General features: G+C 34.9%; 2 protein-coding genes across 5 annotated transcripts; one reads left to right on the top strand and one right to left on the bottom strand.

The window, feature by feature from the left end:
- Positions 1–89,876: 89,876 nt before the first annotated feature.
- LOC146481639 (mucin-6-like) lies at positions 89,877–119,924 on the bottom strand. The gene is made up of 20 exons (XM_085107686.1): positions 119,674–119,924; positions 117,771–117,844; positions 115,484–115,687; positions 114,965–115,156; positions 113,790–113,846; positions 112,641–112,939; positions 110,977–111,451; positions 109,737–109,968; positions 108,698–108,744; positions 107,309–108,160; positions 106,924–107,014; positions 105,715–105,809; positions 103,302–103,557; positions 101,140–101,584; positions 99,866–100,097; positions 98,758–98,961; positions 97,903–98,152; positions 93,057–93,089; positions 91,824–91,928; positions 89,877–89,952 (listed from the first exon to the last, which is right to left on the bottom strand). The coding sequence occupies exons 1-20, from the start codon at positions 119,769–119,771 to the stop codon at positions 89,877–89,879; spliced, it is 4,317 nt and encodes a 1,438-aa protein (XP_084963812.1). The 5' UTR covers positions 119,772–119,924.
- Positions 108,033–143,903, top strand: LOC146481638 (uncharacterized). 4 transcript variants are annotated; one of them, XM_085107681.1, is made up of 12 exons: positions 108,033–108,169; positions 131,418–131,503; positions 134,004–134,230; positions 134,684–134,772; positions 135,333–135,405; positions 136,583–136,638; positions 137,157–137,274; positions 137,652–137,713; positions 139,223–139,402; positions 140,437–140,633; positions 142,756–142,881; positions 143,764–143,903. In XM_085107681.1, exons 8-12 carry the CDS (start codon positions 137,689–137,691, stop codon positions 143,842–143,844), a joined length of 609 nt encoding a protein of 202 aa, XP_084963807.1. In that variant the 5' UTR covers positions 108,033–108,169; positions 131,418–131,503; positions 134,004–134,230; positions 134,684–134,772; positions 135,333–135,405; positions 136,583–136,638; positions 137,157–137,274; positions 137,652–137,688; the 3' UTR covers positions 143,845–143,903. The 4 variants fall into 4 exon arrangements, with proteins under 4 accessions (XP_084963807.1, XP_084963810.1, XP_084963809.1 ...); XM_085107684.1 differs by having other exon boundaries at positions 139,212–139,402; XM_085107683.1 differs by lacking the exon at positions 108,033–108,169 and adding an exon at positions 122,878–122,896.
- The last annotated feature ends 276 nt before the right edge of the window (positions 143,904–144,179 follow it).

Here is a 144,179-nt window from a genome sequence, read left to right as displayed (position 1 = left end):
AAGAATCATAAAAAAATACAAATACTAATTAAAATAGCCATCATTATTTTCACAACTTATTCCCTTGAACAGTTGAATAAGTATAATTCCTAGCTGAGAGTAACTTTATATAGTGTGCATATTTTATATACATACATCGATAGACACCTTTAGCATTATACTCGTATGCAACTAAAAATTCAGCTGAGTGACAATACCAAAATGACGTGAGCCAAACTATCAAATCTCGGTTTCTTTTATGTTGCTTTGTTTTTCAATGACATGGATATATGAATATTTTTCTACAATACCTGGAGGCGGAAGATGATGTCGACGCGGAAGATGATGTCGACGCGGAAGATGATGTCGACACACTTGTTGTAGTTGGCGTGGAGTGGCTGAAATTCAAAGGATTTGTTATTATCTTGAAGAGCGTTTTTGTTTTTTTGCGGCATTGATAAGAAAGGATGTCTCTCATGATAGACACGTATATTTCTTATGCTACGATAATTTATCCAACATAAGAAGAAAGCATAAGTAGACGAAACAAAAAAGTCTGTATTTTTCTTCACCTTGAGGCTGTGGACACACTTGACGAAGACGATACTGACGATGACAAAAATTCTTATTCTTTAAAATAAAGGGAAATCCTAATAGCAGACATGTAACAGCTTTTATAAGGTACTATCATATTGTTTAAGTCTGAGCCAATTTGCATGGCATGCACTCTTGATGACAAGTGACCGTAAACTTTTATTTGATAACTTTATTAATTACCTTGAGGAAGTTGAGACACTTGATGACGTCGATACCGAAGACGATGTTGACACCGAACTTGATGTGGAGGCACTGAAATGGGAACAAGTCGCGATTAAAATGCAAGTACTTTTAATCGGTGAAGTTAAGATTTGTTTGGCAGAAAAAAATAACATATTGTCTATAGACAATTTTATCTTTTTATCGCTTAAATTTGATGTTCCAGAAGTGATCTATGATATAATAGTCGGTTTATTTTATGTCAGTGACTTTTAAAGTCGTGGTGGAAAAATGTCAAATTAATTCACTCGATTGCAACTATGTTGCATCGCGAATAGGAATTTATCGTGAAATTGTGTCCTTGGATACAATAATGCTCAAATGTTACAAATTTGGGCTTAGAGTTGTCATAGCGAAATTCTTCACACGAATGATTCAATTCAAATGAAGAAAATTTCAAATATCAGAAAATCAATATTGCTCTTTTTCGATTCTATCCATGTTTTTAAAGGCATCTACCATTTCTGTAAAATGACTTTAAAATGTGTTTTTGGGGGAGCGTATTGACTTGTAAGGGCCAATTGTAAACAAATATGTGAGGCCTCTTTTTTTGTCAAAAGATGGTCTTAGGATTTTATTTACATTGAACATGAAATGAAACTTATTATACAGAAATAAATTTTTATTACCTCGATGAAGTTGACACACTTGATGATGTCGATACTGACGACGATGTTGACACCGAACTTGATGTGGACACGCAAAAATATAACAATACAATATTATTTTATTTCTGTTAAGAATCATAAAAAAATACAAATACTAATTAAAATAGCCATCATTATTTTCACAACTTATTCCCTTGAACAGTTGAATAAGTATAATTCCTAGCTGAGAGTAACTTTATATAGTGTGCATATTTTATATACATACATCGATAGACACCTTTAGCATTATACTCGTATGCAACTAAAAATTCAGCTGAGTGACAATACCAAAATGACGTGAGCCAAACTATCAAATCTCGGTTTCTTTTATGTTGCTTTGTTTTTCAATGACATGGATATATGAATATTTTTCTACAATACCTGGAGGCGGAAGATGATGTCGACGCGGAAGATGATGTCGACGCAGAAGATGATGTCGACACACTTGTTGTAGTTGGCGTGGAGTGGCTGAAATTCAAAGGATTTGTTATTATCTTGAAGAGCGTTTTTTTTTTTTTGCGGCATTGATAAGAAAGGATGTCTCTCATGATAGACACGTATATTTCTTATGCTACGATAATTTATCCAACATAAGAAGAAAGCATAAGTAGACGAAACAAAAAAGTCTGTATTTTTCTTCACCTGGAGGCTGTGGACACACTTGACGAAGACGATACTGACGATGACAAAAATTCTTATTCTTTAAAATAAAGGGAAATCCTAATAGCAGACATGTAACAGCTTTTATAAGGTACTATCATATTGTTTAAGTCTGAGCCAATTTGCATGGCATGCACTCTTGCTGATAAGTGACCGTAAACTTTTATTTGATAACTTTATTAATTACCTTGAGGAAGTTGAGACACTTGATGACGTCGATACCGAAGACGATGTTGACACCGAACTTGATGTGGAGGCACTGAAATGGGAACAAGTCGCGATTAAAATGCAAGTACTTTTAATCGGTGAAGTTATGATTTGTTTGGCAGAAAAAAATAACATATTGTCTATAGACAATTTTATCTTTTTATCGCTTAAATTTGATGTTCCAGAAGTGATCTATGATATAATAGTCGGTTTGTTTTTATGTCAGTGACTTTTAAAGTCGTGGTGGAAAAATGTCAAATTAATTCACTCGATTGCAACTATGTTGCATCGCGAATAGGAATTTATCGTGAAATTGTGTCCTTGGATACAATAATGCTCAAATGTTACAAATTTGGGCTTAGAGTTGTCATAGCGAAATTCTTCACACGAATGATTCAATTCAAATGAAGAAAATTTCAAATATCAGAAAATCAATATTGCTCTTTTTCGATTCTATCCATGTTTTTAAAGGCATCTACCATTTCTGTAAAATGACTTTAAAATGTGTTTTTGGGGGAGCGTATTGACTTGTAAGGGCCAATTGTAAACAAATATGTGAGGCCTCTTTTTTTGTCAAAAGATGGTCTTAGGATTTTATTTACATTGAACATGAAATGAAACTTATTATACAGAAATAAATTTTTATTACCTCGATGAAGTTGACACACTTGATGATGTCGATACTGACGACGATGTTGACACCGAACTTGATGTGGACACGCAAAAATATAACAATACAATATTATTTTATTTCTGTTAAGAATCATAAAAAAATACAAATACTAATTAAAATAGCCATCATTATTTTCACAACTTATTCCCTTGAACAGTTGAATAAGTATAATTCCTAGCTGAGAGTAACTTTATATAGTGTGCATATTTTATATACATACATCGATAGACACCTTTAGCATTATACTCGTATGCAACTAAAAATTCAGCTGAGTGACAATACCAAAATGACGTGAGCCAAACTATCAAATCTCGGTTTCTTTTATGTTGCTTTGTTTTTCAATGACATGGATATATGAATATTTTTCTACAATACCTGGAGGCGGAAGATGATGTCGACGCGGAAGATGATGTCGACGCGGAAGATGATGTCGACACACTTGTTGTAGTTGGCGTGGAGTGGCTGAAATTCAAAGGATTTGTTATTATCTTGAAGAGCGTTTTTGTTTTTTTGCGGCATTGATAAGAAAGGATGTCTCTCATGATAGACACGTATATTTCTTATGCTACGATAATTTATCCAACATAAGAAGAAAGCATAAGTAGACGAAACAAAAAAGTCTGTATTTTTCTTCACCTTGAGGCTGTGGACACACTTGACGAAGACGATACTGACGATGACAAAAATTCTTATTCTTTAAAATAAAGGGAAATCCTAATAGCAGACATGTAACAGCTTTTATAAGGTACTATCATATTGTTTAAGTCTGAGCCAATTTGCATGGCATGCACTCTTGATGACAAGTGACCGTAAACTTTTATTTGATAACTTTATTAATTACCTTGAGGAAGTTGAGACACTTGATGACGTCGATACCGAAGACGATGTTGACACCGAACTTGATGTGGAGGCACTGAAATGGGAACAAGTCGCGATTAAAATGCAAGTACTTTTAATCGGTGAAGTTAAGATTTGTTTGGCAGAAAAAAATAACATATTGTCTATAGACAATTTTATCTTTTTATCGCTTAAATTTGATGTTCCAGAAGTGATCTATGATATAATAGTCGGTTTATTTTATGTCAGTGACTTTTAAAGTCGTGGTGGAAAAATGTCAAATTAATTCACTCGATTGCAACTATGTTGCATCGCGAATAGGAATTTATCGTGAAATTGTGTCCTTGGATACAATAATGCTCAAATGTTACAAATTTGGGCTTAGAGTTGTCATAGCGAAATTCTTCACACGAATGATTCAATTCAAATGAAGAAAATTTCAAATATCAGAAAATCAATATTGCTCTTTTTCGATTCTATCCATGTTTTTAAAGGCATCTACCATTTCTGTAAAATGACTTTAAAATGTGTTTTTGGGGGAGCGTATTGACTTGTAAGGGCCAATTGTAAACAAATATGTGAGGCCTCTTTTTTTGTCAAAAGATGGTCTTAGGATTTTATTTACATTGAACATGAAATGAAACTTATTATACAGAAATAAATTTTTATTACCTCGATGAAGTTGACACACTTGATGATGTCGATACTGACGACGATGTTGACACCGAACTTGATGTGGACACGCAAAAATATAACAATACAATATTATTTTATTTCTGTTAAGAATCATAAAAAAATACAAATACTAATTAAAATAGCCATCATTATTTTCACAACTTATTCCCTTGAACAGTTGAATAAGTATAATTCCTAGCTGAGAGTAACTTTATATAGTGTGCATATTTTATATACATACATCGATAGACACCTTTAGCATTATACTCGTATGCAACTAAAAATTCAGCTGAGTGACAATACCAAAATGACGTGAGCCAAACTATCAAATCTCGGTTTCTTTTATGTTGCTTTGTTTTTCAATGACATGGATATATGAATATTTTTCTACAATACCTGGAGGCGGAAGATGATGTCGACGCGGAAGATGATGTCGACGCAGAAGATGATGTCGACACACTTGTTGTAGTTGGCGTGGAGTGGCTGAAATTCAAAGGATTTGTTATTATCTTGAAGAGCGTTTTTTTTTTTTTGCGGCATTGATAAGAAAGGATGTCTCTCATGATAGACACGTATATTTCTTATGCTACGATAATTTATCCAACATAAGAAGAAAGCATAAGTAGACGAAACAAAAAAGTCTGTATTTTTCTTCACCTGGAGGCTGTGGACACACTTGACGAAGACGATACTGACGATGACAAAAATTCTTATTCTTTAAAATAAAGGGAAATCCTAATAGCAGACATGTAACAGCTTTTATAAGGTACTATCATATTGTTTAAGTCTGAGCCAATTTGCATGGCATGCACTCTTGCTGATAAGTGACCGTAAACTTTTATTTGATAACTTTATTAATTACCTTGAGGAAGTTGAGACACTTGATGACGTCGATACCGAAGACGATGTTGACACCGAACTTGATGTGGAGGCACTGAAATGGGAACAAGTCGCGATTAAAATGCAAGTACTTTTAATCGGTGAAGTTATGATTTGTTTGGCAGAAAAAAATAACATATTGTCTATAGACAATTTTATCTTTTTATCGCTTAAATTTGATGTTCCAGAAGTGATCTATGATATAATAGTCGGTTTATTTTATGTCAGTGACTTTTAAAGTCGTGGTGGAAAAATGTCAAATTAATTCACTCGATTGCAACTATGTTGCATCGCGAATAGGAATTTATCGTGAAATTGTGTCCTTGGATACAATAATGCTCAAATGTTACAAATTTGGGCTTAGAGTTGTCATAGCGAAATTCTTCACACGAATGATTCAATTCAAATGAAGAAAATTTCAAATATCAGAAAATCAATATTGCTCTTTTTCGATTCTATCCATGTTTTTAAAGGCATCTACCATTTCTGTAAAATGACTTTAAAATGTGTTTTTGGGGGAGCGTATTGACTTGTAAGGGCCAATTGTAAACAAATATGTGAGGCCTCTTTTTTTGTCAAAAGATGGTCTTAGGATTTTATTTACATTGAACATGAAATGAAACTTATTATACAGAAATAAATTTTTATTACCTCGATGAAGTTGACACACTTGATGATGTCGATACTGACGACGATGTTGACACCGAACTTGATGTGGACACGCAAAAATATAACAATACAATATTATTTTATTTCTGTTAAGAATCATAAAAAAATACAAATACTAATTAAAATAGCCATCATTATTTTCACAACTTATTCCCTTGAACAGTTGAATAAGTATAATTCCTAGCTGAGAGTAACTTTATATAGTGTGCATATTTTATATACATACATCGATAGACACCTTTAGCATTATACTCGTATGCAACTAAAAATTCAGCTGAGTGACAATACCAAAATGACGTGAGCCAAACTATCAAATCTCGGTTTCTTTTATGTTGCTTTGTTTTTCAATGACATGGATATATGAATATTTTTCTACAATACCTGGAGGCGGAAGATGATGTCGACGCGGAAGATGATGTCGACGCAGAAGATGATGTCGACACACTTGTTGTAGTTGGCGTGGAGTGGCTGAAATTCAAAGGATTTGTTATTATCTTGAAGAGCGTTTTTTTTTTTTTGCGGCATTGATAAGAAAGGATGTCTCTCATGATAGACACGTATATTTCTTATGCTACGATAATTTATCCAACATAAGAAGAAAGCATAAGTAGACGAAACAAAAAAGTCTGTATTTTTCTTCACCTGGAGGCTGTGGACACACTTGACGAAGACGATACTGACGATGACAAAAATTCTTATTCTTTAAAATAAAGGGAAATCCTAATAGCAGACATGTAACAGCTTTTATAAGGTACTATCATATTGTTTAAGTCTGAGCCAATTTGCATGGCATGCACTCTTGCTGATAAGTGACCGTAAACTTTTATTTGATAACTTTATTAATTACCTTGAGGAAGTTGAGACACTTGATGACGTCGATACCGAAGACGATGTTGACACCGAACTTGATGTGGAGGCACTGAAATGGGAACAAGTCGCGATTAAAATGCAAGTACTTTTAATCGGTGAAGTTAAGATTTGTTTGGCAGAAAAAAATAACATATTGTCTATAGACAATTTTATCTTTTTATCGCTTAAATTTGATGTTCCAGAAGTGATCTATGATATAATAGTCGGTTTGTTTTTATGTCAGTGACTTTTAAAGTCGTGGTGGAAAAATGTCAAATTAATTCACTCGATTGCAACTATGTTGCATCGCGAATAGGAATTTATCGTGAAATTGTGTCCTTGGATACAATAATGCTCAAATGTTACAAATTTGGGCTTAGAGTTGTCATAGCGAAATTCTTCACACGAATGATTCAATTCAAATGAAGAAAATTTCAAATATCAGAAAATCAATATTGCTCTTTTTCGATTCTATCCATGTTTTTAAAGGCATCTACCATTTCTGTAAAATGACTTTAAAATGTGTTTTTGGGGGAGCGTATTGACTTGTAAGGGCCAATTGTAAACAAATATGTGAGGCCTCTTTTTTTGTCAAAAGATGGTCTTAGGATTTTATTTACATTGAACATGAAATGAAACTTATTATACAGAAATAAATTTTTATTACCTCGATGAAGTTGACACACTTGATGATGTCGATACTGACGACGATGTTGACACCGAACTTGATGTGGACACGCAAAAATATAACAATACAATATTATTTTATTTCTGTTAAGAATCATAAAAAAATACAAATACTAATTAAAATAGCCATCATTATTTTCACAACTTATTCCCTTGAACAGTTGAATAAGTATAATTCCTAGCTGAGAGTAACTTTATATAGTGTGCATATTTTATATACATACATCGATAGACACCTTTAGCATTATACTCGTATGCAACTAAAAATTCAGCTGAGTGACAATACCAAAATGACGTGAGCCAAACTATCAAATCTCGGTTTCTTTTATGTTGCTTTGTTTTTCAATGACATGGATATATGAATATTTTTCTACAATACCTGGAGGCGGAAGATGATGTCGACGCGGAAGATGATGTCGACGCAGAAGATGATGTCGACACACTTGTTGTAGTTGGCGTGGAGTGGCTGAAATTCAAAGGATTTGTTATTATCTTGAAGAGCGTTTTTTTTTTTTTGCGGCATTGATAAGAAAGGATGTCTCTCATGATAGACACGTATATTTCTTATGCTACGATAATTTATCCAACATAAGAAGAAAGCATAAGTAGACGAAACAAAAAAGTCTGTATTTTTCTTCACCTGGAGGCTGTGGACACACTTGACGAAGACGATACTGACGATGACAAAAATTCTTATTCTTTAAAATAAAGGGAAATCCTAATAGCAGACATGTAACAGCTTTTATAAGGTACTATCATATTGTTTAAGTCTGAGCCAATTTGCATGGCATGCACTCTTGCTGATAAGTGACCGTAAACTTTTATTTGATAACTTTATTAATTACCTTGAGGAAGTTGAGACACTTGATGACGTCGATACCGAAGACGATGTTGACACCGAACTTGATGTGGAGGCACTGAAATGGGAACAAGTCGTGATTAAAATGCAAGTACTTTTAATCGGTGAAGTTATGATTTGTTTGGCAGAAAAAAATAACATATTGTCTATAGATAATTTTATCTTTTTATCGCTTAAATTTGATGTTCCAGAAGTGATCTATGATATAATAGTCGGTTTGTTTTTATGTCAGTGACTTTTAAAGTCGTGGTGGAAAAATGTCAAATTAATTCACTCGATTGCAACTATGTTGCATCGCGAATACGAATTTATCGTGAAATTGTGTCCTTGGATATCAATAATGCTCAAATGTTACAAATTTTGGGCTTAGAGTTGTCATAGCGAAATTCTTCACACGAATGATTCAATTCAAATGAAGAAAATTTCAAATATCAGAAAATCAATATTGCTCTTTTTCGATTCTATCCATGTTTTGAAAGGCATCTATCATTTCTGTAAAATGACTTTAAAATGTGTTTTTGGGGGAGCGTATTGACTTGTAAGGGCCAATTGTAAACAAATATGTGAGGCCTCTTTTTTGGTCAAAAGATGGTCTTAGGATTTTATTTACATTGAACATGAAATGAAACTTATTATACAGAAATAAATTTTTATTACCTCGATGAAGTTGACACACTTGATGATGTCGATACTGACGACGATGTTGACACCGAACTTGATGTGGACACGCAAAAATATAACAATACAATATTATTTTATTTCTGTTAAGAATCATAAAAAAATACAAATACTAATTAAAATAGCCATCATTATTTTCACAACTTATTCCCTTGAACAGTTGAATAAGTATAATTCCTAGCTGAGAGTAACTTTATATAGTGTGCATATTTTATATACATACATCGATAGACACCTTTAGCATTATACTCGTATGCAACTAAAAATCAGCTGAGTGACAATACCAAAATGACGTGAGCCAAACTATCAAATCTCGGTTTCTTTTATGTTGCTTTGTTTTTCAATGACATGGATATATGAATATTTTTCTACAATACCTGGAGGCGGAAGATGATGTCGACGCAGAAGATGATGTCGACACGCTTGTTGTAGTCGGCGTGGAGTGGCTGAAATTCAAAGGATTTGTTATTATCTTGAAGAGCGTTTTTTTTTTTTGCGGCATTGATAAGAAAGGATGTCTCTCATGATAGACACGTATATTTCTTATGCTACGATAATTTATCCAACATAAGAAGAAAGCATAAGTAGACGAAACAAAAAAGTCTGTATTTTTCTTCACCTGGAGGCTGTGGACACACTTGACGAAGACGATACTGACGATGACAAAAATTCTTATTCTTTAAAATAAAGGGAAATCCTAATAGCAGACATGTAACAGCTTTTATAAGGTACTATCATATTGTTTAAGTCTGAGCCAATTTGCATGGCATGCACTCTTGCTGATAAGTGACCGTAAACTTTTATTTGATAACTTTATTAATTACCTTGAGGAAGTTGAGACACTTGATGACGTCGATACCGAAGACGATGTTGACACCGAACTTGATGTGGAGGCACTGAAATGGGAACAAGTCGTGATTAAAATGCAAGTACTTTTAATCGGTGAAGTTATGATTTGTTTGGCAGAAAAAAATAACATATTGTCTATAGAAATTTTATCTGTTTATCGCTTAAATTTGATGTTCCAGAAGTGATCTATGATATAATAGTCGGTTTGTTTTTATGTCAGTGACTTTTTAAGTCGTGGTTGAAAAATGTCAAATTAATTCACTCGATTGCAACTATGTTGCATCGCGAATAGGAATTTATCGTGAAATTGTGTCCTTAGATACAATAATGCTCAAATGTTACAAATTTGGGCTTAGAGTTGTCATAGCGAAATTCTTCACACGAATGATTCAATTCAAATGAAGAAAATTTCAAATATCAGAAAATCAATATTGCTCTTTTTCGATTCTATCCATGTTTTTAAAGGCATCTACCATTTCTGTAAAATGACTTTAAAATGTGTTTTTGGGGGAGCGTATTGACTTGTAAGGGCCAATTGTAAACAAATATGTGAGGCCTCTTTTTTTGTCAAAAGATGGTCTTAGGATTTTATTTACATTGAACATGAAATGAAACTTATTATACAGAAATAAATTTTTATTACCTCGATGAAGTTGACACACTTGATGATGTCGATACTGACGACGATGTTGACACCGAACTTGATGTGGACACGCAAAAATATAACAATACAATATTATTTTATTTCTGTTAAGAATCATAAAAAAATACAAATACTAATTAAAATAGCCATCATTATTTTCACAACTTATTCCCTTGAACAGTTGAATAAGTATAATTCCTAGCTGAGAGTAACTTTATATAGTGTGCATATTTTATATACATACATCGATAGACACCTTTAGCATTATACTCGTATGCAACTAAAAATTCAGCTGAGTGACAATACCAAAATGACGTGAGCCAAACTATCAAATCTCGGTTTCTTTTATGTTGCTTTGTTTTTCAATGACATGGATATATGAATATTTTTCTACAATACCTGGAGGCGGAAGATGATGTCGACGCGGAAGATGATGTCGACGCAGAAGATGATGTCGACACACTTGTTGTAGTTGGCGTGGAGTGGCTGAAATTCAAAGGATTTGTTATTATCTTGAAGAGCGTTTTCTTTTTTTTTGCGGCATTGATAAGAAAGGATGTCTCTCATGATAGACACGTATATTTCTTATGCTACGATAATTAATCCAACATAAGAAGAAAGCATAAGTAGACGAAACAAAAAAGTCTGTATTTTTCTTCACCTGGAGGCTGTGGACACACTTGACGAAGACGATACTGACGATGACAAAAATTCTTATTCTTTAAAATAAAGGAAAATCCTAATAGCAGACATGTAACAGCTTTCTAAGGTACTATCATATTGTTTAAGTCTGAGCCAATTTGCATGGCATGCACTCTTGCTGATAAGTGACCGTAAACTTTTATTTGATAACTTTATTAATTACCTTGAGGAAGTTGAGACACTTGATGACGTCGATACCGAAGACGATGTTGACACCGAACTTGATGTGGAGGCACTGAAATGGAAACAAGTCGTGAATAAAATGCAAGTACTTTTAATCGGTGAAGTTATGATTTGTTTGGCAGAAAAAAATAACATATTGTCTATAGACAATTTTATCTTTTTATTGCTTAAATTTGATGTCACAGAAGTGGTCTGTAATATGATAGGCCGTTTGTTTTTATGTCAATGACCTTTGGAAAAAATTAAATTAATACACTTGATTACAACTATGTTGCAACAGGAATAGAAATCAACCGTGAAATTGTATATTTGGATATCAACAGTGCTCAAATGTTACAAAATTGGATTTGGGGTTGTATTAGCGTAATTCTTAAAATCCATGATTCCATTGTAGCGTTCTTAATTGCAACCGTGCTCCCGAAACTTCTTTCTACTGTGAGAATGTGCCAACTTCATGATATACCGTTTCCTCCGCTCTGTACTCCTTTTTCCTGTGTTACAGAAATTAATTTTCGTGGCTATAAAAAAATTATGAATAGCCGCGTTTGCGATGGTTTGGCCATAATATGAGTGAATAAGGATTATAAAAACCATAAATTTAGGTTGCATACGTCATTAATTCGTTGTCGTTGTTATAACAACATTAACTTTGCAATTAGGTACATTGATCGTGGACGAAAGCACATCTGGAATATAGCAAAACAAATAATTTCAATGTTTATTATCTAAGGAAACATAAACTGTTTGATAGCCGGAGAAATATATGATATACAAGTTATTAAGAACTTAACATTTCGTCATCACACTCTTCCTTTAAAGGAAACATTTAAAACAAAAGAACATTGCATTTACTCTTGTGCTGTAGGTCGTGCATTTCGAGTAACTCACAGAACAATGGTCGTATATCATATTTCTTTGGTCGTTTTGTTGAGTTGGCAAATAAATTTAAACAAACAAAGAAGTTCGAAAAAACAGGTAGATTATTCATTACCTGGACGACGTTGACACACTCGACGACGATAATACTGACGATGACCAGAAAATCAAGTCAGGAAAATTCCTACTCTTTAAAAATACCGAACTAGAGTCCTAATATCAGACATACGTAACAGCTTTCTTAGGCACTATTATATTGTTTAAACTGAGTCAGCCAATTTGCAAGTCGTGCACTCTTGCTGACTAATGACCGTAAACGTTTATTTGACAATGTCAGTAATTACCTCGAGGAAGTGGAGACACTTGATGACGTCGATGCTGAGGACGATGTTGACACCGAACTTGATGTGGAGGCACTGAAGTGAAAACAAGTTGTTGTGATGAAATTACACGTACTGTGAATTGATACAGCTACGATTTGTTTACCAGAAAGGAGTAACATACCCTTTGGTACTTACGTCGCTAAGTTATCGAAAAATCTAGATATTTTTGTTGTCAAAATTATGCGGTTAAATGTGCATTCACCCTACACATTTTAAGTAGTACCATTTTCAGCTTTAGGAGAATTTGTATGTAGGTAAGTAGGATGGAAAGGACGCTATCGACGTTTGATGTCACAGCAGGTTCCTTAATGAGGTGAAACATGCAACATTCAACGATATTTTGATAAAACAAAATAATCCTTTTCCTACTTTAACTATTGTTTACTTAAAAATCGAGACATTCCTTGAAGTTGTTTTTATTGCTTTCTGATATAATGATAGCGAACTGTCAGAACTATTGTTGAGTACCTTGTCGACTCGACGTCCATGCCGACGAAGATGTTGAAACTGAACTCGATGTAGAGTAGCCGAAATTTAAAGGATTTTGTTACTATTTTGAAGAACGCTTTTTAGTTTTGAAGTATTTATTTTAGGATGTCCTTTATCATATGTGTGTCGATTTACATACTACGATTAACTATCGAACATAAGATAAATACAGCACTTTTTGGTCGAAAAGTCTTTATTTTACTATGTCGCCGAATATGTCAATGAATTTTCAATTTCAAAGAGTCCATTTATAACTTAAGAGGTAGTTGAGGTATTCTTGGTCTGCCCATGTTTAATCTAAGCTGGATGAAGCTTTCTTTTACATATAAAGTTGCTAACGTCTGGAACTCACTAAAGCTTAAATAAAGAGAGGAAAATCTTTCCAAGTTCACTACGACCATTAGGAAGGAAACTTTAAAAATTATGTATTTAAGTACTCAACCATATTAGTAACATTACTTCTTATAACAGTCACTTTTTATTTTTGTGTTTTATAGTAGTTTTTACCGATAAACCTTATCTTTGTAATTCGTTTTATATAATTGTAGTTTTTGTCATGTTAGCACGTACGTATTCTAAACAAGCGTTTAGCTCATTAGACGAAAAGTGGATAAAAAATGATTGATTAAAAACGTAAGACACACAAGAAAGAGCCTTTTCGAGATCGGTTGTGATTTGTTTCTGTAGTTATAAACATTGAACACGAAAGAAAACTCGTTATACAGAAACAAATTTTTATTACCTCGATGAAGTTGACACACTTGATGATGTCGATGCTAACGACGAGGTTGACACCGAACTTGATGTGGACACGCTAAAATTTAACAATACAATATTATTCTATTTCTGTTAAGAATCATATAAAAAAGTAAGTATAATTCACTGCTAAGTGTAACCTTATGTAGTGTGCACTCTTGCTGACTAATGACCGTAAACGTTTATTTGATAATGTCAGTAATTACCTCGACGAAATTGAGACACTTGATGAGGTCGATATTGAAGACGATGTTGACAACGAACTTGATGTGGAGACACTGAAGTGGAAACAAGTTGTTGTGATGAACATACACCTACTGTGAATTGATACAGCTTTGATTTGTTTACCAGAAAAAAGTAAGATACTGTTTGGTACTTACGTCGCAAAGTTATCGAAAAATCTGGATATTTTTTTTGTCAAAATTATGTGGTTAAATGTGCATTCACCCTACACATTTTACATAGTACCATTTGCAGCTTAAGGAGAATTTGTGTGTAAGAAAGTAGGATGGAAAGGACGCTATCGACGTTTCATGTCACAAAATAATCCTTTTCCTACTTTAACTATTGTTTACTTAAAAATCGAGACATCCTTTGAAGTTGTTTTTATTGCTTTCTGATATAATGATAGCGAAATGTCCGAACTATTGTTGAGTACCTTGTTGACACACTAGTCAATGTTAGTGTTGAAACACTTGATGATGTCGATGCCAACGAAGATGTTGAAACTGAACTCGATGTAGAGTAGCCGAAATTTAAATTATTTTTTACTATTTTGAAGAACGCTTTTTAGTTTTGAAGTAATAATTTTAGGATATCCTTTATCATGTGTGTGTCGATTTAGTATACTACGATTAATTATCGAACATAAGATAAATACAGCACTATTTTGGTCGAAAAGTCTTTATTTTACTATGTCGCTAAATATGTCAATGAATTTTCAATTTCAAAGGGTCGATTTATAACTTAAGTGGTAGTTGAGGTATTCTTGGTCTGCCCATGTTTAGTCTAAGCCGGATGAAGCTTTCTTTTACATATAAAGTTGCTAACGTCTGGAACTCACTCAAGCTTAAATAAAGAGAGGAAAATCGTTCCAAGTTCACTACGACTATTAGGAAGGAAACTTTAAAAATTATGTATTTAAGTACTCAACCATATTAGTAACATTACTTCTTATAACAGTCACTTTTTATTTTTGTGTTTTATAGTAGATTTTACCGATAAACCTTATCTTTGTAATTCGTTTTATATAATTGTAGTTTTTGTAATGTTAGCACGTACGTATTCTAAACACGCGTTTAGCTCATTAGACGAAAAGTGGATAAAAAATGATTGATTAAAAACGTAAGACACACAAGAAAGAGCCTTTTCGAGATCGCTTGTGATTTGTGCCTGTAGCTATAAACATTGAACACGAAAGAAAACTCATGATACAGAAACAAACTTTTATTACCTAGATGAAGTTGACACACTTGATGATGTCGATACTGACGACGATGTTGACACCGAACTTGATGTGGACAAGCTGAAATTTAACAATACAATATTACTCTATTTCTGTTGAGAATCATGTAAAAAAGTAAGTGTAATTCATTGCTGAGAGTAACCTTATGTGGTGTGCACTCTTGCTGACTAATGACCGTAAACTTTTATTTGACAATGTCAGTAATTACCTCGAGGAAGTTGAGACACTTGATGACGTCGATACTGAAGACGATGTTGACACCGAACTTGATGTGGAGACACTAAAGTGGAAACAAGTTAATGTGATGAAAATACACGTATTGTGAATTGATACAGCTATCGTTTGTTTACCAGAAAAAAGTAACATACCTTTTTGTACTTAGGTCGCTAAGTTATCGAAAAATCTGGATATTTTTGTTGTCAAAATGATGTGGTTAAATGTGCATTCACCCTACACATTTTAAGTAGTACCATGTTCAGCTTTAGGAGAATTTGTGTGTAAGTAAGTAGGATGGAAAGGACGCTGTCGACGTTTCGTGTCACAGCAGGTTCTATAATGAGGTGAAACATGCGACATTCAACGATATTTTGATTAAACAAAATAATCCTTTTCCTCTTTTAACTATTGGTTACTTAAAAATCGAGACATACTTTGAAGTTGTTTTTATTCCTTTCTGATATAATGATAGCGAACTGTCAGAACTATTGTTGAGTATCTTGTTGACACACTAGTGAAAGCTGGTATTGAAACAGTTGATGACATGGATGCCGACGATGTTGAAACTGAACTCGATGTAGAGAAGTGGAAACAAGTTGTTGTGATGAAAATATACGTACTTTAAATTGATACAGCTATGAACTAAGTTATCAGAAAATCTGGATATTTTCGATGTCAAAATTATGTGGTTAAATGTGCATTCACCCTACACATTTTAGTAGTACCATGTTCAGGTTTAGGAGAATTTGTGTGTAAGAAGGTAGGATGGAAAGGACGCTATCGACGTTTGATGTCACAGCAGGTTCCTTAATGAGGTGAAACATGCAACATTCAACGATATTTTGATAAAAGAAAATAATCTTTTTCCCACTTTAACTATTGTTTACTTAAAAATCGAGATATACTTTGAAGTTGTTTTTATTGCTTTTTGATATAATGGTAGCGAACTGTCTTGTAACTTGTTGACACACTAGTCAAAGTTGGTGTTTAAATACTTGATGACGTCGATGCCGACAAAGATGTTGAAACTGAACTCGATGTAGAGTAGCCGAAATTTAAACGATTTTGTTACTATTTTGAAGAACGCTTTTTAGTGATAATAATAGAAATGACAGGCCTGCACGGCTCACTGCGTTATGTGGTTTAAATTTTTATGAACGCTGCCTTTATATTTTTGCCCTAACGAGCATGTCCTTAAGAGATTGTCCTCTCTTGTAGGATATAATTGGCGGATTTTTGAATATGTTTCTCAGCGAAGGCTGATTTCGTATGAACTTCCAGTTTTGCATAAATATATTTTTAAGGTTACGCACCGATGGGTGGTACGTTGTAACAAAAGGCAAGACTTTTTTACGAGTTTTTTTCTTTTGCTGTAGAGCCGACTGTCTTCCGGCGAAGTTGACTTCTGATAACGTTGTCTGTATCATCTTGTGGGGGTATCCGCGCGCTATGAGGCGCGATTTAAATTTGGAGATACTTTTTTCGAACGTTGTTTCAGAAGAATGTCTGAGTGCTTCGCCTTTAATAAAACCTCTTTTAACACCCAAGGGATGGCTCGAGGTAAAATGTGTATACTGAAAGGTTTCAGTAGGCTTGTAATGTGTACGGATGTCAAGGATCGATTCATTTCTGAAACGTTCTCCTTTAAAACATTATTGTGTCGAGAAAGCTAGTCTCGTTCTCTGAAATTTCGGCCGTAAATTTAATAGTAGGATGGAATTTTTCAGTTTTTTTTTTATTTTTCAGTTTTACCACATTTTTAATTCAAGGACTGTTAAACAGAGTTCAGACCAAGAGAAAATGTCGCAAATACGAGCTTCAGTATTTCAACGTTTCGTTTACGAACAGCTTACCGTCAAAAACGTTTAGAGGGTATGTTGTTTTCTGGTACTGGTTTATCGACCAGCAGGTTTATCTCTCCTTCTGTCACAAAAGCAAACCGTTCTCCCCTCTTGACATTCATTTTAATTGCAAACTTGACGCTCCTTGAAGTTTTTGAAATTGGGGAATATCACTTGGGGAATATCCTCGGATATTCCCCAGTTTTAGCTGGGGTATATTCGATCACGTGAGGCGTTTAGACCAATCGCGCGCGAGCGAAAATATTTGATGGATTATAAGATATGATATGATACCCACCTGAATATGATTGATGAGGCTAATGAGTATGATGAAGTAGATGCTCTTCTGGTCGAGAGCATTGTTTCATTCTGGTGTTTCTGGGATATCGATGTGGATATACTTCAATGAAAAAAGACATTACCAGAAAATGTACTCAGTTGAGTTATCATATAAGAAAAGTAAGTATAATTCATTACTGAGAGTAACCTGTTGTAGTGTGCATATTTTGTATACATACATTGATAGACACCTTTAACATTATAGTCGTATGCAACTAAAAGTTCAGCTGAGTGGCAATACCAAAATGACGAGAGCCAAATTATCAAGTCTTAGTTTTTTCCATGTAACTTTGTTTTTCAATGAGATGGAGATATATGAATGTTTTTTCTACAATACCTGAAAGAAGATGATGTCGACAAACTTGTTGTAGTTGGCGTTGAAATACTTGATGACATGGATGCGGACGATGATGTTGATACTGAACTGGATGTGGAGGAGCTTAAATTCAAAGGATTTGTTATTATCTCGTAGAGCGGTTTTGTTTTCTTTTTCCAGCATTTATAAAAGAAAAAGATAACTCTCATGATAGACACGTATATTTCTTATGCTACGATAATTTATCTAACATAAAAAGAAAGCATTATAGATGCAAGAAACAGCCTTTATTTTTCTTTACCTGGAGGATGTGGACACACTCGACGAGGATGATGCTGTCGATAACGTTGACGCAGAACTTGATGTGGATGCAGTACAAAGAAAAACGTTATTACAGAAAATGTAGTCTGGGAAACTCTTACTCTTTAAAAGTAAAGAAATTCCAAATATCAGACGTAAGTAACAGCTTTCCTAGGCACTATTATATTCCTTAAAGGGGAAGTATCATGGGGTTTTTGATATCTTTTGTTAAAAATGATGAAATAACACCTTCAATCACCTGCCAAATAATTCTAGACTGACGAAAGGAATGAAATCAACTCAATTCTTGAAAGAAACAACTCGTGATCTGTTCTAGCGCATTTTGGAAAAAAAAAATGCGAGAACTTGAAAAACATTACCCTAATATTTTTCAAGTTTCAATCTAACAGCTTTCTGCTGACAGTCAAACTTTTTTGGGTTTTGAAATGACAGCAAATTTTCGTGCTACTTCCCCTTTAAACTGAGTGAGCCAATTTGCAAGGCATGCACTCTCTCTGACTAATGACCGTAAACGTTTATCTGATAATGTCAGTAATTACCTCGAGGAAGTTGAGACACTTGATGACGTCGATACTGAAGACGATGTTGACACCGAACTTGATGTGGAGACACTGAAATACAAGCAAGTCGCGATTAAAATGCAAGTAAAATGCCGCAAAAATTTGTTCCCGTAAAACACAACCTATCGGCAATCCGCAAAATAAAACACTCCCGCAAAAATTTCATGCCACTCGGTATCTAACAGCTTTCTTAGGTACTATCATATTGTTTACGATGATCGCCAGCCAATTGCTGCGGTGTTGTCTCTTGCTGAGAAGTGGCCGTAAACGTTTACTTGCCAGATAATTTTAGTAATTACCGCGAGGGAGTTGAGACAGTTGATATTCAATACTTAAGGCAATGTTGACACCGAACTTGATGTGGAAGCACTGGGAAAAAATGAATTTGTGGCTAAGTGAATGTGTCACTATGAATGCATATGATGCCTGAATGATAGTGTGTCATTTAGCGCCGTCTACAATATCCTGTGATGCATTAACCTTGGCTTTAACGCTGTGAATTCTTGAGTATTTCTTTTTTTGCTCCAAGTCATATTTAGTTTATGTGAATGAATGATTGAAAACGTAAGACAAACAAGAAAGAGCCTTTTCGAGATCGCTTGTGATTTGATCCATTAGCTATTAAAATTAAACACGAAATAAAACTCATTATACAGAAACAAATTTTTATTACCTCGAGGAAGTTGACACACTTGATGATGTCGATACTGACGACGATGTTGACACCGAACTTGATGTGGACACGCTGAAATTTAACAATACAATATTATTCTATTTCTGTTAAGAATCATATAAAAAAGTAAGTATAATTCATTGTTGAGAGTAACCTTATGTAGTGTGCACTCTTGCTGACTAATGACCGTAAACTTTTATTTAGCAATGTCAGTAATTACCTCGAAGAAGTTGAGACACTTGATGACGTCGATGCTGAAGACGATGTTGACACCGAACTTGATGTGGAGACACTGAAGTGGAAACAAGTTGTTGTGATGAAAATACACGTACTCTGAATTGATGCAGCTATTATTTAATTACCAGAAAGAAGTAACATACCGTTTAATACTTACGTCGTTAAATTATTGAAAATTCTCGATATTTTTAGTGTCAAAATTATGTCGTTAAATGTGCATTTACCCTAAATATTTCAAAGAGTCGATTTGTAACTTAAGGGGTAGGGGAGTTAATCTTGGTCTGCCCATGTTTAGTCTAAACTGGATAAACCTTTCCTTTACATATAAAGTTGCTAACGTCTGGAACTCAGTCAAGCTTAAATTAAGAAAAGAAAATCTTTCCAAGTTTACTACGACTATAAGAAAGCAAACATAAAAAATTATGTATTTAAGTAACTAACTATATTAGTAATATTTTTTCTTATAACAGTCACTTTTTATTTTTGTGTTTTATATTAGTTTTTACCGATAAACCTTATCTTTTTCATTCGTTTTATATAATTGTAGTTTTTGTAATGTTAGCACGTACGTATTCTAAACGAGCGTTTAGCGCATTAGACGAAAGGTGGATAAAAAATGAATAATTGAAAACGTAAGACACGCAAGAAAGAGCCTTTTCGAGATGGCTTCTGATTTGTTCCTGAAGTTATAAACATTGAACACGAAATAAAACTCATTATACAGAAACAAATTTTTATTACCTCGATGAAGTTGACACACTTGATGTCGATAGTGACGACGATGTTGACACCGAACTTGATGTGGACACGCTGAAATTTAACAATACAATATTATTCTATTTCTGTTAAGAATCATGTAGAAAAGTAAGTATAATTCATTGCTGAGAGTAACCTTATGTATAGTGCACTCTTCCTGACTAATGACCGTAAACTTTTATTTGGCAATGTCAGTAATTACCTCGAAGAAGTTGAGACACTTGATGACGTCGATGCTGAAGACGATGTTGACACCGAACTTGATGTGGAGACACTGAAGTGGAAACAAGTTTTTGTGATGAAAATACACGTACTCTGAATTGATGCAGCTATTATTTAATTCCCAGAAAGAAGTAACATACCGTTTAATACTTACGTCGTTAAATTATTGAAAATTCTCGATATTTTTAGTGTCAAAATTATGTCGTTAAATGTGCATTTACCCTAAATATTTCAAAGAGTCGATTTCTAACTTAAGAGGTAGGGGAGTTAATCTTGGTCTGCCCATGTTTAGTCTAAACTGGATAAACCTTTCCTTTACATTTAAAGTCTCTAACGTCTGGAACTCACTCAAGCTTAAATTAAGAAAAGAAAATCTTTCCAAGTTTACTACGGCTATAAGAAAGCAAACTTAAAAAATTATGTATTTAAGTACCTAACTATATTAGTAATATTTTTTCTTATAACAGTCACTTTTTATTTTTGTGTTTTATATTAGTTTTTACCAATAAACCTTATCTTTTTCATTCGTTTTATATAATTGTAGTTTCTGTAATGTTAGCACGTACGTATTCTAAACGAGCGTTTAGCGCATTAGACCAAAAGTGGATAAAAAATGAATAATTGAAAACGTAAGACACGCAAGAAACAGCCTTTTCGAGATGGCTTCTGATTTGTTCCTGAAGTTTTAAACATTGAACACGAAATAAAACTCATTATACAGAAACAAATTTTTATTACCTCGATGAAGTTGACACACTTGATGTCGATAGTGACGACGATGTTGACACCGAACTTGATGTGGACACGCTGAAATTTAACAATACAATATTATTCTATTTCTGTTAAGAATCATGTAAAAAAGTAAGTATAATTCATTGCTGAGAGTAACCTTATGTAGTGTGCACTCTTGCTGACTAATGACCGTAAACTTTTATTTGGCAATGTCAGTAATTACCTCGAGGAAGTTGAGACACTTGATGACGTCGATGCTGAAGACGATGTTGACACCGAACTTGATGTGGATACACTGAAGTGGAAACAAGTTTTTGTGATGAAAATACACGGACTGTGGATTGATACAGCTATGATTTAATTACCAGAAAGAAGTAACATACCGTTTGGTAGTTAGATCGCTAAATTATCGAAAAATCTGGATATTTTTGTTGTCAAAATTATGTGGTTAAATGTGCATTTAACCTACACATTTCAAAGTGTCGATTTATAACTTAAGAGTTAGTGGAGTTAATCTTGGTCCTCCCATGTTTAGTCTTAACTGGATGAAGCTTTCTTTTACATATAAAACTGCTAACGTCTGGAACTCACTCAAGCTTAAATTGAGAGAAGAAAATATGTACAAGTTTACTACGACTATTAGGAAGGAAACTTAAAAAATTATGTATTTAAGGACTTAACTATATTAGTAACATTACTTCTTATAACAGTCATTTTTTATTTTTGTGTTTTATAATAGTTTTACCGATAAACCTTATCATTGTAATTCGTTTTATATAATTGTAGTTTTTGTAATGTTAGCACGTAAGTATTCTAAACGAGCGTTTAGCGCATTAGACGAAAAGTGGATAAAAAATGAATAATTGAAAACGTAAGACACGCAAGAAAGAGCCTTTTCGAGATGGCTTGTGATTTGTTCCTGTTGTTATAAACATTGAACACGAAATAAAACTCATTATACAGAAACAAATTTTTATTACCTCGATGAAGTTGACAAACTTGATGATGTCGATACTGACGACGATGTTGACACCGAACTTGATGTGGACAAGCTGAAATTTAACAATACAATATTATTCTATTTCTGTTGAGAATCATGTAAAAAAGTAAGTATAATTCATTGCTGAGAGTAACCTTATGTAGTGTGCACTCTTGCTGACTAATAACCGTAAACTTTTATTTGACAATGTCAGTAATTACCTCGAGGAAGTTGAGACACTTGATGACGTCGATGCTGAAGACGATGTTGACACCGAACTTGATGTGGAGACACTGAAGTGGAAACAAGTTGTTGTGATGTAAATACACGTACTGTGAATTAATACAGCTATGATTTATTTACCAGAAAGAAGTAACATACTGTTTGGTACTTACGTCGCCAAGTTATCGAAAAATCTAAATATTTTTGTTGTGAAAATTATGTGGTTAAATGTGCATTCACCCTACACATTTTAAGTAGTACCATGTTTAGCGGTAGGAGATTTTGTGTGTAAATAAGTAGGATGGAAAGGACGCTATCGATGTTTGATGTCACAGCAGGTTCCTTAATGAGGTGAAACATGCAACATTCAACGATATTTTGATAAAACAAGCTAATCCTCTTCCTACTTTAACTATTGTTTACCTAAAAAGGAAGACATACTTTAAAGTTGTTTTTATTGCTTTCCGATATAATGATAGCAAACTGTCAGAACTATTGTTGAGTACCTTGTTGACACACTAGTCAAAGTTGGTGTTGAAACACTTGATGAAGTCGATGCCGACGAAGATCTTGAAACTGAACTCGGTGTAGAGTAGCCGAAATTTAAAGGTTTTTTTAGTATGTGGAAGAACGTTTTTTAGTTTTGAAGTATTTATTTTAGGATATCCTTTATTATAGGTGTGTCGATTTAGTATACTACGAATTATTATCGAACATAAGAAGAAAACATCACTTTTTTGGTCGACAAGTGTTTATTTTACTATGTCGCCGAATGTGTCAATGAATTTTCAATTTCAAAGAGTCGATTTATAACTTAAGGGGTGGTGGAGTTAATCTTGGTCTGCCTATGTTTGGTCTAAACTGGATGAAGTTTTCTTTTACATATAAAGTTGATAACGTCTGGAACTCACTCAAGTATAAATTAAGAGAGAAAAATCTTTTCAAGTTTACTACGACTATTAAGGAAGGAAACTTTAAAAGGTATGTATTTAAGTACTTAACTATATTAGTAACTTTACTTCTTATAACAGTCACTAAAGAAAGATACTTTTCGAGATCGCTTGTGATTTGTTCCTGTAGCTAGTAATATTGAACACGAAAAAAAAACTTATTATATAGAAACACATTTTTATTACCTCGATGAAGTTGACACACTTGATGATGTGGATATTGACGATGATGTTGACACCGAACTTGATGTGGACACGCTGAAATTTAACAATACAATATTATTCTATTTCTGAAGAATCATATGAAAAAAGTAAGTATAATTCATTGCTGAGAGTAACCTTATGTAGTGTGCACTACTGCTGACTAATGACCGTAAACTTTTATTTGGCAATGTCAGTAATTACCTAGAGGAAGTTGAGACACTTGATGACGTCGATGCTGAAGACGATGTTGACACCGAACTTGATGTGGAGACACTGAAGTGGAAACAAGTTGTTGTGATGAAAATACACGTACTCTGAATTGATGCAGCTATTATTTAATTACCACAAAGAAGTAACATACCGTTTAATACTTACGTCGTTAAGTTATTGAAAATTCTGGATATTTTTAGTGTCAAAATTGTGTCCTTAAATGTGCATTTACCCTGAATATTTCAAAGAGTCGATTTGAAACTTAAGAGGTAGGGGAGTTAATCTTGGTCTGCCCATGTTTAGTCTAAACTGGATAAACCTTTCCTTTACATATAAAGTTGTTAACGTCTGGAACTCACTCAAGCTTAAATTAAGAGAAGAAAATCTTTCCAAGTTTACTACGACTATAAGAAAGCAAACTTAAAAAATTATGTATTTAAGTACCTAACTATATTAGTAATATTTTTTCTTATAACAGTCACTTTTTATTTTTGTGTTTTATATTAGTTTTTACCAATAAACGTTATCTTTTTCATTCGTTTTATATAATTGTAGTTTTTGTAATGTTAGCACGTAAGTATTCTAAACGAGCGTTTAGCGCATTAGACGAAAAGTGGATAAAAAATGAATAATTGAAAACGTAAGACACGCAAGAAAGAGCCTTTTCGAGATGGCTTCTGATTTGTTCCTGTAGTTATAAACATTGAACACGAAATAAAACTCATTATACAGAAACAAATTTTTATTACCTCGATGAAGTTGACACACTTGATGTCGATAGTGACGACGATGTTGACACCGAACTTGATGTGGACACGCTGAAATTTAACAATACAATATTATTCTATTTCTGTTAAGAATTATGTAAAAAAGTAAGTATAATTCATTGCTGAGAGTAACCCTATGTAGTGTGCACTCTTGCTGACTGATGACCGTAAACTTTTATTTGGCAATGTCAGTAATTACCTCGAGGAAGTTGAGACACTTGATGACGTCGATGCTGAAGACGATGTTGACACCGAACTTGATGTGGATACACTAAAGTGGAAACAAGTTGTTGTGATGAAAATACACGGACTGTGAATTGATACAGCTATGATTTAATTACCAGAAAGAAGTAACATACCGTTTGGTAGCTACATCGCTAAGTTATCGAAAAATCTGGATATTTTTGTTGTCAAAATTATGTGGTTAAATGTGCATTTAACCTACACATTTCAAAGTGTCGATTTATAACTTAAGAGCTAGTGGAGTTAATCTTGGTCCTCCCATGTTTAGTCTTAACTGGATGAAGCTTTCTTTTACATATAAAGTTGCTAACGGCTGAAACTCACTCAAGCTTAAATTGAGAGAAGAAAATATGTTCAAGTTTACTACGACTATTAAATAGGAAGGAAACTTAAAAAATTATGTATTTAAGGACTTAACTATATTAGTAACATTACTTCTTATAACAGTCACTTTTTATTTTTGTGTTTTATAGTAGTTTTTACCGATAAACCTTATCATTGTAATTCGTTTTATATAATTGTAGTTTTTGTAATGTTAGCACGTAAGTATTCTAAACGAGCGGTTGCCCATTAGACTAAAAGTGGATAAAAAATAAATAATTTAAAACATAAGACACGCAGGAAAGAGCCTTTTCGAGATGGCTTGTGATTTGTTCCTGTAGCTATAAACCTTCAACACGAAATAAAACTCATTATACAGAAACAAATTTTTATTACCTCGATGAAGTTGACAGACTTGATGATGTCGATACTGACGACGATGTTGACACCGAACTTGATGTGGACAAGCTGAAATTTAACAACACAATATTATTCTATTTCCGTTAAGAATCATATAAAAAACTAAGTATAATTCATTGCTAAGAGTAACCTTATGTAGTGTGCACTCTTGCTGACTGATAACTGTAAACGTTTATTTGACAATGTCAGTAATTACCTAGAGGAAGTTGAGACACTTGATGACGTCGATGCTGAAGACGATGTTGACACCGAACTTGATGTGGAGACACTGAAGTGGAAACAAGTTGTTGAGATAAAAATACACGTACTTTGAATTGATACAGCTATGATTTATTTACCAGAAAGAAGTAATATACCGTTTAATACTTATGTCGCTAAGTTTTTGAAAATTTTGGATATATTTAGTGTCAAAATTATGTCGTTAAATGTGCATTTACCCTAAATATTTCAAAGAGTCGATTTGTAACTTAAGAGGTAGGGGAGTTAATCTTGGTCTGCCCATGTTTAGTCTAAACTGGATAAACCTTTCCTTTACATATAAAGTTTTTTACGTCTCTAACTCACTCAAGCTTAAATTAAGAGAAGAAAATCTTTCTAAGTTTTATACGACTATAAGAAAGCAAACTTAAAAAATTATGTATTTAAGTACCTAACTATATTAGTAACCTTTTTTCTTATAACAGTCACTTTTTAGTTTTGTGTTTTATATTAGTTTTTACCGAAAAATCTTACCTTTTTAATTCGTTTTATATAATTGTAGTTTTTTAATGTTAGCACGTACGTATTCTAAACGAGCGTTTAGCGCATTAGACCAAAAGTGGATAAAAAATGAATAATTGAAAACGTAACACACGCAAGAAAGAGCCTTTTCTAGATGGCTTCTGATTTGTTCCTGTAGTTATAAACATTGAACACGAAATAAAACTCATTATACAGAAACAAATTTTTATTACCTCGATGAAGTTGACACACTTGATGATGTCGATACTGACGACGATGTTGACACCGAACTTGATGTGGACACGCTGAAATTTAACAATACAATATTATTCTATTTCTGTTAAGAATCATATAAAAATGTAAGTATAATTCATTGCTGAGAGTAACCTTATGTAGTGTGCACTCTTGCTGACTAATAACCGTAAACTTTTATTTGACAATGTCAGTAATTACCTCGAGGAAGTTGAGACACTTGATGACGTCGATGCTGAAGACGATGTTGACACCGAACTTGATGTGGAGACACTGAAGTGGAAACAAGTTGTTGTGATGAAAATACACGTACTCTGAATTGATACAGCTATGATCTGTTTACCAGAAAGAAGTAACATACTGTTTAATACTTACGTCGCTAAGTTATTGAAAATTCTGGATATTTTTAGTGTCAAAATTATGTCGTTAAATGTGCATTTAACCCACATATTTCAAAGAGTCGATTTGTAACTTAAGAGGTAGGGGAGTTAATCTTGGTCTGCGTAGGTTTAGCCTAAACTGGATAAACCTTTCCTTTACATATAAAGTTGCTAACGTCTGGAACTCAGTCAAGCTTAAATTAAGAGAAGAAAATCTTTCCAAGTTTACTACGACTATAAGAAAGCAAACATAAAAAATTATGTATTTAATTACCTAACTATATTAGTAACATTTTTTCTTATAACAGTCACTTTTTATTTTTGTGTTTTATAGTAGTTTTTACCAGAAAAACCTTACCTTTTTAATTCGTTTTTTATAATTGTAGTTTTTTTAATGTTAGCTAGTACGTATTCTAAGCGAGCGTTTAGCTCGTTAGACGAAAAGTGGATAAAAAATGAATAATTAAAAACGTAAGACACGCAAAAAAAAGGCTTTTCTAGATGGCTTCTGATTTGTTCCTGTAGTTATAAACATTGAACACGAAATAAAACTTATTATACAGAAACAAATTTTTATTACCTTGATGAAGTTGACACACTTGATGATGTCGATACTGACGACGATGTTGACACCGAACTTGATGTGGACACGCTGAAATTTAACATTACAAAATTATTCTATTTCTGTCGAGAATCATTTAAAAAAGTAAGTATAATTCATTGCTGAGTGTAACCTTATGAAGTGTGCACTACTGCTGACTAATGACCGTAAACTTTTATTTGACAATGTCAGTAATTACCTCGAGGAAGTTGAGACACTGGATGACGTCGATGCTGAAGATGATGTTGACACCGAACTTGATGTGGAGACACTGAAGTGGAAACAAGTTGTTGAGATGAAAATACACCGACTCTGAATTGATACAGCTATGATTTGTTTACCAGAAAGAACTAACATACCGTTTAATACTTACGTCGCTAAGTTATTGAAAATTTTGGATATTTTTAGTGTCAAAATTATGTTGTTAAATGTGCATTTAACTTACATATTTCAAAGAGTCGATTTCTAACTTAAGAGGTAGGGGAGTTAATCTTGGTCTGCCCATGTTTAGTCTAAACTGGATAAACCTTTCCTTTACATATAAAGTTGCTTACGTCTCTAACTCACTCAAGCTTAAAATAAGAGAAGAAAATCTTTTCAAGTTTTATACGACTATAAGAAAGCAAACTTAAAAAATTATGTATTTAATTACCTAACTATATTAGTAACATTTTTTCTAACAACAGTCACTTTTTATGTTTGTTTTTTATATTAGTTTTTAAACCGGAAAAACCTTACCTTTTTAATTCGTTTTATATAATTGTAGTTTTTTTAATGTTAGCACGTACGTATTCTAAACGAGCGTTTAGCTCATTAGACGAAAAATGGATAAAAAATGAATAATTGAAAACGTAAGACACGCAAGAAAGAGCCTTTTCGAGATGGCTTGTGATTTGTTCCTGTAGTTATAAACATTGAACACGAAATAAAACTCATTATACAGAAAAAAATTTTTATTACCTCGATGAAGTTGACACACTTGATGTCGATAGTGACGACGATGTTGACACCGAACTTGATGTGGACACGCTGAAATTTAACAATACAATATTATTCTATTTCTGAAGAATCATATCAAAAAAACTAAGTATAATTCATTGCTGAGTGTAACCTTATGTAGTGTGCACTGCTGCTGACTAATGACCGTAAACTTTTATTTGACAATGTCAGTAATTACCTCGAGGAAGTTGAGACACTTGATGACGTCGATGCTGAAGACGATGTTGACACCGAACTTGATGTGGAGACACTGAAGTGGAAACAAGTTGTTGTGATGAAAATACACGTACTCTGAATTGATGCAGCTATGATTTATTTACCAGAAAGAAGTAACATACCGTATGGTAGTTACATTGCTAAGTTATCGAAAAATCTGGATATTTTTGTTGTCAAATTTATGTCGTTAAATATGCATTTAACCTACACATTTCAAACTATCGATTTATAACTTAAGAGGTAGTGGAGTGAATCTTGGTCCTCCCATGTTTAGTCTTAACTGGATGAAGCTTTCTTTTACATATAAAGTTGTTAACGTCTGGAAATCACTCACGCTTAAATTAAGAGAGGAAAATCTTTCCAAGTTTACTACGACTATTTGGAAGGAAGCTTTAAAAATTAGGTATTTAAGTACTTAACTATATTAGTAAGGTAACTTTATATAACAGTCACTTTTTATTTTTGTGTTTTATAGTAGTTTTTACCGATAAGCCTTATCTTTGTAATTCGTTTTATATAATTGTAGTTTTTGTTATGTTAGCAGGTACGTATTCTAAACGAGCGTTTAGCTCATTAGAAGAAAAAAGGATAAAAAATGAATGATTGAAAACGTAAGACACAGAAGAAAGAATCTTTTCGAGAACGCTTGTGATTTGTTGCTGTAGTTATAAACATTGAACACGAAATAAAACTCATTATACAGAAACAAATTTTTATTACCTCGATGAAGTTGACACACTTGATGATGTCGATACTGACGACGATGTTGACACCGAACTTGATGTGGACACGCTGAAATTTAACAATGCAATATTATTCTATTTCTGTTAAGATAAAAAAGTAAGTATAATTTATTGCTGAGAGTAACATTATGTAGTGTGCACTCTTGCTGACTAATGACTGTAAACGTTTATTTGACAATGTCAGTAATTACCTCGAGGAAGTTGAGACACTTGATGACGTCGATGCTGAAGACGATGTTGACACCGAACTTGATGTGGATACACTGAAGTGGAAACAAGTTGTTGTTATGAAAATACACGTACTGTGAATTGATACATCTATGATTTGTTTACCATAAAAAAGTAGCATACCGTTTGGTACTTACGTCGCCAAGTTATAGAAAAATCTGGATATTTTTGTTGTCAAAATTATGTGGTTAAATGTGCATTCACCCTACACATGTTAAGTAGTACCATGTTCAGCTTTAGGAGATTTTTTTGTGTTAGTAAATAGGATGGAAAGGACGCTATCGACGTTTGATGTTACATCAGGTTCCTTAATGACGTGAAACAATCAACATTTAACGATATTTTGATAAAACAAAATAATCCTTTCCCTACTTTAACTATTGTTTACTGAAAAATCGAGACATACTTTGAATTTGTTTTTATTGCCTTCTGATATAATGATAGCGAACTGTCAGAACTATTGTTGAGTACCTTGTTGACACACTAGTCAAAGTTGGTGTTGAAACACTTTATGAACTCGATGTAGAGTAGCCGAAATTTAAAGGATTTTTTACTATTTTGAAGAACGCTTTTTAGTTTTGAAGTATTTATTTTAGGATATCCTTTATCATATGTGTTTTGATTTAGTATACTACTATTAATTTTCGAACATAAGAAGAAAACATCATTTTTTTGGTCGAGAAGTCTTTATTTTACTACGTCGCCGAATGTGTGTTAATGAATTTTCAATTTCAAAGAGTCGATTTACAACTTAAGAGGTAGTGGAGTTAATCTTGGTCTGCCCATGTTGAGTCTAAACTGGATGAAGCTTTCTTCTACATATAAAGTTGCTAACGTGTGGAACTCACTCAAGCTTAAATTAAAAGAGGAAAATCGTTCCAAATTTAAAGTGGGTGTAAACTTTTATTTGCCAGATAATTTTAGTAATTACCGCGAGGAGGTTGAGGCAGTTAATATTCGATACTTTAGGCGATGTTGACACCGAACTTGATGTGGAGGCACTGGGACAAAATGAATTTGTGACATAAGTGAATGTGTGACTGAATGATGCCTGAACGATGGTGTGTCATTTAGCGCCGTCTACAATATCTTGTGATGCATTAATCTTGGCTTTTACCCTGTGATTTGTTAAGTGTTCTTTTTTTTGCTCCAAGTCATATTTAGTTTATGTTTACAGAAGTGATGAAATGAAATGCAACGTGGTAACTAATGACTAGATTTGCCTTAAGATGGTCGTACTGGCCAGGTAAAAAGTGTGGTTAAACGGTGCTTCAGTGTAATTTTTTCTCTTGATGTTTCGATGGGATTTTTATGATACGATATAAAAAGATGTGATATGATATGATATAATATGATATGATATGATACCCACCTGGTTGACAAAGTGATAATGACTTTTGAGGTTGATGAAGGAGATACAGTGGATAATCTCCTGGTCGAGATTCTTGATTCAGTCTGGGGTTTTTGGGATATCGATGAGCTACATGATCGTGATAATAGAGATAATGACGATTATGATAATGATGATGACGGTAGTGGTTGTGGTGATGGTATATACATTAGTGGATCAAATTTAGTTACATTTAAGCGAAAAAACGAGGCTTGTAAGAAATTACGTTTCCTCGAGAAATAAAGAGTCGATAAACAGTTACTTTAATAATGGATGAGCTACAGGCAGTAGATCAGAGAAGAAATTGTATTTGTTTTAAATATTAATAGTTCTTACTAAAGAAATCTTTTAACTTATTCTTAAAGGACGCGAGAGATTTAGAGCTAGCGATCGCAGAACGTAGAGAATTAAAAAACTTTGGCTCTTGAAAGACAACAGCAAATTGCCTGATATTTGTTCTGCGATATGGTAACCTTAGAAAATGCACGCCTGGTATTATAGCTATGGGTGTGATTTTTCAAGAAAAATAGATTACCAAATTTTGAACGAATATTAGAGTTGCAAAAGAATGCACAAATTCAGTTGCCGAGTTGACATAGTTAAATGTCGTGGAGTTCAAGTAAGTTAAGCTTCTTAAAAATAGGGATCTGCAAGATTATCATAACCGGACTTGTTCACTATGCTCACACCAGTGCTTGTTTTTCTAGAATAAATTTCGTTTAGGAAAGAGGCTGAGGAAAGTAACTTATCCAACATTTAACATATCTGGGAAGAACTAACTATACAAACATCTCTAAGCGTTGTTTAAAGATTGCACTGATCTGGATAAAAAGTCAGAAATATATTTCAGTTAGAGGAAGGGTCTACAAAGCCAAGAAAACACGGAACAAACGCTGTACAAAACTACTAAATCACGAGGTCAAGGGATGAAACTCGATCTCTGGGACGCGATGATACCCGAAATAATTAACTTCTTTGATTGACATCAAACATAAACAGATTGATTAAGAGCGTGCGGTTGACATCAAAAATTGAAACAGTTGTATAACTTGCTTGTGAAGACTAGTTTATTTAAAAGTATGCATTTTTATATTCTTTTCGATAAACATCCGTACTGTATAGTAGCAGAATCCGAAAGATGAATATACCCTTTTATGTTCAAGATCATAACTGCCGGCCCCACTATAGCACGGAGAAGTTGTATAGTGTACTGATCCGTATAAACAAACCTTAAAAATGAATACCTCATAATACGTGGCAGATTTTTTGTGACTATTCATGAAGAATTAGGAAAAAAGGCGAAGAAATCACTTCTGTGTTTGCCATATTTAGAAAATGACTTATGTACACAAAATAGTTTTTGCTTATCTCGACGAAGTTGAAACACTTGAGGACGTCGATACTGAAGACAATGTTGACGCCGAGCTCGACGTGGAGATACTGAAAGGCAGTAGTCGTATTATTTTCTCATTTGTTGACGTTGAGAAGGTTTACAAATACAGTGGAAGATCTTAAATTTAAAGTTCAGAGGGAATTTCCTTAGTCACATAAAAAGGCACCTTGTAAATCAGTTAATGGTCACTTTGCCCAATAAAGAAATAAATTTAAGATTGCATAAAATTTTAGGAAAAAGCGAATATTTCATTTTTCTTTACCTGGAGGATGTGGACACACTTGACGAAGATGATACTGACGATGACGTTGTCACGGAACTTGATGTGGAAGCGCTACAAAGACAAAGTCATTATCAGGATCTCTACTCAACAAAATTCCTTACTCTTTACAATTAAGGAAAATACTAATAGGAGAATATGTAATAGCTTTCTGAGGTACTTTCATATTGTTTAAGCCTAGTTTGAGCCAATTTGCATGGCATGCACTCTTGCTGAAAAATGACCGTAAACTTGTATTTGATAATTTTAGTAATTACCTCGAGGAAGTTGAGACACTTGATGACGTCGATACCGAAGACGATGTTGACACCGAACTTGATGTGGAGGCACTGAAATGGGAACAAGTCGTGATTAAAATGCAAGTACTTTTAATCGGTGATGTTCTGATTTGCTTGCCAATAAAAAAAATAACGTATTGTCTGTAGACAATTTTATCTTTTTATTGCTTAAAATTGATGTTACAGAAGTGGTCTGTAATATAATAGTCCGTTTGTTTTTATGTCAATGACCTTTGGAAAAAATCAAATTAATACACTTGATTACAACTATGTTGCAACAGGAATAGGAATCAACCGTGAAATTGTATACTTGGATATCAACAATGCTCAAATGTTACAAAATTGGATTTGGGGTTGTATTAGCGTAATTCTTAAAATCAATGATTCCATTGTAGCCTTCTTAATTATAACCGTGCTCCCGAAATTTCTTTCTACTGTGGGAATGTGCCAACTTCATGATATACCATTTCATCCGCTCTGTACTCCTAATTTTCCTAGCTATATAAAAATTATGAATAGCCGAGTTTGCCATGGTTTGGCCATAATATGAGTGAATAAGGATTATAAAAACCATAAATTTAGGTTGCATACGTCATTAATTCTTTGTCGTTGTCATAACATTATTAACTTTGCAATTAGGTACATTGATCGTAGACGAAAGCACATCTGGAATATAGCAAAACAAATAATTTCAATGTTTATTTTCTAAGGAAACATAAACTGTTTGTTAGCCGAAGAAATATATGATATAGAAGTTTTTAAGAACTCAACATTTCGTTATCACACTATTACTTTAAAGGAAACATTTAAAACAAAAGAACATTGCATTTACTCTTGTGCTGAAGGTCGTGCATTTCGAGTAACTCATAGAACAATGGTAGTATATCATATTTGTTTGGTCGTTTTGTTGAGTTGAAAAATAAATTTAAACAAAAACAGAAGTTCAAAAAAACAGGTAGATTATTCATTACCTGGACGACATTGACACGCTCGACGACGATGATACTGACGATGACCAGAAAATCTAGTCAAGAAAATTCCTACTCCCTAAAATTAAAGAACTAGAGTCCTAATATCAGACATACGTAACAGCTTTCTTAGGTACTATTATATTGTTTAAACTGAGACTGCCAATTTGCAAGTCGTGCACTCTTGCTGACTAATGACCGTAAACGTTTATTTGACAATGTCAGTAATTACCTCGAGGAAGTTGAGACACTTGATGACGTCGATGCTGAAGACGATGTTGACAACGAACTTGATGTGGAGACACTGAAGTGGAAACAAGTTATTGTGATGTAAATACACGTACTGTGAATTGATACAGCTATGATTTGTTTACCAGAAAGAAGTAACATACTGTTTGGTACTTACGTCGCTAAGTTATCGAAAAATCTGGATATTTTTGTTGTCAAAATTATGTGGTTAAATGTGCATTCACCCTACACATTTTAAGTAGTACCATGTTCAGCTTTAGGAGATTTTGTGTGTAATAAGTAGAATGGAAAGGACGCTATCGACCTTTTATGTCACAGCAGGTTCCTTAATGAGGTGAAACATGCAACATTCAACGATATTTTGATAAAACAAACTAATCCTCTTCCTACTTCAACTATTGTTTACTTAAAAATCGAGACACACTTTAAAATTGCTTTTATTGCATTCTGATATAATGATAGCGAACTGTCAAAACTATTGTTGAGTACCTTGTTGACACACTAGTCAAAGTTGGTGTTGAAACACTTGATGACGTCGATGCCAACGAAGATTTTAAAACTGAACTCGATGTAGAGTAGCCAACATTTAAAAGATTTTTAACTATTTTGAAGAACGCTTTCTAGTTTTGAAGTATTTATTTTAGGATATCCTTTATCATGTGTGTCGATTTAGTATACTACGATTAATTATCGAACATAGGAAGAAAACATCACTTTTTTGGTCGAGAAGTCTTTATTTTACTATGTCGCCGAATGTGTCAATGAATTTTCAATTTCAAAGAGTCCATTTATAACTTAAGAGGTAGTGGAGTTAATCTTGGTCTGCCCATGTTTAGTTTAAACTGGATAAAGCTTTCTTTTACATATAAAGTTGTTAACGTCTCGAAATCACTCACGCTTAAATTAAGAGAGGAAAATCTTTCCAAATTTACTACGAGTATTAGGAAGAAAACTTTAAAAGTTATGTATTTAAGGACGGTGCCTACTAATACCGAAGTATTTTTGTGCGGCTTATGACTATGCGGGAAAAACAGATCTTAGCAAGGCCTCTTGGAATCCAAAAAGAAAATTGGGGTAACCACGCATTTTTCCGAGATAATTAACCAAAAATATCTCTAAAATGCGCCAAAATATAAAGCAATGTATGGGATTTTTTTTTCTAAATTGAAGCTTAATTATCTCTGAAAAATGCATGGTTACCCTTAATTTTCTTTTAAATACCAAAAGCACTTGCTCAGTTCTTTTTTCTCCCTATAATTCTAAACCGCGCAAAATTATCCCTGTGTTAGTAGGCACCACCCATAGGGAACCCGAGTATCTTGAAATGCGGAGAACGTATGCGCAGTAACAATAGTAGGCACCGTCCTTAACTACTTAACTATATTAGTAACATTACTTCTTAAAACAGTCACTCTTTTCTTTTTGTGTTTTATACTAGTTTTTACCAACAAACCTTATCTTTGTAATTCGTTTTATATAATTGTAGCTTTTGTAATGTTAGCACGTACGTATTCTAAACGAACGTTTAGCTCATTAGACGAAAAGTGCATAAAAAAGGAATGATTGAAAACGTAAGACACACAAGAAAGAACCTTTTCGAGATGGCTTGTGATTTGTTCCTGTAGCTATAAACATTAAACACGAAATAAAACTCATTATACAGAAACAAATTTTTATTACCTCGATGAAGTTGACACACTTGATGATGTCGATACTGACGACGATGTTGACACCGAACTTGATGTGGACACGCTGAAATTTAACAATACAATATTATTCTATTTCTGTTAAGAATCATATAAAAAAGTAAGTATAATTCATTGCTGAGAGTAACCTTATGTATTGTGCACTGTTGCTGACTAATGACCGTAAACTTTTATTTGACAATGTCAGTAATTACCTCGAGGAAGTTGAGACACTTGATGACGTCGATGCTGAAGACGATGTTGACACCGAACTTGATGTGGAGACACTGAAGTAGAAACAAGTTGATGTGATGAAAATACACGTACTGTGAATTGATACAGCTATGACTTGATCACCAGAAGGAAGTAACATACCGTTGGTTAGTTACATCGCTAAGTTATCGACAAATCTGGATATTTTTGTTGTCAAAATTTTGTCGTTAAATGTGCATTTACCCTATACATTTCACAAAGGCGATTTATAACTTAAGAGGTAGTGGAGTTAATCTTGGTCTGCCTATGTTTAGTCTAAACTGGATAAAGCTTTCTTTTACATATAAAGTTGTTAACGTCTCAAATCACTCACGCCTAAATTAAGAGAGGAAAATCTTTCCAAATTTACTACGACTATTAGGAAGGAAACTTTAACAATTATGTATTTAAGTACTTAACTATATTAGTAACATTACTTCTTATAACAGTCACTTTTTATTTTTGTGTTTCATAGTACTTTTTACCGATAAACCTTATCTTTGTAATTCGTTTTATATAATTGTAGTTTTTGTAATGTTAGCACGTTCGTATTCTAAACGATTGTTTAGCTCATTAAACGAAAACTGGATAAAAAAAAAAGGAATGATTGAAAACTTAAGACACACAAGAAAGAGCCTTTTTGGGATCGCTTGTGATTTGTTCCTGTAGTAATAAACATTGAACACGAAGTAAAACTCATTATACAGAAACAAATTTTTATTACCTCGATGAAGTTGACACACTTGATGATGTCGATACTGACGACGATGTTGACACCGAACTTGATGTGGAGACACTGAAGTGGAAACAAGTTGTTGTGATGAAAATACACGTACTGTGAATTGATACAGCTATGATTTGATTACCAGAAAGAAGTAACATACCGTTGGGTAGTTACATCGCTAAGTTATCGACAAATCTGTATATTTTTGTTGTCAAAATTATGTCGTTAAATGTGCATTTACCCTATACATTTCACAGAGGCGATTTATAACTTAAGAGGTAGTGGAGTTAATCTTGGTCTGCCTATGTTTAGTCTAAACTGGATAAAGCTTTCTTTTACATATAAAGTTGTTAACGTCTCGAAATCACTCACGCTTAAATTAAAAGAGGAAAATCGTTCCAAGTTTGAAGTGGCGGTAAACTTATTTTTGCCAGATAATTTTAGTAATTACCGCGAGGAAGTTGAGACAGTTAATATTCGATACTTTAGGCGATGTTGACACCGAACTTGATGTGGAGGCACTGGGACAAAAGGAATTTGTGACATAAGTGAATGTGTGACTATGAATGATGCCTGAGTGATGGTGTGTCATTTAGCGCCATCTGCAATATCTTGTGATGCATTAACCTTGGCTTTAACCCTGTGATTTCTTGAGTGTCTCTTTTTTTGCTCCAAGTCATATTTAGTTTATGTTTACAGAAGTGATGAAATGAAATGCAACGTGGTAACTAATGACTAGATTTGCCTTAAGATGGTCGTATCGGCCAGGTAAAAAGTGTGGTTAAACGGTGCTTCAGTGTAATTGTTTCTCTTGATGTTTCGATGGAACTTTTATGATACGATATAATATGATATGATATGATATGATATGATATGATATGATATGATATGATGTGATGTGATGTGATGTGATGTGATGTGATGTGATGTGATGTGATGTGATGTGATGTGATGTGATGTGATGTGATGTGATGTGATGTGATGTGATGTGATGTGATGTGATGTGATGTGATGTGATGTGATGTGATGTGATGTGATGTGATGTGATATGATATGATATGATACCCACCTGGTTAAAAAAGTGATAATGACTTCTGAGGTTGATGAAGGAGATACAGTAGAGAATCTCCTGGTCGAGATTCTTGATTCAGTCTGGGGTTTTTGGAATATCGATGAGCTACATGATCGTGATAATGACGATTATGATAATGATGATGACGGTAGTAGTGGTGGTGATGGTATATACATTAGTGGATCAAATTTAGTTACATTATGGCGAAACCACAAAGCTTGTAAGAAATTACGTTTTCTTGAGAAATAAAGAGTCGATAAACTGCAAAAATAATTTTAGATTTGCCTATTGGATCATCTGCTAGTGAGGCCGTAAATAAACTGAAATGGAAAACTCTCGCAAGACGTTGGACCGAGCATAGGGCAACTTTTATTTATAAATGTTTGAATAACTTCTTTTCTCATCGTTTTAATATTGAATTTAATAAAGATAAACACGATTATAATACCAGATGTAAAAATAATATCCCTAAGAGTGCATCTAGTAGGAACTGTAAGCACATCTGGAATATTTCAATGTTTATTTTATAAGGGAACAAACTTTTGGTCAAAGAAATACATGATATAGAGGTTATTAAGAAACTCAACATTTCGTTATCATACTTTTACTATATAAGGAAACATGGGAAAAAAAAGAGCGTTGAATTTATTTTTTATTAGACAAATAAATTAAAACAAACACACTGAGAAATTCGAAAAAACAGGTAGATTATTCATTACCTGGACGACGTTGACGCACTCGACGAAGATGATACCGACGATGACGTTGACGCAGAACTTGATGTGGATGCACTACAAAGAAAAAAGTCATTACCAGAAAACGTAGTCAGGGAACTTCTTACTGTTTAAAATTAAAGAAAGTTCTAATATCAGACATATGCTACAGCTTTCTTAGGTACTATTATATTGTTAAAACTGACTCAGTCAATTTGCAAGGCGTGCGCTCTTTCTGACAAATACCCGTAAACTTTTATTTTATAATGGTAGCAATTACCTCGAGGAAGTTGAGACACTTGATGACGTCGATACTGAAGACGATGTTGACACCGAACTTGATGTGGACGCACTGAAATGGAAAAAAGTCCTGATTAAAATGCAGGTACTTTGAATTTTTACAGCTATGATTTGTTTGCCAGACAAAATAACATAGCGTATAATACTTAAGACGGTGAGTTATTGATCAAATAAGCACTCTAGACAAAAAAAAATTGGGTTTTCTGTTGTTGTCAAAATTATGTCGTTTAACAGTTTTAGTGGTATCATATTCAGGATTGTTATTAGTAAATATACTTTACGAATTTTTTTTTTCAAACTTATTATACAGAAATAAATTTTTATCACCCCGATCAAGTTGACACACTTGATGATGTCGATACTGACGACGATGTTGACACCGAACTTGATGTGGACACGCAAAAATATAACAATACAATATTATTCTATTTCTGTTAATTAAAATAGCCATCATTATTTTCACAACTTATTCCCTTGAAGAGTTGAATAAGTATAATTCCTAGCTGAGAGTAACTTTATATAGTGTGCATATTTTATATACATACATCGATAGACACCTTTAACATTATACTCGTATGCAACTATAAATTCAGCTGAGTGACAATACCAAAATGACGTGAGCCAAACTATCAAATCTCGGTTTCTTTTATGTAGCTTTCTTTTTCAATGAGATGGATATATGAATATTTTTCTACAATACCTGGAGGCGGAAGATGATGTCGACACACTTGTTGTAGTTGGCGTTGAAATACTTGATGACGTCGATGCGGACGATGATGTTGATACTGAACTAGACGTGGTGGAGCTGAAATTCAAAGGATTTGTTATTATCTTGAAGAGCGTTTTTTCTTTTTGCAGCATTGATAAGAAAGGATGTCTCTCATGATAGACACCTATATTTCTTATGCTACGATAATTTATCCAACATAAGAAGAAAGCATAAGTAGGCGAATAAAAAAGGTCTTTATTTTTCTTCACCTGGAGGCTGTGGACACACTTGACGAAGTCGATACTGACGATGACGTTGACGCAGAACTTGATGTGGATGCGCTACAAAGAAAACCGTCATGGTCAGAAAATCTTCTCAACAAAAATTCTTATTCTTTAAAATAAAGCAAGGTCCTAATAGCAGACATGTAAGAGCTTTCTGAGGTACTATCATATTGTTTAAGCTTAGTCTGAGCCAATTTGCATGGCATGCACTCTTCCTGATAAGTGACCGTAAACTTTTATTTGATAACTTTAGTAATTACCTTGAGGAAGTTGAGACACTTGATGACGTCGATACCGAAGACGATGTTGACACCGAACTTGATGTGGAGGCACTAAAATGGAAACAACTCGTGATTAAAATGAACGTACTTTGAATTGTTACAGGTATTATTAGTGTGGCAGAAAAAAATAACATATTGTTTATAGACAATTTTATTTTTTTATCGCTTAAATTTGATGTCACAGAAGTGATCTATGGTATAATAGTCCGTTTGTTCTTATGTCAGTGACTTCTAAAGTCGTGCTGGAAAAAAGTCAAATTAATACACTCAATTGCAACTATGTTGCATCGCGAATAGGAATTTATCGTGAAATTGTGTCCTTGGATATCAATAATGCTCAAATGTTACAAATTTGGGTTTAGAGTTGTCATAGCGAAATTCTTCAGACGAATGATTCCATTGAAACCTTTTCAAGTTCAACAGTGGTCCCAGGACTTCTTTCTTATGTGCAAATGCGCCAATTTTATGATATACCATTTCATCTGCTTTGTACTCCCTTTACCTGTGTTAGATAAATCATTTTTCATATCACTATAAAAATTATGAATAGCCAAGTTTGTGATGGTTTTTCCATAATATGAGTAAATTAGGAATTTAAAAACCATGAGTTTAGTTGGCGTACGTCATTAATTCTGATTGAAAAGTTTGATTGAGTTTTGTTATTGTTATACGACAACATTATAACAATTAGGTACATTGATCGTGGGCATAAGCACATCTGGAATATAGCAAACAATTAATTTCAATGTTTCTTTTAAAAGGGAACATAAACTTCTTGTAAGAGTATTACATGATATAGAGGTTATTAAGAAACCCAACATTTCGTTATCATACTTTTACTATAAAAGGAAACATGGAAAACAAAAGAGGATTTCATTTATTCTTGATTAGACGAATAAATTAAAACAAACACACTGAGAAATTCGAAAAAACAGGTAGATTATTCATTACCTGGACGACGTTGACGCACTCGACGAAGATGATACCGACGATGACGTTGACGCAGAACTTGATGTGGATGCACTACAAAGAAAAAAGTCATTACCAGAAAACGTAGTCAGGGAACTTCTTACTGTTTAAAATTAAAGAAAGTTCTAATATCAGACATATGCTACAGCTTTCTTAGGTACTATTATATTGTTAAAACTGACTCAGTCAATTTGCAAGGCGTGCGCTCTTTCTGACAAATACCCGTAAACTTTTATTTTATAATGGTAGCAATTACCTCGAGGAAGTTGAGACACTTGATGACGTCGATACTGAAGACGATGTTGACACCGAACTTGATGTGGACGCACTGAAATGGAAAAAAGTCCTGATTAAAATGCAGGTACTTTGAATTTTTACAGCTATGATTTGTTTGCCAGACAAAATAACATAGCGTATAATACTTAAGACGGTGAGTTATTGATCAAATAAGCACTCTAGACAAAAAAAAATTGGATTTTCTGTTGTTGTCAAAATTATGTCGTTTAACAGTTTTAGTGGTATCATATTCAGGATTGTTATTAGTAAATATACTTTACGAAAATTTTTTTTCAAACTTATTATACAGAAATAAATTTTTATCACCCCGATCAAGTTGACACACTTGATGATGTCGATACTGACGACGATGTTGACACCGAACTTGATGTGGACACGCAAAAATATAACAATACAATATTATTCTATTTCTGTGAATTAAAATAGCCATCATTATTTTCACAACTTATTCCCTTGAAGAGTTGAATAAGTATAATTCCTAGCTGAGAGTAACTTTATATAGTGTGCATATTTTATATACATACATCGATAGACACCTTTAACATTATACTCGTATGCAACTATAAATTCAGCTGAGTGACAATACCAAAATGACGTGAGCCAAACTATCAAATCTCGGTTTCTTTTATGTAGCTTTCTTTTTCAATGAGATGGATATATGAATATTTTTCTACAATACCTGGAGGCGGAAGATGATGTCGACACACTTGTTGTAGTTGGCGTTGAAATACTTGATGACGTCGATGCGGACGATGATGTTGATACTGAACTAGACGTGGTGGAGCTGAAATTCAAAGGATTTGTTATTATCTTGAAGAGCGTTTTTTCTTTTTGCAGCATTGATAAGAAAGGATGTCTCTCATGATAGACACCTATATTTCTTATGCTACGATAATTTATCCAACATAAGAAGAAAGCATAAGTAGGCGAATAAAAAAGGTCTTTATTTTTCTTCACCTGGAGGCTGTGGACACACTTGACGAAGTCGATACTGACGATGACGTTGACGCAGAACTTGATGTGGATGCGCTACAAAGAAAACCGTCATGGTCAGAAAATCTTCTCAACAAAAATTCTTATTCTTTAAAATAAAGCAAGGTCCTAATAGCAGACATGTAAGAGCTTTCTGAGGTACTATCATATTGTTTAAGCTTAGTCTGAGCCAATTTGCATGGCATGCACTCTTCCTGATAAGTGACCGTAAACTTTTATTTGATAACTTTAGTAATTACCTTGAGGAAGTTGAGACACTTGATGACGTCGATACCGAAGACGATGTTGACACCGAACTTGATGTGGAGGCACTAAAATGGAAACAACTCGTGATTAAAATGAACGTACTTTGAATTGTTACAGGTATTATTAGTTTGGCAGAAAAAAAATAACATATTGTTTATAGACAATTTTATTTTTTTATCGCTTAAATTTGATGTTACAGAAGTGATCTATAGTATAATAGTCCGTTTGTTTTTATGTCAGTGACTTCTAAAGTCGTGCTGGAAAAAAGTCAAATTAATACACTCAATTGCAACTATGTTGCATCGCGAATAGGAATTTATCGTGAAATTGTGTCCTTGGATATCAATAATGCTCAAATGTTACAAATTTGGGTTTAGAGTTGTCATAGCGAAATTCTTCAGACGAATGATTCCATTGAAACCTTTTCAAGTTCAACAGTGGTCCCAGGACTTCTTTCTTATGTGCAAATGCGCCAATTTTATGATATACCATTTCATCTGCTTTGTACTCCCTTTACCTGTGTTAGATAAATCATTTTTCATATCACTATAAAAATTATGAATAGCCAAGTTTGTGATGGTTTTTCCATAATATGAGTAAATTAGGAATTTAAAAACCATGAGTTTAGTTGGCGTACGTCATTAATTCTGATTGAAAAGTTTGATTGAGTTTTGTTATTGTTATACGACAACATTATAACAATTAGGTACATTGATCGTGGGCATAAGCACATCTGGAATATAGCAAACAATTAATTTCAATGTTTCTTTTAAAAGGGAACATAAACTTCTTGTAAGAGTATTACATGATATAGAGGTTATTAAGAAACTCAACATTTCGTTATCATACTTTTACTATAAAAGGAAACATGGAAAACAAAAGAGGATTTCATTTATTCTTGATTAGACGAATAAATTAAAACAAACACACTGAGAAATTCGAAAAAACAGGTAGATTATTCATTACCTGGACGACGTTGACGCACTCGACGAAGATGATACCGACGATGACGTTGACGCAGAACTTGATGTGGATGCACTACAAAGAAAAAAGTCATTACCAGAAAACGTAGTCAGGGAACTTCTTACTGTTTAAAATTAAAGAAAGTTCTAATATCAGACATATGCTACAGCTTTCTTAGGTACTATTATATTGTTAAAACTGAGTCAGTCAATTTGCAAGGCGTGCGCTCTTTCTGACAAATACCCGTAAACTTTTATTTTATAATGGTAGCAATTACCTCGAGGAAGTTGAGACACTTGATGACGTCGATACTGAAGACGATGTTGACACCGAACTTGATGTGGACGCACTGAAATGGAAAAAAGTCCTGATTAAAATGCAGGTACTTTGAATGTTTACAGCTATGATTTGTTTGCCAGACAAAATAACATAGCGTATAATACTTAAGACGGTGAGTTATTGATCAAATAAGCACTCTAGACAAAAAAAAATTGGGTTTTCTGTTGTTGTCAAAATTATGTCGTTTAACAGTTTTAGTGGTATCATATTCAGGATTGTTATTAGTAAATATACTTTACGAAAATTTTTTTTCAAACTTATTATACAGAAATAAATTTTTATCACCCCGATCAAGTTGACACACTTGATGATGTCGATACTGACGACGATGTTGACACCGAACTTGATGTGGACACGCAAAAATATAACAATACAATATTATTCTATTTCTGTGAATTAAAATAGCCATCATTATTTTCACAACTTATTCCCTTGAAGAGTTGAATAAGTATAATTCCTAGCTGAGAGTAACTTTATATAGTGTGCATATTTTATATACATACATCGATAGACACCTTTAACATTATACTCGTATGCAACTATAAATTCAGCTGAGTGACAATACCAAAATGACGTGAGCCAAACTATCAAATCTCGGTTTCTTTTATGTAGCTTTCTTTTTCAATGAGATGGATATATGAATATTTTTCTACAATACCTGGAGGCGGAAGATGATGTCGACACACTTGTTGTAGTTGGCGTTGAAATACTTGATGACGTCGATGCGGACGATGATGTTGATACTGAACTAGACGTGGTGGAGCTGAAATTCAAAGGATTTGTTATTATCTTGAAGAGCGTTTTTTCTTTTTGCAGCATTGATAAGAAAGGATGTCTCTCATGATAGACACCTATATTTCTTATGCTACGATAATTTATCCAACATAAGAAGAAAGCATAAGTAGGCGAATAAAAAAGGTCTTTATTTTTCTTCACCTGGAGGCTGTGGACACACTTGACGAAGTCGATACTGACGATGACGTTGACGCAGAACTTGATGTGGATGCGCTACAAAGAAAACCGTCATGGTCAGAAAATCTTCTCAACAAAAATTCTTATTCTTTAAAATAAAGCAAGGTCCTAATAGCAGACATGTAAGAGCTTTCTGAGGTACTATCATATTGTTTAAGCTTAGTCTGAGCCAATTTGCATGGCATGCACTCTTCCTGATAAGTGACCGTAAACTTTTATTTGATAACTTTAGTAATTACCTTGAGGAAGTTGAGACACTTGATGACGTCGATACCGAAGACGATGTTGACACCGAACTTGATGTGGAGGCACTAAAATGGAAACAACTCGTGATTAAAATGCACGTACTTTGAATTGTTACAGGTATTATTAGTTTGGCAGAAAAAAAAATAACATATTGTTTATAGACAATTTTATTTTTTTATCGCTTAAATTTGATGTTACAGAAGTGATCTATAGTATAATAGTCCGTTTGTTTTTATGTCAGTGACTTCTAAAGTCGTGCTGGAAAAAAGTCAAATTAATACACTCAATTGCAACTATGTTGCATCGCGAATAGGAATTTATCGTGAAATTGTGTCCTTGGATATCAATAATGCTCAAATGTTACAAATTTGGGTTTAGAGTTGTCATAGCGAAATTCTTCAGACGAATGATTCCATTGAAACCTTTTCAAGTTCAACAGTGGTCCCAGGACTTCTTTCTTATGTGCAAATGCGCCAATTTTATGATATACCATTCCATCTGCTTTGTACTCCCTTTACCTGTGTTAGATAAATCATTTTTCATATCACTATAAAAATTATGAATAGCCAAGTTTGTGATGGTTTTTCCATAATATGAGTAAATTAGGAATTTAAAAACCATGAGTTTAGTTGGCGTACGTCATTAATTCTGATTGAAAAGTTTGATTGAGTTTTGTTATTGTTATACGACAACATTATAACAATTAGGTACATTGATCGTGGGCATAAGCACATCTGGAATATAGCAAACAATTAATTTCAATGTTTCTTTTAAAAGGGAACATAAACTTCTTGTAAGAGTATTACATGATATAGAGGTTATTAAGAAACCCAACATTTCGTTATCATACTTTTACTATAAAAGGAAACATGGAAAACAAAAGAGGATTTCATTTATTCTTGATTAGACGAATAAATTAAAACAAACACACTGAGAAATTCGAAAAAACAGGTAGATTATTCATTACCTGGACGACGTTGACGCACTCGACGAAGATGATACCGACGATGACGTTGACGCAGAACTTGATGTGGATGCACTACAAAGAAAAAAGTCATTACCAGAAAACGTAGTCAGGGAACTTCTTACTGTTTAAAATTAAAGAAAGTTCTAATATCAGACATATGCTACAGCTTTCTTAGGTACTATTATATTGTTAAAACTGACTCAGTCAATTTGCAAGGCGTGCGCTCTTTCTGACAAATACCCGTAAACTTTTATTTTATAATGGTAGCAATTACCTCGAGGAAGTTGAGACACTTGATGACGTCGATACTGAAGACGATGTTGACACCGAACTTGATGTGGACGCACTGAAATGGAAAAAAGTCCTGATTAAAATGCAGGTACTTTGAATTTTTACAGCTATGATTTGTTTGCCAGACAAAATAACATAGCGTATAATACTTAAGACGGTGAGTTATTGATCAAATAAGCACTCTAGACAAAAAAAAATTGGATTTTCTGTTGTTGTCAAAATTATGTCGTTTAACAGTTTTAGTGGTATCATATTCAGGATTGTTATTAGTAAATATACTTTACGAAAATTTTTTTTCAAACTTATTATGCAGAAATAAATTTTTATCACCCCGATCAAGTTGACACACTTGATGATGTCGATACTGACGACGATGTTGACACCGAACTTGATGTGGACACGCAAAAATATAACAATACAATATTATTCTATTTCTGTGAATTAAAATAGCCATCATTATTTTCACAACTTATTCCCTTGAAGAGTTGAATAAGTATAATTCCTAGCTGAGAGTAACTTTATATAGTGTGCATATTTTATATACATACATCGATAGACACCTTTAACATTATACTCGTATGCAACTATAAATTCAGCTGAGTGACAATACCAAAATGACGTGAGCCAAACTATCAAATCTCGGTTTCTTTTATGTAGCTTTCTTTTTCAATGAGATGGATATATGAATATTTTTCTACAATACCTGGAGGCGGAAGATGATGTCGACACACTTGTTGTAGTTGGCGTTGAAATACTTGATGACGTCGATGCGGACGATGATGTTGATACTGAACTAGACGTGGTGGAGCTGAAATTCAAAGGATTTGTTATTATCTTGAAGAGCGTTTTTTCTTTTTGCAGCATTGATAAGAAAGGATGTCTCTCATGATAGACACCTATATTTCTTATGCTACGATAATTTATCCAACATAAGAAGAAAGCATAAGTAGGCGAATAAAAAAGGTCTTTATTTTTCTTCACCTGGAGGCTGTGGACACACTTGACGAAGTCGATACTGACGATGACGTTGACGCAGAACTTGATGTGGATGCGCTACAAAGAAAACCGTCATGGTCAGAAAATCTTCTCAACAAAAATTCTTATTCTTTAAAATAAAGCAAGGTCCTAATAGCAGACATGTAAGAGCTTTCTGAGGTACTATCATATTGTTTAAGCTTAGTCTGAGCCAATTTGCATGGCATGCACTCTTCCTGATAAGTGACCGTAAACTTTTATTTGATAACTTTAGTAATTACCTTGAGGAAGTTGAGACACTTGATGACGTCGATACCGAAGACGATGTTGACACCGAACTTGATGTGGAGGCACTAAAATGGAAACAACTCGTGATTAAAATGCACGTACTTTGAATTGTTACAGGTATTATTAGTTTGGCAGAAAAAAAAATAACATATTGTTTATAGACAATTTTATTTTTTTATCGCTTAAATTTGATGTTACAGAAGTGATCTATAGTATAATAGTCCGTTTGTTTTTATGTCAGTGACTTCTAAAGTCGTGCTGGAAAAAAGTCAAATTAATACACTCAATTGCAACTATGTTGCATCGCGAATAGGAATTTATCGTGAAATTGTGTCCTTGGATATCAATAATGCTCAAATGTTACAAATTTGGGTTTAGAGTTGTCATAGCGAAATTCTTCAGACGAATGATTCCATTGAAACCTTTTCAAGTTCAACAGTGGTCCCAGGACTTCTTTCTTATGTGCAAATGCGCCAATTTTATGATATACCATTTCATCTGCTTTGTACTCCCTTTACCTGTGTTAGATAAATCATTTTTCATATCACTATAAAAATTATGAATAGCCAAGTTTGTGATGGTTTTTCCATAATATGAGTAAATTAGGAATTTAAAAACCATGAGTTTAGTTGGCGTACGTCATTAATTCTGATTGAAAAGTTTGATTGAGTTTTGTTATTGTTATACGACAACATTATAACAATTAGGTACATTGATCGTGGGCATAAGCACATCTGGAATATAGCAAACAATTAATTTCAATGTTTCTTTTAAAAGGGAACATAAACTTCTTGTAAGAGTATTACATGATATAGAGGTTATTAAGAAACCCAACATTTCGTTATCATACTTTTACTATAAAAGGAAACATGGAAAACAAAAGAGGATTTCATTTATTCTTGATTAGACGAATAAATTAAAACAAACACACTGAGAAATTCGAAAAAACAGGTAGATTATTCATTACCTGGACGACGTTGACGCACTCGACGAAGATGATACCGACGATGACGTTGACGCAGAACTTGATGTGGATGCACTACAAAGAAAAAAGTCATTACCAGAAAACGTAGTCAGGGAACTTCTTACTGTTTAAAATTAAAGAAAGTTCTAATATCAGACATATGCTACAGCTTTCTTAGGTACTATTATATTGTTAAAACTGACTCAGTCAATTTGCAAGGCGTGCGCTCTTTCTGACAAATACCCGTAAACTTTTATTTTATAATGGTAGCAATTACCTCGAGGAAGTTGAGACACTTGATGACGTCGATACTGAAGACGATGTTGACACCGAACTTGATGTGGACGCACTGAAATGGAAAAAAGTCCTGATTAAAATGCAGGTACTTTGAATTTTTACAGCTATGATTTGTTTGCCAGACAAAATAACATAGCGTATAATACTTAAGACGGTGAGTTATTGATCAAATAAGCACTCTAGACAAAAAAAAATTGGATTTTCTGTTGTTGTCAAAATTATGTCGTTTAACAGTTTTAGTGGTATCATATTCAGGATTGTTATTAGTAAATATACTTTACGAAAATTTTTTTTCAAACTTATTATACAGAAATAAATTTTTATCACCCCGATCAAGTTGACACACTTGATGATGTCGATACTGACGACGATGTTGACACCGAACTTGATGTGGACACGCAAAAATATAACAATACAATATTATTCTATTTCTGTGAATTAAAATAGCCATCATTATTTTCACAACTTATTCCCTTGAAGAGTTGAATAAGTATAATTCCTAGCTGAGAGTAACTTTATATAGTGTGCATATTTTATATACATACATCGATAGACACCTTTAACATTATACTCGTATGCAACTATAAATTCAGCTGAGTGACAATACCAAAATGACGTGAGCCAAACTATCAAATCTCGGTTTCTTTTATGTAGCTTTCTTTTTCAATGAGATGGATATATGAATATTTTTCTACAATACCTGGAGGCGGAAGATGATGTCGACACACTTGTTGTAGTTGGCGTTGAAATACTTGATGACGTCGATGCGGACGATGATGTTGATACTGAACTAGACGTGGTGGAGCTGAAATTCAAAGGATTTGTTATTATCTTGAAGAGCGTTTTTTCTTTTTGCAGCATTGATAAGAAAGGATGTCTCTCATGATAGACACCTATATTTCTTATGCTACGATAATTTATCCAACATAAGAAGAAAGCATAAGTAGGCGAATAAAAAAGGTCTTTATTTTTCTTCACCTGGAGGCTGTGGACACACTTGACGAAGTCGATACTGACGATGACGTTGACGCAGAACTTGATGTGGATGCGCTACAAAGAAAACCGTCATGGTCAGAAAATCTTCTCAACAAAAATTCTTATTCTTTAAAATAAAGCAAGGTCCTAATAGCAGACATGTAAGAGCTTTCTGAGGTACTATCATATTGTTTAAGCTTAGTCTGAGCCAATTTGCATGGCATGCACTCTTCCTGATAAGTGACCGTAAACTTTTATTTGATAACTTTAGTAATTACCTTGAGGAAGTTGAGACACTTGATGACGTCGATACCGAAGACGATGTTGACACCGAACTTGATGTGGAGGCACTAAAATGGAAACAACTCGTGATTAAAATGAACGTACTTTGAATTGTTACAGGTATTATTAGTTTGGCAGAAAAAAAATAACATATTGTTTATAGACAATTTTATTTTTTTATCGCTTAAATTTGATGTTACAGAAGTGATCTATAGTATAATAGTCCGTTTGTTTTTATGTCAGTGACTTCTAAAGTCGTGCTGGAAAAAAGTCAAATTAATACACTCAATTGCAACTATGTTGCATCGCGAATAGGAATTTATCGTGAAATTGTGTCCTTGGATATCAATAATGCTCAAATGTTACAAATTTGGGTTTAGAGTTGTCATAGCGAAATTCTTCAGACGAATGATTCCATTGAAACCTTTTCAAGTTCAACAGTGGTCCCAGGACTTCTTTCTTATGTGCAAATGCGCCAATTTTATGATATACCATTTCATCTGCTTTGTACTCCCTTTACCTGTGTTAGATAAATCATTTTTCATATCACTATAAAACTTATGAATAGCCAAGTTTGTGATGGTTTTTCCATAATATGAGTAAATTAGGAATTTAAAAACCATGAGTTTAGTTGGCGTACGTCATTAATTCTGATTGAAAAGTTTGATTGAGTTTTGTTATTGTTATACGACAACATTATAACAATTAGGTACATTGATCGTGGGCATAAGCACATCTGGAATATAGCAAACAATTAATTTCAATGTTTCTTTTAAAAGGGAACATAAACTTCTTGTAAGAGTATTACATGATATAGAGGTTATTAAGAAACTCAACATTTCGTTATCATACTTTTACTATAAAAGGAAACATGGAAAACAAAAGAGGATTTCATTTATTCTTGATTAGACGAATAAATTAAAACAAACACACTGAGAAATTCGAAAAAACAGGTAGATTATTCATTACCTGGACGACGTTGACGCACTCGACGAAGATGATACCGACGATGACGTTGACGCAGAACTTGATGTGGATGCACTACAAAGAAAAAAGTCATTACCAGAAAACGTAGTCAGGGAACTTCTTACTGTTTAAAATTAAAGAAAGTCCTTATATCAGACATATGCTACAGCTTTCTTAGGTACTATTATATTGTTAAAACTGAGTCAGTCAATTTGCAAGGCGTGCGCTCTTTCTGACAAATACCCGTAAACTTTTATTTTATAATGGTAGCAATTACCTCGAGGAAGTTGAGACACTTGATGACGTCGATACTGAAGACGATGTTGACACCGAACTTGATGTGGACGCACTGAAATGGAAAAAAGTCCTGATTAAAATGCAGGTACTTTGAATGTTTACAGCTATGATTTGTTTGCCAGACAAAATAACATAGCGTATAATACTTAAGACGGTGAGTTATTGATCAAATAAGCACTCTAGACAAAAAAAAATTGGATTTTCTGTTGTTGTCAAAATTATGTCGTTTAACAGTTTTAGTGGTATCATATTCAGGATTGTTATTAGTAAATATACTTTACGAAAATTTTTTTTCAAACTTATTATACAGAAATAAATTTTTATCACCCCGATCAAGTTGACACACTTGATGATGTCGATACTGACGACGATGTTGACACCGAACTTGATGTGGACACGCAAAAATATAACAATACAATATTATTCTATTTCTGTGAATTAAAATAGCCATCATTATTTTCACAACTTATTCCCTTGAAGAGTTGAATAAGTATAATTCCTAGCTGAGAGTAACTTTATATAGTGTGCATATTTTATATACATACATCGATAGACACCTTTAACATTATACTCGTATGCAACTATAAATTCAGCTGAGTGACAATACCAAAATGACGTGAGCCAAACTATCAAATCTCGGTTTCTTTTATGTAGCTTTCTTTTTCAATGAGATGGATATATGAATATTTTTCTACAATACCTGGAGGCGGAAGATGATGTCGACACACTTGTTGTAGTTGGCGTTGAAATACTTGATGACGTCGATGCGGACGATGATGTTGATACTGAACTAGACGTGGTGGAGCTGAAATTCAAAGGATTTGTTATTATCTTGAAGAGCGTTTTTTCTTTTTGCAGCATTGATAAGAAAGGATGTCTCTCATGATAGACACCTATATTTCTTATGCTACGATAATTTATCCAACATAAGAAGAAAGCATAAGTAGGCGAATAAAAAAGGTCTTTATTTTTCTTCACCTGGAGGCTGTGGACACACTTGACGAAGTCGATACTGACGATGACGTTGACGCAGAACTTGATGTGGATGCGCTACAAAGAAAACCGTCATGGTCAGAAAATCTTCTCAACAAAAATTCTTATTCTTTAAAATAAAGCAAGGTCCTAATAGCAGACATGTAAGAGCTTTCTGAGGTACTATCATATTGTTTAAGCTTAGTCTGAGCCAATTTGCATGGCATGCACTCTTCCTGATAAGTGACCGTAAACTTTTATTTGATAACTTTAGTAATTACCTTGAGGAAGTTGAGACACTTGATGACGTCGATACCGAAGACGATGTTGACACCGAACTTAATGTGGAGGCACTAAAATGGAAACAACTCGTGATTAAAATGCACGTACTTTGAATTGTTACAGGTATTATTAGTTTGGCAGAAAAAAAAATAACATATTGTTTATAGACAATTTTATTTTTTTATCGCTTAAATTTGATGTTACAGAAGTGATCTATAGTATAATAGTCCGTTTGTTTTTATGTCAGTGACTTCTAAAGTCGTGCTGGAAAAAAGTCAAATTAATACACTCAATTGCAACTATGTTGCATCGCGAATAGGAATTTATCGTGAAATTGTGTCCTTGGATATCAATAATGCTCAAATGTTACAAATTTGGGTTTAGAGTTGTCATAGCGAAATTCTTCAGACGAATGATTCCATTGAAACCTTTTCAAGTTCAACAGTGGTCCCAGGACTTCTTTCTTATGTGCAAATGCGCCAATTTTATGATATACCATTTCATCTGCTTTGTACTCCCTTTACCTGTGTTAGATAAATCATTTTTCATATCACTATAAAAATTATGAATAGCCAAGTTTGTGATGGTTTTTCCATAATATGAGTAAATTAGGAATTTAAAAACCATGAGTTTAGTTGGCGTACGTCATTAATTCTGATTGAAAAGTTTGATTGAGTTTTGTTATTGTTATACGACAACATTATAACAATTAGGTACATTGATCGTGGGCATAAGCACATCTGGAATATAGCAAACAATTAATTTCAATGTTTCTTTTAAAAGGGAACATAAACTTCTTGTAAGAGTATTACATGATATAGAGGTTATTAAGAAACCCAACATTTCGTTATCATACTTTTACTATAAAAGGAAACATGGAAAACAAAAGAGGATTTCATTTATTCTTGATTAGACGAATAAATTAAAACAAACACACTGAGAAATTCGAAAAAACAGGTTGATTATTCATTACCTGGACGACGTTGACGCACTCGACGAAGATGATACCGACGATGACGTTGACGCAGAACTTGATGTGGATGCACTACAAAGAAAAAAGTCATTACCAGAAAACGTAGTCAGGGAACTTCTTACTGTTTAAAATTAAAGAAAGTTCTAATATCAGACATATGCTACAGCTTTCTTAGCTACTATTATATTGTTAAAACTGAGTCAGTCAATTTGCAAGGCGTGCGCTCTTTCTGACAAATACCCGTAAACTTTTATTTTATAATGGTAGCAATTACCTCGAGGAAGTTGAGACACTTGATGACGTCGATACTGAAGACGATGTTGACACCGAACTTGATGTGGACGCACTGAAATGGAAAAAAGTCCTGATTAAAATGCAGGTACTTTGAATGTTTACAGCTATGATTTGTTTGGCAGACAAAATAACATAGCGTATAATACTTAAGACGGTGAGTTATTGATCAAATAAGCACTCTAGACAAAAAAAAAAATTGGATTTTCTGTTGTTGTCAAAATTATGTCGTTTAACAGTTTTAGTGGTATCATATTCAGGATTGTTATTAGTAAATATACTTTACGAAAATTTTTTTTCAAACTTATTATACAGAAATAAATTTTTATCACCCCGATCAAGTTGACACACTTGATGATGTCGATACTGACGACGATGTTGACACCGAACTTGATGTGGACACGCAAAAATATAACAATACAATATTATTCTATTTCTGTGAATTAAAATAGCCATCATTATTTTCACAACTTATTCCCTTGAAGAGTTGAATAAGTATAATTCCTAGCTGAGAGTAACTTTATATAGTGTGCATATTTTATATACATACATCGATAGACACCTTTAACATTATACTCGTATGCAACTATAAATTCAGCTGAGTGACAATACCAAAATGACGTGAGCCAAACTATCAAATCTCGGTTTCTTTTATGTAGCTTTCTTTTTCAATGAGATGGATATATGAATATTTTTCTACAATACCTGGAGGCGGAAGATGATGTCGACACACTTGTTGTAGTTGGCGTTGAAATACTTGATGACGTCGATGCGGACGATGATGTTGATACTGAACTAGACGTGGTGGAGCTGAAATTCAAAGGATTTGTTATTATCTTGAAGAGCGTTTTTTCTTTTTGCAGCATTGATAAGAAAGGATGTCTCTCATGATAGACACCTATATTTCTTATGCTACGATAATTTATCCAACATAAGAAGAAAGCATAAGTAGGCGAATAAAAAAGGTCTTTATTTTTCTTCACCTGGAGGCTGTGGACACACTTGACGAAGTCGATACTGACGATGACGTTGACGCAGAACTTGATGTGGATGCGCTACAAAGAAAACCGTCATGGTCAGAAAATCTTCTCAACAAAAATTCTTATTCTTTAAAATAAAGCAAGGTCCTAATAGCAGACATGTAAGAGCTTTCTGAGGTACTATCATATTGTTTAAGCTTAGTCTGAGCCAATTTGCATGGCATGCACTCTTCCTGATAAGTGACCGTAAACTTTTATTTGATAACTTTAGTAATTACCTTGAGGAAGTTGAGACACTTGATGACGTCGATACCGAAGACGATGTTGACACCGAACTTGATGTGGAGGCACTAAAATGGAAACAACTCGTGATTAAAATGCACGTACTTTGAATTGTTACAGGTATTATTAGTTTGGCAGAAAAAAAATAACATATTGTTTATAGACAATTTTATTTTTTTATCGCTTAAATTTGATGTTACAGAAGTGATCTATAGTATAATAGTCCGTTTGTTTTTATGTCAATGACTTCTAAAGTCGTGCTGGAAAAAAGTCAAATTAATACACTCAATTGCAACTATGTTGCATCGCGAATAGGAATTTATCGTGAAATTGTGTCCTTGGATATCAATAATGCTCAAATGTTACAAATTTGGGTTTAGAGTTGTCATAGCGAAATTCTTCAGACGAATGATTCCATTGAAACCTTTTCAAGTTCAACAGTGGTCCCAGGACTTCTTTCTTATGTGCAAATGCGCCAATTTTATGATATACCATTTCATCTGCTTTGTACTCCCTTTACCTGTGTTAGATAAATCATTTTTCATATCACTATAAAAATTATGAATAGCCAAGTTTGTGATGGTTTTTCCATAATATGAGTAAATTAGGAATTTAAAAACCATGAGTTTAGTTGGCGTACGTCATTAATTCTGATTGAAAAGTTTGATTGAGTTTTGTTATTGTTATACGACAACATTATAACAATTAGGTACATTGATCGTGGGCATAAGCACATCTGGAATATAGCAAACAATTAATTTCAATGTTTCTTTTAAAAGGGAACATAAACTTCTTGTAAGAGTATTACATGATATAGAGGTTATTAAGAAACCCAACATTTCGTTATCATACTTTTACTATAAAAGGAAACATGGAAAACAAAAGAGGATTTCATTTATTCTTGATTAGACGAATAAATTAAAACAAACACACTGAGAAATTCGAAAAAACAGGTAGATTATTCATTACCTGGACGACGTTGACGCACTCGACGAAGATGATACCGACGATGACGTTGACGCAGAACTTGATGTGGATGCACTACAAAGAAAAAAGTCATTACCAGAAAACGTAGTCAGGGAACTTCTTACTGTTTAAAATTAAAGAAAGTTCTAATATCAGACATATGCTACAGCTTTCTTAGCTACTATTATATTGTTAAAACTGAGTCAGTCAATTTGCAAGGCGTGCGCTCTTTCTGACAAATACCCGTAAACTTTTATTTTATAATGGTAGCAATTACCTCGAGGAAGTTGATACACTTGATGACGTCGATACTGAAGACGATGTTGACACCGAACTTGATGTGGACGCACTGAAATGGACAAAAAGTCCTGATTAAAATGCAGGTACTTTGGATTTTTACAACTATGATTTGTTTGCCAGACAAAATAACATAGCGTATAATACTTAAGACGGTGAGTTATTGATCAAATAAGCACTCTAGACAAAAAAAAAATTGGATTTTCTGTTGTTGTCAAAATTATGTCGTTTAACAGTTTTAGTGGTATCATATTCAGGATTGTTATTAGTAAATATACTTTACGAAAATTTTTTTTCAAACTTATTATACAGAAATAAATTTTTATCACCCCGATCAAGTTGACACACTTGATGATGTCGATACTGACGACGATGTTGACACCGAACTTGATGTGGACACGCAAAAATATAACAATACAATATTATTCTATTTCTGTGAATTAAAATAGCCATCATTATTTTCACAACTTATTCCCTTGAAGAGTTGAATAAGTATAATTCCTAGCTGAGAGTAACTTTATATAGTGTGCATATTTTATATACATACATCGATAGACACCTTTAACATTATACTCGTATGCAACTATAAATTCAGCTGCGTGACAATACCAAAATGACGTGAGCCAAACTATCAAATCTCGGTTTCTTTTATGTAGCTTTCTTTTTCAATGAGATGGATATATGAATATTTTTCTACAATACCTGGAGGCGGAAGATGATGTCGACACACTTGTTGTAGTTGGCGTTGAAATACTTGATGACGTCGATGCGGACGATGATGTTGATACTGAACTAGACGTGGTGGAGCTGAAATTCAAAGGATTTGTTATTATCTTGAAGAGCGTTTTTTCTTTTTGCAGCATTGATAAGAAAGGATGTCTCTCATGATAGACACCTATATTTCTTATGCTACGATAATTTATCCAACATAAGAAGAAAGCATAAGTAGGCGAATAAAAAAGGTCTTTATTTTTCTTCACCTGGAGGCTGTGGACACACTTGACGAAGTCGATACTGACGATGACGTTGACGCAGAACTTGATGTGGATGCGCTACAAAGAAAACCGTCATGGTCAGAAAATCTTCTCAACAAAAATTCTTATTCTTTAAAATAAAGCAAGGTCCTAATAGCAGACATGTAAGAGCTTTCTGAGGTACTATCATATTGTTTAAGCTTAGTCTGAGCCAATTTGCATGGCATGCACTCTTCCTGATAAGTGACCGTAAACTTTTATTTGATAACTTTAGTAATTACCTTGAGGAAGTTGAGACACTTGATGACGTCGATACCGAAGACGATGTTGACACCGAACTTGATGTGGAGGCACTAAAATGGAAACAACTCGTGATTAAAATGCACGTACTTTGAATTGTTACAGGTATTATTAGTTTGGCAGAAAAAAAATAACATATTGTTTATAGACAATTTTATTTTTTTATCGCTTAAATTTGATGTTACAGAAGTGATCTATAGTATAATAGTCCGTTTGTTTTTATGTCAGTGACTTCTAAAGTCGTGCTGGAAAAAAGTCAAATTAATACACTCAATTGCAACTATGTTGCATCGCGAATAGGAATTTATCGTGAAATTGTGTCCTTGGATATCAATAATGCTCAAATGTTACAAATTTGGGTTTAGAGTTGTCATAGCGAAATTCTTCAGACGAATGATTCCATTGAAACCTTTTCAAGTTCAACAGTGGTCCCAGGACTTCTTTCTTATGTGCAAATGCGCCAATTTTATGATATACCATTCCATCTGCTTTGTACTCCCTTTACCTGTGTTAGATAAATCATTTTTCATATCACTATAAAAATTATGAATAGCCAAGTTTGTGATGGTTTTTCCATAATATGAGTAAATTAGGAATTTAAAAACCATGAGTTTAGTTGGCGTACGTCATTAATTCTGATTGAAAAGTTTGATTGAGTTTTGTTATTGTTATACGACAACATTATAACAATTAGGTACATTGATCGTGGGCATAAGCACATCTGGAATATAGCAAACAATTAATTTCAATGTTTCTTTTAAAAGGGAACATAAACTTCTTGTAAGAGTATTACATGATATAGAGGTTATTAAGAAACCCAACATTTCGTTATCATACTTTTACTATAAAAGGAAACATGGAAAACAAAAGAGGATTTCATTTATTCTTGATTAGACGAATAAATTAAAACAAACACACTGAGAAATTCGAAAAAACAGGTAGATTATTCATTACCTGGACGACGTTGACGCACTCGACGAAGATGATACCGACGATGACGTTGACGCAGAACTTGATGTGGATGCACTACAAAGAAAAAAGTCATTACCAGAAAACGTAGTCAGGGAACTTCTTACTGTTTAAAATTAAAGAAAGTTCTAATATCAGACATATGCTACAGCTTTCTTAGCTACTATTATATTGTTAAAACTGAGTCAGTCAATTTGCAAGGCGTGCGCTCTTTCTGACAAATACCCGTAAACTTTTATTTTATAATGGTAGCAATTACCTCGAGGAAGTTGATACACTTGATGACGTCGATACTGAAGACGATGTTGACACCGAACTTGATGTGGACGCACTGAAATGGAAAAAAGTCCTGATTAAAATGCAGGTACTTTGGATTTTTACAACTATGATTTGTTTGGCAGACAAAATAACATAGCGTATAATACTTAAGACGGTGAGTTATTGATCAAATAAGCACTCTAGACCAAAAAAATTGGATTTTCTGTTGTTGTCAAAATTATGTCGTTTAACAGTTTTAGTGGTATCATATTCAGGATTGTTATTAGTAAATATACTTTACGAAAATTTTTTTTCAAACTTATTATACAGAAATAAATTTTTATCACCCCGATCAAGTTGACACACTTGATGATGTCGATACTGACGACGATGTTGACACCGAACTTGATGTGGACACGCAAAAATATAACAATACAATATTATTCTATTTCTGTGAATTAAAATAGCCATCATTATTTTCACAACTTATTCCCTTGAAGAGTTGAATAAGTATAATTCCTAGCTGAGAGTAACTTTATATAGTGTGCATATTTTATATACATACATCGATAGACACCTTTAACATTATACTCGTATGCAACTATAAATTCAGCTGCGTGACAATACCAAAATGACGTGAGCCAAACTATCAAATCTCGGTTTCTTTTATGTAGCTTTCTTTTTCAATGAGATGGATATATGAATATTTTTCTACAATACCTGGAGGCGGAAGATGATGTCGACACACTTGTTGTAGTTGGCGTTGAAATACTTGATGACGTCGATGCGGACGATGATGTTGATACTGAACTAGACGTGGTGGAGCTGAAATTCAAAGGATTTGTTATTATCTTGAAGAGCGTTTTTTCTTTTTGCAGCATTGATAAGAAAGGATGTCTCTCATGATAGACACCTATATTTCTTATGCTACGATAATTTATCCAACATAAGAAGAAAGCATAAGTAGGCGAATAAAAAAGGTCTTTATTTTTCTTCACCTGGAGGCTGTGGACACACTTGACGAAGTCGATACTGACGATGACGTTGACGCAGAACTTGATGTGGATGCGCTACAAAGAAAACCGTCATGGTCAGAAAATCTTCTCAACAAAAATTCTTATTCTTTAAAATAAAGCAAGGTCCTAATAGCAGACATGTAAGAGCTTTCTGAGGTACTATCATATTGTTTAAGCTTAGTCTGAGCCAATTTGCATGGCATGCACTCTTCCTGATAAGTGACCGTAAACTTTTATTTGATAACTTTAGTAATTACCTTGAGGAAGTTGAGACACTTGATGACGTCGATACCGAAGACGATGTTGACACCGAACTTGATGTGGAGGCACTAAAATGGAAACAACTCGTGATTAAAATGCACGTACTTTGAATTGTTACAGGTATTATTAGTTTGGCAGAAAAAAAATAACATATTGTTTATAGACAATTTTATTTTTTTATCGCTTAAATTTGATGTTACAGAAGTGATCTATAGTATAATAGTCCGTTTGTTTTTATGTCAGTGACTTCTAAAGTCGTGCTGGAAAAAAGTCAAATTAATACACTCAATTGCAACTATGTTGCATCGCGAATAGGAATTTATCGTGAAATTGTGTCCTTGGATATCAATAATGCTCAAATGTTACAAATTTGGGTTTAGAGTTGTCATAGCGAAATTCTTCAGACGAATGATTCCATTGAAACCTTTTCAAGTTCAACAGTGGTCCCAGGACTTCTTTCTTATGTGCAAATGCGCCAATTTTATGATATACCATTCCATCTGCTTTGTACTCCCTTTACCTGTGTTAGATAAATCATTTTTCATATCACTATAAAAATTATGAATAGCCAAGTTTGTGATGGTTTTTCCATAATATGAGTAAATTAGGAATTTAAAAACCATGAGTTTAGTTGGCGTACGTCATTAATTCTGATTGAAAAGTTTGATTGAGTTTTGTTATTGTTATACGACAACATTATAACAATTAGGTACATTGATCGTGGGCATAAGCACATCTGGAATATAGCAAACAATTAATTTCAATGTTTCTTTTAAAAGGGAACATAAACTTCTTGTAAGAGTATTACATGATATAGAGGTTATTAAGAAACCCAACATTTCGTTATCATACTTTTACTATAAAAGGAAACATGGAAAACAAAAGAGGATTTCATTTATTCTTGATTAGACGAATAAATTAAAACAAACACACTGAGAAATTCGAAAAAACAGGTAGATTATTCATTACCTGGACGACGTTGACGCACTCGACGAAGATGATACCGACGATGACGTTGACGCAGAACTTGATGTGGATGCACTACAAAGAAAAAAGTCATTACCAGAAAACGTAGTCAGGGAACTTCTTACTGTTTAAAATTAAAGAAAGTTCTAATATCAGACATATGCTACAGCTTTCTTAGCTACTATTATATTGTTAAAACTGAGTCAGTCAATTTGCAAGGCGTGCGCTCTTTCTGACAAATACCCGTAAACTTTTATTTTATAATGGTAGCAATTACCTCGAGGAAGTTGATACACTTGATGACGTCGATACTGAAGACGATGTTGACACCGAACTTGATGTGGACGCACTGAAATGGAAAAAAGTCCTGATTAAAATGCAGGTACTTTGGATTTTTACAACTATGATTTGTTTGGCAGACAAAATAACATAGCGTATAATACTTAAGACGGTGAGTTATTGATCAAATAAGCACTCTAGACCAAAAAAAATTGGATTTTCTGTTGTTGTCAAAATTATGTCGTTTAACAGTTTTAGTGGTATCATATTCAGGATTGTTATTAGTAAATATACTTTACGAAAATTTTTTTTCAAACTTATTATACAGAAATAAATTTTTATCACCCCGATCAAGTTGACACACTTGATGATGTCGATACTGACGACGATGTTGACACCGAACTTGATGTGGACACGCAAAAATATAACAATACAATATTATTCTATTTCTGTGAATTAAAATAGCCATCATTATTTTCACAACTTATTCCCTTGAAGAGTTGAATAAGTATAATTCCTAGCTGAGAGTAACTTTATATAGTGTGCATATTTTATATACATACATCGATAGACACCTTTAACATTATACTCGTATGCAACTATAAATTCAGCTGAGTGACAATACCAAAATGACGTGAGCCAAACTATCAAATCTCGGTTTCTTTTATGTAGCTTTCTTTTTCAATGAGATGGATATATGAATATTTTTCTACAATACCTGGAGGCGGAAGATGATGTCGACACACTTGTTGTAGTTGGCGTTGAAATACTTGATGACGTCGATGCGGACGATGATGTTGATACTGAACTAGACGTGGTGGAGCTGAAATTCAAAGGATTTGTTATTATCTTGAAGAGCGTTTTTTCTTTTTGCAGCATTGATAAGAAAGGATGTCTCTCATGATAGACACCTATATTTCTTATGCTACGATAATTTATCCAACATAAGAAGAAAGCATAAGTAGGCGAATAAAAAAGGTCTTTATTTTTCTTCACCTGGAGGCTGTGGACACACTTGACGAAGTCGATACTGACGATGACGTTGACGCAGAACTTGATGTGGATGCGCTACAAAGAAAACCGTCATGGTCAGAAAATCTTCTCAACAAAAATTCTTATTCTTTAAAATAAAGCAAGGTCCTAATAGCAGACATGTAAGAGCTTTCTGAGGTACTATCATATTGTTTAAGCTTAGTCTGAGCCAATTTGCATGGCATGCACTCTTCCTGATAAGTGACCGTAAACTTTTATTTGATAACTTTAGTAATTACCTTGAGGAAGTTGAGACACTTGATGACGTCGATACCGAAGACGATGTTGACACCGAACTTGATGTGGAGGCACTAAAATGGAAACAACTCGTGATTAAAATGCACGTACTTTGAATTGTTACAGGTATTATTAGTTTGGCAGAAAAAAAATAACATATTGTTTATAGACAATTTTATTTTTTTATCGCTTAAATTTGATGTTACAGAAGTGATCTATAGTATAATAGTCCGTTTGTTTTTATGTCAGTGACTTCTAAAGTCGTGCTGGAAAAAAGTCAAATTAATACACTCAATTGCAACTATGTTGCATCGCGAATAGGAATTTATCGTGAAATTGTGTCCTTGGATATCAATAATGCTCAAATGTTACAAATTTGGGTTTAGAGTTGTCATAGCGAAATTCTTCAGACGAATGATTCCATTGAAACCTTTTCAAGTTCAACAGTGGTCCCAGGACTTCTTTCTTATGTGCAAATGCGCCAATTTTATGATATACCATTCCATCTGCTTTGTACTCCCTTTACCTGTGTTAGATAAATCATTTTTCATATCACTATAAAAATTATGAATAGCCAAGTTTGTGATGGTTTTTCCATAATATGAGTAAATTAGGAATTTAAAAACCATGAGTTTAGTTGGCGTACGTCATTAATTCTGATTGAAAAGTTTGATTGAGTTTTGTTATTGTTATACGACAACATTATAACAATTAGGTACATTGATCGTGGGCATAAGCACATCTGGAATATAGCAAACAATTAATTTCAATGTTTCTTTTAAAAGGGAACATAAACTTCTTGTAAGAGTATTACATGATATAGAGGTTATTAAGAAACCCAACATTTCGTTATCATACTTTTACTATAAAAGGAAACATGGAAAACAAAAGAGGATTTCATTTATTCTTGATTAGACGAATAAATTAAAACAAACACACTGAGAAATTCGAAAAAACAGGTAGATTATTCATTACCTGGACGACGTTGACGCACTCGACGAAGATGATACCGACGATGACGTTGACGCAGAACTTGATGTGGATGCACTACAAAGAAAAAAGTCATTACCAGAAAACGTAGTCAGGGAACTTCTTACTGTTTAAAATTAAAGAAAGTTCTAATATCAGACATATGCTACAGCTTTCTTAGCTACTATTATATTGTTAAAACTGAGTCAGTCAATTTGCAAGGCGTGCGCTCTTTCTGACAAATACCCGTAAACTTTTATTTTATAATGGTAGCAATTACCTCGAGGAAGTTGATACACTTGATGACGTCGATACTGAAGACGATGTTGACACCGAACTTGATGTGGACGCACTGAAATGGAAAAAAGTCCTGATTAAAATGCAGGTACTTTGGATTTTTACAACTATGATTTGTTTGGCAGACAAAATAACATAGCGTATAATACTTAAGACGGTGAGTTATTCATCAAATAAGCACTCTAGACCAAAAAAAATTGGATTTTCTGTTGTTGTCAAAATTATGTCGTTTAACAGTTTTAGTGGTATCATATTCAGGATTGTTATTAGTAAATATACTTTACGAAAATTTTGTTTTCAAACTTATTATACAGAAATAAATTTTTATCACCCCGATCAAGTTGACACACTTGATGATGTCGATACTGACGACGATGTTGACACCGAACTTGATGTGGACACGCAAAAATATAACAATACAATATTATTCTATTTCTGTGAATTAAAATAGCCATCATTATTTTCACAACTTATTCCCTTGAAGAGTTGAATAAGTATAATTCCTAGCTGAGAGTAACTTTATATAGTGTGCATATTTTATATACATACATCGATAGACACCTTTAACATTATACTCGTATGCAACTATAAATTCAGCTGCGTGACAATACCAAAATGACGTGAGCCAAACTATCAAATCTCGGTTTCTTTTATGTAGCTTTCTTTTTCAATGAGATGGATATATGAATATTTTTCTACAATACCTGGAGGCGGAAGATGATGTCGACACACTTGTTGTAGTTGGCGTTGAAATACTTGATGACGTCGATGCGGACGATGATGTTGATACTGAACTAGACGTGGTGGAGCTGAAATTCAAAGGATTTGTTATTATCTTGAAGAGCGTTTTTTCTTTTTGCAGCATTGATAAGAAAGGATGTCTCTCATGATAGACACCTATATTTCTTATGCTACGATAATTTATCCAACATAAGAAGAAAGCATAAGTAGGCGAATAAAAAAGGTCTTTATTTTTCTTCACCTGGAGGCTGTGGACACACTTGACGAAGTCGATACTGACGATGACGTTGACGCAGAACTTGATGTGGATGCGCTACAAAGAAAACCGTCATGGTCAGAAAATCTTCTCAACAAAAATTCTTATTCTTTAAAATAAAGCAAGGTCCTAATAGCAGACATGTAAGAGCTTTCTGAGGTACTATCATATTGTTTAAGCTTAGTCTGAGCCAATTTGCATGGCATGCACTCTTCCTGATAAGTGACCGTAAACTTTTATTTGATAACTTTAGTAATTACCTTGAGGAAGTTGAGACACTTGATGACGTCGATACCGAAGACGATGTTGACACCGAACTTGATGTGGAGGCACTAAAATGGAAACAACTCGTGATTAAAATGCACGTACTTTGAATTGTTACAGGTATTATTAGTTTGGCAGAAAAAAAATAACATATTGTTTATAGACAATTTTATTTTTTTATCGCTTAAATTTGATGTTACAGAAGTGATCTATAGTATAATAGTCCGTTTGTTTTTATGTCAGTGACTTCTAAAGTCGTGCTGGAAAAAAGTCAAATTAATACACTCAATTGCAACTATGTTGCATCGCGAATAGGAATTTATCGTGAAATTGTGTCCTTGGATATCAATAATGCTCAAATGTTACAAATTTGGGTTTAGAGTTGTCATAGCGAAATTCTTCAGACGAATGATTCCATTGAAACCTTTTCAAGTTCAACAGTGGTCCCAGGACTTCTTTCTTATGTGCAAATGCGCCAATTTTATGATATACCATTCCATCTGCTTTGTACTCCCTTTACCTGTGTTAGATAAATCATTTTTCATATCACTATAAAAATTATGAATAGCCAAGTTTGTGATGGTTTTTCCATAATATGAGTAAATTAGGAATTTAAAAACCATGAGTTTAGTTGGCGTACGTCATTAATTCTGATTGAAAAGTTTGATTGAGTTTTGTTATTGTTATACGACAACATTATAACAATTAGGTACATTGATCGTGGGCATAAGCACATCTGGAATATAGCAAACAATTAATTTCAATGTTTCTTTTAAAAGGGAACATAAACTTCTTGTAAGAGTATTACATGATATAAAGGTTATTAAGAAACCCAACATTTCGTTATCATACTTTTACTATAAAAGGAAACATGGAAAACAAAAGAGGATTTCATTTATTCTTGATTAGACGAATAAATTAAAACAAACACACTGAGAAATTCGAAAAAACAGGTAGATTATTCATTACCTGGACGACGTTGACGCACTCGACGAAGATGATACCGACGATGACGTTGACGCAGAACTTGATGTGGATGCACTACAAAGAAAAAAGTCATTACCAGAAAACGTAGTCAGGGAACTTCTTACTGTTTAAAATTAAAGAAAGTTCTAATATCAGACATATGCTACAGCTTTCTTAGCTACTATTATATTGTTAAAACTGAGTCAGTCAATTTGCAAGGCGTGCGCTCTTTCTGACAAATACCCGTAAACTTTTATTTTATAATGGTAGCAATTACCTCGAGGAAGTTGATACACTTGATGACGTCGATACTGAAGACGATGTTGACACCGAACTTGATGTGGACGCACTGAAATGGAAAAAAGTCCTGATTAAAATGCAGGTACTTTGGATTTTTACAACTATGATTTGTTTGGCAGACAAAATAACATAGCGTATAATACTTAAGACGGTGAGTTATTCATCAAATAAGCACTCTAGACCAAAAAAAATTGGATTTTCTGTTGTTGTCAAAATTATGTCGTTTAACATTTTTAGTGGTATCATATTCAGGATTGTTATTAGTAAATATACTTTACGAAAATTTTGTTTTCAAACTTATTATACAGAAATAAATTTTTATCACCCCGATCAAGTTGACACACTTGATGATGTCGATACTGACGACGATGTTGACACCGAACTTGATGTGGACACGCAAAAATATAACAATACAATATTATTCTATTTCTGTGAATTAAAATAGCCATCATTATTTTCACAACTTATTCCCTTGAAGAGTTGAATAAGTATAATTCCTAGCTGAGAGTAACTTTATATAGTGTGCATATTTTATATACATACATCGATAGACACCTTTAACATTATACTCGTATGCAACTATAAATTCAGCTGCGTGACAATACCAAAATGACGTGAGCCAAACTATCAAATCTCGGTTTCTTTTATGTAGCTTTCTTTTTCAATGAGATGGATATATGAATATTTTTCTACAATACCTGGAGGCGGAAGATGATGTCGACACACTTGTTGTAGTTGGCGTTGAAATACTTGATGACGTCGATGCGGACGATGATGTTGATACTGAACTAGACGTGGTGGAGCTGAAATTCAAAGGATTTGTTATTATCTTGAAGAGCGTTTTTTCTTTTTGCAGCATTGATAAGAAAGGATGTCTCTCATGATAGACACCTATATTTCTTATGCTACGATAATTTATCCAACATAAGAAGAAAGCATAAGTAGGCGAATAAAAAAGGTCTTTATTTTTCTTCACCTGGAGGCTGTGGACACACTTGACGAAGTCGATACTGACGATGACGTTGACGCAGAACTTGATGTGGATGCGCTACAAAGAAAACCGTCATGGTCAGAAAATCTTCTCAACAAAAATTCTTATTCTTTAAAATAAAGCAAGGTCCTAATAGCAGACATGTAAGAGCTTTCTGAGGTACTATCATATTGTTTAAGCTTAGTCTGAGCCAATTTGCATGGCATGCACTCTTCCTGATAAGTGACCGTAAACTTTTATTTGATAACTTTAGTAATTACCTTGAGGAAGTTGAGACACTTGATGACGTCGATACCGAAGACGATGTTGACACCGAACTTGATGTGGAGGCACTAAAATGGAAACAACTCGTGATTAAAATGCACGTACTTTGAATTGTTACAGGTATTATTAGTTTGGCAGAAAAAAAATAACATATTGTTTATAGACAATTTTATTTTTTTATCGCTTAAATTTGATGTTACAGAAGTGATCTATAGTATAATAGTCCGTTTGTTTTTATGTCAGTGACTTCTAAAGTCGTGCTGGAAAAAAGTCAAATTAATACACTCAATTGCAACTATGTTGCATCGCGAATAGGAATTTATCGTGAAATTGTGTCCTTGGATATCAATAATGCTCAAATGTTACAAATTTGGGTTTAGAGTTGTCATAGCGAAATTCTTCAGACGAATGATTCCATTGAAACCTTTTCAAGTTCAACAGTGGTCCCAGGACTTCTTTCTTATGTGCAAATGCGCCAATTTTATGATATACCATTCCATCTGCTTTGTACTCCCTTTACCTGTGTTAGATAAATCATTTTTCATATCACTATAAAAATTATGAATAGCCAAGTTTGTGATGGTTTTTCCATAATATGAGTAAATTAGGAATTTAAAAACCATGAGTTTAGTTGGCGTACGTCATTAATTCTGATTGAAAAGTTTGATTGAGTTTTGTTATTGTTATACGACAACATTATAACAATTAGGTACATTGATCGTGGGCATAAGCACATCTGGAATATAGCAAACAATTAATTTCAATGTTTCTTTTAAAAGGGAACATAAACTTCTTGTAAGAGTATTACATGATATAGAGGTTATTAAGAAACCCAACATTTCGTTATCATACTTTTACTATAAAAGGAAACATGGAAAACAAAAGAGGATTTCATTTATTCTTGATTAGACGAATAAATTAAAACAAACACACTGAGAAATTCGAAAAAACAGGTAGATTATTCATTACCTGGACGACGTTGACGCACTCGACGAAGATGATACCGACGATGACGTTGACGCAGAACTTGATGTGGATGCACTACAAAGAAAAAAGTCATTACCAGAAAACGTAGTCAGGGAACTTCTTACTGTTTAAAATTAAAGAAAGTTCTAATATCAGACATATGCTACAGCTTTCTTAGCTACTATTATATTGTTAAAACTGAGTCAGTCAATTTGCAAGGCGTGCGCTCTTTCTGACAAATACCCGTAAACTTTTATTTTATAATGGTAGCAATTACCTCGAGGAAGTTGAGACACTTGATGACGTCGATACTGAAGACGATGTTGACACCGAACTTGATGTGGACGCACTGAAATGGAAAAAAGTCCTGATTAAAATGCAGGTACTTTGGATTTTTACAACTATGATTTGTTTGGCAGACAAAATAACATAGCGTATAATACTTAAGACGGTGAGTTATTGATCAAATAAGCACTCTAGACCAAAAAAAATTGGATTTTCTGTTGTTGTCAAAATTATGTCGTTTAACAGTTTTAGTGGTATCATATTCAGGATTGTTATTAGTAAATATACTTTACGAAAATTTTTTTTCAAACTTATTATACAGAAATAAATTTTTATCACCCCGATCAAGTTGACACACTTGATGATGTCGACACTGACGACGATGTTGACACCGAACTTGATGTGGACACGCAAAAATATAACAATACAATATTATTCTATTTCTGTGAATTAAAATAGCCATCATTATTTTCACAACTTATTCCCTTGAAGAGTTGAATAAGTATAATTCCTAGCTGAGAGTAACTTTATATAGTGTGCATATTTTATATACATACATCGATAGACACCTTTAACATTATACTCGTATGCAACTATAAATTCAGCTGAGTGACAATACCAAAATGACGTGAGCCAAACTATCAAATCTCGGTTTCTTTTATGTAGCTTTCTTTTTCAATGAGATGGATATATGAATATTTTTCTACAATACCTGGAGGCGGAAGATGATGTCGACACACTTGTTGTAGTTGGCGTTGAAATACTTGATGACGTCGATACGGACGATGATGTTGATACTGAACTAGACGTGGTGGAGCTGAAATTCAAAGGATTTGTTATTATCTTGAAGAGCGTTTTTTCTTTTTGCAGCATTGATAAGAAAGGATGTCTCTCATGATAGACACCTATATTTCTTATGCTACGATAATTTATCCAACATAAGAAGAAAGCATAAGTAGGCGAATAAAAAAGGTCTTTATTTTTCTTCACCTGGAGGCTGTGGACACACTTGACGAAGTCGATACTGACGATGACGTTGACGCAGAACTTGATGTGGATGCGCTACAAAGAAAACCGTCATGGTCAGAAAATCTTCTCAACAAAAATTCTTATTCTTTAAAATAAAGCAAGGTCCTAATAGCAGACATGTAAGAGCTTTCTGAGGTACTATCATATTGTTTAAGCTTAGTCTGAGCCAATTTGCATGGCATGCACTCTTCCTGATAAGTGACCGTAAACTTTTATTTGATAACTTTAGTAATTACCTTGAGGAAGTTGAGACACTTGATGACGTCGATACCGAAGACGATGTTGACACCGAACTTGATGTGGAGGCACTAAAATGGAAACAACTCGTGATTAAAATGCACGTACTTTGAATTGTTACAGGTATTATTAGTTTGGCAGAAAAAAAATAACATATTGTTTATAGACAATTTTATTTTTTTATCGCTTAAATTTGATGTTACAGAAGTGATCTATAGTATAATAGTCCGTTTGTTTTTATGTCAGTGACTTTTAAAGTCGTGCTGGAAAAAAGTCAAATTAATACACTCAATTGCAACTATGTTGCATCGCGAATAGGAATTTATCGTGAAATTGTGTCCTTGGATATCAATAATGCTCAAATGTTACAAATTTGGGTTTAGAGTTGTCATAGCGAAATTCTTCAGACGAATGATTCCATTGAAACCTTTTCAAGTTCAACAGTGGTCCCAGGACTTCTTTCTTATGTGCAAATGCGCCAATTTTATGATATACCATTCCATCTGCTTTGTACTCCCTTTACCTGTGTTAGATAAATCATTTTTCATATCACTATAAAAATTATGAATAGCCAAGTTTGTGATGGTTTTTCCATAATATGAGTAAATTAGGAATTTAAAAACCATGAGTTTAGTTGGCGTACGTCATTAATTCTGATTGAAAAGTTTGATTGAGTTTTGTTATTGTTATACGACAACATTATAACAATTAGGTACATTGATCGTGGGCATAAGCACATCTGGAATATAGCAAACAATTAATTTCAATGTTTCTTTTAAAAGGGAACATAAACTTCTTGTAAGAGTATTACATGATATAGAGGTTATTAAGAAACCCAACATTTCGTTATCATACTTTTACTATAAAAGGAAACATGGAAAACAAAAGAGGATTTCATTTATTCTTGATTAGACGAATAAATTAAAACAAACACACTGAGAAATTCGAAAAAACAGGTAGATTATTCATTACCTGGACGACGTTGACGCACTCGACGAAGATGATACCGACGATGACGTTGACGCAGAACTTGATGTGGATGCACTACAAAGAAAAAAGTCATTACCAGAAAACGTAGTCAGGGAACTTCTTACTGTTTAAAATTAAAGAAAGTTCTAATATCAGACATATGCTACAGCTTTCTTAGCTACTATTATATTGTTAAAACTGAGTCAGTCAATTTGCAAGGCGTGCGCTCTTTCTGACAAATACCCGTAAACTTTTATTTTATAATGGTAGCAATTACCTCGAGGAAGTTGAGACACTTGATGACGTCGATACTGAAGACGATGTTGACACCGAACTTGATGTGGACGCACTGAAATAGAAAAAAGTCCTGATTAAAATGCAGGTACTTTGGATTTTTACAACTATGATTTGTTTGCCAGACAAAATAACATAGCGTATAATACTTAAGACGGTGAGTTATTGATCAAATAAGCACTCTAGACAAAAAAAAAATTGGATTTTCTGTTGTTGTCAAAATTATGTCGTTTAACAGTTTTAGTGGTATCATATTCAGGATTGTTATTAGTAAATATACTTTACGAAAATTTTTTTTCAAACTTATTATACAGAAATAAATTTTTATCACCCCGATCAAGTTGACACACTTGATGATGTCGATACTGACGACGATGTTGACACCGAACTTGATGTGGACACGCAAAAATATAACAATACAATATTATTCTATTTCTGTGAATTAAAATAGCCATCATTATTTTCACAACTTATTCCCTTGAACAGTTGAATAAGTATAATTCCTAGCTGAGAGTAACTTTATATAGTGTGCATATTTTATATACATACATCGATAGACACCTTTAACATTATACTCGTATGCAACTATAAATTCAGCTGAGTGACAATACCAAAATGACGTGAGCCAAACTATCAAATCTCGGTTTCTTTTATGTAGCTTTCTTTTTCAATGAGATGGATATATGAATATTTTTCTACAATACCTGGAGGCGGAAGATGATGTCGACACACTTGTTGTAGTTGGCGTTGAAATACTTGATGACGTCGATGCGGACGATGATGTTGATACTGAACTAGACGTGGTGGAGCTGAAATTCAAAGGATTTGTTATTATCTTGAAGAGCGTTTTTTCTTTTTGCAGCATTGATAAGAAAGGATGTCTCTCATGATAGACACCTATATTTCTTATGCTACGATAATTTATCCAACATAAGAAGAAAGCATAAGTAGGCGAATAAAAAAGGTCTTTATTTTTCTTCACCTGGAGGCTGTGGACACACTTGACGAAGTCGATACTGACGATGACGTTGACGCAGAACTTGATGTGGATGCGCTACAAAGAAAACCGTCATGGTCAGAAAATCTTCTCAACAAAAATTCTTATTCTTTAAAATAAAGCAAGGTCCTAATAGCAGACATGTAAGAGCTTTCTGAGGTACTATCATATTGTTTAAGCTTAGTCTGAGCCAATTTGCATGGCATGCACTCTTCCTGATAAGTGACCGTAAACTTTTATTTGATAACTTTAGTAATTACCTTGAGGAAGTTGAGACACTTGATGACGTCGATACCGAAGACGATGTTGACACCGAACTTGATGTGGAGGCACTAAAATGGAAACAACTCGTGATTAAAATGCACGTACTTTGAATTGTTACAGGTATTATTAGTTTGGCAGAAAAAAAATAACATATTGTTTATAGACAATTTTATTTTTTTATCGCTTAAATTTGATGTTACAGAAGTGATCTATAGTATAATAGTCCGTTTGTTTTTATGTCAGTGACTTCTAAAGTCGTGCTGGAAAAAAGTCAAATTAATACACTCAATTGCAACTATGTTGCATCGCGAATAGGAATTTATCGTGAAATTGTGTCCTTGGATATCAATAATGCTCAAATGTTACAAATTTGGGTTTAGAGTTGTCATAGCGAAATTCTTCAGACGAATGATTCCATTGAAACCTTTTCAAGTTCAACAGTGGTCCCAGGACTTCTTTCTTATGTGCAAATGCGCCAATTTTATGATATACCATTTCATCTGCTTTGTACTCCCTTTACCTGTGTTAGATAAATCATTTTTCATATCACTATAAAAATTATGAATAGCCAAGTTTGTGATGGTTTTTCCATAATATGAGTAAATTAGGAATTTAAAAACCATGAGTTTAGTTGGCGTACGTCATTAATTCTGATTGAAAAGTTTGATTGAGTTTTGTTATTGTTATACGACAACATTATAACAATTAGGTACATTGATCGTGGGCATAAGCACATCTGGAATATAGCAAACAATTAATTTCAATGTTTCTTTTAAAAGGGAACATAAACTTCTTGTAAGAGTATTACATGATATAGAGGTTATTAAGAAACCCAACATTTCGTTATCATACTTTTACTATAAAAGGAAACATGGAAAACAAAAGAGGATTTCATTTATTCTTGATTAGACGAATAAATTAAAACAAACACACTGAGAAATTCGAAAAAACAGGTAGATTATTCATTACCTGGACGACGTTGACGCACTCGACGAAGATGATACCGACGATGACGTTGACGCAGAACTTGATGTGGATGCACTACAAAGAAAAAAGTCATTACCAGAAAACGTAGTCAGGGAACTTCTTACTGTTTAAAATTAAAGAAAGTTCTAATATCAGACATATGCTACAGCTTTCTTAGGTACTATTATATTGTTAAAACTGAGTCAGTCAATTTGCAAGGCGTGCGCTCTTTCTGACAAATACCCGTAAACTTTTATTTTATAATGGTAGCAATTACCTCGAGGAAGTTGAGACACTTGATGACGTCGATACTGAAGACGATGTTGACACCGAACTTGATGTGGACGCACTGAAATGGAAAAAAGTCCTGATTAAAATGCAGGTACTTTGGATTTTTACAACTATGATTTGTTTGCCAGACAAAATAACATAGCGTATAATACTTAAGACGGTGAGTTATTGATCAAATAAGCACTCTAGACAAAAAAAAAATTGGATTTTCTGTTGTTGTCAAAATTATGTCGTTTAACAGTTTTAGTGGTATCATATTCAGGATTGTTATTAGTAAATATACTTTACGAAAATTTTGTTTTCAAACTTATTATACAGAAATAAATTTTTATCACCCCGATCAAGTTGACACACTTGATGATGTCGATACTGACGACGATGTTGACACCGAACTTGATGTGGACACGCAAAAATATAACAATACAATATTATTCTATTTCTGTGAATTAAAATAGCCATCATTATTTTCACAACTTATTCCCTTGAACAGTTGAATAAGTATAATTCCTAGCTGAGAGTAACTTTATATAGTGTGCATATTTTATATACATACATCGATAGACACCTTTAACATTATACTCGTATGCAACTATAAATTCAGCTGAGTGACAATACCAAAATGACGTGAGCCAAACTATCAAATCTCGGTTTCTTTTATGTAGCTTTCTTTTTCAATGAGATGGATATATGAATATTTTTCTACAATACCTGGAGGCGGAAGATGATGTCGACACACTTGTTGTAGTTGGCGTTGAAATACTTGATGACGTCGATGCGGACGATGATGTTGATACTGAACTAGACGTGGTGGAGCTGAAATTCAAAGGATTTGTTATTATCTTGAAGAGCGTTTTTTCTTTTTGCAGCATTGATAAGAAAGGATGTCTCTCATGATAGACACCTATATTTCTTATGCTACGATAATTTATCCAACATAAGAAGAAAGCATAAGTAGGCGAATAAAAAAGGTCTTTATTTTTCTTCACCTGGAGGCTGTGGACACACTTGACGAAGTCGATACTGACGATGACGTTGACGCAGAACTTGATGTGGATGCGCTACAAAGAAAACCGTCATGGTCAGAAAATCTTCTCAACAAAAATTCTTATTCTTTAAAATAAAGCAAGGTCCTAATAGCAGACATGTAAGAGCTTTCTGAGGTACTATCATATTGTTTAAGCTTAGTCTGAGCCAATTTGCATGGCATGCACTCTTCCTGATAAGTGACCGTAAACTTTTATTTGATAACTTTAGTAATTACCTTGAGGAAGTTGAGACACTTGATGACGTCGATACCGAAGACGATGTTGACACCGAACTTGATGTGGAGGCACTAAAATGGAAACAACTCGTGATTAAAATGCACGTACTTTGAATTGTTACAGGTATTATTAGTTTGGCAGAAAAAAAATAACATATTGTTTATAGACAATTTTATTTTTTTATCGCTTAAATTTGATGTTACAGAAGTGATCTATAGTATAATAGTCCGTTTGTTTTTATGTCAGTGACTTCTAAAGTCGTGCTGGAAAAAAGTCAAATTAATACACTCAATTGCAACTATGTTGCATCGCGAATAGGAATTTATCGTGAAATTGTGTCCTTGGATATCAATAATGCTCAAATGTTACAAATTTGGGTTTAGAGTTGTCATAGCGAAATTCTTCAGACGAATGATTCCATTGAAACCTTTTCAAGTTCAACAGTGGTCCCAGGACTTCTTTCTTATGTGCAAATGCGCCAATTTTATGATATACCATTTCATCTGCTTTGTACTCCCTTTACCTGTGTTAGATAAATCATTTTTCATATCACTATAAAAATTATGAATAGCCAAGTTTGTGATGGTTTTTCCATAATATGAGTAAATTAGGAATTTAAAAACCATGAGTTTAGTTGGCGTACGTCATTAATTCTGATTGAAAAGTTTGATTGAGTTTTGTTATTGTTATACGACAACATTATAACAATTAGGTACATTGATCGTGGGCATAAGCACATCTGGAATATAGCAAACAATTAATTTCAATGTTTCTTTTAAAAGGGAACATAAACTTCTTGTAAGAGTATTACATGATATAGAGGTTATTAAGAAACCCAACATTTCGTTATCATACTTTTACTATAAAAGGAAACATGGAAAACAAAAGAGGATTTCATTTATTCTTGATTAGACGAATAAATTAAAACAAACACACTGAGAAATTCGAAAAAACAGGTAGATTATTCATTACCTGGACGACGTTGACGCACTCGACGAAGATGATACCGACGATGACGTTGACGCAGAACTTGATGTGGATGCACTACAAAGAAAAAAGTCATTACCAGAAAACGTAGTCAGGGAACTTCTTACTGTTTAAAATTAAAGAAAGTTCTAATATCAGACATATGCTACAGCTTTCTTAGGTACTATTATATTGTTAAAACTGAGTCAGTCAATTTGCAAGGCGTGCGCTCTTTCTGACAAATACCCGTAAACTTTTATTTTATAATGGTAGCAATTACCTCGAGGAAGTTGAGACACTTGATGACGTCGATACTGAAGACGATGTTGACACCGAACTTGATGTGGACGCACTGAAATGGAAAAAAGTCCTGATTAAAATGCAGGTACTTTGGATTTTTACAACTATGATTTGTTTGCCAGACAAAATAACATAGCGTATAATACTTAAGACGGTGAGTTATTGATCAAATAAGCACTCTAGACAAAAAAAAAATTGGATTTTCTGTTGTTGTCAAAATTATGTCGTTTAACAGTTTTAGTGGTATCATATTCAGGATTGTTATTAGTAAATATACTTTACGAAAATTTTGTTTTCAAACTTATTATACAGAAATAAATTTTTATCACCCCGATCAAGTTGACACACTTGATGATGTCGATACTGACGACGATGTTGACACCGAACTTGATGTGGACACGCAAAAATATAACAATACAATATTATTCTATTTCTGTGAATTAAAATAGCCATCATTATTTTCACAACTTATTCCCTTGAACAGTTGAATAAGTATAATTCCTAGCTGAGAGTAACTTTATATAGTGTGCATATTTTATATACATACATCGATAGACACCTTTAACATTATACTCGTATGCAACTATAAATTCAGCTGAGTGACAATACCAAAATGACGTGAGCCAAACTATCAAATCTCGGTTTCTTTTATGTAGCTTTCTTTTTCAATGAGATGGATATATGAATATTTTTCTACAATACCTGGAGGCGGAAGATGATGTCGACACACTTGTTGTAGTTGGCGTTGAAATACTTGATGACGTCGATGCGGACGATGATGTTGATACTGAACTAGACGTGGTGGAGCTGAAATTCAAAGGATTTGTTATTATCTTGAAGAGCGTTTTTTCTTTTTGCAGCATTGATAAGAAAGGATGTCTCTCATGATAGACACCTATATTTCTTATGCTACGATAATTTATCCAACATAAGAAGAAAGCATAAGTAGGCGAATAAAAAAGGTCTTTATTTTTCTTCACCTGGAGGCTGTGGACACACTTGACGAAGTCGATACTGACGATGACGTTGACGCAGAACTTGATGTGGATGCGCTACAAAGAAAACCGTCATGGTCAGAAAATCTTCTCAACAAAAATTCTTATTCTTTAAAATAAAGCAAGGTCCTAATAGCAGACATGTAAGAGCTTTCTGAGGTACTATCATATTGTTTAAGCTTAGTCTGAGCCAATTTGCATGGCATGCACTCTTCCTGATAAGTGACCGTAAACTTTTATTTGATAACTTTAGTAATTACCTTGAGGAAGTTGAGACACTTGATGACGTCGATACCGAAGACGATGTTGACACCGAACTTGATGTGGAGGCACTAAAATGGAAACAACTCGTGATTAAAATGCACGTACTTTGAATTGTTACAGGTATTATTAGTTTGGCAGAAAAAAAATAACATATTGTTTATAGACAATTTTATTTTTTTATCGCTTAAATTTGATGTTACAGAAGTGATCTATAGTATAATAGTCCGTTTGTTTTTATGTCAGTGACTTCTAAAGTCGTGCTGGAAAAAAGTCAAATTAATACACTCAATTGCAACTATGTTGCATCGCGAATAGGAATTTATCGTGAAATTGTGTCCTTGGATATCAATAATGCTCAAATGTTACAAATTTGGGTTTAGAGTTGTCATAGCGAAATTCTTCAGACGAATGATTCCATTGAAACCTTTTCAAGTTCAACAGTGGTCCCAGGACTTCTTTCTTATGTGCAAATGCGCCAATTTTATGATATACCATTTCATCTGCTTTGTACTCCCTTTACCTGTGTTAGATAAATCATTTTTCATATCACTATAAAAATTATGAATAGCCAAGTTTGTGATGGTTTTTCCATAATATGAGTAAATTAGGAATTTAAAAACCATGAGTTTAGTTGGCGTACGTCATTAATTCTGATTGAAAAGTTTGATTGAGTTTTGTTATTGTTATACGACAACATTATAACAATTAGGTACATTGATCGTGGGCATAAGCACATCTGGAATATAGCAAACAATTAATTTCAATGTTTCTTTTAAAAGGGAACATAAACTTCTTGTAAGAGTATTACATGATATAGAGGTTATTAAGAAACCCAACATTTCGTTATCATACTTTTACTATAAAAGGAAACATGGAAAACAAAAGAGGATTTCATTTATTCTTGATTAGACGAATAAATTAAAACAAACACACTGAGAAATTCGAAAAAACAGGTAGATTATTCATTACCTGGACGACGTTGACGCACTCGACGAAGATGATACCGACGATGACGTTGACGCAGAACTTGATGTGGATGCACTACAAAGAAAAAAGTCATTACCAGAAAACGTAGTCAGGGAACTTCTTACTGTTTAAAATTAAAGAAAGTTCTAATATCAGACATATGCTACAGCTTTCTTAGGTACTATTATATTGTTAAAACTGAGTCAGTCAATTTGCAAGGCGTGCGCTCTTTCTGACAAATACCCGTAAACTTTTATTTTATAATGGTAGCAATTACCTCGAGGAAGTTGAGACACTTGATGACGTCGATACTGAAGACGATGTTGACACCGAACTTGATGTGGACGCACTGAAATGGAAAAAAGTCCTGATTAAAATGCAGGTACTTTGGATTTTTACAACTATGATTTGTTTGCCAGACAAAATAACATAGCGTATAATACTTAAGACGGTGAGTTATTGATCAAATAAGCACTCTAGACAAAAAAAAAATTGGATTTTCTGTTGTTGTCAAAATTATGTCGTTTAACAGTTTTAGTGGTATCATATTCAGGATTGTTATTAGTAAATATACTTTACGAAAATTTTGTTTTCAAACTTATTATACAGAAATAAATTTTTATCACCCCGATCAAGTTGACACACTTGATGATGTCGATACTGACGACGATGTTGACACCGAACTTGATGTGGACACGCAAAAATATAACAATACAATATTATTCTATTTCTGTGAATTAAAATAGCCATCATTATTTTCACAACTTATTCCCTTGAACAGTTGAATAAGTATAATTCCTAGCTGAGAGTAACTTTATATAGTGTGCATATTTTATATACATACATCGATAGACACCTTTAACATTATACTCGTATGCAACTATAAATTCAGCTGAGTGACAATACCAAAATGACGTGAGCCAAACTATCAAATCTCGGTTTCTTTTATGTAGCTTTCTTTTTCAATGAGATGGATATATGAATATTTTTCTACAATACCTGGAGGCGGAAGATGATGTCGACACACTTGTTGTAGTTGGCGTTGAAATACTTGATGACGTCGATGCGGACGATGATGTTGATACTGAACTAGACGTGGTGGAGCTGAAATTCAAAGGATTTGTTATTATCTTGAAGAGCGTTTTTTCTTTTTGCAGCATTGATAAGAAAGGATGTCTCTCATGATAGACACCTATATTTCTTATGCTACGATAATTTATCCAACATAAGAAGAAAGCATAAGTAGGCGAATAAAAAAGGTCTTTATTTTTCTTCACCTGGAGGCTGTGGACACACTTGACGAAGTCGATACTGACGATGACGTTGACGCAGAACTTGATGTGGATGCGCTACAAAGAAAACCGTCATGGTCAGAAAATCTTCTCAACAAAAATTCTTATTCTTTAAAATAAAGCAAGGTCCTAATAGCAGACATGTAAGAGCTTTCTGAGGTACTATCATATTGTTTAAGCTTAGTCTGAGCCAATTTGCATGGCATGCACTCTTCCTGATAAGTGACCGTAAACTTTTATTTGATAACTTTAGTAATTACCTTGAGGAAGTTGAGACACTTGATGACGTCGATACCGAAGACGATGTTGACACCGAACTTGATGTGGAGGCACTAAAATGGAAACAACTCGTGATTAAAATGCACGTACTTTGAATTGTTACAGGTATTATTAGTTTGGCAGAAAAAAAATAACATATTGTTTATAGACAATTTTATTTTTTTATCGCTTAAATTTGATGTTACAGAAGTGATCTATAGTATAATAGTCCGTTTGTTTTTATGTCAGTGACTTCTAAAGTCGTGCTGGAAAAAAGTCAAATTAATACACTCAATTGCAACTATGTTGCATCGCGAATAGGAATTTATCGTGAAATTGTGTCCTTGGATATCAATAATGCTCAAATGTTACAAATTTGGGTTTAGAGTTGTCATAGCGAAATTCTTCAGACGAATGATTCCATTGAAACCTTTTCAAGTTCAACAGTGGTCCCAGGACTTCTTTCTTATGTGCAAATGCGCCAATTTTATGATATACCATTTCATCTGCTTTGTACTCCCTTTACCTGTGTTAGATAAATCATTTTTCATATCACTATAAAAATTATGAATAGCCAAGTTTGTGATGGTTTTTCCATAATATGAGTAAATTAGGAATTTAAAAACCATGAGTTTAGTTGGCGTACGTCATTAATTCTGATTGAAAAGTTTGATTGAGTTTTGTTATTGTTATACGACAACATTATAACAATTAGGTACATTGATCGTGGGCATAAGCACATCTGGAATATAGCAAACAATTAATTTCAATGTTTCTTTTAAAAGGGAACATAAACTTCTTGTAAGAGTATTACATGATATAGAGGTTATTAAGAAACCCAACATTTCGTTATCATACTTTTACTATAAAAGGAAACATGGAAAACAAAAGAGGATTTCATTTATTCTTGATTAGACGAATAAATTAAAACAAACACACTGAGAAATTCGAAAAAACAGGTAGATTATTCATTACCTGGACGACGTTGACGCACTCGACGAAGATGATACCGACGATGACGTTGACGCAGAACTTGATGTGGATGCACTACAAAGAAAAAAGTCATTACCAGAAAACGTAGTCAGGGAACTTCTTACTGTTTAAAATTAAAGAAAGTTCTAATATCAGACATATGCTACAGCTTTCTTAGGTACTATTATATTGTTAAAACTGAGTCAGTCAATTTGCAAGGCGTGCGCTCTTTCTGACAAATACCCGTAAACTTTTATTTTATAATGGTAGCAATTACCTCGAGGAAGTTGAGACACTTGATGACGTCGATACTGAAGACGATGTTGACACCGAACTTGATGTGGACGCACTGAAATGGAAAAAAGTCCTGATTAAAATGCAGGTACTTTGGATTTTTACAACTATGATTTGTTTGCCAGACAAAATAACATAGCGTATAATACTTAAGACGGTGAGTTATTGATCAAATAAGCACTCTAGACAAAAAAAAAATTGGCTTTTCTGTTGTTGTCAAAATTATGTCGTTTAACAGTTTTAGTGGTATCATATTCAGGATTGTTATTAGTAAATATACTTTACGAAAATTTTTTTTCAAACTTATTATACAGAAATAAATTTTTATCACCCCGATCAAGTTGACACACTTGATGATGTCGATACTGACGACGATGTTGACACCGAACTTGATGTGGACACGCAAAAATATAACAATACAATATTATTCTATTTCTGTGAATTAAAATAGCCATCATTATTTTCACAACTTATTCCCTTGAACAGTTGAATAAGTATAATTCCTAGCTGAGAGTAACTTTATATAGTGTGCATATTTTATATACATACATCGATAGACACCTTTAACATTATACTCGTATGCAACTATAAATTCAGCTGAGTGACAATACCAAAATGACGTGAGCCAAACTATCAAATCTCGGTTTCTTTTATGTAGCTTTCTTTTTCAATGAGATGGATATATGAATATTTTTCTACAATACCTGGAGGCGGAAGATGATGTCGACACACTTGTTGTAGTTGGCGTTGAAATACTTGATGACGTCGATGCGGACGATGATGTTGATACTGAACTAGACGTGGTGGAGCTGAAATTCAAAGGATTTGTTATTATCTTGAAGAGCGTTTTTTCTTTTTGCAGCATTGATAAGAAAGGATGTCTCTCATGATAGACACCTATATTTCTTATGCTACGATAATTTATCCAACATAAGAAGAAAGCATAAGTAGGCGAATAAAAAAGGTCTTTATTTTTCTTCACCTGGAGGCTGTGGACACACTTGACGAAGTCGATACTGACGATGACGTTGACGCAGAACTTGATGTGGATGCGCTACAAAGAAAACCGTCATGGTCAGAAAATCTTCTCAACAAAAATTCTTATTCTTTAAAATAAAGCAAGGTCCTAATAGCAGACATGTAAGAGCTTTCTGAGGTACTTTCATATTGTTTAAGCTTAGTCTGAGCCAATTTGCATGGCATGCACTCTTCCTGATAAGTGACCGTAAACTTTTATTTGATAACTTTAGTAATTACCTTGAGGAAGTTGAGACACTTGATGACGTCGATACCGAAGACGATGTTGACACCGAACTTGATGTGGAGGCACTAAAATGGAAACAACTCGTGATTAAAATGCACGTACTTTGAATTGTTACAGGTATTATTAGTTTGGCAGAAAAAAAATAACATATTGTTTATAGACAATTTTATTTTTTTATCGCTTAAATTTGATGTTACAGAAGTGATCTATAGTATAATAGTCCGTTTGTTTTTATGTCAGTGACTTTTAAAGTCGTGCGTGAAAAAAGTCAAATTAATACACTCAATTGCAACTATGTTGCATCGCGAATAGGAATTTATCGTGAAATTGTGTCCTTGGATATCAATAATGCTCAAATGTTACAAATTTGGGTTTAGAGTTGTCATAGCGAAATTCTTCAGACGAATGATTCCATTGAAACCTTTTCAAGTTCAACAGTGGTCCCAGGACTTCTTTCTTATGTGCAAATGCGCCAATTTTATGATATACCATTTCATCTGCTTTGTACTCCCTTTACCTGTGTTAGATAAATCATTTTTCATATCACTATAAAAATTATGAATAGCCAAGTTTGTGATGGTTTTTCCATAATATGAGTAAATTAGGAATTTAAAAACCATGAGTTTAGTTGGCGTACGTCATTAATTCTGATTGAAAAGTTTGATTGAGTTTTGTTATTGTTATACGACAACATTATAACAATTAGGTACATTGATCGTGGGCATAAGCACATCTGGAATATAGCAAACAATTAATTTCAATGTTTCTTTTAAAAGGGAACATAAACTTCTTGTAAGAGTATTACATGATATAGAGGTTATTAAGAAACCCAACATTTCGTTATCATACTTTTACTATAAAAGGAAACATGGAAAACAAAAGAGGATTTCATTTATTCTTGATTAGACGAATAAATTAAAACAAACACACTGAGAAATTCGAAAAAACAGGTAGATTATTCATTACCTGGACGACGTTGACGCACTCGACGAAGATGATACCGACGATGACGTTGACGCAGAACTTGATGTGGATGCACTACAAAGAAAAAAGTCATTACCAGAAAACGTAGTCAGGGAACTTCTTACTGTTTAAAATTAAAGAAAGTTCTAATATCAGACATATGCTACAGCTTTCTTAGGTACTATTATATTGTTAAAACTGAGTCAGTCAATTTGCAAGGCGTGCGCTCTTTCTGACAAATACCCGTAAACTTTTATTTTATAATGGTAGCAATTACCTCGAGGAAGTTGAGACACTTGATGACGTCGATACTGAAGACGATGTTGACACCGAACTTGATGTGGACGCACTGAAATGGAAAAAAGTCCTGATTAAAATGCAGGTACTTTGGATTTTTACAACTATGATTTGTTTGCCAGACAAAATAACATAGCGTATAATACTTAAGACGGTGAGTTATTGATCAAATAAGCACTCTAGACAAAAAAAAATTGGATTTTCTGTTGTTGTCAAAATTATGTCGTTTAACAGTTTTAGTGGTATCATATTCAGGATTGTTATTAGTAAATATACTTTACGAAAATTTTGTTTTCAAACTTATTATACAGAAATAAATTTTTATCACCCCGATCAAGTTGACACACTTGATGATGTCGATACTGACGACGATGTTGACACCGAACTTGATGTGGACACGCAAAAATATAACAATACAATATTATTCTATTTCTGTGAATTAAAATAGCCATCATTATTTTCACAACTTATTCCCTTGAACAGTTGAATAAGTATTATTCCTAGCTGAGAGTAACTTTATATAGTGTGCATATTTTATATACATACATCGATAGACACCTTTAACATTATACTCGTATGCAACTATAAATTCAGCTGAGTGACAATACCAAAATGACGTGAGCCAAACTATCAAATCTCGGTTTCTTTTATGTAGCTTTCTTTTTCAATGAGATGGATATATGAATATTTTTCTACAATACCTGGAGGCGGAAGATGATGTCGACACACTTGTTGTAGTTGGCGTTGAAATACTTGATGACGTCGATGCGGACGATGATGTTGATACTGAACTAGACGTGGTGGAGCTGAAATTCAAAGGATTTGTTATTATCTTGAAGAGCGTTTTTTCTTTTTGCAGCATTGATAAGAAAGGATGTCTCTCATGATAGACACCTATATTTCTTATGCTACGATAATTTATCCAACATAAGAAGAAAGCATAAGTAGGCGAATAAAAAAGGTCTTTATTTTTCTTCACCTGGAGGCTGTGGACACACTTGACGAAGTCGATACTGACGATGACGTTGACGCAGAACTTGATGTGGATGCGCTACAAAGAAAACCGTCATGGTCAGAAAATCTTCTCAACAAAAATTCTTATTCTTTAAAATAAAGCAAGGTCCTAATAGCAGACATGTAAGAGCTTTCTGAGGCACTTTCATATTGTTTAAGCTTAGTCTGAGCCAATTTGCATGGCATGCACTCTTCCTGATAAGTGACCGTAAACTTTTATTTGATAACTTTAGTAATTACCTTGAGGAAGTTGAGACACTTGATGACGTCGATACCGAAGACGATGTTGACACCGAACTTGATGTGGAGGCACTAAAATGGAAACAACTCGTGATTAAAATGCACGTACTTTGAATTGTTACAGGTATTATTAGTTTGGCAGAAAAAAAATAACATATTGTTTATAGACAATTTTATTTTTTTATCGCTTAAATTTGATGTTACAGAAGTGATCTATAGTATAATAGTCCGTTTGTTTTTATGTCAGTGACTTTTAAAGTCGTGCTGGAAAAAAGTCAAATTAATACACTCAATTGCAACTATGTTGCATCGCGAATAGGAATTTATCGTGAAATTGTGTCCTTGGATATCAATAATGCTCAAATGTTACAAATTTGGGTTTAGAGTTGTCATAGCGAAATTCTTCAGACGAATGATTCCATTGAAACCTTTTCAAGTTCAACAGTGGTCCCAGGACTTCTTTCTTATGTGCAAATGCGCCAATTTTATGATATACCATTTCATCTGCTTTGTACTCCCTTTACCTGTGTTAGATAAATCATTTTTCATATCACTATAAAAATTATGAATAGCCAAGTTTGTGATGGTTTTTCCATAATATGAGTAAATTAGGAATTTAAAAACCATGAGTTTAGTTGGCGTACGTCATTAATTCTGATTGAAAAGTTTGATTGAGTTTTGTTATTGTTATACGACAACATTATAACAATTAGGTACATTGATCGTGGGCATAAGCACATCTGGAATATAGCAAACAATTAATTTCAATGTTTAAATCAAATTAGCGACTGAGGTTTTAAAACGAATGTCTGGATCCGGTAGACGATAAGATCGTTGTTGACGATAGGTTCTCCTCAAGAAGACAGCTAATTTTATGTTTTTTTTTTCTTTTCCGTCTTCAATCGATAGACCTCCGAGAGTAATTATCAAACGAAACAGAAAAAACGCCAGCTGTGACTGGGTGAAATTTATAAAGATCAGCTACAAAAAGGGAATCAACTAATTTAAAGTTTTATTTGGTAAGCACAGAAACATTTTATCTGTATGTCAGTGGAATAGATGATATGATAAATATTAAGAAGCTGACGTTGTGCTTCTTTAGGGTTGCCTCGGATTACTGGCCTTCTCTATAAATGGAAACATCCCCTGATAAAGTGTTAAGGTTTTATCGCTTTCTTGAGTTTATCTTGAAGATGTTGATGCGCTTGATGACGTAGATGCCGAACTAAAACAAAGATAGTCAAATGGTATATTTTATGGTCGTTTTTGCGATTATAGTAATAGATGAAAGATAACATAGATGTTCCAAAAGATAAGGTACATTTTATTTTTGTTCACCTGGACGATGTGGATTCACTCGACGGGGATGATACCGAAGATGACGTTGACGCAGAACTTGATGTGGATACGCTACAAAGTAAAAGTTATTAGAGACCTTTAGATTATAGAACGAGTACAAGTACGACTACGAGATTTGACTTCTAGTTTTTAGCGAAGTACTAAGAACAGATATATCACAGAAAGTTTTATTTTACTCTTTACGAACGACGAACTTGACGCAGTTGATGATAGTTGAGCCCTTTCGTGTTTCCAAAAAGACGAGATCGCCCACGTTTTGAGGACTCGTTTTCGCCACTTCGAGATTCTTAGAAAAACTCGTAGTAAAATGACGACAGCTATCTCGTTTTCCCGCCAAAATGACACTGGTTCACGCTTGCGCACTCTTTGTCTATTGGAGAAACTCGTAGTCGTACTCGTACTCGTACTAGAATGTAAAGGTCTCTATTTTCAGTTAATATACGTAACAAAAAATTCTTAGTTTTTACAGTTCAGAAAACTAGAAATTGTTTAATTAGCGTCATCTACAATATGTTATAATGCACTAACCGTGGGCGTTGTTTTCTTTTGTATTTGTTCAGTCTATTGCTTCAATTCAAATTACCTTTACGTTATCAGCCGTGATGAAATGAAATACAACGTTAAAAAATTTTGCAGAAATGTAATTTCATCTCTGATAATCAGTTTTAACGGGTGTAGAAGGTAGTGACTAGAGTTGCCTTAAGATGGTCGTACCGTCCAGGTAGTCTGTATCTATAAAAGCTGTACAAAGTTTGTGACGAAACGTGCGGTTAAACGGTGCTTCAGTGTGAGTTTTACTCATAATGTTTCAATGACATGATACGATATCATATGATATGAAATGATATGATATGATATGATATGATGATATATAAACAATAGCCTCCATTTGGCGCGAAAATATGCTCAGATATTTGTCCGCGGACATTATCTTTTCCGAGAAGCGAACAGTTTTCCGAGAGCGAAGCTCGAGGAAAACTGTGAGCTTCGAGGAACAGATAATGTCCAAGGACAAATATCTGAGGATGTTTTTAAAACCAAATGGACGCTATTGTGGTTATTATCCTTTAAATATTTTTCGCAACATGTAGCAATTTCGTTTAAGAACAGTTAACCGTCCAAAACGTTTAGAGCGTATGTTGTTAAATTCTGATACCGCTTTATCGACCAGCAGATTTATCTCTCCTTCTGTCACAAAAGCAAACCGTTCCCCCATCTTGACATCAATTGTAATTGTAAACAGGACGCGCCTTGAAGTTTTTGAAATTGGGAATATCACTTGGGGAATATCATCGGATATTCCCCAGTTTTAGCTGGGGTATATTCGGTCACGTGAGGCGTTTAGACCAATCGCGCGCGAGCGAAAATATTTGATGGATTATAAGATATGATATGATATGATACCCACCTTGACAACAATGTGATAATGATTTCTGAACTTGATGAAGGAGATACAGTAGAGACTCTCCTGGTCGAGATTCTTGATTCAGTCTGGGGTTTCTGGGATATCGATGAGCTAGATGATCGCAATAATAGAGGTAATGACGACTATGATAATGATGACGATGATGATGATGATGATGATGATGATGATGATGATGATGATGATGATGATGATGATGATGATGATGATGATAGTGATGATGATGATGATGATGATGATGATGATGATGATGATGATGATGATGATGATGATAAAGATGACGACGACAGTTATGGTGGTGGTACATACATACATGCGTGGACGAACTTTAGTTCACTTCGAATTGTTTAGAGAAATTAAGGAAGCTAAGGTCTCCAAGAAATAACACATGTAAGAAAAAAACTAAACAAAAGTATCAAAAAATCCACGAACGATATGTTGAAGATTTCATCGATCAGAAAAAAAGTCACGAATATATTTCAGCTAGAATTACCGGATTCTTGTTTTGAAATCCTTAATCTGAAAAGAAAGACTTTTTAATTTCTCTGCGTCAATTTATAACTTAAGAGGTAATCTTAGTCTGCCTAGGTTTAGTCTTAACTGGATGAAGCTTTCTTTTACATACAAAGTTGCTAACGTCTGAAACTCGTTCAAAATTAAATTAAGGGAGGAAAATCTTTACAAGTTAACTAAGACAATTAGGAAGGAAACTTTAAAAATTATGTATTTAAGTACTTAACTATATTAGTAACATTACTTCTTATAACAGTCACTTTTTTTGTGTTTTATAGTAGTTTTTACCGATAAACCTCTCGTTTTAATTTGTTTCATATAATTGTAATTTTTGTAATTTTAGCACGTACGTATTTTGAACGAGAGTTTAGGTCATAAGACGAAACATGGATATAAAATGACTGCTTGAAAACGTTAAACACACAAGAAATAGCCTTTTCGAGATCGCTTGTGATTTTCTTCCTGTAGCTATAAACATTGAACATGAAATAAAGCTCATTATACAGCAATAAATTTTTATTACCTCGACGAAGTTGACACACTTGATGATGTCGATACTGACGACGAGGTTGACACCGAACTTGATGTGGACACGCTGAAATTTAACAATACAATATTATTCTATTTCTGTTAAGAATCATAAAAAAATACAAATACTAATTAATGTAACAATCATTCTTTTCACAAATTATACCCTTGAACAATGGAATAAGTATAATTCCTGGCTGAGAGTAACTTTATATAGTGTGCATATTTTATATACGTTCATCGAAAGACACCTTTAACATTATACTGGTGTGCAACTAATAATTCAGCTGAGTGGCAATGCCAGAATGACGTGAGCCCAACTATCAAGTCTTAGTGTTTTTGCAGCATTTATAAAAAGGATATCTGTCATGATAGTGATAGACCATTATATTTCTTGTGCTACGATAATTTATCCAACATAAGAAGAAAGCATAATAGATGCAAAAAACATCCTTTATTTTTCTTTACCTGGAGGATGTGGACACACTGGACGAAGACGATACTGATGATGACGTTGACGCAGAACTTGATGTGGATGCGCTACAAAGAAAACAGTCATCATCAGAAAATCTTCTCAACAAAAATTCTTATTCTTTAAAATTAAAGAAAATCCTAATGGGAGACATATGTAACAGCTTTGTAAGGCACTATCATATTGTTTAAGCTTAGTCTGAGCCAATTTGCATGGCATGCACTCTTGCTGATAAATGACCGTAAACTTTTATTTGATAATTTTAGTAGTTACCTTGAGGAAGTTGAGACACTTGATGACGTCGATAGCGAAGACGATGTTGACACCGAACTTGATGTGGAGGCACTGAAATGGAAAAATTGTCGTTATAAAAATGCAGGTACTTTGAATTTTTACAGCTATGATTTGTTTGCCAGACAAAATAACATACCGTTTAATACTTAAGATGCTGAGTTATTGATCAAATAAGCACTGTAGACAAAACAAACATGGATTTTCTGTTGTTGTCAAAATTATGGCGTTGAACATTTTTAGTGGTATCATATTCAGTAAATATAGTTTCCAAAATCTTTTACTCTTTGAAATAAAGAAAATTTCAAATATCAGAAAATCAATACTGCTCTTTTTCGGCTCCATGTTTTTAAAGGCATCTACCGTTTCTGTGAAATGATCTTAAAATGTATTTTTTTTTTGTCGTATTGAATTGTATTAAAGGGCGAATTGTAAACAAATATGTGAGGCCTTTTTTTGTCCAGAAATGGTCCTAGGATTTTATTTCACAATTTTGTTTATCCTTCCCTCGATGAATGTTGCCGCACTTGATGACATCAATATCGATTGGGATGTTAACACCAAACTTGATGTGGAGTCACAAATATGATTAGTCTGTATTTGAATGGACATTCTGTGAACTAGGACAACCATGATTCGTTTGCCCAGACATAAAGTTATACCGTTTTAAGTCCCAGCTAAGTCTTCTCGCGTCCTTGTATAACTAAGACAACATGCAAATATTTGTATAACACTTTTGTTTATTAGTGTCAACAAGAAGCATTCGTATAACAAAAATGGCAAAATTTTACCGCGCGAAGTTCGGACAAACCCGTTTTGAAACTAGCTAGGAGTGAAGGAATCAACAGATGTATCTCGCTCTGGATGCCATGGAAACGGGTTTACCAGTTGTAAAGGTGTTTTTACTTGAAACTATGTTTGAACCCAGATATTTTCACAGGGCTGAAAGAGCCAGAACATCAAGAAAAATATATATCACTACCAGCGAAAACTGAAGAAATGGTATAGAGTCACCTTAAGACAACATCACACTAACTGTTCAAAGTATATAACACGTCTCTGATACTTTTCTGTGCTTTTTCTTGTGTCATTAGTTTCGTTGTTAGAAAGAGACTGAGTTTTGCAATCATGTTTTAATGTCACGAAACGAAGTTACCAATATCATCCGTTAGTACCTTGAGGACAAAGATGATCTCGAAACACTAGTTGTAGTTGGTGTTGAAGCACTTGACGATGTTGATACTGACGAAGATGTCGACACCGAACTTGATGTGGAGTAGCTGAAGTTGAAACGATGTTCTATTATATTTTTGGGAATTGTACACATTAAGAGTCATGTTATGATTTTTCTTTTGTTGAGTTATTGAGTTATGAGTGATGAAGGCAATTATGTTGATAGAGCATGGGAAGAACATAAGGTGACTGTTTTGGTGTCCTCGTGATAAATTTAGAGATCAGACACTAGCAGGCACTTGATATATTCATTTCCAACGTACTCTGGCTTCATTACCTTGATGATGTTGAGGCACTCGATGATGTGGATACTGAAGACGATGTTGACACCGAACTGAAATTCAAAACATGTGTTACTGTATAGTAGTTAGATGATTTATGTTACATGGTGCCTTATCTGTTTAATACTTTATTCTGAAAGTATTTGGTAGGTTCTTTTCCCTTAAATGATGTCTGTATACTAATGACGTTAAGACGTTTTTCTTTCGGAAAAAAGACTAAACAAAAGTATCAAAAAATCCATGAGCGATATGTTGAAGATTACATTGATCAGAAAAAAAGTCACGAATATATTTCAGGTAGAATTACCGGATTCTTGTTTTGAAATCCTTAAACTGAAAAGAAAGACTTTTTAATTTGTCTGAGTCAATTTATAACTTAAGAGGTAATCTTAGTCTGCCTAGGTTTAGTCTTAACTGGATGAAGCTTTCTCTTACATACAAAGCTGCTAACGTCTGGAACTCATTCAAAATTGAATTAAGGGAGGAAAATCTGTACAAGTCTACTAAGACAATTAGGAAGGAAACTTTAAAAATTATGTATTTAAGTACTTAACTATATTAGTAACATTAGTTCTTATAACAGTCACTTTTTATTTTTGTGTTTTATAGTAGTTTTTACCGGTAAACCTTCTCGTTGTAATTTGTTTTATATAATTGTAATTTTTGTAATTTTAGCACGTACGTATTTTGAACGAGAGTTTAGGTCATAAGACGAAACATGGATATAAAATGAATGATTGAAAACGTTAAACACACAAGAAATAGCCTTTTCGAGATCGCTTGTGATTTTCTTCCTGTAGCTATAACCATTGAACATGAAATAAAGCTCATTATACAGCAATAAATTTTTACTACCTCGACGAAGTTGACACACTTGATGATGTCGATACTGACGACGAGGTTGACACCGAACTTGATGTGGACACGCTGAAATTTAACAATACAATATTATTCTATAATACAAATACTAATTGATGTAACAATCATTCTTTTCACAAATTATACCCTTGAACAATGGAATAAGTATAATTCCTGGCTGAGAGTAACTTTATATAGTGTGCATATTTTATATACGTACATCGAAAGACACCTTTAACATTATACTGGTGTGCAACTAATAATTCAGCTGAGTGGCAATGCCAGAATGACGTGAGCCCAACTATCAAGTCTTAGTGTTTTTGCAGCATTTATAAAAAGGATATCTGTCATGATAGACATGTATATTTCTTGTGCTACGATAATTTATCCAACATGAGAAGAAAGCATAAGATGCAAAAAACATCCTTTATTTTTCTTTACCTGGAGGATGTGGACACACTCGACGAAGACGATACTGATGATGACGTTGACGCAGAACTTGATGTGGATGCGCTACAAAGAAAACAGTCATAATCAGAAAATCTTCTCAACAAAAATTCTTATTATTTAAAATTAAAGAAAATCCTAATGGGAGACATATGTAACAGTTTTCTAAGGCACTATCATATTGTTTAAGCTTAGTCTGAGCCAATTTGCATGGCATGCACTCTTGCTGATAAATGACCGTAAACTTTTATTTGATAATTTTAGTAATTACCTTGATGACGTCGATAGCGAAGACGATGTTGACACCGAACTTGATGTGGAGGCACTGAAATGGAAAAATTGTCGTTATAAAAATGCAGGTACTTTGAATTTTTACAGCTATGATTTGTTTGCCAGACAAAATAACATACCGTTTAATACTTAAGACGGTGAGTTATTGATCAAATAAGCACTCTAGACAAAACAAACATGGATTTTCTGTTGTTTTCAAAATTATGTCGTTGAACATGTTTAGTGGTATCATATTCAGTAAATATAGTTTCCAAAATCTTTTACTCTTTGAAATAAAGAAAATTTCAAATATCAGAAAATCAATACTGCTCTTTTTCGGCTCCATGTTTTTAAAGGCATCTACCATTTCTGTAAAATGATCTTAAAATGTATTTTCTTTTGTCGTGAATTGTAAGGGCCAACTGTAAACAAATATGTGAGGCCTTTTTTTGTCCAGAAATGGTCCTAGGATTTTATTTTACAATTTTGTTTATCGTTCCCTCGATGAATGTTCACTAGCTTGATGACATCAATATCGATTGGGATGTTAACACCGAACTTGATGTGGAGTTACAAATATATTTAGTCTGTATTTGAATGGACATTCTGTGATTTAGGACAACCATCATTCCTTTGCCTAGACACAATATTATACCGTTTAAAGTCCCAGCTAAGTCTTCTCGCGTCCTTGTAAGACTAAGACAACATGCAAATATTTGTATAACACTTTTGTTTATTTGTGTCAACAAGAAGCATTCGTATAACAAAAATAGCAAAATTTTACCGCGCGAAATTCGGACAAACCCGTTTTGAAACTAGCTAGGAGTGAAGGAATCAACAGATGTATCTCGCTCTTGATGCCATGGAAACGGTTTTACCAGTTGTAAAGGTGTTTTTACTTGAAACTATGCTTGAACCTAGATATTTTCACAGGGCTGAAAGAACCAGAACATCAAGAAAAATATATATCACTACCAGCGAAAACTAAAGAAATAGTATAGAACCACCTTAAGACAACATCTCACACTAACTGTTCAAAGTATATAACGCGTTTCTGACAGTTGTGATATTTTTCTGTGCTTTTTCTTGTGTCATTAGTTTCGTTGTTAGAAAGAGACTGAGTTTTGCTGTCATGTTTTAATGTCACGAAACCAAGTTACCAATATCATCCGTTAGTACCTTGAGGACAAAGATGGTGTCGAAACACTAGTTGTAGTTGGTGTTGAAGCATTTGACGATGTTGATACTGACGAAGATGTTGACACCGAACTTGATGTGGAGTAGCTGAAGTTGAGACGATGTTCTATCATATTTTTGGGAATTGTACACATTAGGAGTCATGTTATGATTTTTCTTTTATTGAGTTATTGAGTTATGAGTGATGAAGGCAATTATGTTGATAGAGCATGGGAAGAACATAAGGTGACTGTTTTGGTGTCCTCGTGATAAATTTAGAGATCAGACACTAGCAGGCACTTGATATATTAATTTCCAACGTATTCTGGCTTCATTACCTTGATGAAGTTGAGGCACTCGATGATGTGGATACTGAAGACGATGTTGACACCGAACTGAAATTCAAAACATGTGTTGCTGTATAGTAGTTAGATGATTTATGTTACATGGTGCCTTATCTGTTTAATACTATATTCTGAAAATATTTGGTAGGTTCTTTTCCCTTAAATGATGTCTGTATACTAATAACGTTAAGACGTTTTTCTTTCACTATAAAGCCAACAGAAGTTTAGGTTGACAACCTCTAACAACTCTAACTTTCCAAACTATACCCACATGGTACTATTTGGGGCTTAACTCTGTTAAAAAAGTAACAAGCAAGATATTACACTATTTGTAGGGTTAAGGTTAGAGTAGAGTGGCTGATATCGCTGTCGATTATCTTGACGACGAGGATGATGTCGACACATAATTCTAAGACTTAAACGACCATTTCCGTTCCGTTGTTCATTCTGTTCATTCTGTCCGAAATAGGAGAATGACTAGAATAACAGGGAGTACCATTCGAACGATTCCGGAATGAGAACAGGGAATAAAAAATCGCCCTAAAGCGGCGTTCCAAGTGTTCTCATTCTAGAATGGTTCCCTAAAAAAAGGCAGGATGTGCGTTGTTCCTAAGAGTGCCGTCTTCTCTAGCCCTTTCTTTATCAATTTAAGGGCTCCATTTATTATTATTATTATTATTATTATTATTAATATTATTATTATTATTATTATTACCTCATTTATTTGTTTTGGACTTTTAGCGTTGGTTTTTCAGACTAAGGAGAAAAAATAGTTCTCCCTTTTGTTTTGAAAGTGTTTTCAAATATACTATATTTACCTTGACGTTGACAAGCTTGAGGTTGGCGTTGACACACTTGATGAGGTCGATATTGACGACGATGTTGACACGGAACTTGATGTTGAAAGACTACAATGAAAACCCTTTTGTTATTATGATTATTATTTTTTATTTATTTATTTATTTCTCTTTTTGTGTCCTGGTTACACTTCTTTACAGTAGCTACAACAAAAACTAAAACATTATGAAAGATATGAATTCTCTGTCGAAAATATGACTATGGGGTCAAAGGCCTCTAGTAAAGACCCATTCTGCAATATAGGAAGGCAATTGTATGCAAAGTACTTTTTAATTACCGTAAGAAATTTTGGAAACAGTTATGTAAGCTACGGTCATATTTTGACAAAGTAATGTCGACTACTATGAAAGTAATACAATTTGCAGCACAATGAATAGTACAGAAAATAATAGACCTTTACCCATTCTCGTCCCCAGAGCCCCAACGTTTTGTTTTTAAATTAATGAACGAGTGGCTCTGGGTCCATCCAAAAATATCTTTTTTTTTCATTGGCTGTCGAAAACCTGATGCGCTATAACTTTACTTCCTAATACTGAGCAGTACTGAGCAATAATAATACTGAGCAAGCCCAATGGTAATTTATCACACTGAGCGTGCGCTACCGGATGTCGTGAAATTCACGACATCCGGTAACGGCTGTTACCAGGGCCTACGATCCAACCGCTGACCAAAAGATCGTAGGCTCTGAGAACGAGGATGACCTTTACCTCATCACCTTTATCGGTTAATCAACTTAAATTCCATTACTAGTATAAACAAATGATATGCGACCAATAGACTGGAATATTTTGTGAGGTTTGGAAGTTTGTTGAGTTTGAAGGACCCACAATTAACCAGAAATCATGACAAATAAGTAAGAGGTCATAAATTTTAACTATTAAAACAGCGTGATGATTGTATGTTTGTATGATATGTTTGTGGACGGATAATAACCCTTGTAGCATAGCAATACATCATCTTAGCTTTTTGCACATTCAGATGTTTCCTACCTTGATGACGTTGACAAACTTGATGACGTTGACACACTTGATGACGATGATATTGATGACGTTGAGACTGAACTCGACGACGAGATACTGAAAATAAATTGTTATAATAAATCCTTGAATCAGGGAATTTGTCACACAATAAATTGAAAAATAGTGTGTTTTTGGTCTGCGTACCATTTGACGCGGTCTTCGCAAAAAAAAAAAAACTGGAGCGATTGAGAAAATAGTTCTCGAGACTGGAACTGGTAATGATGTATAAGATAGACGTTGGGCACAAGAGAGATCAAACTATGATGTGCCGAATTGAATTGTTAAAATTTAGTTTTTGTTAAGGATTTTATGGATTAAAACTTCTCACGATCCTACAAGCGGCAACGCCTTAAACCTTTATTGTGCTGTATACAGCTATTTCAATTAACGTTGTCGAATCAAAATAAAGCTAAAAGACAAGAACGCAATGTTTTGTGGGATTATTTTTTATGAATAATTTCATCAAAATCGTCCCTGTACGTGCAGGTCATTGTACTGCTAATTACAACCTATTGTTTTCTCCAGGCATGACTGATTTTGATGAATTTATTCATAAAAATCCCACGTAAACTTTCGGTCTTGTCTTTAAGCTTTTAGCTTTGATCCGACAACGTTAATTGAAATAGCTGTATAAATAAAGCGATTAATTGATCATAATGTATTGACTGGTTTTGGTTCTGCCACACTCACACTCGGAACTAAAACTCTTTATTCTAGTTGGTGGCAAGTACAATCATCAAGAGTGAAAGAGGACGCTGCTATGCTAACCTTGTACTGGACATTGACGAAGACGAAGACGATGATGAAGAGCATGGTTCGCCACATTCAGCTGTCATATTGACACACTTCTTCCCGTTGTAGTAAGTACCCCCTGGGCATGTGCAGCCTTCAACTCTAGTGCCACGGCAACACCTTTGATCTTGTGCTAAACAAGAATCTTCAACTTTACACGCTGAAGGGATTGTGATGTTTGCAGCGTACCCAGGAGTGTTTTTGCATCCCCGGCAGCAAGGAAGCTCTGTGCGAAGATAAATCACACATAGTGGTTATTTTACCACTGGGTAGTCCAGTCTTAATAAATTTTTCATTGAAATGAATTTCCTTTACTCAAATTTAGACATTGAAAATATGTTTGGTGGTCATGGAGACCAAAGCGAGAGAAATCCGCTCTCGAACTACATTTTTGGTGTGTCTTGTCTATTTGCTGTTCATTAAGATATTAAAACGATATATCTTTCGTGTTTTTATAGAGTTACAGAAACATAAGTATACATTTAGAAGAACGGCCAGTTTCTATTCGATGGTGATTTTTATTTCAATGCAAAAACAAAAGGTATTAAAAAGAAAACATCTTTCGTGTTTTTATAGAGTTACAGAAACACAAGTAGAAATTTAGGAGAACGGCCAATTTATATTCAATGGTGATTTTATTTCAGCGCAAAACAAAACGCCTTCGTGAGGGCCCCTCCATCAAAGATAACTTATACGTGCATGTTTTTAGTGTATTTATCGTACGCGCTATTTCCCCAATAATCTTTAATCATTCAAAATTTCACTTAAATTGGCCTTACAATCACTTGAAGAATCACCACAATCGTCTGTTTATTTCTCCCTAGCTCTTACCACAAAATCCCTCCCGACGCCACTCTACAGATATCCCGTGCTGGTTACATGCTCTTGCATAACTCGCGACCGCTGAGCAGAAGCATCCGCAGTCTCCACCCTGGTGACACAGACAGGTTTCATGACGACAAGCTTGGTAGTATTTGTTGGGCGGTACGACAGGGTGACATTGGGAAAAGGTTTGACTATAGATCTCTTGGCATCCTGTTAAAAGAAAAGGCAACATTGTCCAGGACTGCTCGATACATACTAAGAACATACTAGGAACATTATCCAGGCTGAGAGTCAATTAAGAACACTTATCATGACTTGTTTTTAAAATGAACAGTATAAATACGGATAAAGTAATACAGGTAAACATTCAGTCTATATTGTCCAATTAATCCAAATAATAGGTGTCTTGGTCACGTCCGCATAGATTTATTGAAATACTATAACAGATAACTAAGAAACATCTTAAGAACTTTTCAGGCTCAAATTGCCAAAAATAATAAGAACGTTCAGCCTGAGCCCCAAAAGTAGACGTTCTTATAAAAAAGAGTGTCTTTATGTCCTTTCATTTCGAGTTTCAGTTATCTAACACCCGAAATGGTTCTAAAGCCTTAAACATGAACTTTAAAAGGAATCATTGTTCTAACAACTTGCACGTTAAAGGCAAAAATCTGTAACTGTAGTTTTAAAAATGCTAATAACTAGTTTGTGCTTTATTTTATCCGTTTTTAAAACACAAATATCTTTAAATCAAATCCTCCTAAGACGATCAGTGAATGTTTTGCTAGGATAAAAGACTTTTGTGCAGAAATAAGCAAGTGGTAAAGTTTATTTTTCGTAATAGTTTAACAAAAAATGCGGGAAATAATGAGGTAATTTCCAAGTCATGTGACGTTTCGCTCCATTTTGAGGCTCTCAAAGGAAATAGTTCTGGGCTTATTTTATAAGCGCGAAGTTTCATTGTCTGCCTACTCCCAGCCTTAGGGGTTTCAAAAATTAAAAGGCAGCCTTAATGGGGTTAAGAGTTCTGAATAGGAGGGGCGCTTAATTAAAAGAGGGGGAGGGGGCTAGGGTTATGCCGTAAATATGAGTAAACATGGCACTCCCAAGATATCACCTTTTGAAGCCCAGTTTGCCCTGTCGGGATACTTATTACATGCATCCTCGGGAAGAGTGGGTCTTGTCTCCTGACATCCATCTTCGTTAGCCCAACCACCTCCTTTACTTGGATCCAGGTCCTCATCGGAGTCTTCGCCGTTAAAATTACCGCATATTCCATTCAGTTTATCTTGACCTTTGAATTTGAGGTTGGGTGTGATATAGACTCGGTTACCTCTGTCGTATTTAACCTATTGGGAATCACAACACGCAGGTAAAGAATTCATACTTGATGACTGGTCCGCAGACAAGCATCGTGGGGATAAATGGTAGGTGAGTCAAGTGATTGTTGTTTTCATACGTGTGTTTTGATTTGGTGTCCAGGAAGACGGTAAAGATTATAACACCTTAAAATGTTATCATTATTACTATGTATTATTGTTGTTGTTATTATTATTATTATTAATTATTATTATTATTATTATTATTATTATTATTATTGTTATTATTATTATTATTATTATTGTTATTATTATTATTATTATTATTATTATTATTATTGCTAATATTATTATTGCTAATATTATCCGAAATATATTCAAATTGCAGCCAGGAATATTCATGATGAGGGCCAAAAATATAGAATGCTCTGCCATTATCAATTACGCCTTCCCCTAGTCTATCCACCTTCAAAAGAAAGCTTCTTGATTTCCTCAGTTAATTGTATGAAACGTCCGACTCTGTTATGTCTTTGTAGTCTTCCCGTATGTTAAAAAATCTAAATACAATGTCTTTACTAGTCTTACAGTCCTAACATATCTCCGAGGAGACCTCTCAGTATAAGCCCGCCGGTTCCTTGAGGTCTCCTCGCCACTTCTCACTTCTTCTTTTACTATTATTATTCACTGTAAACTTATGTAAGATCTTGTCTATTATTCACTGTAACTTTCTATGAACGTATGTCTTGGTGAATAAAATTAATAAAATAAATGATAAAACCCTGAAATCTGATCGAAGATTTTCCATACAAGCAATTTCAGACCTTCGTTTTTAACGGTATTTTTAGCCAGTGTCAAATCTTTCAGTCTTGAAGGTTTGTTATTATTACTATTGTTATTATTACTCTTAAAAATTCGATAAATGAATAAGAATAGGAGTTGTACACGGGAATACCGAGAAACTAATCCAAGGGGAACACATGATCCTAGACCTCCATACTGTAAGACCGTTGCTCAAGCTACTTGGTAACACTATCGCAACATCCCTTAAAAAAACACTGACACGAAGACTCACCTCATACAACGGCTTGAATGGGTCTTGACGGCTGAAAACTCGTACGATTGTAAACACACCCTCACTGAAGATCTCTGCGTTTGATAGACTGCTGCGCTTACATGGCGGAGGGTACTCTCCAGGGTTTATTGTTATCACTTGATCTTTTAACTTTATTTCAATATTTTTTTGCAAAAGCTCAATCGTTCCCTGTGGAGTGTCAATTATTACTGCTTTACAGATAAAAAGCTCTAAGGAGTCATGACAATATTCATTGGAAACTGTGACTTTGTGGTCGGTTCCTTTGATTCCCATCAATTGGTACTGACACGAAAGCGGACTGTCAAACGCGATCCATTTGTTATCAAACGATCTGAACTGATCCTGACCAAAGGCTGCACACTCGTACTCAGGCAGCGGCTCAATTCTAGGATCGTCTTCCCAGTATCTTGAACCATTGCAAACTCTATTGGATGAAAACGGATAAAAGCAGCCTGATTACTAGACTTTTTCGTGATCCGGTTTTGTCGTAGTCCATTCTATTTTTCTTTCCTGTTCTTTGGTTCGCGTCTCGCGACCTCTCTCTTCCGCAAAGGCCTCTTTTGCGCTCGAGCGGAGACAAGTAAGGAAAGTGAAATTAAGATGAGCGCGGGAGTCGAGTAGAGACAAAAACGGAGAATGAAATTATGAGAAGTGCGGCAACCGAGCAGAGACAAAAAAAGGACTGGAGAAAGTGAAATGAAGAGGAGCGTGGGGGTCGATGGGATCCTTTTTATGAAGAAACCTGTGCGGAGGAGAGAGTTTGGCGACTAAGCTTAAAAGAAGAAGGCGACTTGTCTTTTTTATTACACATAGGTTTAATTCTTAGCTGACTTTTCAGACTACACCATATCATAACACTTAGAGCTTCAAAAGACGGCTAATGACTTTTTAGAGAGTAGTCTCCCTCGCATACGCTCTTTTGGCTCGTCAAGCAATCTTTCCTCCCCAACGTTCGGAGGCTATTTAGATAGGCGAATCTCTAGATATTTTCCTGATCGCATTAGTATCATTGTAAAAAGAAAAACATCGCGTTGAGATTTCAATTAGGCTAAGGAACTTAATTTCAGATTGGACAAAATCATATAAAAGCTATCGCCATTAACAGCCAAAGAAGTGTATAGCGTCAACTGTGAAATGTAACAAGACCTTGTATCGCAAACGGAGGGTAACATTCGTACCCTCAAAGTCAAGCCACTAATTTGTTAAAGGTGGTTCTAACTTTTGAGTCTTTGGGTGAAATCCTAAAGTGTGACCATTCAAATGAAAGCTACTGAGCAGTACTTTCCTGGGGTGCTGTTTATTATGCTGTACAAGGTGGTGCTAGTTTATGAGTCTGTGAACGTGGGCCTGAAATGTGAATATTCAAACTGAGTAGGAACTATGAAAATTATATGAACAGTACTTTGAAGAGGCAGTATTTAGTACGGCAAAAGGAAAATGAAATATAGAAAAAGCTGTTCATCCAAGAACTTTTTATTGAAGGCCAAATCATTTGTAAAAATGTCAGTTTCGCATTATCGACGCTACCGAGAGATGAGCTAAAGATGGCAGTTTTCCGCCTCTAACAGATACGAAAATGTAAAGTTTGCTTATTCGAGAATTGTTTGCTTCCTTAAAGCCGTCTTCAAGCCGAAGCTACTTGAAGTTATTTTAGGATGTTTAGTTTTCCATGATTGCATGTTTTTATAAATCCGCTGAAAACATTTTTAAACAAATTTGGAAACATATCTTGCCCGAGCAGCGCGGTAGTCAGACTAAGGCCATATAATAAATCCCTCATTGTCCAACTTGTTCGACCTAGACGGCTGCATATTGGCCAATTACTTAGAGCTTTTCCCCCGGAGGGAAAAAAGGAAGCGCACGTGGTCGATATGCAGCGATCTTCACCGAATAGGCTTGGTTATTGACCCATATCTGGTGCAGTGTTTTCCTCTTACTTGTTTTAGTACTTCGCCAAACGAAATTTGGTGTTTTCCTTGAATTTTCATCTTGGCATTGTTTTTTCTTTCCTTTTGGTGCGCATTTTCTGCTTCAATGGTACTGCTCGTCTGCTCGTCTGTCTATCTGAAGCAATTTGAAAAACTACATCTCCCCTTGAACAGGTGATTACCTGCCTTCCAGGGGGCCACTAAACTACTTACTTTGAGCAATCCCTGGGATTGGTTGTTCCTTTCTCATAGTATTTGTTATCTACCACACAGCCGCACTGATCCCCTTCCACACATGCTTTTGTGAACTCGTTCCAGTATTTGCCTTGTGGACAGTGGCAGCCCGGGATGTCTTCGCTAGGGTCAGGTTCCGTTAAACCGGCGCATGTTTTCCCAGATGGTGTCCATTCCTGGCCATCTGGGCACTCCACTGGTTGTACACCTTCCATAAGAGAAGGCTCGTCAAGCACTTTGTTTACGACGAGTTGTGAGCAAAAGAGATGTTAAGAGTTAGCGAGGGCTTGAGTGTTATTCAGTCATGTCACAGGCCGCGAGTTACTGACAAGAGTCAAACTCACGCCGTGGTATTATGCTCAAACTGCTTAACCATACTAGACGCACAATGAACAAGACTGTGCCGAGAATCAGTAAATTGCATTTAGTTTGTCACCGTCTTGAGACAAAGAATAAACTCTCTTAGTCCCAGAATGAATTGAACCCATGACCTTCCGCGCACAGCACGGATGCTCTAACCACTCATCTTAAAGCAGACTCGTGACGAACTCGGTCATATCAACGAGGTTCATCAGTGACAAACATCCTGCATACTGCTATTGCTAAATTTGGATATCGGACAATAAGCCATTTCCGAGTTGCCTTTTTATTTATTCATTTTTTTTTTTTGGCAATTTCGTCATATCATTAATGCTTCAATGATTTGCAGCAAATGAATTCTTACTGAATCTGGTCAGGGTTGTATTATTTCCGATTATTGAAATGCGAAAGTATTCTCAATAGTTGTTTATAACAATACTTGTTGCAAAATAATCGGGTTTGATAAATACATAAATCAAGCACGAGAAGGTGTGTTTCATCAGATATCCAAAAACTGAGAAGTACGTTGAAAAAACGAGGCGCAGCCGAGTTTTTTTTAAAATGACTTCGAGGTGTTTGGATATCTGATGAAACACACTTTTGAGTGTTTGATATGGCTTCTCAAATGATCAATAATTCTTTGAAAAACTTCAAGGCTAAAGTTGGCAAAATTTTATGGTAATAAGGAACATATATCCAAACCACGATCACACTAGTGATTTTCTTTGTTTTCCTTGATAAATTATTCATGAGTTTGAGAACTCGAACTCAAACGTTGCATAGCACTGCTTTTTCCAAATTGTTTAAACGTAAAAAGTTACTTATCGCAAATCAAATTTAATACTCAAAATTGAATTTCTTAAACGTTGCGTAGCTTTTCTCTCTCCAAATTGCTCAAACTTCAAAACTGGTTAAAAGTTTCTAAGCACAGTTTGTGAATGAATAGCAGTGAGCTGTACCATAAGTTTTGTTCACACGTGACATTCATCCTGGAATGATTGGGATTAAGAGCAAGGCAGGCGCCTGCTTAGTGTAAAAGTAATCAAACTTAAGAGATAACAATTATCATGGAAAGTTTGTCAAATCATTATAGTAAGTTTGTTAATTGAGAAATTAGTTTTAGCTATGAAAAGTAAAGGTAATTCAATGAAATCACAACTACGATACTTTTAAATGTACAAATTGTTTAGTTAGGGAATATAACAGATTTACCTCCCTCTCCCTTAAATATCTAAGTCGAGATAGATATCAGTATCAGAATCCATGCCCCAAAGGGACCTCATCCAAAGACAGCCTATAAAGATTCATCCACAGGCATCCCAAGCACACGGTGGGAGAAGCAAAGCTTTCAAAGCTACGCATTAAGCTTCCACACCATTCATTAATAGAGAAAAATCTGCAGAAACTGTAACACATTCAAATCGCTGGAATCTCTTTAAACAAGCTCAGAAATCTCATAAATAGCAATGAATACGATACGAAGCAGAAACAAGCTAAGTCATTTGTTTTACAAATGTTGTTGTGTGAATGCTTAGACATTTCTAGCGTTTTAATGCATTAGTGTTGTTGTTGCTTTCCCGTAACTAACTCTTTTATTTCTCGAGGTCGATAATAAATGTGTAGCATGGATATATGCGCATGCATAACCAAAAATAAGCTCTTTGCTCTTCTCTCACCGCGTGCTGGGGCTTCCTGTGAGTCTCCAGGCCGGCTTTCTTTATGGTGACTTAAATACGAAGGCGCATGCGCAGTATAAAGGGGACTTTCCTCCTTCGACACCAGCTGAGTTTCATTTTATTTTTTCACTTGAAAGTTTGAACTAAGTTGAAAGACTTTGTATTACTTCATAATATCTAGCTTTTTCGAACAGCAACTTGCCCCCTTTCATAGTGCACCCTTCGTTTTTAAGTATAAGTTAATCTTTCTACGGGAGCTGAAATATGCCATTATGCTGCGAGGTTCTCGTCTTTCCATATGAATTCCGCTGGTGGATCCAGTCAGTGTTGCCTGATTAGCAAATAAATTAACTTACCTGCATCTTCTTGGCAAGATGATTTCTCAACACATTGATTCCCCAAGAGCACCTTGGTACTGTCTTCGCAGTAGCAACCTGGTATGCATTTTCGACTATAATTTTAAAAAAAGAAAGAAAAAACTGTGACAATCAAATAAAGTCATTCAGGCAGTACTGTACCTTAGATGGTGCCATTCTTATTTATTTCTTTTAGTCATTATCGTTGTTATTATTATTATTATTATTATTATTATTATTATTATTGTTTTATTATTATTATTATTATTATTATTATTATTATTATTATTAATGTGAGTAGTAATACTATAAACCAAACAATTCGTAACATATGAACAAGGCTTTTCATTTAGAATGAAGTTATGCACTGTCATTCGCTTGCAGGAATTGTTTGTTTCAGGAAGTGACTGTGAGCTAGCAAACTATCCCTGTATATTTTTATCCTTGAAATATTATCGCTGAAATCCGTGTACGTAGTATGATGTCCTTTTTGGTATCTTATCAGAAATGTGATGATACCCTGGCCAATTGTAACAGCGTAACACTTCTCCATCTTACAGTCAACCCAGGTCACGCGTGAACGATATTTTTGAAATTTGAACGGAGTTTTGAAATTTACATGTTTTTGAAAATTGCCAACGAGATTTCAGAGTTCCAGTATAAATTTTCCTAGCTTATTGACGGTATAAAGCTATGAATTTTTCTTTACATTGCAAAATTGAATATTTCAAGAATAACAATTGTTTCTCAAGTATTTTGAATCTTATTTCAGTTAATGCGTCTTTTTCGGAACGATTTCCAGAGAAATGTCCAACATTCCATTCACACGTCGGACATTAGAAAGAGAAATTCGAATGTTCATTTCATTCTTGGAAATACTGTTCACGCGTGACCTGGGTTGACTGTAAAGTTTTCAAAAACTGTGATAAGAATTGAAAGCTACCACCTGGAGAGTGTCAACCAAAATATGCCAGTTTGATTTAGGGCATGTTGTGTCATTTCAACCATTTTGACCAATCGCAATCAATATTTGTTGGGTCATTGTGGGTTATATTTTCAACAGAAACAGCGCAAAGCGGTGGGATCCAACAAGTAAAGGATGGAAACCGAGAGTTTCGGAGAAAGAGGCGGAGAGAGAGGCGGAAATTTTAGATCTCCTCATTCGTTTGGGGGATTTAGAGTTAAATAAATCGGATAAAGGCGACTCACTAGTTGCATGCTGATTTGTCCTGTACGTCACCGCATGTCTGGGGACAGCGGCTCGCGCAGCTTTTATATACTTGACCACTCGGGCAACTCACTAAATCAGACAAAATATATCACGTCAGGCAATCATAATGACAAAGAACTTAAAAATCACAGATGGACGAGAGTGCATGAAATTTGACCTTTTAATGAGGGTGTATACAATGCAATCCAATCCAATAAATTTTTAAAATATCTTTTTTTCAAATGAATATGTTCAAATGCCCTTTGGCCATAAGAACCGTCCACTCTTTCTCTGATCAATACCTAGCTTGACTTACTAGGCCTCGTTAATATTGACTCTGAAAAAAAAAATTGGCTCCATAATCTGACTGCTGACTGTACTTACGTTGGGGGCATTTTGCCTCTCCTCTCCAGTCTCCAACCGGATAACCTACATCTTGACAAGCCTTAGCGTAACCGGCGATGACATCACATAAGCTTGGGCGATGTCTGCAGCCGGTTTTCTTAGCCCTCTCATAGTACAAATTAGCTGATACATGACAGTCCTTGAAAGGCCCATCCTCCCTCTTGAGAACAGCCACTCTATCATTAGATTCCTGTTCATACTGATTATTCAAACTGCAGTAGTCGCTGTAAGTGGGCTCCTCTTCTCCTAGTATGTTATCTATACGCAGACAGTCTTCTTGATACTTGGGATTGAGCCAGGCCTGTAAAAAGGTCCTAGCATTGCTAGAGGGGCTGTTATTAGGACCATTAAAATCATCTGTACTATCTTTGTTGTATGTACCGCAAAGACCGCAGGTTTTAGACGCAAGTGTTTCCTTTGCGATCACTTCGAAGTTCGCCCCAGTACAGGTGATATCAAACTTATCAGTTTTTAGCACCAAATTGAAACCTCCTACAAACTCAACACTCACGTCATCCTTTCTGTAGATTTTATTTTTAGGGATTTTTGTACCGTCCACTTCTAGTTCAATGGTTGCTGACTCTGGGCCGTCCGTGATGGTTCTTAAAATGTCAATAGTTTTCCCGTAGTACGTGACATGGAGGTTCTGTTTTTTGCAGTACTGGGTGAGTTCCATACTGGTGCATTCTAAGTTATCGACTCTGACCAGGAATTGAGAGGATACAGTACTGCAGTCACGGAGCAGGGTATAGCCACAGGCTTTTGGTTTCACTTCGTAAAGCTTGTTGTCAAACGTCATGAAATTTGTAAATGCAAGGGCGGAGCAGGATGCTGAAGAAGGTAAGCAACAAAGAATAAGTACAATGGCGAAAAACTATCGTAACATACAGGAAAGTGTCAGAGATCTACAAAGTTAATAATAACCCTCATCATCCCATGTCCAAAACAACTTCTTATGCGCATGCTCTCGAGAGGCTTAAAAATGAACATAAACCATTCGAAAATAGAAATCTTTTTTTCAAATTATAAAGACAAAACCATTAACATAGGATGTCACCAAATGCTAGACTCCTTTATAGTAAGTAAGCGTTGAAAGTGTCATACACATGTACTGTGTTATCAATTAAGTTCTGTAAACCATAAATAACTGTCTTTGGATTTAGATGGGCAAGATATAAAAGGATTGGTGATTGTTTTCAAGTCGTTTTGTATCATAAAAAACCCGCTAAAACTGATTGTGGTTTGCTATCCCTTTGAAAAAGATATTTCCTCATAAGGTCTTTTTTGTAAAGTTTTGACCCAAGATGTTAAAATCCTTATCACATTGCGCCTTAAATAAGAGAGTGTTTTGAAGCTACACTAACTTACCTCTGCAATTGGTACGCTGGCAGTTCCACTGGTCTGGAGTACATTCACTTAAAAAGGGTTAAAATAAATAAATAAATAAACATTGCCATGACTGAGACGTGTAAATATCGAAATGCATACTCTTCTCACTGTCCTTTATATATTTCATATGATACTGGTTTGGAGAATTTGTTTAAACATCAAACCATTTTATCTTTAGTGCACATTTCCTGCATTCTCAATACCTGTATGTTTGATCAAGCTAGAGAATGTAAGGAGAAATTAAATGCGGGGTTAAAAAACGGAGCCTAAATCTGCTATTTTTTGTGCGGACGCCTTGCGGACCTGTGCGTGCGAATATAGCTTATGTATGCTACTGCTACTGAGCTAGAAAATTACCTGTTATTTATTCAACATCAATTTAAAAAAAAAAGGAAGAAAGAAAGAAAGAAAGAAAAGAAAAGAAAACGGAACGTCGCAATATAGTTACAGCTAACAGCTTAAAGTCACCGGCTTAGGAACAACAACAACAACAAAAAAAAAACTACTACTTACAGTGTATAGAGAAAGAGAACTACTGAAGTTAAAAAAAAAGCTGGTAGAACTTATGTGTTACCTTGTGTCGTAAATCTACAATTAATAACTTTTCCGATAACAAATTTAACAAAAATTATTTGGCATGGGATTTTATTTTACCCCGTATACATACTATTTCCTGTCATTTTTTTCTTATGTGTAGAATGGCGAGTTTTAAAACAAAACGATATTGTAAAACAAGCTGTTGAACCAAAACAGGAGTGGAACAGTTTAGCCTTACGATTAGGGCAGGCGACTTCCTTAAATGATTTGAAAACTAAATTGAGTCGCCACAGTTTGAAGTAAATTATAAGTAAAATTTTAAACACGGCCTCCAAGAAAAGCAGCCCTTTGTTGTTTATTTTTTTTTCTCTTGTAATTGTAGTTAGGGAAGATAGATGGTTGGTTGATAATGATTAATTTACAAGCTGATGGAATTACCCTCTCTAAATAAAGTTATCGTATCGTTTCCTATTTAGCTTACCACACTTGGCAAGATTCGTAGCGAAATTTCCCTTGCCCATACGCGTGACCTTCATGATAACACGGACAGGTCGCTTTGTTCACGCACTCAGATCCATCCCAGTACTTATCTCCTGGACACATGCATCCTGGCACGCCATTCATGCTGCATTTTGTCAGGTCTTTATTTTCACAGGTTTTTGGGCAAGCTGGCGCACGCTCACTGTAAACCATGTTCGATGGGCATTTCTTTTCTGTGTATAGAAAACAAATAAGTAATTATAAGTTTATTTAAGTATAGTACAAATTATTATTAACTGCTTAACATTCGTTGGGTTTCATGAACGCTACATGCCGCTAAATTCCATCACATCCTTTTTTTTTCTTTCAACACTAACAGAACTAAAAAATAGTAACAATTTTTACAAAACCTGTTTTTTTTTTTTTTTTACATTACCACTTTCAACAAAAACAGAATATTATAAAACTTATGACTTACAGTAAAAGTCAACAAAACTCAAAACAATTTGATTACAAATTAGACACTAACTTAGGGAAGAATGCCATTACGTGCCCGTCGTACTAATCTTAAACAATTCTTCATCTAGGTCTTAAAACTTTGATTTCTATTCCAACACATATCATTGGTTCCTCTAGCTTTCCTACGTTGAAGAACCAGTGTTAACCCTTCCAAACCCTCATTTCCGTCCCCCCTGAAAATCTTGCAATTGTCCACGTGCAGTTACTTATCCACAATACCCTTGTCCAGATGAGTCTCCGTTATCGCGAGTATGTCAAAGCGACATACATTCAATAAGATCCTTATTTCATCCACCTTTCGTCTCAAGCTCCGTACATTCAGTTGTGCAATATTAGGGATATGGGTTTTATCTTAAATACACGACCCCATCAGCAATTTGCTGTAATTTTTTTTTATTGTGTCTAAATAAACGCTTTTGTTGTTGTAGTTGGCTTGTGTGTTCAGGGACTGATAATCATCTTTCTCGTTTTGGCATATTCCAATCTTGTAGTGCCAGTTCAATACTTCGTGTTAACTCTTAATCTCACAAGTAGCATAATTCTCACCATTAGCTCTTGTTTGTTGAACAAACCTTTTCTTGGCAGAACCAACTTAATATTCCTAAGAAGTATTGCCTCACCTGTCGTATTAATTCCTTTTACTCTGAACTATTTTCCTCACCAAATACATTACTAGACATAGGCGTTATTTCTTAAAATAATGTAACACAATGAATGCTTACCGCAAAGATTAGGTCCTCTCCAATCCAATTGAACGTTATTCAAAGCACACTGCTCGCTGTACTTACTGACGATTGCACAAACCGCTGCTTGACGCTGCTCGCCAGTGGTGGCACACGCATCCTTCTTACACAGCGCTTTGAAGAAATCCTTGTCGACGACGCCATGGCATGGGCTGAAAACAGATTGGTCCAGTTGCGTGCACTCGTAATCACAAGCAGGCGGCGTAAATGTTTGTTTGTCGCATAATTCCGTTGCATAGGTGTCGGCAAACAGTTCTATGTCTGTTTGAAGTGTGCCCGAGAAGTCCATCAAGTCATCAGTGCTATTGTCATTGTATGTACCGCACAATCCCTTGGTCGTCTTTTCCTTAAATGATTCCGGAAGTCGAATGTTGACCGAGTGCTTTCCGTCCCAGATGATTACCACTTTCTCTGAAATCGTTCTTAGTATAACGTATTCTGGTGAATCTGGATGCTAAAACAAACAAACAAACAAACAAACAAACACAAATATAAATAATGCTGTTCAGGGTCCAGTTGTTCAAGGCCAGATTAAGGTGGCTGCCATCGGTTTCCATCGTTTTCCAGTACTTATACTTTGATGGATCAATATTATGGCATCAAAAACATGCTTAAACATTGGTGAACAAGTTATAGTCATTTTCTCGACATAATAGGTTACCATAACGACAGCATAATCTGTTAACCCCTTTCATAGATTTTTTTTAAACTTTGCAAAAAGTTATATCTAAACATACAAACATGCAGTTCCATAATTAAAAATGGGGGCCAGGGAAAAATCTTTTTGCTATAACTGGGCACATTTGGTCATATTAAACCAAATTTGGTTGATATTTAACAAATGTGATTGTTGTTTAATCGATAACGTTATGGGGTCACGCCGATGGTCACGTGACCCAAAACAGAAAATAGAGCGAAACACAGAAATTTGGCTTTTTGTCAAGAATTTCTTGCATCGCCCTGTTTCATAAGCATTTTTTTAAGATAAGCATGCGTTTTGCGTTTCGACGGATAAAAATTGTGTTAATTTAATCTTTGTCTCTCGTCTTGATTTGTCTTTTTGCATTTTCTAAAAAAAGCGTGCTTACGTTTTAAGAACCCTAACTTCTCGTTATATGCTATACTATACTATACTACACTATACTATATACTATACTATACTATACTATACTATACTATACTATACTATACTATACTATACTATACTATACTCTACTCTACTCTACTCTACTATACTATACTATACTATACTATTCTATACTATACTATACTATACTATACTATACTATACTATACTATACTATACTATACTCTACTATACTATACTATACTATACTATACTATACTATACTATACTATACTATACTATACTATACTATACTATACTATACTATACTACACTATACTATACCACTTTTCCTGTGGTAACAAGATACTGCACTACATTAACTGCAATATACTAGACTCCATTGTGCTACACAGAATTGAACCACACAAATTAATTAATACAGACAATGTACACACTAGCCTAGAAAACAAAGCACCATTCCTTACCACACCACACCCCACCAACCCAGCAGTTTCATTTTACTATATTGTCCTTAACTTTTCCCAGCATATGGGAAAACAACTTCTTTACATACCACTATCGTCAGGCGTTTGTCTCCGTTATGGTATGGGAACCGATTGACTTTCTTATCGTTAAATGTGACTGAGAATTTCTCTTCTTTTTTGCCAAGAATAATCTGATCACCATGTGCTTCAATATAGAGCTGCTTTTGGCAAATTCCCCTTGGGTCGCAGTCTCTGTCAGTCTCCAGAGTAATTTTCCATTCCGTTGGCACATCTAACAGCACGTGGTTGCAGCTGCTATAGTAGGTGTAAGTCGTGTCGTCAAACGTGTTGAAGTGCGCATTGCCAAACACGGAACACTCCCCTGGACCTGCAAATAGATATCAAGGAATGTTTGAGTATACAGCCTCAAGCCTACTTTCCTTTTAAAATTTTTGTGACTAATTTAGATTTTCATTATTACTATTATTATAATAGAAATTAAAATCAAAAGGGCTACTGCAAGGACTGTTCAAACAAAGTGAAAAGGCTTGAGTGTACGATATTTTGACTGGCCAATACCAGTCTTCATCAGGCTTATTAGGAAAACTCACAAATTCACATAGGATAAGTCACTATCCAGTGAAGCAAATGTACTCCAACTAACGTTTTTGACAAGTTTCCCACACAATCTCATACTGAAATTCGTCATAGGGCTATCAGGAAAAGCTTGCACACATTGGAAATGATTTCATCTCCCGGATAGCGACCTATCTAGTGGATAAAATTATCCGCTCTTTGAACAACTGGGGCCTGATAAACAGCACCAGCCACCGAATTAATAGTTGGAACCACCTTGCACAGCATAATGAGCACCACCACAGGAAAGTATTGCTCAGTAGCTTTCACTCGTTTTGTCACACTTTAATATATAATATTATAGCTATTGAGAAGTTACAACAACCTTGTACAGCATAATGCAGAGCACCAAAACAAAGTACTGCTGAGTAGCTTTCATTTGTATGTTCATTCTTTAGGATTTTATCTACCAACCCAAATGCTAGAATAATCCTGTACTGCGCGAAAAACAGCTTTACAGAAAAATACTGCTCAGTGGTATTTATTTGAAATAAAATGGACACTAATTATATTTTACGATTTATTATTTGGCATACATGCTGCCAATGGTCAGTCAGAATACAGAGATGCTTAAATTTAGAAAAATTTCAGACCGAACTTACGTTCAAACTTTTGAAGATTCTCTCTAGAGATCATTTCATGGTCCTCTGTCACTTCCACTGATAAAAAATACAACACAAATTTAATTTAGTATGTGGCAGGTTTGATGATGGCCTCCGTCCCTCATAAACACTCTTTTGGCTCGTCACGCAATCTTTCCTCCCCAATGAGATCTCGTTTGGGGGGGGGAGGGGGGGGGGTTGCGTGACTCCCTAAAAGAGTGTCTGCGAGGTAGCTTCATAAGAGCGTTCTATAAATCTAACCACTGCCCTACTGAGGCCCTCTCTTAATTTTCGTACCCCAGAAACAATTGGAAAAATTATGGGAAGTTAACCCTTATTCCTAACAGCAAGTATTATACGTTTTGTTTTGAGATTTTAATGGCCTGAAAGGCAAACAGAGTGAAGATTCGTTTGTCATGTGATACTTGATTTACATTTGACCTGACTTTTATGTGACATGTAGGCGTAAAAATATATAAACAAAATGCCCAGCTCCAGTCAGCTTGATAGCTCAGTTGGCAGAACAACGCATCGGTATGGCAGTGCTCATGAGCTCAGTTCAATCCTGAATATCTTTTTAGGAAGAAGCGTTTATTCGTTAAATCATCGATTTCTTTCTTTCTTTCTTTCTTTCTTTCTTTTCGCAACCGTTTAAGACGTACGCCAACCTAACTACAATAGTCTTTCACCTATCGCATAAATAAGTAACAACTAGCGGCGATTTCTGGCTGAGCTTTGACGGGGATATGATTGGGATCCGTGAAACCAGTTTTATGCTCACGCCGCAAAATCGCACTCGTTCTGCAGTTGTAGCAACTGGCTCTGAAATCCCAGTATTAAAAATCCAAGCAAAAATTCCCCTCAAGCTCGCTTTAAAAATTGTCTGGCAAACATAAGCAATCCAAAAGAAAAAGGCAGTCTCGATTTTGAGATTTTAGCATCACACAATCGTTACGAATGATTGTTATCTCGATTTTGTGATCAACCAGCAGCCTGCTCAATAATTTACTATAAAATCCCCCCCCCCCCCCCCCCGCCAAAAAAAAAAAAAATGAGCGTGGAAATAAACTGAGACGGGCTCCCACCACTTCATTCCCAGTCCCTCTGGTTCTTTTGAGTCCCAGTCTCCTTCCAAGCTTATCGCTAAGCTCCAAAACAAAAACACTTTTACTTACAGTTATTGTGCAATTGACATTCACTGCGTTTGGCGTAGTTGTTAACGTTACCAAGGCAACCCCCGTAATCGAACTGCATGCAACCCTTGTATTGTTGATTGAAGTACCAACGTCTTTCAACCTGGATGTTTGTTTCACCATACTCGTCCGGCTCCCACAGGCGATAACAGATATCACCTGTTTCCTTAGGCACTGAAATACAATTTGATAGAATATACATCAATATTGTCTCTAGCTCACGCACTTCATAGTTTTTCTTTCCCTTTGATACACAACCCAGGGTTATGTTACTCAAAAACGATAAATAAACGTTGGCTATTATATTACCAGGGACCGAAAACGTTCTTAACTTCCCTTCCATCCCCGTCCCTCTCTATTCTTAATGCGAGCCCCCACCTCACAAAAAGTCCTTGATTAGCCATTGTATTAGAACAACTTGACTGAGACATTAAAACAAGTAAATGTTCTATGAAATTAAATAAGCAAAAAAAAAAAAAATAGGTTGATTAATCAACTTACCACAATTTCTGAAACAGTCCCGTTTACTCAAAGTCGAGTTGGATTCATCACAACTCTCCTGAATGTTTTTTAGGTGAAGATAACAAGGGTCTAGATGAACGGCATAACTACGCTTGCGCAGTAGTTGTTCAATAGATTCCTCGAGAAATACTTTGTTTACTCCTTTTGCTGGGGCTGGTACTGGTTCAGGAGACCGTTGTTGCACTGAGAAAGGAAGTGAATTATCAGTGATCAGCATCAAATTTCTCCTTATAAATCAATGCTTATTCAACCCCTGAGGTCATGGGAATTAAGGATATGATCACCCAAGGTGGATTTTCTTGATATTTTAACAACTTCTCCCCAGTACTTTTATAAGAAAAGTATGGGGACAAGAAAGGAGAATTTGTTCTTTGATATTAGGGGTTAAAGAGTTAACATTAATTACTTTTATGGTCTATCATGTGGCATGAATGTGAAGAAATATAGCGATAGGGGAGCTAGGAAAACTTATACACTGAAAAATAACGAAAAAGGAATGGTAAAATGAATAAACTTTAGTACTTTTCGGAGTTATTATTCTATTTGAATGAACAACAGGAAAACTAAAAGCAATACTAGACTTAGATCACAGCTTATGAACAATCAATACTGCTAGAGGGGAAAAAATGGAGGGGGAGTTTAATCTCGTCCTGATCATAATTTGTTTACCGCCCATATATAGAAGTAGGAAACGACATGAGGCAAGTCAAAAGGAAATTTATAAAAAAAAAATGTTTGTCACAAGAGGGTTTTATCTAGTAATGAAGTAACAGACAAACTTGGATAGGAAGAAGTAAAGAACGAAACAATCCAAACAACACCACAGGAAAGACGTTCAGAACCACAGCAATATAAATAGCACTTTACTCTTTCTTTTATATAAAAGCGTCTAATTTGGGGGCTGAGGCTGGGAAAAAAAACGTTTCGAAATAAGCGTTTCGTGTGCATTTTACCTGCGAAAAAAAAGGCCTATATATCTTGCCTCTGTGGATATTTATCGCTATTACTTTTAGGTTATGTGATTAAAACGGTCCGCGGTGTCGTGATTAAGAAGATTTTGTGTGGCGTGCCGGGCGGTGTAGGGTCGCCCTGCCATGATAATGTTTCGAAATTAGCGTTTCGTGTGCATTTTACCTGCGAAAAAAGGCCTATCTGAATAGATTTTTTCACTGGCGGGTAAAAAAACTATGCGGTATATTGCGAAGGTTACCTAAAAAGTAGTTACCTTTCAGTACGCGTTTCAAAGAAATAGCCATATTTTTAGTTTGTCCGTGAAATGCAAATACATAGATGCGTTATGTCGTATGTAATTATAATAGAAAAGGCGGTTTTCAGCCGGTTTAGACTTTCTTATCCGCTCAATCTTCTGATTTTAGCCATGGATTCTTCGTTATAAAAATCCTCATCGTTTTTGGCTCATCCAGCGGAAAATAATACCGAAGAAAAACGCAGCGAGAACATTATTTTCTTTTTTTCACAGTTAAGCGGGTATTTCATATCACCAATGTAAAGAATAAAGAAAAAATTAAGCATTCTACACCACAGATACACATTTGTCCTGGGCAAGTTGTTGTGGGCTACCACGCGAAGAACACCTTATTAGTTGATTCTACTGAACTAATTAAATATCATACAGTATTTTTTGGTACCATTTCGTTTTGAATGTCTGCTTGATGCTTAGTATTTTTGTCTCTTGAAAATTAAGTTTTTAAACGTGTTGCCTTTTGACTTCTAATATTTCCTCGTTACTGCACTTACATTTTTCTGAGAATTTTAAAAGCACTGTCCCCCCACATTTTAGTGAACCTTGTGTAAGAGGGCATGCTGTTCACGTGCACGGCGCGTGAAGTTGTTCATTCAAAATCAATTAAGTTTAAACTTCCTCTCCCTTAACCTTTCATGTCAGTCAAATTAAACCTGTCTGCCGGCAAACAACATTTCTTATTCTTGTATGAAATAGAAGTAAAGGTGATTGAAGATGAATTGAAATACTGCAGAAATTTTATTTGTATTTTTTACAAGTTTCCATAGGTGTTAACAAGTGTCATGAATGAAAGTTACCATGTGAACTGAAGGTTTAAATGAACAATGTATTTCTGTTTTATTTACTGCTACCACCCTCGCCTTCCATGCTCTCAGGAATAAAATTGTGACTTTTCATATAGCTTTCACATCAGCAACTACATTAGTTAAATAAGGTCGCATTCGGATCACTGTTTTAAAACATTTTTAATTCGCAAAAAATTTCTTGGAGTGGGTTACTCACAACTTCGCAATGTTCGCTTCTCCAGGTCAACCAGACTGTTCACTTCTGTTTCGAATGTGTTCTCCAAGTCATATCTGAAGGGAAAATGGTTGATAGCACTGGTTAATAAAAGCATGTTTTTACCGGATAATAACGAGAGAAGCGTGCCCTGTGCAATATATCGAGGTTAAGTTCGGAATACAATTCAACAGGGCCAAACGAGAATACTCAAGAAACACTCGAACTGTGATTTTCTCTTTACCAAGATCGTTTTGGGGTCTTGTGTACGCTAACACAGTTTGATTCATTCGGAGTTTTTTCGATGAACTTTTAAGTGACACAAATTCCGCAAATTTGCGAAATACTGTTGACTTTCGAGATCCTCTCTCTTCTCGTCTCTTCCTAAAAAGGCCCTCCTCCTTCTCTGTGAACATTATCGTCTAGCTAGCCTTATTTCACTCCCTTACCGACATTTTTCCGTCGTTCTTTTGAAAAGAAAAGGAGTTAATTTCTCTCTGTTACGAAAGTTTTTTGTAAAAAAAATAAATACCAAAGAAATCGCCTGTTTTCTCCATAATTCAATCCCAATTCTTGAGGGAATATAGGTCTTCCTAACAGATACACATCGACACAACTGTTGCCCTGATTCAAGTTACAGGCAACAGTTTAATCCATAAAGTTACAGACAACAATTTAAGCCATTCGCCTTAACCCAAACAGAAGTGAATCCCGTGTTGTCTGTGCTGATTTACAGAGATTTTTCCAGTTTTTCTGGTTTGGAATGACTGAAATGCGAGTGGCTGTAGCCACCTTTTACCCATTGTATTCTTACCTATTTGATTTTGTCTTCTTTTAATCCTAACAGTTACCTATACTATTAGCGTTAGAGATAAATGATTTTATGGTAAAAGGTTTTGGCGTTCGCATTCTTGGGTAAGGAAACAATACAGAATGTACGTGAAGGTTTTTATTTACTTGATAAAAATATATATTAGCCCCGGCCAGTGTTCTTTGCTTTGCGCTTCTCGTCAATCTCGTTGACATCACGCTGCGTACGGTCAAGTATTTGAGAGTCAAGAAGACACAAGGGCGAATTTTTTTTGTAAGAAGACGAAGACATGGAGTAAGACATTGTAATTCAACCCGAGAGCGGTGTTAGGTTTGGTTGTTTTGCATTTATGCCAAATATTTCAAGAAGCTTTACATATCATTATGCAATGACATAACATATGTTGACTTGGGACATATAAATTAGTGGTATATTTCAACGTAAATTCTGAATTATGAACAACGCCAAGATAGAATATGGATTTTAGTTTTTACACCGCTTTACATTTTACTTTACTTATTTTACTGCACTGAAGTAAAAACAAACAAGATAAAAATTATTAATAAAAATTTAGAAGAATTCTGTGTCAAGGGAAATGGCGGATAATATATTGTAGAGGATGAGCGAACCAACAGATGAAAGTATATTTTGCTAAAATTTTCTTAAAGCGATGGACGAATTTACTTAATATTTTTCTCCCGTATCCTTTAATCAGTGAAATACTTCAATTGATCGAATTTTAGTGTTTGAAGTATAAGATTAATGATCTGTTCATTTATTCAACACTGGAAACTTAACTCTTTAATTCTTATAACAAATTCAAATATTGATTAATTCCTTTGCGGAGACTATTTATCAAAGTTACGAGACGATTCTGGCTTTCTTCTAAGCGAAAATGTTGTTATTTCAACCTGAGGAAATTAGATTTAGCATAAAAAGGAACAACTAGCATGAAGTCGGCTCTCTGAGATATAAGATGCTATCTTTTCATTTCAACAACCGCACTATAATTAACGGACATGTAACTTCACAAAATTGGAAATTTCAACAAACAGTAATAAGAATTTCGTTTAAAGAAACAGAAAGAGGTTTTACCCGAAAGAGTTGACCGTTTGTGTTCCTTGTAGAAGCACCAAGATGATCAGAAGCGATGCAACTGCTATGGCGTCCTTGAGCTTCACTCGCCTATACATTTCTCGCCTTCCTGCGCCTTCTTTATTCTACGCGTTTGTTTTCTTATTCTTCGAACTATATCCAGAACGTTTAAACACGAAAAACTTTCTTTTTCCCCGTCTTCACGTTCTGAACCTCCCACTTCGGGTGAAGATAGGCGCCTAATGTCCAGCGTAAACGAATTGGAAAGTTCTAATATACGCAAAACATTCTTTTCCAAAACCTCAAATCCCTTAGTGATGAGGCTCAAAGTGTCTCTCCCAGCGCGCACGCATATATTGAAAAGTCTCCTTGACATTATTGAAATTCACCTCTCAATAATCTTATTATTTTTGTCATCAAATGAACAAGATACTCTTGACCACAAGTTGGATTCGTCTTTGTAAAGTTTTGAAGTAATGGAGTAACTTTACAAAGCGTTTGTAATTCAGACGAATTTAATTAAATTCCGTGCGCAGCAAGCTAAAAATTGCCTTATGAGAGAACAAGCAGGAGAAAATGAGTCATTCAGTAAAACGAATATTTAATTGTATATTTTTAAGTTATTAGGCTCAGAATTTCAGACTACAGAACTAGGATTTTTAAGTACCGTTAAATAAAACAAACTATTTCTAAATTTTCAGTTGTTGAAGATGTTACAAATTCGCTTTCCGTAAGTAAGAGAATTCAAAAAGGCACAAAAACCATGTTAGCAATGTAAATTTACCCTTGGCTGAAAAATAATCAATCAGTTTGCGACACCTCGCCAAAACAAATGAAGCAAGCAAACTCCAATTAAACATCCAGCCGATTCATAAAAATCTTTTAACGTATGTTTTTAGTAAACTTGTTTTTCCAGTTGAAAAACTTTCGAAAATCACCAGCATATAAATACAACGTTTATTAAATGCTGACTAAGAAGCTTACTGGTTTGTCTAATTAAAATATAGGTTTTAAAATGGAGCGATGTCTCTGGCAACATATTAAAATTTGAACTGTGAACCGACAAACTGTTCCTGACAATTTGACGAACCATAAACTTCAAATGAAGGGGTTATTTTCTGTTAATTTTCCACTCTATGTAGTTGAGCTCTCTTGCCAGTCCAGTTCTGCCTTCCTAACTGCTTACAGCTTGAGAATCTTGAGTAAAACGGAATTTTAATTGTAATGGTCAGTTTGTAAACCGCCATATTGAAATGTTCACCCCTTCGGCTCTACAGTAATTTAACAGCCGCTCGAGAAAGATGAAATACAGTCAAATCATAAACAATTGCAAGTATTGTCAAGAATAACTTCAACGACAGGACAGCTACAAGGTCACTAGAGTGAATTCTTCCTTTTTTCTTCAGGCTGAAGTTAAGATGAGGGCTAACAAAGTAAACATATTTAGTTATGGTCCCTCATCTTTTCTCTTTGTAAACAGTCATAAATTTAATGCTTTAAAGAGGACGGCTTCCTTTGATTACTTTTTTTTTTCACGGTGTAGTATTTTTCCATAAACTATATTCCTATTAGTTGAATGTCAGTTACAGATAGTATGTTAGGGTCTGGCCGTCAGTGTCTCTACTGGTCGAATTTTAGCCTTTAGCGTTGAATGTAATTGAAGTTCGAAGGAAAACTTGCAAAAACCATAGTCACCCTAATATAACCACAAAAACCGACAACAAGTGCTTAAATTAACTCACTGAGATGTGAGTGGTGTAAAAGTTGACTGACAAAGTGCAGATTCCATTCTTGTCTGTAAATTGAATTCAATTCGACGCATGCAAAGGTGTCTTATAAACTGCCGGATTAGGCCTTCAACATCAGTCTTTACAGATCATCTTATATTTATGCAGTCTAAAAGTTTCAACTGAGTCAGAATAAGTTGATTTCATTATAAAGCCGGTTGGACGTCTCCCTGTATTGTGTAACTATAAAAACTAAAATTGAACCAACATTAGAAAAACATTTCCACCCGTTAACACATGCATGGGTATTGTTTACAAGTGACATGCTATTGACAGTGATATATCCAGCTATAGCTAACTATAAAATAATTTCCAATTTTGGATTCATAATCTTACAGACAATAATCTCTGGCTGTTAATTCATGAGTGCTAAAAAAATTCTTTAAGTTTTGACGATTTCTTGTAGTTGGACATTTTTTTTTTTTTTGACTGAGGTAAAAAACAGGCCAACTAACGTCCATTGTTAACTCAAACGTTCAGAGCAAGTCTAGTTCTTGCTGCTTGAAGGTTGGTCAGTAATAAACTTTGACGATTACTTGTAGTCGCTCAGTTTTACTTTGTAAAAGAAGAATGCAAGCTACCCTTTGGAAAGAGTTTTACCACCTAACGCCTCCCGGAACGGCTCGATCGTTTATAACCAACAAAGATCTTGACTATTTATATTCACAGCAACAAGTTTAGGAATACCCAATTCATGTTGTGAAATGCCTAATAGGGAATAACGTGCACAGCTTGGTACTTTCGAGAACTTTCACTTGAATAGACGCAACGTAAGATTTCATCCACCCACTTAAAACATAGACCCACATGTCACCTAAGGTTTGGTTCAGAGGGGTGAGAAAAGAAAATCAATTAGTAACCGTGCTACAAAACTGAGACTCTTCAGACAGTTTGAACGTTTCGCCAGCAATCTGGCAATTAAAACCAAATGAACCCGTACTCATTTTATACAAAACAAATTACAACGCGACTAGAAAAGGATATGCATCTCGATAGCTTTGAATTCTGAAAGGGTCATTTCATTAGTCACACCTCATACTTACATGTCTGCCGACATTAATTATCATTCATATATTCGAATTCGCTTTGTAGGGCTAAAACCAGTGTAAAGATTACCAAGGCAGTCGCTCGTTGAATATTTCCAAGCTCAGTATATTCAGTATATTTAAATAAATTTAGTTAAGACCTTTTCACAGACTGAAGATTTTCAAGAATCAGTTTTGAACAATTTTGAAATAAGCAAAGAAAGATTTTGGCGAGCCATGTTGGTTGTTCACGTCAACTGAATCGCGAATGGAAGAAATTTCCTCCGTCCGGACTTGAACTCTGGTACTGATGGTACTGTCTAATTTGATCGAACTGCTGTATAACGAGAGCACTTGAGTTTTACGGATTAACAGCTTCCAAATCTTGGGGTTACTGTATTAGAAGGTGGGGTAAGTAATTCGAAGTAATTTATAATACTAGGTCGCGTTCCATTGACCATATTCCGGAATAAGAATAAGCGGAATAGCTGTTAGATTTCTCTATACCTTTGGATAGACATTTCTGGAAACTTTCGCTGACAAATGATAATTTAAGAGCCTTTTTGTACTCCAGTAACTCCAAAAAATTCTTATGAGGGATTTCTTGTCATTATTGTATGTATTCTTATTCCAAAATGAGATCGATCGAACGCACCCATATGTTATTCGCTCAAGGAAAGGCGCATTGATTTCTCTTATTTTTGCATTTTCATGGTGCATATCAGTAACTTGATTATTGTATCTCCCTCTTTTTTCCAAATTCGATCCAAGGAGTTTTCAGTTTTCACAAGATCAACATATCAATCGCCATTTTAGATTTTTATCTAGTGTGAACCCCTGCACTTCTCAGTCAGCCTTTTAAACAAATTCCGCAGACGTCTTTGCTTAGGTTTGATCACACGTTTTACAGTCAATTTTGATCCTAATTCACAGCTACGTAACTGTGCTGGGCTTTGTAGAAATGAGATCAATTTATTGAGAACTTCCATCAGTTATATTCTTGAAAACTGTGAAAGTCAATACCAGGAAATAGCTACAGGAATTATCAAATTTTGCAACGAGATCAACAAATGTTAGCCTGTGAACAAGCTCCCAGGTAGGGCATAGGACGAAGACAAAAATCAAGCTCGGTGCGGAGTAAGGGCATTCGCCCGGCTCGTCGATTTTTCTTTTCGCCATATAACCCACTGGGAACCTGTGCACAAGCTAAACAAATTTCTTTTGTTATTCCTTAAGTTTTAATCTAATTTCGCCTTCTTAAATCAATAAATTGACAAGGGAACAGGTGATGAGAAGATAGAAAATCATCAAAAGTGAAAGGATATCGTCGCGATGTAGCACTCAATCTTATTATCAGCATCCAATTTCTCCTTATAGTCTCAGTACATTGTAGAGCAGACGTGTGATGAGACTAAAGAAAACCATCTACTGCAATGCTGTTGGTATATCTGAGTTCTGACTAGAATGCAAATTTGATGTTGACTCTCGACGTTATTCGAGCGGAGGGTGTAGAAGGGCTTGTTTATAATACTAATGGTCTCATTCAAAAGATGCCGCCAAGATGCCCAAACATTTCGGTCACGATTAATTGTAGCCTTAAGTACCATCAAATTCATCGAACGCAAGTTAAGAAGAAATACTGAAAAAAGTCTAAGAGAAAAACTACTTAGACCGCGGGACTTACAAGTTCACTCGAGTTCGGACGGTTGCTATGAAATTCCAAGCTTCATTTCGGGGAATGTGACCGGGAGATGTCCATCAGGCGAAAATATATCATTTTTCTGTCTATTCCAAAACGACAAACAAAACCTATGTTAGTCTAAGAATGTTTGGTTTTATCAACAGCCGTAAAGAAATTCGATTACTCAATAATTTCAATCCAAGACACCTAAAAATCTTTATTCTTTTGAGCCACCCTTACCTATATCACTGAGTACGCTCTTAAACACCACTACCACCCCCCCCCCCTTTCCATGTGATGTTTCAAAGTTTACTTATTAGGTAATGATTGAAGAGCCAATGAAGTTCTAGCACGCGCATTGCTGTTTTGTTCACGTGCATGACATGTGCAGGAAACTTATTTTCAATTACTAGCTCTCCAAGGGAAGTTAGCAATTAGGGTTAGCACTTGAAATTTGTAGAAAATCACCTGCGATGTCAGCCTCTCGAAAGACACCATGCCGCATATTTTGTTCATCTCATAAGATTCAATTCACTTAACTTTGCCACTAATAAAAGTACGAGATAGTATCATTACGTAACATCGTCCAAGCCGTCCCTTTTATTTACATTATTTTCGGGGAAAATGAAAATATCAAAATGTCCGTAATTCCCATGATTTATTAATTGTTGTACTCAGCGATAAAAATGGATAAGGGGGTTAATTTCTAAAGAAACTGCGGTGCTGTGTCGGTGGGGAGTAGAAACGAATGTTTGGTTTGTCATCAGAGTTGATAACGAAAGGCAATATTGTTACAATTGTGTCAATCATTTACTGTTTGCTACCTAGCATGATGTCGTCTTCTTCCTTACCCCACCCTCACCCCCACCCGCCATTGAAACAAAGTGCGACTTTCACTTGGCCTCTGAATCAACAACCGTTTTCTTGAACTCACGCAATTGTGACGCTGACTGAATGAAATCGGGAAAAAGTGCTCCACATATCTAGAGTAACATGCTGACTAACTGAAGACGAAGAAACATTACAGTCAGTGAGGCCAGTTAAGTAGTAAACTTTACTGATAGCCACTGATTTCGTGAGAGCAGTATGCGTGTATCAATCCGACGGTAATTTATTCCGTACTAAGTCCATCTTTACTCACTGAGATGCGAAATCAGTCGAACCCCTGCTGTTTTACGCCGTTTTCCCTTAACATTTCGATCTATTTCGAGATGGGCGTGTGTATTTGTATGTTATATGATGTATTTGTGGTTCTGGGTTTCAGCGAAACGGCTATCAAACGCGAAAGACTCTTATTGAAGGCCATACTGGACAAAATAGATTGTCACGCTTTTCTGCATTGACCATTAATCCGTTACCCTTCCGGCTAGTGTTTGCGCGGACATTATTACCTCATGCGCCATGTTTCGAGTTTAGCTCACAGTTTTTTTGGAGAATTATTATCTTTATTCATTTCCAAGTAATACATCAAAACAGCAATAATTATTGCCAAAAAAGAAAAGAAAAACATGACAGTGCAGATTCATGAATAACTCACCACGCACTGCCTTTTGTCATTTTAATCACCGGCCATGTTTAAACCGTACTTCGTGACTGCAGTTATTTGTTTCAAAAGGCGAGAGAGCCATCCTGCATTACGATAATGGGATAAATGGTATTATGAAAGAAAAGTGGTAGAAAAATATAGGCAATCATACAAGTAGTTAATTTATGGTTATCAGTTTGGTTTAAGTTGAACCATCAACGTCGCCTAGTTACCAACCAAATGAGGTCGCACATCAGTGCCTTGGTTTAATAAGAGAAGATAACAGGCTGTGTTGTTTAGGGTTGCCTTGCTTGTTATGTAATCGAAAAGCAACTTATGGAATTATTTTTTAACCCAGTAGCCGACATCTTTGCATGTAGAAACATACTGTTCATGAGAATAACGCGAACGAAGCGATGATGCTGAGGCAAGTTCTCCCAACTAGTGCAGTGAGAAATGTATGGAGACTAGTCAGGAGAATTGTGATGTGGATGATTGGGGCCTTGGAGGGTATAAAACACTGCTCACTTGTGAAATGGTTCACCATGACCTACCGCTTTTAATTGTTGTTTACCGTTCATTTGTTAATTCCTCAGGTTTATAGACTCTTCTATATAATATTTCGTGCAAAAGGCCTAAAATGAACTTGGAACGCGTTGCCTAGAAAGACAATTCAGCGATAGCAAACACGAAAAAGATACTGATAACCTTTCGATACTCCAGACATTGGCCAATCACGCCGTTTGCACGTGCCGACGAAGCGATCATTCAAGTGCGCATGCTGAATTTTCCAAGAAAAAGAATATTAATTAGCAGCAATATTGATCGACAGCTAACAGCCTCCTCCTTTGCGAAATAATATTTCTGCTTGTACTTACGGAAGCAGGCCCGGAGGGAAAGAAAAAGCGTTTCAATTTCAAGTGTAGGGGCACTTCTCGTGAGGGACTAAATGGGATATTGATAGTTTCAGTACATTGTGCTTTCGCTTATAGCTGGGCTTGCGTCACTAGTCCAATCATTTAATGCCGAGGGGATCCTCTTCGGTTGAACGGTGAAAAATGCTCTCATTTATGGTTAAAATTTAATCAATTTGAGCCTTGACGCTTAGTTTCTAATTCGCTAATACCAAGTTAGACAGTCAAAATGTGGGAAGCTAAGTGTAAGCATAGGTGGGCACTGCCATAACATGTTATGGTACGTTGGGCCAGCCGCTAACTCGGAAGAGAGTAGTTGACGTCTTGGAAAACAACGAGCTGTTTTCAAGTGTCTTGAAATGATCATTTTAAGTTTTCATACATCGCACCCACGCTGGCTGTTAACAAATTTTAAATTTATATTCATTGCGGAAAATTGTTTTTTGTAAAATACGCCTATCTAAACATTGATAAAATCCCTTTGTTTTGTTTTCCATTTTCTTTGGTCATTTCACGATTTCCTGGATTGAATGTCATTCCTAAAAATATGTGGGATCAGTTCGGTGCTGGAAGATCATCTTGGGGGCTACAGAATCAATTGTGATCTGTATTATTAGCTCTCCACTGCCGAGTGCAAACACCTCTAGGCTACACACAATCACTTTATTCTTAGCCTGTGTAGCTGGTGGGACTTTTGGCGAAGGGGTAGTTTAGGCGAACATGCAGGGAAGCCGCGAATAGTTCGAATGAAGGTGATTGAAGGTATCTTCTCGACGCTTACTCCTCTAATGGCGGCTCCGCCGCCAAAACTTTATATTGGCACGCGGACATTGATACCACCAGCTACGCAGGCTACGTTATCCTCAGTGTACCTTTATTATACAGTGAATATTTCTCCTTAATGGGTAAAGCCTTTTAAACCGCCAATTGAAAAAGGGGAAGACAATTTGTTACTGTCAACTCACTCACGAAACAATTGATTCAAACCAAATTTATGCTGTGCATGTGTGCAACCGCTTATTGCAAGAGTATACAAAGGTAACTGGAGATGGCAGCTAGGAAGAGACTGTTAAACTGTTTCCTTAAAATTCGAAGCGTGAGTCATCGATACACCAGTAGACTGTTTACAGGTTCCTATTTGTTCGTGATTGCCGTAGTAGTAGGTTTCGATCGAACCGTGCCGTCGTTTCTAATGGCGAGCGCAACCAGGGGAAAGCGCCAAAATCAGCCACACTGTCAGAGCATCTGCTAGAAGCAGTTCACCGTCTCTAAGGAACCGCTAGTTCGCACAAATATATCAAAGCGCTCTGTGAGAGGACTTTGAATTGAACAGGTGAATGAAATCATATTTCGGATTATTTTCATACCTAGAGTATAAGCAGCAGTTGTTCGCTAATGTAGCAAAGAGACATCGCTGTGGCCGTTCCAATCAGTAGTTCAATAGATCCGCGTCGTCACGTTTTTTTTTTTCAATCTTTTGACAGTGTTGCCGTATTGGTGTCGTGGCAGGTCCTACTCCAGAAGGGGGTAAATCCTGCGTTCATTTTCTCTCCAGACTAAGAAGGAGTATTTTACTGCATTTATCGAACTGAAAATAACACTAAGCGTAATGTAGCGTTCTCCATTCCAGCCTCCCACGCAGACGCTCTTTTGGCTCGCCAGACCGTCTCCTAGGGAGGCTGTCTCCATTGCAGCATTTAAGTCCGCACTTCGGTTTAATCGTTCGAGAGCTTGCGCAGTTCATCGAATTGAGATTCTCAAAATCCTTAAAATCCTCTTTTTCGACGGTAGAGTGTTCTTTAGGCTATTTCTTTTAATTTATAGAACTCCAAAAAGTCCAAAAATAATTGAAGGAGGAGAGAAACTTATGCGAGCCGTGTCACTAAACGATATTTGCTAAAAGTTTACAGCCCATCGAGCGACCGATCGGAACGATGGAACGACCGAGTAATTCACGACTTAAAAATGGCGTTTTTGTTTTTGTTTTATGGAATTAGGGTGTTTGTAAAATTCAGGATCAAATTTCCAGCTTCAATCCTCTAGATTCAAATTCCTTCCTTATCAACCGTTGATCTTATCGTAAGATCATGTATCGGCACTGTAGTATCAAGCACTTGCTGTAGAAATGAGGTTTGTTTGTTGCTATTTCCTAAGTTATAAAAAATGCTGGTAATGTGGTAACTTGTTCCTAAGACGGCTTAGCAAGACATGGACATTGAATGTTTTTCAGCCCAGTTGCAACGGCAACTGCTTGCATTGTCAGTCTTCCACTTTTTCTCGTCGATTCTCATGTAAATATGTCTCACCCCACCCTCCCCCCCCCCCCTCTGCTAAAAGCTACTCCTCCATTTAACGTGTACTTGTTTTGTAAACGAATTTTCACTTCAGCTTCAGCCTCCCACGCCTCTCGATTAACGCAGGTCAGTGTTAATATATTCAGTAGCCTGTATTTCATTCAACTAGTGTAAATCGTGGATGGCGCTATAATCACTATACACAATTATCTTGGTTCTTTCTTTCTGGATTAAATTATACATTATAAAAATATCCAATGCCCTGATCGCCTCACCAAAAAGTCTCTGTATCAGAGAGGTAGGAGATGTTCGCCATGGTCCATGCTTAAAACCTGACAAGTAATATCTTCTGTCCCGTTTCACGAGCAACTGTACAACAAATGTTAAACGTCGAAACTGGCTGCTGGCCACTTTGCATTTCCATTTCATTGATTTTGCAGAATTCGTTCAGCGTTAAGTTGTAACCAGTTAGTGCTTGATTTAAGTGTGGTTTAGATGTTTGCGAACTTCTTGAACAAGACTTTTATGTGGCACGTGAGCTTTCAACACAGGAAGCCCAAGTGCTACACGCGTTTGTGTTGACCGTCAAGTTCGTAATGCTACAATCACGTATACAGTAATTTGAGCGTCATGGCAACCGTTACGTAATTGCGAAATTATAAGATTTTGTATAGGAGAAAAACATTTCCTATTTGAAAGCAAAATTACGAATGACTTGTGAATAAAAATTATCCATCTGAACATCTTAGCTTGGTTATTACAAAGGTCAACAAAATCGCTTGTAGAGTTTGGACGAGTGATAGTAACGAGAACTCTAATAGGAATCGTTTTTTCTGTCCCATAGAAACGGTCTGTTGTAAAACTGAGTGTCCGCTTGCTCTTCTTGAAGAATCTGCTTCCCTTTTTTATTGCAGTTTCCTACCAAACAAGAAAACGAGTTTTCCGCTTTCGTTTACTATCATTTGTGGCTATATAATTTTTATTTAGGGTTACGTGTGCCCTGCAATGCTTAATAATCATCAAAAATTTTAATAACAACCCCCGCAAAATGTAATAAAACTTGACGTAAATGAAATAAAATTTCATAACTTCTTCTTCCCAAGAACTAATAATTCTTTCAACGCAAAGTGTACAAACCAAATGTGATTACTCTCAAATATGACATTTAACGAGCAATAATACGATTGTTCCTTGGGCAAACGTATCAGTTTTGTCTTTTAGTGATTATAATGTAAATTAGCTGTAGAAACATGAAATGTTATTAGAAGTAATATGTCAGTACTGCCCTATTTTTGCAGTTAAGTATCTCAAGCTTTGTGTAACGTCTTTGTAATTATAAGTAACCAATTTAATGTGCTGTAAGTAACAAGCAATAGTTTGGAAGGGATGTCAGTAAGCAATGTAGCTTACTGTACTGAAGTAAGTAGAGTATAATTTGTATATTTATTAAAAAAAATCAAATTAAAATTACTAAAAAATGCAAAAAAAAAAACTTTGAATGTATATATACGTCATTTGAGATTACTGAGTATCATAAAGAAGCCATGAAGAAAAAACGTGGGAACTGAAAAAATACTGTTCACACCAGCACCCAATTCCAGGGACGGTGATCGAGTACTACCCTTGAAGCTAATGCGCGCATGTTACTAAAGCTCGCATCATCAGTGTGCGCGTGAGCTTAAAACACTAGGCCAGACACCTTAAACGGGATCCATGAGTAATTACTTAAAGATTTTCATAGAATAAAATGATAAAATGTCTTTCTGCGTATCTCAATAAAATTTTCTGGCGTTAACGTCCTTCATTTTGGCTCCAAATTCTGAATCCTTTACTTGAGTACTGCAGCACCTCTGGTCAGTTCCAATCTTTTAGTACCTTATTACTTCAAGTTTTCAAGCTCTAATAATAGTAATAATACACATTCTCCTCACAGTTTAGCATGATATTATTTGGGAGAATGTGGTGATCATTCCATTGGTTCTCATTAACCTCTATGTTTAATTTGGAGATTTGACGGGATGATATCTCTCGACACTCTAAATTTTCTTAATTTTTCAGAAAAGTTATGATAAACACCTTTTAAATTCATTTATATTTTTGGTTCATCAGATCTTTTACAGATCCTGCGTATACTTGCAGCATTTTTGTTTGCGGTCCCTTGCTCATTGCGTTTTTATAGGAGGTTCTTTTCAACATAAACTTTTATTCCGTCAGTTTTAAAAGAGCATTATTTTCTGTAGAAAGTTAAACAACTTATCGACATGTTTGCCGTGGAACCGCAGTCTGAATGAAACTCCCCCGACTCCCCGCCCCTCCCCTCCCCTTTCAGGTGAACCTCTACCCAAGATCCTTTGCATGAATAACAATCCAACATGGCCGCGAAATTTTTACCGGGGTATTTTCAGTATTTTGCTTCAAGTATGTTCCAATTTCAGTGCCAGATTCCGTTTCCTAAACTTGGTTTAGACGCATTTGAAATGTAATATGCAAAGCTGCATTATCTTGATCTTCTTTGCAGGCTTTTGAAGATCCTGGCCTTGTAAATTTGCGTGCAAGTCAACTTGTTGTGCTTTACACGTTACGCGAATGTGAACATGTTTTGAGGTAAGCTGGCTCTTTCATTAATCTGACCTGCGATCAGGCGTTCTCTTTTGGGGGGGAGCCCGCCAACTCTCGCGCTGTCACACTTTCGCACTCCCCCGAAAAAAAGAACACCTGATCGCAGGTTATTGTAAATCAGAAGGACGAGGCTTACAGATTCCCTCAGCGGCTGTGTACATTAAAATAGGAGAGAGTATGGCTTGATTTCCGCATGCGCTGGTCCCACTTGACATTCAACTTAAAACCTGGTCTTGCAGACCCATAGTCTTCAGGACCTGAACAATCAATGGAATTGATGATCAATGAAATCGATAACAATCGATATCAATTAATTGATTGATATTAATAGGCGATAAACAATCAAATGCATAAGATTTTGTGATTTTTGATTGTCATCGATTATCAATTTCATTGTTAATCGATTTTCATCAAATGGCGATGTTAATGAATCAATTAACTGTTATCACGTTTCATTTGATAATTTATGAATAGTACCTTAAGGTGTTCAATTTCAAAGATACGAGCTTTCTTATTTGCTACATTTATTGAATCATCAAAACTTCTACAGAATAGATTAAAACAAATTTTTGAGAAAAATTGAAAAGAAATCCAATAAAAACCTCTAGGAACAGACAATAGCTACCACCCATATTGTCTGTAGGTTATAATACGAACTGTGTGTTCTGTTAGGTTTCTTATAAACGATAGATCAACTATTTGAAACACACTCTTGATGTGCAAACATTGACAGTACGTGTTTGAAATAACTTGACAAGGAAAATGTTCTCTCCAATCACTAATGATCGATGAAAATAAAACATCTTAATGTGACTATCGATTGGGTGATACCAATCGATGTCAATTAACTAAGCAATGATTGATATTGCTTGTTCAACTGGGTTTTCCAATCATTGATCTTCATCGATTGTTCAGGTCCTGAGTCTTTCAAACATTCAACCAAGCTAGAGTTTACGATAAAAAAGCAACTTAGGGTTACGTGCCGCCAAAGCAAACTACCAACTGGCTAGTATGACAATGCCTTGTTCTTTATAATGAATATGATAATGATAATGATGATGATGATGATAATAATAATAATAATAATTAATAATAATAATAATAAACTTTATTAAAATCTCCTTAGAAAACCTATTTACAAATCTTCACCTATTTACAAATAATATTAATATATGACCAATTCACTTTCCAACATTGTAGACTAAAATTTTGATGAAATAATAATAATAATAATAACAATAATAATAATAAGTCTTTAATGATCTTCAAAAGATAAAAATACATATCTTAAGTTACAAATAATAACAATAAAAATAGATTAGATTAAATAAATAAATTTAATAGATTAAAATATGTTAAAATGTATAAAAATCCAAAGCCCATCTACCTCATCTATTATTTTTTACAAGTTCACAAAGACATACTGAAATACGAGTCTATAAACAAACAATAGTTTGAAGCATCCAGTCTTTACCTTAGGGTACATAAAAGTATTTCTCCTCAAGGAGTAGTTCGTGTGCTTCACATTCGGTAAACTTTCTTGTAACAGAGAGTTCTTACAAGAGGCCTTTATAAAAATCTGAATTTCCCCATTTTCAAGTACAGTTGTTCCCTGATATCTACTTCCTTTGAAAAATACTTGTGCGTTTATAGCAGCGGTCTAAAACAATGTTGAATAGTATGCAAAGCGGCAGTAGATGCTCCATATACCAATAAACCATAGTTAAAATTAGACATTACAATTGTCTGGAATAAATGATCCAGCTCATGCTGATGGTAACCTTCTTTTCTAAGGGTTCTAACCACATGTGGGCACTTATTGGACTTAACTAGCTTTTCTTACACGTGGCTCATGAATTTACAATTATCTTGAAACGTAGCTCCTAATATCTTGAGTTTACTACATTGTGGAATGTCAGGCACCTCTTACAATGGAACCTTAAATTCATTTTTACGGACAGTAAGTTTGGATTTCGAATATTCTCTGAGCAGCGTAGGAAAATTGCATAGAGACATAGATGACATAGAGAGCTAAATAACTGAATTCTGATTGGTTGAGACGATAGGGCATTTCTTCTTAATTTTCCTTTCACCAAGGGCAAAATTACTGACTCCTGATTGGTGGAGTGGTGAAAATGAGCATGCCATTTCTACATTTAGTTGGTTTCTTCAATTTGTGCCCAACAACAACAAGTTCTTTCAGGTTCTCTGAAGTTTGACTTTTTAAGGCAGGTTGTTTGTGCCATACATGGAAATCAAGTACTATGGCTAAAAGGAAATTCTTAAAGGTGTATTTCCATGTCTTAATTACATGTCTGTACAAGAAACATCATAAGATTATTTGTGTCAAAAGCTAAAAACTTAAATCGGTTTTGTTTGGATGAAAAACTGAAATTATTCGTGGTGACCAAGTGCTTTCACCTCTATCGCTACGGCTTTTTCCAAATAAGCAAAACCAAACATGATAGTACCCTTTTGATGGCAGGACGGAGCAGGTCAAATTCAGTGGAAGAAATTACTCTGCAAGTTCCTTCTTTGTACTCACCGTTGGCTATTTTCATCAAGCATCCTTTGACAGTGGACATGAATGTTTACTAGTACACATCGCTCCAACGCAGACACAAGCACAGTAGGCTGTTACAGCGGAGTCATGTTAATGAGCAAAAGTTGGTTCCTGTAAAACTAACAAAGGTTTGCTAACTGTGGTCTCAGGTAAGACAATTGTGAAATACTAATTACACAAAAAGTTCTTTGTTTTCTTGTCTCAAAACTCAATGTGCTCGACTCAAACCTCGATACTCAAAGCTTTCGAGTTTCGAGGATCGAGGAAGTCCAAGTTTCAAGGGACCAGCTGCCAACTTACATTTGCATGGTACTGTAGGTGCTGTATGCTATGGTAACCTCAATAGCTTGCTTACCATCAGTAACTTGCTTACCAGTCATTGTGCATTGATTTAATACCATTATCGTTGTATCAACTGAGAAAGTGGTACTATGTAATACTGCTTTGTCAAAAATAAAGTGCTGAAAAGTGCTGCAAACCAGTGCCAGCCACCTTAATTTTTTATTGACTGTGGGAACACTAGCTTTACTCGGGGTTGATGATGTCTACCCAGGAACTGAGAACAGTGTGTCAGTGTGTCAGTCATTCTTTCTATTTTTCAGGTTTTTGCTTGGACCATCTGAGTGTATTAGTTTGGTCATTGTCAACATTTTGGTTGAAATTATCTCTTGTATGTCCACGGAATCCAACGGTGAGTCTCTCGCTTTTTTCTTTTTTAAATTTATGACTTTTTGGAACAAAAACTTTCCCAACAATTAATGAAATCCAAGGAAGATCAATGTCTTGCAAATTCAAAACACGGTCAATAGATCAGACTGATCTAAACAATATAGAGAAAATATTTAGCTCCTTCAACACAAACCTTACAGTTATAGAATCAAAAAACACATGGACTTTAGCTCTCTACTGCAAGTTGCATTGTATTAGTAAGAAGTTTCAGCGGTAAAAAAGAAACAAATCCTTTACATGTAAATCATCATAATAACCAGCTGCAAATGCACAAGAAGGTAAATTAGTCAAAGGACTGAGATGGCATGTATGTTGTTAACAGACTTTTAAAATCAATTTACGAGTACCCTAATCTTGCAGAGAAATTAGTGATTAGGAAAGATCCTCTGTCCTATTTTGAGTCCCATGAAGTGGGGGTTGGGGTATTAAACAGAGGGAGTACCCATCCCATATCTTTTCGTGCAGCTTTATAGATTAAGATGTCGTACAAGAGGTTTAACTGAATCCTTATCTTTCTCCAAGGACATACATGTATAAAATGCTAACAGCTTGGAACAAAGAAGCCATCAGAATCAACACAAAATACTTTTCAATGGTGAGTCTCCTGGTTTTTTTTTTTTATTTTTTTTTTTTATTTTTATTTTTTTTTTATTTATGATGTTTTGGAAGGAAAACAAATTTATGCTGCAATTCCAGTGACTCTCTCCACAACAGCCACCTACACTCAGAATTTTGTGGTTGGCAGAGACGTTGACATTGTGGGGAGGAAGATGAATACAGTATATGGATATAAATATGTAAAACATGAAAAAATATATAAATGTCATCTGTCAACTTGGGCTATATTGGCGGGCTCAACTCTATTATTTAACAATTATTCCATGAGCGCGCGTTGGATATGAGATGATAGATAGCCAACGAGGTGTGTAGCACCGAGTTGGCTATAATCATCTCACATCCAACAAGCGCAAGTGGAATAATTGTTTTATTAAAAACAATCAAGAAATATTGCTAGATCTTACAGATTTTGCTGTGCAAAAACAACCAGAAGACAATTTAATGGTTACCATTTCTCGGCCATGGTATAATGGCTCATATACCATGGCCGCTAAGCCAATCAAATCCCTCAAATTGCATTATACAATGATTCAGTTTTTAATAAAGTGTAGTATCTTGTACAGTGTAGTGTCTTAGTAGTTTGTACTTTTCATTTTCTTGTGTTCATCTTGCTCCGCCTTGTCTAGCTGTATTCATTTGTGGGGCAAGAGAGCCAATACTTGTGTTATTTTTTGAAAAATAAACATTGATTTTAAAATTGAAAAAAAATATACATTGATTGATCGGTGCAGTACATGTCTGCTCCCATATTTTGCTTAGTGTACTATCTGTGAGGAAAAAAAGATAATCATTATACTTGCACTGTAATTTGGTTTAGTTTTCACTTATCTTTTTTTACAAGATTTTGTGGGAAAGAATTTGGTTTAGTTTTCACTTATCTTTTTTTACAAGATTTTGTGGGAAAGAAAACTTTTTTAGTTGTAATCATGTGATTGTGAGTACTCACAATAAATTTCCTAAAATATGATATGTCCCAGCAATCTTTATGGTGCATGTGTATTGGCCGTCATGTTTTAAGGGGTGAATCAAAGCTTATTCTGCATTTATGAAGATTTGTTCTAATGGATCTTTTATACTTGTACCAGTGATAGTACTTCATTTGAAACAGTAAAATAATGAATAAATGTTGTGTAACCGTCTTACTTTGTTTGCAGGAGACACAGTCAGGAGGAACATTGAAAAGTTTTATTCACCTCTGTCCTGATCCTTGGTAAGAATTAAAACTTAACCTTCATAAATAAGTTTATTACATGTAGACTATAACATTATATTGTGCAGTTCCAGAAAAAATCCATACCCACCCCAAGGAAGGTCATTGGAAATTCCTAGGGGGAGGGGGGTCTTAAAAGCCAAAATTTTAGAAGCAAAGTACGAAGCTAAACTGGAATTTCCTGGGAGGAGGGGGGGGGGGTGCAAAACAAAACCTTCCATGGGGGGAGTATGGATATTTTCTGGAACAGCGCATTTAAAATCAATGCTGTATTTGCAATCTCTGGGTTTCTCTCAGCATTTGTAGAGGCACACAAGTTGACAGTATTTAAGGCATACTCTTGCAAAGTTTGCCATTTTGAAAATGATGCAAAAAGATGCCAAAATAATTTAGTGTTTGTATAAAGACCTTGACAATAGATGTACTTGAGATTTTGACAAGGCCAAACACCACATTAACATGCTAAGGCATGCATTCCATTTATTTATTTATTATTAATATTCTTTCTTCCAATACAGCCACCCCTCAATGGGGAGGATTATTGGCCAGGCAGTCAGCAGATGTTTACGAAATTATTTGAAATATGATTTCTAAACAAATCTATAGTATTTGAAGCCTTCATAAATACAGATTCAGGTAAAGCATTCCATTGATTGTAAAAAGAGAATCTGTGGTATTCTGAGTAGGGTTTGATAGTTGTGAATGTCAGTGCTTTTTTGTGCCCTTCATTCATTCTCTTTGGCAATATATTGTGGGAAAACTAAGATAGGGACAATGTCTTGATCACAAGTATTCCCCACAAAGGTCTCCTGTAATATTTTCCGCCACTCTTCATGGGTGTACTTCAGTTGCCATTATGCTCAGGGTGAATTTAAAAGTTTGTTCTGCATTTTGCAAAGATTTGTTCTAATTGTTGTTTATTTCAAATCGAGATTTAAAGCACTTGAACCAGTGATGGTACTTCGTTTGAAACATTAACTACAGTTGTGTAATTTTCTTTACTTTGTTTACAGATCAGAGTCAGGAGACACATTCAGGAGGAATCTCAGAATGTTTTGTTTTTCTCTGATCCTTGGTAAGAATTTAAACTTGAACTTTGGAAGCCTTAATCAAAATACAGTGGAACACCAACTATAACGGCAAATGTTCACGTATCCCAAGGAAAACTTTTTACAGTCTGATATTTGTAATACTATCCGACAATTTATAGGAGAAAGAGAATGAAAGTAGTTTAAATCCCTTGAATTTATTGAATAACTGCATAGTGCATTAATTATAAGAAGGTCCAGTGGAAAGGGGGCTATAAATGATGATTTGGTCTTGGAATCCAAATTTTACTAAATTTGTTCTGTAGGCTCTAACTTTTGTTAAGTGACAGTCAAGAGAGGAAATCATTTTGAGCATCACCCAAAGGACAAAGTGGAGCAAATATTCCTTCCCTCAAAGTCTTTGATGCTTGCTCCTGGCATCTCAGTAAAGCTCCAACCCCCAAAGGACAATTAATATTTGTGAGATGGATCATAACATACATGTTTGGATTGTTGCTAAGCAAGGTTGCTATGTGTGATCACAGTGTCTACATGTACAACAGCACAAGGAAATTACAAAATCGAAAATCGATTTAATTTGTATAACGTAGCACCACAAAGTCACTGCCGTGCTTATCAAAAAACAAATAGGACTGATAAAAAATGTGTGAATTAAAATAGATTGAGTTCGTAGTGATTGGCAGATTTTCTTGACATAATCAATGCCGATTGATGGATTGCAAAAATCTGATTGAGAATGTGGTATTATTTAAAGTGACACAGCCATACTTAAAAAAGGAATAATCTGAGTGCTCCTATCAGGATTACTAGTTCGGATGCTCTACCACTGAGCTACAGGAGACTCGTAGGAGCTAAGCCATTGAACAACAAGGTTCATGGGACAAACATCCTGCATACTGCTATGATTGGAATGTCATGTGTGGCATATGTGCAGGACACACATCAACAGAATTGATTAAACATAATTATTCAGTTGCCTTTGCTTGTGTCCTTTTCGCCTCATTGCCAATTGCAAGCTGTTATTGAAAGGAGCCTATTATTTTTTCTGTTGTTTGTGTCTTCTTGACCTCGATACGATGGTGAATTTCAATATTTCGTCTTATTGCTGTTTTGCTGTTTATTATGCAGTACAAGGTGACTCTAACTTCTGATTGAGTCTTATGTCAAGAAATCCATGTTAATGAGATTCATGAACTGTATGATAGACATCACAAGGTGTCCCCTAACCTTAATTCTTACTAAAACAGACAGACAGACAGACAGACAGACACCTTTATTTAGTTATAAAGCTCAGGGTAGTCCCTTCAGGAGCTTTTAAAAGCACTCTGCTATCAATAGGAGCCCTGAGCACAAACACAAATAATTCTGTCAACCATGAAGACAAATGAAAATGACAAAAAGGTCTGTCTTATATAAAGTACCCAAATTCAGGGTTAGGTGCATTTCTGGACATAAGTGGAGTCTATGGATGAAATCCTAAAGTACTACATAAATATAATGTTGATGAACTGCTTTTTACTGCAGATATGGCACAGGCGACACTCTTATGATCAAGGTTGCCAGCTCCATCAACTCTCAGCCTGTAGCAAATGGATTCCCTGCCCCACCCCCCAGTGTGTCTGCTGGTAATGCACCCTCTGCTATGGTGTACAGGAATCCAGCAGTTAATGCTGAACTACCTGAGGTCAACGAACCTGAGAAGCCTCTTAATGGAGGTGAGGCAAAGTACTTAACAATAAATTATTAGGTTATGAGCTCCAAATTTCTATCGCATGATAGTTGATGAGGGCAAAGCCCGAATCGACTATCACGCATAGAAACCGAGAGCGAATAATCTAATTGTTTTAGTATAAATCTACATGTACTAGTTGTTCAAAACTTAACAACAAGACAGGTTTACGTTTTTATTGAATAATATAAATAGGTCAGGCCACGCTCTACTCACTATTTACAACATAATAGATAGTGAGTAGCGTAGCCAATAAGGGAACAGCATTCGTGATAGAACGCTTGTAGATTTATACTAATTAACAAATAGAATGACACTTCCCCCTTAATGCAGGTTAAACATGTCTGCTGTCAAATTTGCTCGTTTATTGAGTGTTTTTAAACGTGTTTTAAGATCGATGTAGTAAAAACCTACAAATGCGATTCTAGCATTTTTCCAGGTTAGCCTAAAAAGGTTCTTATATATTTGATGTCTACTGAGAATGTACATTGTAAGCTGCAGCGTGTAATTAGACTCTAATAAGTTTTTATTTTCTTAAGAGGAAAAGGTACTTGTTACTGGTCCAACAACTAGTTTTGTGTGGGTGTGGTCCCTTCCTTATGTACCATGTATGTGTAATTATGTCTTTTAAGAGTACATTCTGAGCAAATACAAAACCCGTTCTAGGTCCAGTGTGTAAAGAATAGTACAGGACTGATGAGTGTTTGTGCCGACACGAAGATCAGACTTGCACCTTGCGCATTCATTGAAAAAAGCTGCAAACCTGCTAGGCATTTGTGTATGCCTTCACATAACCTTTTGTCTATACCAGAGGAATTTTAGCAGGTTTTGATTGTTTTCATAAGTACTTGGTAATCCCCCTCAAACTGTCTTTCGTAATTGTATCCATTAAGTGATTAAAAAGAACTGTTTCCTGTCTCTGTTACAAAACAATGCTACGTCTTCCTGCAATCCCAGGACGCACGTTATGTAGTGTAAATTCCAAGTCCACAATGGCCGTTTACAAATCGTGTTCTTCAGGTGTTGGTGACTCCACAGACGTCAGTAGCAGAGATGTTCAACCTACTGTCGTTCCAATGCCTCCTCCATATTCTCAGGTCCAGGCTTCTCCCGGTCAGGTGCTGTTGTTTGACAGGGGACTGATGGAAGCTGTGACAAATGCACAGAACTTTGTTGCTCAAACTTTCGCTGGAGCAAGAATCCTGAAAAACCATAATGTAAGTTACTCCTCTGTATAAAAGATATTGCCCAAGAGAGATCGCAGGATGGAATCTCAGTTGCACCCCCAATCAAGGTCATTAATTTGCTGGTAAAATCATGTTGGCTATGGTCAGCATGAAATAGTTGTAACAGCATTCCAAAGTAGTGGGGGATGTAAAGATGGTAGCATTCTTTTTTACTATTTTGTAATTTGTAGATTATCTTACTTTGAGGGAGTTAGGTCACAATTGAAACGAAAGTTCTGTTCCTTTCTCCTGCCCCCCCCCCCCCCCCCCCCGCCACTCACCCTTGATTTATTTGTTATTAGTTAATATATGTTTAACTTCGTTATTTTCTCTTGTTATCATTGTAATTGTTGAGGCGAATGCATTAAACTCAATGAATATGAATATATGAAACATGATCTACGGATGAAGAATAAGATTAAATAGAAGAAAGATCCTCACAGTTAGTACACAACTTAAGCAGTTACAAAAAGAAAGCCTGAATTTGGTCAAGTTGTGTACTAACTGCGAGGATCTTTCTTCTATTTAATCATCAAACTATTTTTGTTACTGAGCATAATTATGTTCTGCGCATCTCGAGATACTCGGGTTTCCTATGGGTTGTGCCTACTGATACAGGGATATTTTTGTGTGGTTAAAAACTATGCGGAGAAAGCAGAACTAAGCAAGTGCTTTTGGTATCCAAAAAGAAAATTTGGGGCCACCATGCATTTTTCAGAGATAATAAAGCTTCAATTTGGGAAAAACACCATACATTGCTTTGTATTTTACTGTCACGTTTACTTATCTCTCAAAAATGCATGGTTACCCCCAATTTTCTTTTTGGATTCCAATAGCCCTTGTTGAGATCTGCTTTCCCCGCATAGTCATAAACCACACTAAAATACTTCTTTATTAGTAGGCACCGTCCTTAAAGAAGCCACATCATTTTTCGAGAGAGGAGAGAATGTACTTGCCTTGGGTTGGTCTGGCATGTTTGCATTCTTTCATCTTTGATGTTGATTTCTTACATGTCCTACTCTCTTTAACTAAAGTCTGTAACTGCAGCCATTGTGTATTGACGAAAGTGTGTTTTATGGCCGATCTGGACTTGCCCAGGTCGCTCGTTTTTTGTCAAAGTCGAAAGAGGATTTTTTTGTCATCGGCGATACGAACATCTTCCGTCACGTGGTTCCAGCCGCTATTTTGATTCAGTCACGCTAATCGCGTGAAACGAGTCACTTGAATTAATTCTATGGCGGATCTTTCCCAGCTCACAAGCTTTCTTTTTATGTGAAAGCTGGGATGCTGATATTTACAAAAAATCAGTCCAAAACTAATGAAACACCTCAGTTCGTTTCAAAAGTTTCTAAGAAACAATTCTGCTCCAACGGGCCGGTGTGACGCGTTTCATTTGATGTCGACTTTTTGTGCATTTTCCTTCCCATTAACGCCTCTGTCGCAAATGGAGGTTGGGTGCCCAGGAGCCAGGGGCTGGTACCGACAACCCAAACCCAGGTAGGCAGAACACCCCATAAGCCTGCCCTACCCACAACCCAGCCACGAGCCCCGCCCGCAACCCAGCCCCAACCCTAGCACCCGTCACACTGAGACTAGAAGCTCAGTGAAAAAACAATAAGTACATAAGAGAACGAACTAACCCTAACCCTAACCAACCCCCAACACCAATCCCCAACAATAACATGGTAACACTACTGGGAGGGAAGGGAGGGAAAGAAAAGCCCAACAAAACGCGATAAACTAGCCACGCCACGAAAAACGCTGAGTAGAGTAAATTTCCGAGCACGTGCAAAGGAGCACGCCTAAACTGCAAGAGAATACCGCTGGCCACGCAACTGCCTGCAGACCTGAACCAGGCCCCAAACAGTAATGTAACAACAAATACCCAAACGCTAATGTGCTACCCGTGCTCAAACTATACGCCAATAAACGCTAACGCCTCGCTACGCCACGCCACCAAGGAGCAAACTTGCTCCAAGTCGTTAACTAAGTTAAATTACATTTAACCCTATAATAATGTCAATTGAAATCATGTAAGGCTTAAGCTTACCCATAAATTCCAAGTACCCTTCAACTTGAAACACTAATTTTGGCTTTGTTTTTGTTTTTCCAGGGAGTTCTTCACTTCCAGGGGAAAACCGAGGGTTTGAGTTGGTCGTACATCTTTGGACAGCTTGAGCGAAACAGGACTGCTCTGAAAATTGTGGACTACAGCGTTAGTCAGACTACTCTGGAACAGGTAAACACTGGGTCACTGTGCATATTAGTATAAGATGGTATCCTGTGGCTCATGCATGGCACCTTTGACATGAACATCGGTGATTTCCTTGTTTTCTGTCGTTATTTCCAAATATTTGGCCTCAATTGTTTCTCTCCCGTTGTAAATATATATATATGGGTACTAATGAATCGTTAGTGAAATCTGTTGGATAGGATACCCTTGTAATGGATAGGCATCCCATTCAGAGAAGAATAGTAATACTCCTAGTTGCTTTATCAATCCGAATTGCATGGGTTGCCTGTGTTCCTAGCTCGCCTCCACCTACCTTGATACTGTATTACCAACTTAACAGACAGAACACATCTGCGTCTCCTTTACAGTGTCTAATTTGGGCATACTGTAGTCAGATTTAAGAGCTGTGTGGAAATGCTAAAAAAGGCCCCTTACTGATTCAACCAACCTGTTAATAGAGACTCTATCAGTCATATCTCTCTCAGGTTCTCTTAATTCTTGAAAACACGAAAAGAAAGTGCACTTCCCTGATAAAATGTTAGTCTGAGCTTCTAAAAAGCCATGTCACGAGCAATGTTACCAAAGTCCAAGTAATACGTACGGGAAACATTTTCTTTCAACTTGTCGCACAACAATGTTGCAAGTGCAAGTTGTGATTGTTTGTTGCCCGTATTACCACCTCCGCGTATTACCGTATTACCACCTCATGTTGCAGAAACTAGACGCTGTTTCTACTTTCTGCAACACGAAAATTTCTTGCGCGCGGATGTTGTAATACGGGCAACAAACAATCACAACATGCAATTCAACATTGTTGCTCGACAAGTCAGTGAAAGAAAACATTGCCCGTATTACTTGGCCTTAACAATGTCTGTATACCTTTGACAGGTTTTCATTAACTTCGCTAAAGAACAGCATGCAGAGGAACGGACGTCTGTGAAGAGGACATGTGGATGCATGCCTTGTTAACTGAACACAAGAATAGCTTTGAAACTGTTGAAGTATTTATTCGATTTAGGAATTACCTCTCGGGAAAATGATAATTTCCTATCAGTTTGTGTAACTTATTTAGTTTCCTAGCAAAAGAAAACGGAACATTCCATTGGATAAATTAAGTACTGCAAACGTTTTTGTCCTACTTCGATTGTATGTTTTGCATGAGTTATTATCCCATGTAATTTTCATGGTTATATATTACGTTTTGCGAAATGCTACTCAAGTGTAACAATATGGTGCGGATGGTTCGCAACAGAATCGCGGTCAACTGTGAGGATTTTGCGTATTTTCCGCTACTGGAAAAATAA

Source organism: Pavona decussata, unplaced genomic scaffold (assembly GCF_977016875.1).
Source record: "Pavona decussata unplaced genomic scaffold, jaPavDecu1.1 SCAFFOLD_48, whole genome shotgun sequence".
NCBI lineage: Eukaryota > Metazoa > Cnidaria > Anthozoa > Scleractinia > Agariciidae > Pavona > Pavona decussata.
This window is presented reverse-complemented; position numbering and strand designations above follow the sequence as displayed.

Excerpts from the sequence above, each read along its gene's own strand:
- LOC146481639 (XM_085107686.1), bottom strand. The coding sequence starts at position 119,771 with ATGTATAGGCGAGTGAAGCTCAAGGACGCCATAGCAGTTGCATCGCTT. Across the intron at positions 112,940-113,789 it reads GAATCTTCAAAAGTTTGAAC|GTCCAGGGGAGTGTTCCGTG; the intron begins GTAAGTTCGGTC and ends ATCTATTTGCAG. Across the intron at positions 109,969-110,976 it reads GAGAGGACCTAATCTTTGCG|AAAAGAAATGCCCATCGAAC; the intron begins GTAAGCATTCAT and ends TTCTATACACAG.
- LOC146481638 (XM_085107681.1), top strand. The coding sequence starts at position 137,689 with ATGTTTTGTTTTTCTCTGATCCTTG. Across the intron at positions 139,403-140,436 it reads TGAGAAGCCTCTTAATGGAG|GTGTTGGTGACTCCACAGAC; the intron begins GTGAGGCAAAGT and ends CGTGTTCTTCAG. Across the intron at positions 142,882-143,763 it reads GTCAGACTACTCTGGAACAG|GTTTTCATTAACTTCGCTAA; the intron begins GTAAACACTGGG and ends TACCTTTGACAG.